The 121,896-nt window shown below is 39.2% G+C and overlaps 9 protein-coding genes across 16 annotated transcripts; 4 read left to right on the plus strand and 5 right to left on the minus strand.

Annotated features, from left to right (window-relative positions):
* Window positions 1-5,937: 5,937 nt before the first annotated feature.
* shisa9b (shisa family member 9b) lies at window positions 5,938-25,099 on the minus strand. 3 transcript variants are annotated; one of them, XM_075454548.1, is made up of 4 exons: window positions 24,270-25,099; window positions 20,773-20,879; window positions 9,643-9,783; window positions 5,938-7,057 (listed from the first exon to the last, which is right to left on the minus strand). In XM_075454548.1, the coding sequence occupies exons 1-4, from the start codon at window positions 24,776-24,778 to the stop codon at window positions 6,678-6,680; spliced, it is 1,137 nt and encodes a 378-aa protein (XP_075310663.1). In that variant the 5' UTR covers window positions 24,779-25,099; the 3' UTR covers window positions 5,938-6,677. The 3 variants fall into 3 exon arrangements, with proteins under 3 accessions (XP_075310663.1, XP_075310662.1, XP_075310661.1); XM_075454547.1 differs by having other exon boundaries at window positions 5,938-7,060; XM_075454546.1 differs by having other exon boundaries at window positions 5,938-7,060; window positions 9,616-9,783.
* A 22,220-nt stretch (window positions 25,100-47,319) lies between these two features.
* Window positions 47,320-58,326, plus strand: mrtfbb (myocardin related transcription factor Bb). Of its 2 annotated transcripts, none has more exons than XM_075453700.1 (14): window positions 47,320-47,507; window positions 50,565-50,630; window positions 52,082-52,137; window positions 52,264-52,339; window positions 52,564-52,725; window positions 53,100-53,290; window positions 53,638-53,778; window positions 54,706-54,950; window positions 55,261-55,396; window positions 55,502-56,356; window positions 57,058-57,168; window positions 57,338-57,469; window positions 57,554-57,614; window positions 57,710-58,326. In XM_075453700.1, exons 1-14 carry the CDS (start codon window positions 47,408-47,410, stop codon window positions 58,183-58,185), a joined length of 2,808 nt encoding a protein of 935 aa, XP_075309815.1. In that variant the 5' UTR covers window positions 47,320-47,407; the 3' UTR covers window positions 58,186-58,326. The 2 variants fall into 2 exon arrangements, with proteins under 2 accessions (XP_075309815.1, XP_075309816.1); XM_075453701.1 differs by having other exon boundaries at window positions 47,320-47,492.
* Window positions 58,327-59,070: 744 nt separating this feature from the next.
* Window positions 59,071-62,067, minus strand: LOC142371095 (lipopolysaccharide-induced tumor necrosis factor-alpha factor homolog). The gene is made up of 6 exons (XM_075453702.1): window positions 61,908-62,067; window positions 61,136-61,285; window positions 60,897-61,028; window positions 60,726-60,815; window positions 60,428-60,575; window positions 59,071-60,281 (listed from the first exon to the last, which is right to left on the minus strand). Exons 2-6 carry the CDS (start codon window positions 61,275-61,277, stop codon window positions 60,173-60,175), a joined length of 621 nt encoding a protein of 206 aa, XP_075309817.1. The 5' UTR covers window positions 61,278-61,285; window positions 61,908-62,067; the 3' UTR covers window positions 59,071-60,172.
* Window positions 62,068-62,169: 102 nt separating this feature from the next.
* snrnp25 (small nuclear ribonucleoprotein 25) lies at window positions 62,170-64,245 on the minus strand. The gene is made up of 5 exons (XM_075453703.1): window positions 63,875-64,245; window positions 62,918-63,008; window positions 62,708-62,813; window positions 62,552-62,626; window positions 62,170-62,462 (listed from the first exon to the last, which is right to left on the minus strand). Exons 1-5 carry the CDS (start codon window positions 64,088-64,090, stop codon window positions 62,405-62,407), a joined length of 546 nt encoding a protein of 181 aa, XP_075309818.1. The 5' UTR covers window positions 64,091-64,245; the 3' UTR covers window positions 62,170-62,404.
* Window positions 64,246-64,451: 206 nt separating this feature from the next.
* polr3k (polymerase (RNA) III (DNA directed) polypeptide K) lies at window positions 64,452-65,877 on the plus strand. The gene is made up of 3 exons (XM_075453388.1): window positions 64,452-64,698; window positions 64,821-64,908; window positions 65,476-65,877. Exons 1-3 carry the CDS (start codon window positions 64,588-64,590, stop codon window positions 65,601-65,603), a joined length of 327 nt encoding a protein of 108 aa, XP_075309503.1. The 5' UTR covers window positions 64,452-64,587; the 3' UTR covers window positions 65,604-65,877.
* On the minus strand, window positions 65,724-78,176 carry cdip1 (cell death-inducing p53 target 1). Its single transcript, XM_075453387.1, has 5 exons — window positions 78,094-78,176; window positions 70,081-70,228; window positions 69,605-69,745; window positions 68,913-69,183; window positions 65,724-67,519 (listed from the first exon to the last, which is right to left on the minus strand). Exons 2-5 carry the CDS (start codon window positions 70,154-70,156, stop codon window positions 67,408-67,410), a joined length of 600 nt encoding a protein of 199 aa, XP_075309502.1. The 5' UTR covers window positions 70,157-70,228; window positions 78,094-78,176; the 3' UTR covers window positions 65,724-67,407.
* A 2,395-nt stretch (window positions 78,177-80,571) lies between these two features.
* On the plus strand, window positions 80,572-87,848 carry mgrn1b (mahogunin, ring finger 1b). 2 transcript variants are annotated; one of them, XM_075453984.1, is made up of 17 exons: window positions 80,572-80,945; window positions 81,772-81,890; window positions 82,041-82,129; window positions 82,214-82,360; window positions 82,892-83,009; window positions 83,099-83,165; window positions 83,268-83,311; window positions 83,399-83,446; window positions 83,785-83,853; window positions 83,954-84,113; window positions 84,221-84,330; window positions 84,461-84,675; window positions 84,946-85,057; window positions 85,134-85,179; window positions 85,258-85,362; window positions 85,764-85,809; window positions 86,053-86,142. In XM_075453984.1, the coding sequence occupies exons 1-16, from the start codon at window positions 80,858-80,860 to the stop codon at window positions 85,802-85,804; spliced, it is 1,578 nt and encodes a 525-aa protein (XP_075310099.1). In that variant the 5' UTR covers window positions 80,572-80,857; the 3' UTR covers window positions 85,805-85,809; window positions 86,053-86,142. The 2 variants fall into 2 exon arrangements, with proteins under 2 accessions (XP_075310099.1, XP_075310098.1); XM_075453983.1 differs by lacking the exon at window positions 85,764-85,809 and having other exon boundaries at window positions 80,573-80,945; window positions 86,053-87,848.
* A 2,077-nt stretch (window positions 87,849-89,925) lies between these two features.
* aanat2 (arylalkylamine N-acetyltransferase 2) lies at window positions 89,926-90,898 on the plus strand. The gene is made up of 3 exons (XM_075453882.1): window positions 89,926-90,091; window positions 90,341-90,495; window positions 90,593-90,898. Exons 1-3 carry the CDS (start codon window positions 89,926-89,928, stop codon window positions 90,896-90,898), a joined length of 627 nt encoding a protein of 208 aa, XP_075309997.1.
* Window positions 90,899-91,150: 252 nt separating this feature from the next.
* Window positions 91,151-117,476, minus strand: rhbdf1a (rhomboid 5 homolog 1a (Drosophila)). 4 transcript variants are annotated; one of them, XM_075454161.1, is made up of 20 exons: window positions 117,111-117,476; window positions 101,351-101,495; window positions 101,099-101,238; window positions 100,444-100,551; window positions 99,011-99,224; window positions 98,553-98,759; window positions 98,106-98,228; window positions 97,813-97,976; window positions 97,109-97,360; window positions 96,870-96,981; window positions 96,674-96,748; window positions 96,362-96,523; window positions 96,153-96,259; window positions 95,997-96,060; window positions 95,433-95,527; window positions 95,257-95,332; window positions 94,874-94,974; window positions 93,989-94,061; window positions 92,602-92,755; window positions 92,220-92,458 (listed from the first exon to the last, which is right to left on the minus strand). In XM_075454161.1, the coding sequence occupies exons 2-20, from the start codon at window positions 101,465-101,467 to the stop codon at window positions 92,304-92,306; spliced, it is 2,499 nt and encodes an 832-aa protein (XP_075310276.1). In that variant the 5' UTR covers window positions 101,468-101,495; window positions 117,111-117,476; the 3' UTR covers window positions 92,220-92,303. The 4 variants fall into 4 exon arrangements, with proteins under 4 accessions (XP_075310274.1, XP_075310273.1, XP_075310275.1 ...); XM_075454159.1 differs by lacking the exon at window positions 93,989-94,061 and having other exon boundaries at window positions 91,151-92,458; window positions 100,444-100,548; XM_075454158.1 differs by lacking the exon at window positions 93,989-94,061 and having other exon boundaries at window positions 91,152-92,458.
* Window positions 117,477-121,896: the final 4,420 nt, after the last annotated feature.

Raw genomic sequence — 121,896 nt, forward strand, 5'->3', positions numbered from 1 at the left:
AAATAGTTTTATTAACAGGAAAAAGAAAAAATTGCAGTTTTCCCTGTAGTTTCAGTAACAAAAAAAAAAAAAAAAAGCCATGTGGAATGGCTTCCATACTGAGCTGTTTCATGATTGTTGCTCCCCTGACAAACACCTCTAATTGGCTCATTTCTCAGCACTCAATCTAACACAACAGTTTTCTGCTTTGTTGGTTGCTGAGAGCTCTCTGAGTGGAGATGAGGAGTCTTAATAGTGAGCCGCAGAGCCTGCAGGCAAGGCTTTACATTTTTGCTGGTCTGTGCCTTGTTTCAAGAAGTATAATTTTCCCTAAATATATCTGGATAGATTTTATGCCTCTTCAGCAGCAGAAAACAGACCAGAATGGATGGATGCATGAGATGTGTTGAAAATCTTCAAACCTCCTTCACTCTACAGGATATAAACACCAGGGAATTGTTACAATGCCAAATAAGTAGATTACAATTCTGCATAATGAGCTTTCTGTCAAATATAATTGCAGCTTTGTCAGACCAAATTGTTTATCTATCAACACCGCTCTCACCCATTTTTAAGGCTACTTTCCAGAAAGAATTGCAGTTACAACTGATTCAGTTTAGAAGACAAAGATCTACCATGTCATTCTTATTGCACTGCATTTTTGTAAAGCAAATGTAGCCAAACACCACCATTATACTCATAGCCTCAGATTTCTAAATGTCAGCTGAATCTAGTAAACACTGTAAACTTTCTAATTGAAAAACCCATGTTGGGAAGTGATATTCACACCTCCTGTGCTGTTGCAGTGGGCCTCGGGAAATGCATTATTCTGGACTCTCAGATCGGTCTCATGTGTTGCAAATAACATGGTGCATATGGTGCATGGAAGGCAGCCAAAGGGACTGAATTCCTCTCTGTGCTCTGAGAACATCTGACATAGAAAAGAAAAGGAAAGAGAACGGTTAAAGGATGGAGCTCTGCTATTAGCTTGGTGGAGAGACTTAATTACTTAAAGTGTCTTCTTTGTCCTCAGCAGAGACTTGAGATGAGAACAATCCAGCCTCCCTAACACACGCAAAAGCTTTCCTTTCTTTTAATTTGCCAATAGTTTCTGCCAACACTGCCATCCACTGGTGGATAGTTGAACTGTTATCCCTATTAGTGATTTCAAAACATGTCTGAGAAAGATGGCTTTATGAAGCTATTGTTCGGTGGCCTATCCCTCATTAAGGTGATGCAGGTTCAGTGCTGCTGTGAACCCTTGTGCAACATCACCCTTTGACAGCCACAGACCCTCAACACCCCTGCAGTGGCTATTAATAACACTTGGAGCTCACAGTCGATTGCTGCTTTCTAGTAGGAGAGAGAACGAACTGGCTTTGTTTTGACATCTGGAAGGTGCTGGAACTTGGCCACAGTTTGTTAACTGATTATGACCAGAACAAATCATTTCCAGCTCAGTATGTCACATAGCCTTATCATTACAAGAAAATATGTATATTGGGGAACTCAGTCTGAGGTCAGTTGTGCTTCTCAATTCCACTTTTTTATATCCTCATGTGACAAAATGCTGGCCCACATACAGTAAGTAGGTTGACCCAAAAAGGGCTGACATATACAAAGCTATTGTGCATTTTTAAAGCTCCAATTGCAATGATTTAAACCTTAATAAAGCCTTTAAAAACAACTATATATCTACACTGCAACTGTGAAGTAGTCACCATTCTCAAATCTGTGATAGAATTCAACATTCTTGAATTATGACTAATGAAACGGCCAAATCTTTGGTCACGTTTAGTTGTGGATCACTAAAAGTTCACTTAGGCCAACATGCCTAAACAAATTTTTACTCTCGTCAAGCATAATGTGGCTGCTTTTTTCCCTTCCAAACAATGCAAATCTATGCTGTAATCAAAGCTAAAAATAGAGTGTGGAAGTAGAAGTGTATGTGTGTGAAAACCAAAGTGGTTTGTGGAACAAGGTTAAAAATGGCTGCATATGTGACGACCGTTTGCAACTTCAAAACTAAAATCTGAGATAAATAATTGAATAATTTTTTGACACTGATACAGTCCTTGCTCTTCTGATCATATGCAAACCAATACAACCATCTCTTTTTTACAGATTGCTTCCTCCTTGCCATTGTTCTTCTTCAGACTATCTCCAAACTTCTCTCTAAATGTCTAAAGCAAAGAATTTACTTTGGACCTTGATCGTGTCTTCCTGCGGTTGTTATTACTGATGCCTGGATGAACATCAGTGTGATATCCTCACAAACTGAGCATTAAAAGGAAAGGTGTAGGTTGAATTAAAACTTCAATTTGAAGTAAAACAGGGTCAGACTTGCTGTTCTTGGTCAACTCACAAGCAACACCCCTCAAAAATATACTAAGTTAATATAAGTTATTGTCTTTACCCTCAAGACTTATTCCTTACAATCATCTGTACAGCCTGTATCTACATTTGTCAGTGTGTAAAGCCAAAATAAAAAGCTTTGAGCATGTTTACCCATTCCTATTATTTCTTAGGTCATGTAAAAAGTGCATTACAGCTTTATTTAATGTCTAAAAATCTTGCATTTTTATGCCATTGACATATAATCAAGATTTTTCTCAGACCTGCGCACTGATGTGCCCCTGTGTCTGACTGAACTGGGTCACTGTGCTGATTTAATTTCCAAAGGGAACCACCTTGGCGGTAGGAAACATGATTTGCTAATTAACAAAAGTGTCTCCTGGCATTTTCAAGAAAATGACGGTGTTCTCAGAGGGTTGGCAAAACTTTTGAGTGAGAACCATGATGTAAACAGTACTAATCTATATTAAAAGTCTCCATGTCAAATGATCTAACTAGTGTAGTACTAGAGTGAAAAAGAAAGTATTTTAATAAAATGTGTCCTCTGTCAGCACTCAGTGTTCACATTTCTTTCATTTTGTAGGTGCTGTACTACTTCTGCAATGTAATGATTAAATTCCTTTGGTTGGGGGTATTTTCAAGAATGTTTCTTAAAAAAAAAAAGTGTAGGCAAGATATATCCATCTTAGAATATATAATATAAGAAGAAGATATCTTTCTTCATGTTTGTTTATTATACCAGCATCACAACTGCAATTTTGTTCCCCTTTTATAGCACATTAAGCAAGAAAGAGATAACTCAGTTGAGCTTTTTCAATTATTCAAAAACTATGTTAGCTGAGATTACTCACTAATTTATGTTTTTTTTTTATCTTAATTTTGCAGAAACCTGTTTACAAAAGCATTTAATCAACTATGAACTGTCCCAGATCACACACAAAAAAATTTCAAAGCTCCACAGTTAAATCAAAACACAAGTTTTAAGTGTAGTTTCAGGTCATTTATTACAACAAAAGTGGCATTTTAGAAATCCAAGGTTTCAACAAGACAGTTGCATCATGGGAATTATATTTCACAACATAAACACATATGGTGAATATCTAAGACGATAAGATGACCGTCTTAACGCAACGGCTGTGATTATTTCTAACAGGGGATGTGAAAACAATGAAACCTTGTATAATACAGAAAAATTCATAACAACATTGATCCGAGTAATTACACAATGAAACAAATATTCTGATAATGAAAGGATAGCCATCATATTGAACAGTAATAGACTTGTGATTATTTGGGCTTTTAAAACTATACCATAATATGAAAGTGCTGCAGTGTTTTTAACTAATGCAGGATGCAGTTCAAACAGTTATCGGAGAGATGCCATTTTTAACATCAGCATTAATCATAAATCTCTGAGTAATTATAATATGCTATTGTTTATTAAGAGTGATTCTGATATTGTTGACTAGGAAACAAACAATTGTAATTTACAAAACATCAACAGGCAATGGTAGAGACAATAGAATATTGTTTGGATAGATAAAAATCTGATTTCATGTAACCATAAAATAAGTATTTATATAAATGATCACTTATCTGACAGAATAATCCATTTATTGGAAAATAGTGCATAAAGTCTGTTAGAATATCGACACTACCCAAATACAAGAGTGTGTATAATTGATCATGTTTTCATATATATATATTAGTTGTGTTATAGATGAGAATTTGAGAAGACATAAATTAACTGTTCCATTTGCTGTTTCCACTTTCTTCTTGCTCTTCGTGCAACTTTATCTCAGCTGCATCAATGACATTATATTTTGCTGCATGAACATCCTGTTTTCAGTATTTTACTTGGAAATAAGACACGTAATCAACTACACCTGATAACCCAGGTTATTAAAAACCTTTGGCAGGTGCAGATGAAAATGATGTAAATCTTGTTGCGGGGGTCAAATGTAGGACCCATTTGTTTGACAAAGTTTTTATATTCACTAAAACCATCATACTCACCACTTCTTTGTAGGCTATTCGGAACAGATACAGTCATCAAATGATGGCAAATGTTTAACAAAAGCCAACAACTTTAACAAAGACTAAAACGTTGTTGCTCATCTTCACACTCAAAACTTTTGTCGGTAGAGCCATGGAATACAAACAATAGAAGCAATCTCTATTCTAAAACTGGCGCTTGATGTTCCAAGGATAATCACACATGTGATGCGAGGCACTATTACACCAATGCAACAGATGTGTGTCACTCTGCAGTTATTGAATGTTTAGTTAGCTATGTGTAAAGTTACACTTGGCAGTGACTTGGTTTTGATTGCACTTTGACATTTCCTTTTAAATAAGACATTTAACACTGTAAAAACTGACACTACTGACATTACTTCCATTAGTTTTAAATGGACTTTTTAATGAGTCATTAGAATTAACAGCAACACTGTTACAGTCCTTTGTCTTATAAGAGCACTGAATAATAAACTCATTTGAATTCCTCAAAAAGCATGGTATTTTGTAAACAAAGATGAACAACTTACAACCCTGTTTCTTAAAAAGCTTGAATGGCTTGAATGTGCCTCTTTCATTGTAATTTTCATTTCATAAAGTGCCATCTGTTTTCAATGGAGAACACGTCTGGATTGCAGATAAACCAATTTCACACTGGTAACATGCTTTCCTTTCTCATCCAATTTTTATACCTGCTTACTCCAATTCAGGGTGGGCTGGAGCCTATCCCAGAGGTTATCCCAGCTACTATTAAGGGAGAGGCAGGGCCCACCCTGGACAGATCCACAGTCTATCACAGGGCCACACACAGACAAACGAGACAACCAACAAGGCACACTCCTAGGGTCAATTTAGAGTCAACAATTAACCGAACATGCATGTTTTTGGAAGGTGGGAGTACCCAGAGAGAACCCACACTTGGATGGGGAGAAAATTTAGGTCTATCGTGCAGCCCACAGCTTATATTTTACATAATGTAAAACAGTTAAGTGATATTGTTCAACTGTAGCATGTATTTAAAAATGAGGAAAGAGAAAGCTACGGATGACATTACAGGCTGTCTCATCAGAGAATTGAGGATCAACTTCACTATCTGTAGCGGTTGGTTAGATTCAGGTATAGAAAATAAATACAAGGTTTCAATTAGATATTAAAAATGCATGATAAGGGTTAAGGGGAAAAACACATGGTTAGGCTTAGATATTCATAAATACATGGTCATAACGCATCAATCCTGTGCCATACAAAACAATAAGCAAAGTAAAACAGTACCATCTGACAATTTCTGGACTTTTTTTGTGGACATTTGGGCACTTATTGCCTGTTTTAATGTGAGACTGGGCTTCCAGAGCTCAGGCAGTGATTTCCACTGCAGAATCATGCCTGTTTCTAACATGAGCATCCATGTCTGCAATTTTTGAAAACACGCTGCTAGCATCAAATAAAAACGAACATGTATTTTTCTAAATGCAAAACAGAACAAAAGATTCACAGTTTCAGTATCAGTCTATCAGATCTGATTATGTCTGTTAAACTGGATACATGGTTTGAAGAATTTACAAATGATTGCATTCTACTGTAATTTTTCACAGCACAACGACTTTTTTGGAAACAGGGCTGCTGTAGTTTTTATTTTGCTCTTAAATGTGCAGACTTGCTAAAGTGAACTTTTGAGAAATTTTGAATTAGAATGCAATTGTGCGTAATATAGGGAGATCTTATTATTAATCAAGAACATGATGCGGAACATAATACAAAAAAAAAACTGAAAAAAATCTTGGACATGGCACACAATTCAACAACTATAGCATTAAAAGAACAACTGATTCTCTTCATCACATGGTCATTCACTGATATTTTGTAAACATAAATTCATGGTGTAGTGATGCATTTCATCAATAATTAATCACGGGCTTCTTAACTCTGATTACATAAATTAGGAAGGATTTTCTTTCCATTTAACAATGTTCATTTAAAAATACAGAGCAGACTTTAATCTTAAAGTCATTTGATACTTCCATAGATACTAACAACAGTGCTTAATGTGTCACATCCTAACACTGTGATATGACTTATGTAACGTTAACAGTTGGGTTATATGAGTGTCAACCCCACAATATTTATCATTGTGCCCTCCTGAGGCCCAGTGATTGACCAAAGTCCTGTTGCGGTACAGTCCACCTTTAGATGGCACTTTAACTGCTGCCCATTCTTTACACATATGCATATATTACCATCCCTGGGCCTTTCTTGCAATACTACCCAGAGTCAACAATTAGCATCTCCTTTAAATGCCGACTCATTTTAAGCCTGATGATCACAGTCCCTCATACTGTGACTTCTGTCTTGCTGTTGGTGACAAAGTATGGTTGTGGAGGCATGTAGTGAGTGTGGTGTGACTCTGTTTCCATGATGCAGAGTTTCTTTGGGCCATAACTCTTTCGGTGTCCCAGTGTGTCCCGGCTCTGCCAGGGTCTTAGCATCCCTGGGCTGGCTGCAGTGTTGGAGCTGTGAGACAGTAACTGGGAGCTGTAGCTCCTAGGACTTCTGTATTTGTGTCCATTCTGCCTCATAGACACCTGTCGGGGAGGGCTGTAAGGATTACTTGGCTCTGGTTCCATATCCACACCTTCCATTGGAAGGCTGCCCTTGGTTGTCATCTCAATTGCGTGCAGTCGGTTGCTTTGGTAGCTGTCATTCATTTGCTCTGCTAAAATAAAAATGAATGAATAAACAATGACAATTTTATCATTTCCCAAGCATTTATTTGTCTCTTGGGAGCAAAATCCAAGACATCATAATAGAGGCATAAAGTTCTGATTTTTTTTTTTTCCATCTCTCTAAAGAATCTGGAAAAAATAAACATAGGAAAATTGGTAACATAAATAGAAACACCTGCTGGAAATCTAACACCATGCATTAGAGCTGGATGTCATCTGAAGAGAACCAGGCTTGCAACTATCAACCAGGTAAAATGGTATAATATTGCTTTTTAGCCTCAATAAAAATGAAACTATTAATACTTAATGCAGAAACTGATGATAAATGGTTTACATTAAGCCTTCACATACTGAATGCCTTTACTCTATGTATTCAAATATGTTTTTTTAAAGATTTTCTCTTTCCGTAAACCCTTGTCTTCATCTATGATAACTATTAGCTTATTTTTTTTCCTGTATTTGCTGGTTCATTGAAGTGTTTTCTTGGGTCATTGCCACAATCCAATGAGGAGAATACTGTGAACCACTAGTAGAAAAAGGTAATGCATCATTTATGGGCTTCTACATTTCCATATGCATCCTTGTGTGCATGCACAAAAAACAGACTGGAGTTCCTACAATAATAATAACCAGGTATTAACTTTGTTATCTATTAGAATAGGAATTTACTTTGTATATTTTCGTCATGTATGGTTGCTTGAAAAAGCCCATGAACATTTTTTTACAGGTATGTACTGTAGAATGCTAATAGTTAAAAATTGTTTTAGTGTCACATAACTGACTCCCCTCTGGAACAAATAGAAATGTGTAACTCTTTTAACATCCACTGTCGATCTGTAAGCTACGGAAGCTGTGAAAAATGCCCAAAGGCCCTAAGGTTTGTCCTCTCTGGGCTACTGTAACAACATTGTGATGCAACATGAAAGGTGATCAAGATTTAAATAGCTTGTTCTCAGGCTATGAATTCTTATTAACATGATTTCAGTTTATTAAATTGTATTAGTGCAGCACTAGAATATTAGCAAAGCACAGAGTTGGAATTTTCTTTCAACACTGCTTTTATTATCATCTGTTGTAATTGGTCTTTTACAACCACTCTGCAGATATAGATATATATATCAGATATATGCATTGTGTGAAAAGAAAAATTCTATTTTTGAGGCTGAAGTCTTGAAGTTCCATTGTTCACCTTCATATGTTTTATCAAATGTCTTGATACTTGATGAGGTCAGCTCATTAGAAACAGACTACATTTAAGCTTCGATCAAATAAGTTGAAGTGATAGAGATGAGAGGTAGTTGTGTGAGTTGTGGTGGTATTTTCACAACAAAAGAGATGGAAGATTATCACATATATTACCTTACTTATTTGCTTTTTATTGCTCTTGAGTGATCTTATCCCAGATCTCATTTGATAAGATTTGCTCCTTTTAAATTTCCCCTAATGATCAGTTTGCTTGACAGCATTTCAGTGGATTAGAAGCTAAGAAGCTGGAGGTGCTTGTGTGAATCACAAAGCTTGCAAGCTGTGACAGGACTTACTATATACATGCATATAGCTGTCATCTATTCCACTGCCAGGTCTGTCAAACCTTGCTAACAGACTGAGGTTGAATCTATAAAAAGCTTGCGTTTCTCTGTGCTAATAGTATCAAAATAGATCCACAAATACCTTAACAAAATACTTTGATGCCTATGTGAACAGTTACATTTTTTTTTCTGTGTCACAATTAATATAAATTCTGCTTAAACTGTTATTCTGAGGCAGAAATATGAAAATGTGGCAGGTTGTAATTCATCTTAGATACAACTGACAATCCTTTAGAGTATTCCAATGTACATTAAATAGGTAAATGAGGCATCGTTTTGTCTACAAACTTGCCATTGAGGATTTACAATATCAAACAGACAGTAGACAATCTACTACCATATTGTGAAGTTGTGCTAACTGGGTAGGAGTTGCTGTAATTTCTTGTTTCAAATGCTGCTTTCCAGAATGTTCAAAACATGAGAAGAACAACAAACTTGCTTCTATGAATAATCTCTCAGTTCTCTTCCCTGTTGGCATTGATGGACATTGGATTAACTCACAGAAATTTTGTAGGGCAAATACTTGAAGGGGCTTCAGACAAAATGTGTTCTTATTTAAAGAAAAAAGCCAGCCAGATGTACTGTTGATGTTAAGCTATAATAGGAATGGCAACAAGGCTTAAAATAACTGCAGCTAGCACAACATTTTGATACCATGTTTCCATCTCTTGAGATAGAAGATAAGTGTTTAGCATGAAATTAACCACATCTATTTTTATTGGGATTCTAAATAGCATCCACTGAATTATTTTAGCTGATATTTCTGCCTCATTAGCTTATAAATTCCGCATGTTTTCTTATATTACAGAATGCACTGTTTCCATTTCACTCTGTTAACTGCAACACTACTTTCCAATGCAGGAATACCATGATTATTTATACAAGTGTTTATAAGAAGACACATAATTGAGTCCTAATCAGATGAAAGAACAAGTATGGTCTGCAGATTTTATTACCATGGCTTCTGGTCAACAACCTCTTACCCACAGCCTTGAGCGTGGTGTACTTGTTGAGATCCTTGAGGGGTGTCTGTTGTTCATATGGGCTGGTGATTTGTCCAACTGCTGGATATGGCTGACTTATCAAAGTTGGTGACTGAGCCACATTGTTCATCTGGTTGTTGTCTAAAGGAGAGGAAGCACAAGTTCTTAATGCAGATACTAAACCACGGTCTTTGTTTTTAAATGCATGAACATGTACGTTTGCTAACATTTTCGGGATCAACAAAACCGAAATCAATTACATCCACAACGCTTTCCAATGACAAATTAAGTTTTGTAATTGAGTTTTGTGAAGAATTTTCTAAACATGAGCTCAAACAAGATGTGATAGAATTATTTAAGATCATTCTCCAATTTAAACTTGCCTGCTTTTCCTATGATTTTAGACTCCCAGTTAAAAGTTTAAATTGATAAATGTATGGATACCGTAATTTAAATGTACTGTATGTTTTTTCATCTTGTTAGAATCACATTCCCCTTAAAGAAGGCTTTCTGGGGGACTCAGCCGGAGAATCTTGACTGCTCTCTGTAGCACCAAACTAATCCTATATTAGACAGCTGGTAAATTAAGGGGTGCACAGCAAATATACTGGCTCACAGCCTGCTGGCAAGACAGAGTGAACAGATGTTCGTGTCTTCTCTTTGCTTAGTTTAAAGGAGATTAGAGCAATATATAAAATCACAGTCGGTAGTCTGAGGACTGCTGCATGAGTGCATTATAGATGTATCGGTATGGAGATGTCAGCACGTTTTTGGACCCAATACCTGTTGGAGGTAGTTGTAACCTTTCATTAGAATTCTATTTATGCTTCATTTAATCTCACCCTGGCACACAATCACAATATTTCAAATACAATGAGGTTATGAATAACCATTCATTCTGTTATTTGTCATGAAGCAAATCATCAGAGGATGTGCCAGAATGAATCGATACCCGTATCTATCAGTAACCCGATTATAAAGAATATCCATCAACTCATCACTGTTATTGTTGATAAGCTTTAAACAAGATGGGTCCTTGGACCAGAATAAGTCTGATTAAAAACATATAATTAATACAGAAAATAGGTTAATTAGGCTCTTATTCCCCACTGGTTAGCAAGAAACTTTATTACTGTGCTAATTTTATTTGAAAAGTCTCCGTTTATTGATGCTGTCTCATGAAGCAATGGAAAAGAAGAAAGTGAAAAATGTTTCACTTCACCCTACTCAACAAAGGGGGGAGTCTAATGAGAAAGATCCAATTTATGGGATAATTATAAGTAGCAGGACCAGGTTGTTTTTGCCTCATAATGAGGAAATATCACCTGAATCATTCAGCTTGGTGAAAGCTATTTTCAAAAACAATATGTTTAAAAAAGACACCACTGCACTGTTGAAGAGCATACTTCCATCAGTTCCTCGTTTCTATAGATAACAGCTTCAGGGAGAAGGAAAAAAGAAAAAAAGAAATCTGAAAAATAGCAATTTAGTCCCCACATCATATTCATCAATTCTTCAAACTTCTTTCAGGTCCATTTCAAGCCAGGGGTTGAAGCAGGGGGAGCAGAAACGCCTCTTAATCACCAACTGCAGCTCCTAGGAAATCCCCTGTTGCTACCAGGCCAACAGGTTGATATCATCCCTCCAGTACATCCTGGGTCAGTCCTGGGGCCTGCATATATAATATATTACAGTCTCTTAAACGCCTCTAAATGGAGGTGCCCCGATCACTTTAATTGGCTTCTCTACAGTAATTGCATAAGAGCTGCACTCTGAGCTACTCCCACAATTTCAAAATTCTCACCCTGTCTCAGCCATCAATCCTGCATATAAAACTAAAACATCTTGTATTTTTGTGATTTTCCAAAGCACACTGTCATGTTGAGGCTAGAGATGTAGACGGTAATGAACAGCAACTGCATGTCTGCAAATCTCATGGTCCCTTTCCACATTACTCATGAACAAGATCCAGTGATTGTTAGACTTCTTTAACCTACATAGACACTTCCCCTTCACCTGAAGAGAGCTTGCAATTATTTTTGGAGAGAACCTGGTCTTGAATTTAATGTAGCTATTCAGAGATGTGATCTTCTGATCCTCTTACAGAGTGCCGTCCTAACTGCAGCTATGCATTAAAATTGTGCCGATGAGTGTCACCCACAGGAGTGCAAACACACTAAATAGGTCTGACATAACGGGGACAATAAAAACACAGCTCTTAATCTGAGTGTATAAGGACCTAACGCCATACAGGAGCAGCCTTGGCACTCCGTACTCTGAAGCACCAAATCCTTGTCATAAGCTTTTCCCTGGTCTTTCAGACAGTAAAACCTACTCCCACTGTGCAGTAACCCAGACATTTTGCATTATTCCTGCTGGATCTGAGGCTAGACTATCAGTCTTGACCTACTATCCTGTCATAGCTCTTACAAGGGAAGTTGAGGAATGTCACTCGGTCCTGTTCAACCCTGAAACTTTGCTGCTACAGACTTTCTTTTACTACCTCACTGACTTTGGCTCCAGAGACGAGTTCACATCCATCAGTCGTCTCGCTCTTTATAACCGAGTGGGACACAGGTCCCCAGGGTTCAAGAATTTCTCAGAGTGCTCTTTCCCAGCAGTCGAAGACAGTGTGACTTCCAGACTGAACACAACTTGGGGTAGTGTCTCTCATTTCTTACTGCTGAACATGTTTTCACCAGTCTTCTCCACTGTAGTCCTCTAGAAGCATTTTGAATATTCTGCAGGAAGGTTGATTTGACATTCAACTGAGGAACAGGTGGTAGTGACATAATGTGACATAATCATGTGGCTCTGGTGTAGCGTTCTGGCCCACAGAAAATCAAACCCACTTTCAGAGGGTTCTGAACTGGCAGCAGCACCAGGGCCTGGGTTCTGGTCGAATAGTCAAAAAGATTATCTCCTATCTTCTTTCCCTAAGCTCGTTTCCTTGACCTCAATGAAAAACATCATGGGTTTAAGGATAGAAGAAAAAATTCTTAAGGACTTAGGAAACACGAGCACTCTGCAGTGACAATCTGACCACACTTACACGAGAGTGGGTCTTGGGGTCTTTTTAAATATGTTGTATTTCAGATAATATAAAATGTAACTTTATTGTTAAGGTTCACAATTTAAAAAGAAATGATTTTCTTTAAGTTTAATATATTGTGGTCACAGGCTACTCCCACCCACCCTTGTGTTCTCATATTTATCCACACAAATCACAGTTAATATGACTGGATGAAGATATTCAAGTATCGCTTGTGGCTGTAAGGAATTGTGGGACAGATTTATCTCCACTCCTTCATAAAGGATGGTCTGGTGTTTCCTATGCTAAAGGATATCTTAAAGTAGGCATTGAAGCTCTTTTCCTTAGCATTTGGAGAATTTGAATGGCTGCCATTTAGATACTTCCAGGCCATTCCTCTCAGTTAGGAAGGACCCTAAGCAAAGTAAACTGAACCCCCGGTTCAAGTTGGTCACAAAGGGCTATTTAAGGCCAATCAATGCAGGTTGTCCGCTCGAACTCCAAACTTCTCCCATGACAAGAATTGCGTTTCAGTGACTGAGCAGCTGTGACCTTTTTATTTAAAAACAGACATATAAAAATCTGTGTTAAATTTTCAGGCTGTTTTTCTTAGCTTATTGACCTGTTTCCATTTCATTGTAAGTGGGCCATGGATACAGGCTCTCATTTAGTGTGATCTTGTTTGAGTTGACAGTGAAATATTCTTCCATAGTACACGTGCAATTGACATGACTAAGAAATTATTTAACCACAGTGATCCTTTATGAATCCTGCTTTGCTAAAAGTCCTTGATACATGGATGTATACTGCATTGTACTATTTTTATGTTCTCAGTTAGGCCATCCACTCAGGAGGTCATTTGTAACCTACGCCATTTGAGCAGTTTCCCTTCAGTCAAGGTCAGTGTCATAATATACCCTTAAAGGAAGAAGACTCCAAAAGTTAATAATTTGAATAAGTGCTGTCCATCGAATGCTTTGGCCAAGCTGTTTTGCATTGCTGTATTTTTCAAAAACATTAGATTATTTTGCTCAGCCTGTCTGGACTTCTTTATCATCTCAAATGTGCTTTGGTACACTGGAATCTGAAATGTGATTTCACAGCAGATCATTTTTTCTTTATATTGAGTGTTTATTTTTTTATAATGCTAAACTCAATTCAAGCTGAGGTGCTGCTGTATGTTGCTGTGCATCTATCTTTCTAATATTTATCAGACTCCATGACTGAGTCTCATCTGTACACATGCTGTTTTAAACACTGCAGCTTTTGTGTCAGCTGCTGGGAGAAAGTAGGCCGCTTCTGGAGACTGGTAAGGTTAAAGACTGCATGGTTTTTTTGTGGAAAATAAGTGAGTTAACACTCGACACAGACACCTCCCTGGAACTCATAAAAGATTTAAGAGAGTATTTTGGGAGCTGTGTGCCCTGAAATAAATAGTACAAGGAGAAAGGCGTTCTTATTTACAGACAACCTACTGTCAAGTTAGTGATGAAAATATTCTTTTCTTTCCCTCTCAGTCTTGTGCTATTTTTGTCTGACCTTTGAACCCCTTTCCTGCAAATAGTATATTTAAATTGCATGCTTACATAATCACTCACTTGCAGCTGAGCTTACCAATTCTCAAATGTATCCATGTACAGATCAATTATTTGGTCAAATCTGTCTTATACTGTATATATATACTTCAACATGTTATTCGTGTTATTCATGTTATATTTGGCAAGAATACCTCACAAAAATCCTATAATAATAATATATTTTTAGATCTTGTACTGTTTTTATTAAAAGATAATGGTTGTTAAGCTGAAAATAATCATTAAATTATGTTTCTTTAACATATGCATTACAGTGAAAAGATTTCACCCATGTTAACATTAAAAACCTTTATTATTAATGATCATGTAACATAAGAAAGGAAGCATTTTATCAATCTAAAATTATTTGTGTAGCATGAGAGCAACCCAAAACATGTATAAAATCAAAATGTATAAAGTTCTATCTTCAGTCACATGAAGAGCCCACAAATGGCCCACACAGCATTCAACATCGTGAGACACTTTCGGAAAGGAGGTTGTTCTTCATAATTGTCATTATTGTTGTAACTATTGGACGAAGCACCCACTCTTTTTTTGTGCCACTCGGTCTGTGCAGCTACTGTTGTAACTGTATGGTCCTGATGATGTTTCTGTTTTGTGGCTGGTTCAGACAGTGTGAGTATTTGGTGACTGGTTGAACAAATTAACAAAGCACCGGATCTCATCATTACAAATAAAACATGCAAACTGTTGCTCATATAAACAACAATACTTAATATTCACCATAAAACATGAACAAAACATAGTAAAATGGGCCAACGGGTGAAGATTGTTGAAGCTCCCTAATCCCCAAAACCTTCAGCGAGTGGCCAACTGGAGTCAGTCTGGGATTACATGAAAAGGAAGAAACCCTTAAGACAGCCTGAATCAACAAAGGAAGGGTTGAATTGCTCCAAACGTAACCTACTCGTCAAGCACCTTGAAAAAGTGTCCACAAGCATACAAAGAAGATTTGGCATTCGATACGTTTACATGCACAATTCAGCTCGACCTGGCCAGTTCATTTGACCACCATCCATGTCAGAGTATACATGCACGAGTATGTTTTTTATTCATATTTTACAAAGCGCCTAAACTTTTTTTTAATTGGGGTTGTACTTTGTTTTACACAGGTCCATCATTTAAATAAAAGGACAAATTACACAACTCTAAATAGTACTGATGGAGATATTTTGAACATTTGTAAAGACAAACTTCCTGTTGTTTTGTTAGAAGATTTAAGCCAACCATCTGTGAATGGCAAGCTCACTAGGAGTGAAGCCATAAACCATCCTGTCACAATCCAATTTTTTTAGTGATTCCTCACAGGAAATCTGTAATCATCTCCTCAAAGGTTTGACGCTCCGGCATACTGCTCATATGATAAAAGGCAGGTCGAAACAGAACCATGCGTAGATATCTCCATTTGGTATCTGCTTCTCTGCTGTCGTAAGAGGTAATGCAGCAGAGATACATTTCTATGTGGAATTGAGGAAATGGACTGTCATGCTACAGTGGAGTGTTGACAGTGAGCAAAGACTTGGTTCTGTCTGGCTGACTGAAAAGAGATAATACTTCACTGTTGCCCCATGTACGCAAAAGTCCAGTAAGGCATAGGCAATATGGTGGCTGCCAAAGAATGCCGGGTTACAAAAGCTGTATTACTTGTAGTCTGAGAAATAACATCCCAGTCTAACAGATTATTGTTATCTCTGACAGGCAACCGACGAGAAACGAGGGGTCCCTCTGGGAACTCCCATTTACTGCATTGAACCATCTGCAATTTACAGTGACTATTATAGATGGGGCATGTCACCAGAAAGTACATCTGCACAAGACAGATCTATATGTGAAAAAAATATCATCTCACCTCTCGTAACCTTCCAAGGATTGCTGTCAAGAAAACCGCAATCATAACTGTGCAGTTGAAACTCAAACAGAATCCCCAACATCTCAGAAATCCTTTGAGTGCTGGGTCCTGAAGTTAAAGGGACACTATGTAATATATTAAGTCATTTATTAGCTCAAATCAACATATTCATTCATAAATTAGTCCTCACTGGTATAAAATTATCTCTGTCAAAAATCTCACTTATCCTCCTGAGTGAAGAATAACTTGTCTGTATCTACATAGAGCGGGCAAGCTCTATGGAGGCTGCCATGTCCTTCCGGTCTATGAAAAACGACGAAGTGCCGAGAGGGACATAAAGCACTTCGAATCGCGTTTTCCCCAACGCCAGGCCTGCAAGCTGAAATGACGTCATTTTGACGTCACGTCCGCCGAATGGCTTATTACTGGCGCTAATGGTAAATAGATTTTATCTCGTAAATTATCCCACTAATAATGCATTGATTGTTACCAAACTTCTGCCGTAGTACACATAGGCTCTTAACAAAACGAGGCATTAGAAAGTTTGTAAGTTTACCGGGAGTTTATTTAAAAGAACACTTTCCAGATAGCAAATACACACTGCTGCTAACGCTACTGCTGCTAGCGCTACTGCTTCTAATGCTACCGCTGCATCGACGTCACTTCCGGTAACTCCCGGAATATGACTAATTGCATTGCTTGCACACCAAAGGCTATGTCAACTTATGTTATCTGACATGTTATCTGTCATCTGTATTTATAGTGTTATTTAGTGATGCTCCGATCGATCGGCTGCCGATCATGATCGGCCAATAATGCCCAAAAATAGCCTGATCAGCGATCGGAAAAATATGCCGATCACGTGACGTAAATTACTAGCGACCACTTTCTAATGTGGTACGTGACGTGTGTACAGAACCGAACAGGCAAAACCTCTACAGTGCATCTCGACAACATGACCTCTCCTCTCTGGAATTTCTTCAAAGTGTGTCAGAAAGATGTGAAACTTACTGCGGTCACGCCATCTGCGCTTCGCGCTAGCTACACTTGAAAATCGAGTGCCCGTTTACATCGCGTTGTACGGTAAAGCGTGTGAGCGGATTTATGGTGCATTCAAGTGCACCCCGTAAACTCAGAAATCTATATCGAAGTTGATTTTTCATTTGTTGGAATACATACACCTGTCATTACTTGGTTGTTTTTTTTACTACATTCTTTTTAATGATTAAAACAAAATGATAGAACAAAATTATTGAAGCATATTCAGAATCAAACTCATTTCTGCATAGTCAGATTTGAAAACTTCCTTTAGAACCAAATCAAAATGTTCTCTGCCGACTCCACCAGATTCTTGTTCTACATGTCCCCAGCTACCTCTGCGGTTTAATTTCTGTAAATGGTGCACTCACTTCTAGATGAAAGGCATTGAAATGTCCGATTCCTTCGGTGATCGGCAATGATCGGTAATCGGGCAGATCATGATTTTGGTGATCGGTGATCGGTCCAAAAAATGCTGATCGGAGCATCACTAGTGTTATTGTATGTGTGTTATGTAATCTTTTGTACTGTGTGTCTTGATGTCTTTTTGTTTGTATGGACCTTGAGTCTGAATCTATACAGCTTCTTGAATCTTGACACATACCGCCTGCCGTAGTTCAAGAAGTTGCAACGCACATTTGAAAACGCGAGGCGCTAGAGAGCAAATTCATTCGACTTTGCAAAATAAAATTGCACCACTAGATGGGGGAAGAAATTACATAGTGTCCCTTTAAAGGTCATTAAATAAAAGGAATGCAAAATGCATTCCTTTCTTCTGTACAGTAAAGTCTCAACTGAATAAAATAGATCCAGTTTAGCAATTATAGGATATTCTTTACATTATCTAACCTACAGACCTGCTTCCACAATATTTCAGACTAAATTAAAACAAAATATGCAGTCATCAACATGTGTAATTCTGTTTACTCCTTCATAGATTATATCAAGTACGATTATATAACTACCTAATCTGAAATTAGATTAAATTTAATTTTGTTAGTGAACTTGGTTCATAGTACAAGCAATGTAATCTTAATGCGATTACTTAAAAATGTAAATTTGTTAGCGGAAGACCTGAAATCTACTGGCTTAATAGAAATCGCTTTGTTTTATCTCACCCCATCTAAGATTTTCAAGGATTATTTGAAATAAAATGGTTCCCAATATTCAAATGACAAACAGTTGGTTGAGTCTATACCAGTTAAAATAAGGTTAATGAGAGGTTCTCATTTAGCTCATCTCAATACTGACAGGAAGAAGTTGTCGTTTGTTGGATTGTCAATATAAATGATTGAAGGATGTAATTTAGAAGTGTTTCAATCTCAATGGGCAGTAGCTGCACTGGCATCCTTAAAGATTTCTTCAGAAATTTCCTAGCATTAATTTGCTCCCTACAGCATGGTAAGTGATGCCAAAAAAGGTGGTATTTTCTCTTTTTCCACTTGAATTAAGGGATAGAACATGGAATCATAAAGTACCAAACTGACCAAACAAACAAATATATGAACCAAAGAAAGTTTTTACAATCTATTTCTATCAATTTCTAAAGTAAGAAATCTGTAGCTTTGAACACATTAATTCCTAATGCAACATATAGGTGTACTTGTCACATGGGTACCACAGATTTTATTGTACAAAAAAGAATCCATTCAAGTTGTTGGCTTAGTTTTATATAAAGTTATAGGGTGCTTAAACAGCAGTAACCTTATGGTAATCACATTTAACAACAAGTTAAACAGCACATGTAGAAAAATATCAGTGTGTGTGTTCCTTATTAATTGAGTCATATTAGAAAGTTAACAAAAAAAAAAAAAAAGAAAGTTAACATCCTCATAAATGCCAAGCTATGATTTTTTTTTGTTATAGATAACGTTTCAGAGTTTGTAGAGCCTCCAGTTTTCAGGAGTGCATTTAGTTTGTTTTGTTTCTAGTACTGAGTTGGTTTTCCTCCTTAGGGAGTGATTTTGAGTTTATTGTTCATAGTTATAGGTCCTCCTCTTAGCAGAGAGTTTCTGGTTTTTTTTTACCTCTTTTAGGGTTATTTCCTCCTTTATTCAGAGAGGTTTCTTTGTTTATTAGATTATTTATTTCTGTTTGATTTTTCTTTATTAAGTTTGATAGATTATATAGAAAACATTTTCATAGCTTGTTATTTTATCACTCAGTGTTGGAGTTATTAATAAAGTCTGCTTAACATTCATCCTTCTGCATCTGAATCCTCTTTAAAGTCCAGGTCTGAAAAAAATGGAGCTTGAACATGTCTGCAAAACCTGATTTTTAGTGTAATGCCATTTCTCATAATTATCCAGAATGGAAGCAGAGCTTGTAGAGAGACTTTTTACTAGTTATAGCTGTGAAAGCATCAAGCGTGAGGCACTGAGCAGGCCAGGTTAGCAAAAATAAGAACTCTTCTGTGTCTGTGTGCATCTCTGTGGGTGTGCGTAGGCGTTGATGCTGATGAATGAAAGAATAAGGGTCCACCATAATGTGTAAGGCCGTGGCCTACAGTATTGGCTAAGAAAGAGCACTAGGTTGTCATTAGTAATTACTGACTGTGTTTGGTGATTGTTGAGCACATGACTCATTGCTTCATCAGCCCGCAGGATTTTGATTGGTTGATTTTCTTTTTCCCTCACACTCACTTCCTGTTCCCAAGGTTAAGTGAGGAGAGGGCTCGCACATTCAGATATTTTTTAAACAATCAAAGAATTCATTAGATTCGCATTACAATTCAGTGGCAGGCACCGGTCATCGGCAATGGTTGGCACTGAGTTACTTCATTGTCTTCAAAACACAAGTGAATCAAGAATATTGTTGCCAGTATACTTAAAAACATGGATTTTAGACATTGCACTAAAAAAAAGTAAAGTGTATTTATAAAGTGAAAAGTATGAATCCAGTAGTTTATTTGAAAAAATCTAAAATGTGTCAACAACTCTAAAAGCTTTGTTTGCAAAGGTTTTTTTTGGCTGTTCAGCACTGATTGTCGCCAGGCCAAACCTGTTTGGAGTGACAGCTTGACGACACTCTCAGTTAGTAAATCAGTAAGAGAGGTCAATGGAGAAGACAGTAATGCTCATGCATACCTTCCATTTTAGTGATAACAGTGAAATTGTGGTAACATCATCCAAGTATATTACTTTTGTTCACTCAGTGGAATTTTGATGAAGTAACATTCGTAAAAGTCTGTAATTAAGGCGGATGAGTATTATCTAGATAAAATATATGCATTCACTTTTAATGAAGCTCAAACTCATACCTAATTATGGTTTTATATTTACAGGCAACCTTGGCTCTTTTTCCTCCACACTGTCTTCTCCATGGACTCCCAGTCTTGGCTCATAGCTTTAGAATTTTCCAAGGTGTCACTCCAATTGACAATCCCCAGTAAAAACATGAAAACATCTTTTAGCATCGGACTTGCTGCTGAGATTGATCTAAACAGCGGGCAAAATGTTTGGATTTACAAAGAAGTTTATACACTATCGCTAGGAAATTGTTTTCATGTAGTGTCCATTTATTTATCTAAAATCTATATTTAGATGCAAACTTATTCTGTTTGATTAAATGATAAAGAATCGCGATGCGAATAAGTATGAAGACGATGAGCTACTTACGGAAACTGTTAAGTGTTAGTCTGGTTTGTATGTTCTCGTATTGTTGGCTGAGTCCGATGTCCTCTGTATGGTCTGAGGCAGGATGGCGGATCACGTGTGCAAGAGCTCTGAAAAAATACAAAATGATTTCAGCATGATGTTTCAGTAAATATGTACATATGTACACACACAGACTTTGTTCAGCACAGGAAATCTTAAAGAAACACTGTGAGCATCCAACACTTGGCGTTTGTATAGTAATCCGTTGTTTTGAGAAGGATTTCACTGTCCAGTTTTGCACTTCTATACGTTCTAGAAACTCACAAGAATCAAACTGACTCGTACTAAAAACTGAAAGTCGGGATGTCACCAGCCTTTGTTGCTTCAGTTTGAAAGTTTCTATAAATTAAAAAAAATAATAAATAAAAAACCCACCTTTTCTATATTGCAGATTGCAGATAACTGTGATTTTCTTTAGAGCCCCTCTTCCTCCCAAAAGCCTACATTTTGCAAACCTCACATTTTAAGTTTTTAAGTCAGGCTAAGTTAAATCATAAATCTGAGCACCATTTTGACACTGCTCTGATGTCATCGCTGTGGTGTCATAACCGCCCATCAGGTTGCTAAAAAGCTTCGTAAACACCCTCCTTCCACAAACACTTATACTTCTCTGACATTAAAGTGTTTTTTATAAGAGATAAAAGAGATCTCTTTAGATGACTATATCAGCTCCACCTCAGCATTGTATTCATGGGAATACAACGCCTCAAAAGGATGCTGCTGTCTGTGCCACAAGAAAGAAACACATATTAACCAACTGTAATTAGTGTCTGAAATTAACAGCAGGAAACAGAAGGTTAGATTAAACAATTTTACATCGGCAAATTGGCTGGCGACACTCTGAGTCCAGCTGTGTAGGACTGATGTTCACAATCCAATTGGAAAATAATAACCTAGTGTACTTACTGTGTCTTGGAGAGTCAATCTTTTCAGAGACTGTGCTCTAACACAGCCTGCAGGATACAGTAAAATGTCATACTTCATATTGTTGTAATTGCCTTGTCCCTTGGGATGTAGACTGGTAAGTTGTAGCCATGAGAGCACTTATATCTGAAAATATTGAATCCTGCCCGCACTCTGGCTCTCAAGACCAACCGTGAAAACCCTAATGATGAATCGATCATTTGACTTCTGATAGTCAAACAAAATGCTGTTGAAAATGGATCAGATCAAAGATGACCTAAACTTTATCCACATTAAAGCATCGTAAAACTTTCAAATCTGGCACCTTTAAGTTGAAATCAAATCAAAAGTTAAATATCACAGGTCCTCAGCATCAGTTGTCAAAGTAAATACAATCAATCAAATGCATGCACATTAAAAAGTATAATCTTCTGAGTTGCATACAACTGATTTGAATTCATTCAGCGAGATCAGCTTCTTAAATTTTGGGAAGAGGTAGGAATAAATCCCACGTGAAGACACAAACTTCCCAAGCTTTTTTGAAAAAAGCAAGCATGTGAATATATGGAAGAAGCAGTACTTGCCATGTAAATTAGAACAGCAATTGAGCCTATGTGTGGACGAGGCAGACCATCCAATAGCATACAACAAGCAGTGGTGATAAGAGATTTGGAAGTAGTGATAAACCTCAGAAATCTATAGTAGACAGTACAGAAAGCATGTAAACCTTGTGAAGATGCATGTATGTTAATAACACCACTGCAGTCCAAGCACAAACATAAAACTGTTAGCTACATAGTTCTTTTTTTGTTTTTGTTTTTTTGGAGGCCTTTTTGAAACTATAATATTTCCACCAAATATTTTTCCCATCTTTAAAACTTTTCTTGAGCCTCTGCTTGCTTTTTCTGTCACAGGCTCGGACACAGCCCTTGCAGTCGCATCTCCCTCCTCTCAACAATCCCAGCAAACCATTCACTGCTGGTGACCATAAAATGCTGGAATATCTGGAGCTGTTCTTAAGTCTTGCATAATTTTTTTCACGGCTTTCTTAATATTATCTCACTGAGATCAATAACCACACATTGTCTACTGTCATGAGCTGGAGAAAAAGTGCCAGTGTTTGTAAATGGTGTTTCACAAAGATGAAGTATTACAAACAGGCATGTTTACTACAACCATTTTCGACTGTATTTTTAGATTATCACATAAAAGTGTTTTTCTACAACTTGTTGTCCATCCATCCATCCCTTTTCTATACCCGCTGAATCCGTCGGTCAGGTTGCGGGGGGGCTGGAGCCTATCCCAGCAGTCACTGGGCGAGAGGCGGGGTACACCCTGGACAGGTCGCCTGTCCATCACAGGGCCACACAGAGACAAACCAGACAAACAACCACACACACACTCACTCCTAGGGACAATTTTAGAGACACCAATTAACCTAACATTTAACCTAACAACTTGTTGTACATAATCCAAATAATCCACAATACACAACAGGATTTGATTTGTAGTGTGCACTGTTACAGCTCACCCTGGGCTTGGTTTCAATTTCAGCATGCTGAAAATACACACATTCTGAAATGATATTTCTTTCACTTTTGTTCAAATTATCTTTCATTTATTAAGATAATAACTTCAGTTTTAAAATGCAAAATTGCACTATTGGGAAGTTTCATTTGTTGAATGAATGCAGTAAACACCAAAAACAAACTTTTAAGGAAAACACTGATGCACGTGTGAGGATTTACATGGAGGATATACTGTTCAGCAACACGAGTGTCATTGTATGGTATCTTATAGAAAATTGGTTACATAAAATCAAAATAATTATCGGTGAACCTGTTGTTTTTTATTTCCTGTGAAAAAAAAATTTAAAAATAGCAAAACAGGTCAACAAACCATATGATGACAAGAGGGAGGGCTGTGTCATATACTTCAGAGTCACAAGGGGACTTGTGGAATAATAACCCCACAAAAGCAGAGACATTATTCTGCCCTTCCCAATATCTAGCACCGCATCAGAACTGCACCAGAAACATTTAAGCACACACAAATTAACAGTATGAACAATGACACCTCTCTATTGTTGGATTTTGCAAACTGGCCATTTCAGAAATATGTGTTTTCTGTGAACATAAAGTCTAAGTAAACACTTTAGTCTCTTGGGATAGTTCTAAACAGCCCATCCAATACCCTGAGCGACAGGCAAAGATGATTCTTGTCCAACTTATTGTCCAGATTTCCAGTTTTCATATTAGAAAATTCCAAATGCAATAAATAAATTCCGAGCATCGTTACATCATACACTGTTCAGATTCACTGTCATCCACCCCCTGATATTGCTGGGGAGTAGACAGTGACTCTGAATTTATTTTACAGTTAAGCCACAAGGTTGTTTTTACAGTTGTTTTCGAAACAAGTGACGTAAGCTTGTTGTTTAGCTCAGTTTGATTTTGTTCAACAAAGATACAGTTGTTTTTGACAAATAGCTTAGTGCTGCAACAAAGAAGCCATTATAAGTATGGTAATAAAAGATAAGAATAATATCCACTTACCTTGACATATTTTCTCTGTGTGGACGGTGCGTCTTTTCCAAACCAAGCTTTGTGAAAATCCCTATCAGAGCCATTATGGCTACGACCCCGCATACGACATAGACAATCAGGTTGGATTTATCCTTAGAGGACTCCAGCGCCACATCCACTTTTGGCGGGGGTCTGCCGGTCATCATCCACGGCGGGGTATCATAGTTTTTACAGGTGGTCTGGTCCAGTCGGGAGTTTTTAAACGCGCAGCAGAACCTGAAGCCACAGGTGCCGCAGCAGTACAGGTAGCTGCCTGTCCTGCAAATGAACGGCGGGTCCCATTGGCCCATTACATCGTAGTAGCCACGGCACTTGTCCTCCGTGTGTGAGATTTCTGTAACTACGCTCTCCTCCTCTGCTGACTCGTTAAACCCGGTTACTATCATGAATTCATCCACGTTTTGAGCCGGCTCGCCCTCCGCGTCGCATACGACAACTTTCACCAGAAAGTAACTGAGTAGCAGCTCAGTGCCCCTCATCGTTGCTCACTTTTTTACGTCCTTCTTGACGCCCTGACAAGGTCTCATAAACCCGGCAGCATCTTTCAGCGGATTGAAATACAGTCGTGCGTAAATGCCAACAGGCTGATTCCAACCTCCATGCGTAAAAGCCTTGTGCCACCTTGTATTTTTCACTCCTTGGAGAGAAGAAAAAGAAATCAGTTGTTGTTGAGCGGCAGCTCAAATAACCAGTGGGCTGTCTACTGAGACAAGTAGTGAAGCCGCATCTCTACGCTGTGCACCCAGATATACTGGATAGTGTCACACACCTCTGAGGCACCCTCACTCCACAGAGCTCGACAGAGAGAGTGGGAGAAAGACAAAACAAAATACCCTGTGAGTGAGTAAATTAGGAGCGCTAAGGAGAGAGTAAATGAAAGAGAGGGAGAGCAATGAGCAATAGCTCTGTGCAGTGTGATAAAGTCGACTGCAAAGGTACTATCCGTGATTCGAATGTTCCCAGCGATAAATGATCAAAAACAAGCCTGAGCTTTAGGGTCATTATAAGACTGGTTGAGAGGTCACAAATGTTGCGAAAGAGATTTATTTGAATTTAGCAATTATGACTCCATGAGACATCCATTTAGCATGGATGTAAGGTTTGAGGATGCCCAGCCAAACCTCTTCTTTAATGCAGAGGTATCAATTCTCTTGGCTCACATTGACATTTCTTCTGAGATTGTTGCCACCCTTTTGACAATTTATGTTACGCCAGCTTTGTTGAAAATTAGCATTTGATCAGGGAGAGAATCATCTATCTGGCAGTTCAGAGAAATTCATATCATTTATTTTTTATCATTATATCTCCCCAGCAAATTAAGGAACATTTTCATTACCAGAGTCTGTGTCAATTGTTTATTTTAATGTTCTCTTTTATTGTTGCTTTTTTCACATGAGAATGAGAATTTCTTAAGGTCAAGTCACTTATTAAGAATATTGTCACAAAAGACAGCATTATTTGAGATTGATGCATATGCATTGTAATTCATCCAGAGACAGGGGTGTCAGGAATATGTTGAGTGAAGTTTAAATGTACTCTCTGCTTGATTATCTACCAGAGGCACAAATGATACATACTTCACTGACTGGTGTAACTACCCACAAGCTTTGAATCTGAAATCAAGCTTGAATATCAGTAAGGTAGCAGTTTGATTAACCATTCAATTATCTACTCAGATGCACTGTAATCATATGCAGAGCACTTGCAGTGTTCATTTCATGAAACAGACCATGTGTCGACCTCAGCTATTAATTACTGATCATTTACAAAGAGTAACAGATGATGAAAGGGCTTCGACAAGTATGAATCTACTAAAAAGCTTGTTGGCAAATTATTTTTAGAGAAACCTTCTTATCTAAAATTATGATTAGTGAAAGGAGGCCTACCATCTGCCACTTGAGAAATCTCACTCTTTCCTCATTTGATGTTGAATCATCTTTGCAATGAGAGACTACTTTTATTTACAAACGGCTGTCGGGGGAGTTTTTACTTGTCTCGTCTTTAAAGTTCTCTTAAAATAGTTTGCACAGTCCCCAAGGATGAAACATCTAAGAGACAACAACTCAGCTTTGGAAGGATGAGATAAACTTTATGGCGAGTTGTACTTGGAGGTAAGGACATGGATTTTGAATTGTGATGATAAGTTACCGACGCACTGTTGAATGTTGCTAGCTTTTTTAATTTGGTTTTGTATTGTGCTGTCAGAAATATATTCTATTTTTTTGTGCTTAATTTAAAATATAAGCCACAAATATCTTATTTTTCTTTCATTCTCTTGAATCCACAAATACTGGATCTTAAATGTCTACAGAAAATAACTACAGAAGTCTTGATGCTGAATATATTGATGTGTCTATATTTTTGCATCTGTTGTATTCTAACAATTTTCTGAGCATAAGATACAAAATCTTTTATTCTGACTTGCAAATAAACAAAGAATAGGATTCATAAAAGTAATCAATCACACACGGTGCATGGTAAAATGGCCAGTGCCTTAAATGAAAGGGCTGTTTCTGTTAGGGTAATATTTTTTAAGAAGGGAAAAAAGATTGATTCCACAGGACTGCTCTACATTAATCAAATATAGCCTCGCGATAACAGCATGATTCCTTCAGGTAAATCTTTGCCAAAAACTTAGTCATTCCATGCGCCACTCGAGGTGGGAGCAGGTGGGGCGACAGGAGGGTTGTAATTCTACTCTGACAGGGACTGGGTCTAATTAAGTGTTCAGACTGTGGGGAATTGGACTACAAGCTTGTTTTGTAACAACTGAGTAATGCAGCTGACACATGCATCAGCTCAGGGCTGAGATAAAACATAGGAGATAGTTTGCCAGTACGATAGACACAAGGGGGGGGTTACCCTTAAAGAAACCCTGATAGAGACGGAAATGTAAAATATTTTTATCGATTGGCACAAAAATGAATAGATGTTTCTAATTTGGTTAAAGTAAATCATTTTCTCTGTACTTCTAGCAGGTAAACACAAGCTCTATGTGTTAAAGAGTGTGTAATCATGGCAAAATGAGCATTGCATAAAACATAGTCTACACACTAGGAGAATGCATGTGCAGTATTTGTTATGTGTTACCATGTTGACACAGTACCCATGTATATAGACTCAATCATTAAACCTAACAGCTTAGTGCTAGAGGTCAAAATGAGGATCAAGTTTGAAAACAAGTTGAATGACCGAACTGAGGTGCCTGAAGTAAGGAGAAACAACAGGTCATGGACCTTTTCCTGCATTTATCCCCTTTTTTAGTTATTAACTTATTTGTACAATGTTTCTGTGCCTGGTATGTAAAACATATGATATTTTCCACAATGGGAAAAGTCCAATAAATCAGTGATTCCCTGACTGGAATAACATTGAAGCATGTGAATTACTTGTCTCACGTGAGTTTGCCTGTTTTTCAACCCAGATTTTCAATTCTCATTGTTTGGGCTCTATGTTTTTCTCTTTTCTTGACGCAGTTTCTTTTAACATGAGATCAATACAATTTTCCAATTTTTCATCAGACAAGTAAAGCCACATTTGCTAAACACCTCTCACCTAAGTATAATACAAAATGTAGGCGAGATGTTCTCTAAAAGTAAATTATATTTCTAAGGGAAATCTTACTACCTGCTGACCTTCCCATTCTTAGATCGCTGTATTCTTTGCTGCATTGTGCTTTCTTCGTCATGTGAACAGTTTCATAACAGCAAAATGTTTGCAGCTGCATTGGCATCAGTATTTTTTTGAAGAATGCTGTAGGACTGGTACAAACCAGCAGGCGTCATGGCGACAGCTAATTTTCACGTGATCTCAGTATCATGGAGTTTTTGTGCTGGTGGGGTGAAACTCCCCACTTCAAAGAGAGACACTCAAACAAATGTACATGACTTTATGATTTGACTTTCTCAATTCTGGTCTCTTTTCATCCCCAGGTTCTTTTGATACTGGATGAACTATCCTTTGTTGTAAGAGACAAATGTGGAAGCAATGCATTGTGACTCCAAGCCAGAGAAATGAGTGCCTGTCAAGACTTTTTAAACTTGGATCGTATATTTTTTCTTTTCCACCAAGGCAAAGCCAGTAAACAATTGTTTTTTGAGGACTGTATCTAAAAGCCTGAAGCTTTCACTTCAGTTTTTTTTTAACCAAAACGCCCAGACAGAGTATGTGCTTGTTTTATTTTTTTCTTTGTCCTAGTTATGAGATGTACTTGAGAAAAGTGGAAAGAACCCAACTAATTTGTATGATATTGAAAGGTCACACCATAAACCGCAGTTTACGGTACACAATAAGCTTTCAAGGGTTTGTTTATATCGACGTCAACCTTTTTAAAACAGACCTGCGTTCCGGACTGTGCGACTGGCTTCACTAATGTGTGATAGCAGTGAAGGATCAAGCGACACACTTTTTGATTGCTATGGAAAGAATAGGACACTGAGACTAAAGTTGGTTGAATATAAAGTATCTCACATGAAGCTGAACCTTTTAAGTAATCTGTAGACAAAGTAGGCCATTCAGTGGGGACTGTTCGTCTGTGTTCAGTCTCTGCTTCTCAGCGCCTGACATTTTTCCCCTAGTCTTTTTATTCATTTTCCACACAATCAAGAGGCAGAGGAGTGCAGAGAAAAGTTGTCATGGTAACAGAAAAAAAAGCCCAAATGACCATGAGAGAGGCAGAGCTGATGGCGCACAATACTGTGCAAAATATTTTATGACTTGATGCTAAAGCTTCAGGATATTACACTGAGATTTCCTACAGATGAAAAGTAAGAGAGACAGCATTACGAGCCTCAAGGTCACAACTCAATTGGAAACTAGCAAAATTATCATTGCACTGACAGGTTGTTAAAAATTTAATTTTTTTTTAGGCTGTTAAATGACATTTGGCAGAGCAGCATAATCCTGAGCTTGGTTCATTTTCATGGAAGTCGCAGCTGTCTCGGTGGTCAAAGTTTCCAAATAGCATCTTTCTTTTTGTGCCTCCGGAGTGTCTGGAAACCGGTTTAAAACTGTGCGAAAGAGAAAAATGTTTAATCCATCAGTCTAAGGTATTTACAAGAGGGACTGACAGCTCACAGTGCCTCAAAGAATATTTCAGATTTATGACTGATACCTATGCATAGTTGAGACAGAAATTGGACATGAAAAACTGAGTTTTTTAGAAAACGTTTATCAGAGCTAAAAGTAGTTGAGTGAAATCTAATTAATGAACAGAAACTACTTCATCACATACACAGAAATAGATAATTTCCTATTCTGTGGGCTCTACCTACCTTATTGCAAACATATGGTGAATTATCACAAAGACTTCTTGGACATGTTAACCCACACAGCCCGCCGATCGCTGGTTTTCCTCCCCACTCAGGACTACAGGAGATGAATTTGGTTGGTCCCCACAGACTGCAAGGGCTTGACAAATTGTCAAAGTTCCAATGCTGCAAAAAGAGTATGTTTATGCCAAATATTCACTAAAAGAGGAATAACAAAACATCTCACACACAGAGCAGGAGGGACACTGTGGGAGCAGAGGGAGGGAAGAGCAGACCAAGGGCCTGTTGCATTCTAAAATAAGCTGATTTCAAACCATTAGATGTGTGTTGCAGCCCTAGAAGTTAATGAGTGACATGCAACTTGGTAGGACACAATCTCAGCTGAGCATAAAGACATAGCCCCTGTGTGGGCTGGTGGTCGTAAAATGTGCATGCATATGATGAAGTAGCTGGCCCGATGTATGTGAACAGACTGGTGTTTGGCCATCAGCCAGCATTTATTAACATCATGTGCAAGTTGACTTCTCCATTTCTGGAAATAGAAACCGGAAAGACTTCAGATTCTTTGTAACTTTAAAGCCGAAGATAAAACGACGACCAGGGGAAACTTTTAGACACCTTTGTTATTTTTTCTAATAATGTCTGTTTCTTTTCTACTCCCTTCTCTTCTCTTCTAGAAAAAAAGGCAACAAAAATAACCATGAAACACAATGATAGAGAGCCGTGAGTACATCAATCATAACAGTACATTTTCTTTTTTCTTGTCGTAAATTTGGACTTGTCTCGGCTTCATGTTTTTGAGACAGAGAGAAAAGTGGAGATGCTGTGTGTCACTATTTTGGCAGCAGGCCAGAACATATTTGGAAATCTGTTCCTGCAAGTCATGCAAAGCAAGACAAGTTACATTCAGACTAAGACAATTTAGGGAATCAAGAGGACAGCTCACGGCACTATATATGCCAGTGTGTTGTTGGACATGAACTGTTACTGGTGACTGTCTCCTTCTCTCCTTCTTGAAGAAAAAGACTCGTCCATGATAATCATCTTTTCAAATCTTTAACCATGAACTTGTTTAAATGAAAGATTAACAACTTATAACTCTGAATACCCAATAGTTAAATAAATGTGAAAGTTAAACATACAGTTTTGTGCAGTCAATACATGTGAAAACAGAAAAGTTCTCCAACCTTGATCTTAAGTAAGGGCAACATGTACTGTTAGATTTAAGTACAAAAGTTGAAAAAAGAAAGATAGACAAATAGAAACAGCTGAAGCTGATTTTTTGTGGAAATTATAGCTTGATCTCATCTAAATTTCTTTTAAAATATAACTGCATACAAATAGGAAGGTACTGAATTGAGGTTCTTGACAATGGATGGATCACCAAACTGTTGGGGCAGACTTTTAGAAGACACTAAAAAAAAAGTTTTTGTCCTCCTAGTTAAAATTCAAGCCAGGCAGGCGTGAGTGTCTATAGATATGGTTTATTCAAGATGCCATCACAGGCTCCAATCATTTCCTACAGTCAACTGTGGAGAAACCGGATGGCTGTTTCACTCCAAGTTGGCCACCTTTGAGTCTCTAGTGAGATGCCAGGCTCATTACAGCAGGATTGAGCATTCACCTCTCCTCTAACGATGCGAGCTTCGCAGGGATAATGAGACTCCTGACCTCCAGGATCAAATACTTGTCTGACCATTTCAGTCAGTTTGCATCTAGCAGAGGCATTTTTCCTCCTGAATTCCATCATCTTGTTTTGTTCTAATATTAACTTGCAAATTATCTTTCAAACTTATGTTATAAGTGTCAGATTTCAAGGGCTTAATCATACAAAAATGCCTAGTTTGTCTTATAGCAGTGATTTGATATTTTGGAAGACAGAGTCAGATGACAAACTTGATACCACTTATTCATATATATCTAATTAAATACTCTACAGCCAGCAGATGGTTAGCTTAGCATGGCATAAAAACAGAATTTAAACTTTTTCTTGACTCGGGCTAAGCAAGACAAGCGAGTTTATTTAGATAGCAAATTTCATACACAAAACGGTATTTTAAAGTACTTTGCATCAAGTTTAGTAAGAGAGTATTATAAAATCCTCATGAAAGCATCAGTTAAATGCAATGTAAAAATAATTGCATTTTGATTGTAGAATGAAGAAATAATCATATTTTCAAAATGTCAAACTGTGGTAAAAAGTTTTTAATCTTGTTTACATATTCGTGGTTGTCTCTTTACATGCTAGAAGACATAATAAGAAACAAGCAGTCAACATCTTGGCTGAACATTTCAATCTTGGAACTGCACTGGTCAAACTGCTAGGGTCTTTCTGTATGGAGTTTGTATATTCACCTTGTGTCTCTTTGTTTGGTGGTTCATCATTTATGGAGGCGTGAGTGTGAGCAAGCTTGGTTGTTTGTCTCAGCTGTCTCCGTCTTGGCCTTGTGATGGATTTACAGCTTACCCAGAGTGCACCCAGCCTCCCTGGCAGGCTTCAGCACCCAATCCCCACAACCCTGAAGAGGGTGAAGCAGGTTTAGAAAATTAATAACTTAACTAATCTCTTATCCTTTTGTAGTAGAAATAGAGTCCCAAAGGTGGTGATCAGGACCAAAGTTTATATATTGCTCGTATTTAGTGACACATTTATGTATATATATATATATATATATATATATTTAAAAAAGAACCGTTTGGATTTCCTGGTTTTCAAATTTAGAACTGGCCTCTTCTCAGCTGCTTAATGAAGCCAACAGTTTGCAAATGATGAAGAACTCTATTTTTGCCAGTGAGTTCAACTATCTTCAGAGTACATTCAACCAACATTATCACACACACATGCAAAGCAAACATCTACTAACACGAGCGTTAGTCCTTGTAAGATGAGACACACCATGCTTTCCACTCTTCACTGAAAGTCAAAAACATATACTGTACCTCCAGTAAATGGTGGTTCTCCAGCTACCTGATTGTGCTCAGTACTGTACACTGAACATGGTTTACAACATTTGGATAACTAGAACATGGGAACTGGTTATTTTGCATCTGCTTGTTGGTCTCATTATAAAGAGTGCATGCATCCCCCCAGTCAGCTGTTTCCAGTTGTCTATTGTGTTCTTTGAAGAATTCTTTTATATCCTGAAATTTCCCTAAAACACACACACTTCTCCCTCCAAAAACTAATGTTCCACTGGGTGTAACAGTGTAAGATTTTGCACGTGCAAATCTAATTTCTGACGACCTCTGCGGAGTGAAAATCTTGTTTACCCCCCTGTGATTGGAAACCACTCACCTCTGTGAAATTTCAGTGAAACAAAAAAGAGGAACTCTTATAGCTTTACTATAGAGAATTATTCTTCCATTTCCACAATCACAGCTGTCAGTGGTTATTTTCAGATGTCATTGACTATTCACCTTGTCTTTCAAAAACATTTCTGCTCCAGGCAATGCATTATGTGTGAGAGACCCAGATATTTAGGTCCATGGAGGCAGGGAGACTGGACGAGGGTGGGGGCATAATGCTTTTTGGTGCTGCGAACATTAGCTGCTTGGAGGAAAAAAATAAAACTAAGGACCTGCCACAGCAGAGATATCCAAAACTGGGCTGCCAGCCTTGGCAAATATCCCAGAGAATCGAGGCTCAACTGTAGCATAATGTCTGAAAGTCCATCCGACACATTCCCAGGTGAGCAAGCCCACAAAATGCCCATTACTAGATGTGGATTGCTTGTGGCTTCTATCATTATTTTTAGAGGCCCTAGCTGCAAAAGTGTAAGAGGCTAAATTATATGCAAAATGTTTCTAACATATCAATAACATAATCAATTACTATTTGAAGCCAGGGGGGAAGCAACTATAACATGTAATGATTAAATAATCCATAAGTTGAGGTTTGTTTTTAACACAGCTATTATCATTTGAGAACTGTATTTGGGTTGTGCTTGTTTACTGTGATGACAATGCGACCTTGACAAGAGTCCTGTAGGAGTCCATTGTGTGCTGTTCGGGAGAAGTGGAGACTTCAGTCTAGAAAATAGGAGAGGACATCGGTGAGAGCTGCTTGGGTCTCCTGTGCAATGTAATGTGAAGCACTATTCTTCGATCAGACCTATTTTCGGCCCACACATTTTACTGGAGCAAAGCTGATCTCCCTAACATGCACTCTGGGAGAATTTGGCAGGAGTGCACACACACACACAAAGAGCAGGAACTTGGCTGGGTTACTCAAATCAAATTGAGTCTAAATTTGACCTCCAAGGGAAAGACTCTGGTCTGTCCAGCCTGTCCTAATCTGCAAACAGTTTCTGATTTTTTAACATCCAGATCAATGTATTTCTCTGTAAATCTTCTGGAATAACCACACATTAAATGCAAAGTAATAACAATCTTTAAGCCCTTGAAGAGCAAGTGGAAACTTTCAGTACTTTTACATTTTTTGTCTCAAAAGCAGATTGTTGGAATGTTTTGTTAATTAGTTGAAAATAGACACGTTTTTACTCAGTTAAACAACTTCTGGAAGCAGTCTAGAGTCCTCTTTGGACTTGAAACTAATTTCCTTTAGAGGTGCGTTGCATTATTTTTTGCTAGAAACATTAAACTTCAGATATGATGGATGAGCACATTTTCAGATCTTTTCAGAGATGTTCTGCTGCATTCAAATCCCATCTGTAGTCGTGTCACTCTAGGGTGTTCATAGAGCTTTCCCAAAACTGGGCCTACATTTTATTGGTGTTGTCTTGTTAAGAAACACTTTTACCCTAGCCTGAGACTCCAAGCAAAAAGTAAATACACAATCACACTTTTCTAAAACCATCTTTCAATCAACAACCGCGGCTCAGACGCGTTTTGCGTTACAGTTTTTTTTAAATAAATCCAATTTTACTTTTAGTCTGCATTTTGGGTCCTCCTTCTTTGCCTCCACCTTCAAACCGTGACAGAAAAAACACGGCTGGGCCGGAATACCAAATAACCAAACTGATAAACAAAACCAAAAGAATAAACAGACCTGACTGGACACCACGAAACAAGAACTAGTACATACTGCGTAAACATGAAGTGTGACGGTGAGGACATGACAATGAGTTAATTCCAATGAGTTTAAATGCAGAGGAGGGTGATCAGTGAGTGAAGGCAGGGAGGGAAGAAACACAGGTGAAGTGAGTGGAACTGACGACTGAACAGAAGAGAGACTGAGGAAACTGAGGAAAAGGCAAGACAAAAACACAAACGTGACAAAACATAAGATGCAGATTGTGACAATGAGGATTAAGACTGGAGTTAATGTAAATTTGGATACAGTTTTTCAGTTCATTAGACATTTCATCGCAGATAACATCCTGCAGAGTGATGATGGATTCGCTCCAATGATTTGCCACCAAGGGAGAGAAAATCTGACTAATATTATCACACTCTTGATGCATCTTACAAGGCTCCATATTCGGGGCAGAACTGAGGAAGGGGATATGGACTGAAAAAATTTGAAACGATCACTGTGTGGTACTGAAGCCAAACTTCAGATATAATTTTAACATACTAGATTCAAAGGAGCCAAGTAACAAGCTAGTGCTCATAAACACTTCACTGCTCCCTTGATTCTGTGATTAAATTTTGGCTTGTGAATAGTCTCTGTTTATAAAAGGAGGACGTTTTATTTGTTTATTCATTAATTTGTCTTTTAATTTCACATTTTACCTGGGCTCAGGTTTGATGTGTGGGTTGTATTTTTGTGGACAATTATTAGAAACATAATTACTTGAAGAAAGACTGGCTCTTTCAAGGACAGACTTCTCCTGTATTCTCTATATTAAAAGATGATGTTACAACAAACAGCTTCATTTCAACCGCAATTCAACTAAACACGAGACACAAACCCTGTCCAAAAAGTATAGAATCACCACACTTGGTGGATTCAGCTTTTTTATTTTGTGAAGAAGAGAAAGTATGAATAAACACAAATGGACACAAAACAATTTCATGAATCATGAATCATTATAGAAATAGTCAGAGTTAGTACATTGTGGCACCTCCTCTGTCTCTTCTGACGGCTTCACTAATGAAAAACAATATTCCTCATCAGAGAGTTTCCAACTGTGTTGTATAGCAGCTGACAGACCGGCTTTGCAGAAGAGACCCTTGTCGTGGACCATTTTTCTCAATTTTTCATGATACATTTTCACTCAGATTGAGATCTGGACTGTTTGCTGGCCATGTCACCGAGTCGATATCTCCTTCCTGTGGAAAAGTTTGACCCTTCTTTGCTCTTTATCATCATTATCCTGAAAAATAACCTCAGCAACGCCAAACCTGACTGCCATCTCCCCTAGTTCTTTAGCTGACATCAACACCATATTTTCAGTGATTGTTCGTGATACATGTTTCACTTGACCTGCACCAAACAAAAGTTCTGGCATCATCTCTTTGCCCTATGCAGACTGGTGATTTATCACTGAGTATCACTTTCATCCAATCATCCACTGTCCATGACAATTTCTCTTCAGCCCACCGTAACCCATGTTTTCTTTGGTTTAGTTGTTAGTGGTGCTTTATGTTTGGCCTTTCTGGATGTCAATTCCATTTCCTTCAGCTGGTTTCTTATAGTTCAAATACTGATGATAACTTTAGGGTCTGCCCTTTTGTTTTTGATATTTTTTTGTTTTGCATTTTCTATTTTAAATTGAATTCAAGTCAGTTCTATAATACTTTATTAATCCTTATTTTACTGCTACAGTATTAATTATTTTTAAAGACATGCTATTGCTATAGATAGATGACAAAATAAAATGGAAATCAGCTGACAAACGTGCAGAAAATTGGTAGAATTTGGTAGTGGGCGTGGTAGAAATCTTCAGAGGTCGCCATCAATAGGTTGGGGTGTTGTTTTTGTTGCTTGGCAACAAGCTGATGAGTGAACATGCAGGACTGGCAGGTAACACAGCTGAACTCTCGGTAGACAACATGGACAGGAACTCACTGTTCAACATCTGGGGTGCAGATATGCTCTTTCTCAGTAACATGTCCAGGATTACACCATCTGTTGTTAACAAGCTCTGTAATCCTCCTTCTTCACTGCTACCTCTCTGTCTGCAGTCTCTGTCTGTCCATCTTGGCTTAAAGCTGAGTAGAGGGGTGTTAGAGTTGTTCGTGCAGCCATGTCTCACTGAAAAAAATAATATTGCCTCCCTGATGTCTCAGCTTTAACTCATCTTGATTTGGGTTATTGTTCCAGACAGTACTTTGGCTTTGGAAATCTCAGTTAGCCGCTTCAACAGGTAAACAACTATCTTGTTGCTATGGTTATGCATCATAACAGGTGTAAAAAATTGACAGAGTTACTAGTGTGGGAGAGAAATGTCATGACATGGCCTAATTACACCGTGTGCCTTGTTGTCCGGTTCATATGAATATTGTTTAAGGTTAGAATGAGCTTGTTTACGATAATGGCGAAAGCCAGGTGCCTTAGAGAGATTGGGCTTGAGCCACGTACGCATTGTATGAAGCAGGGCGGTATAAAAGAGTGTCACAAACTGAGGTCAGAGGGAATTTCCGGACATTCTGAAATGCACATGTCTCTGTGACGGTTTGTTCAATAAAATTCCCCATGAGAGGCTGACTACGGCGGTTCCGACTCCTTTTTCTCCACAACACTAGCACAAGTCCTTCCAGCACCATAGCATCCAAACCAGCATAGAAACTATTTTCGAAATTTGTGTTTCCACAAAAAAGCTCAGCAGTATGTCCAGAGCTACTGCAGCATATTTAGATTTGTGCAGGTATTTGTTTTTGAAATGCAAATTACAAGATGATTCCATCATTTCCCCTCTACATCATCAGAAAACAAATTTGCAAATAAATACAAAAAATTTAGTTTAGCTATGTATTACAAAGCCAGATTGTTCAGTTATGAAATCAAATTTGTTTTGTGTCATATTTGAGAGTTAAAAAAAATCAAAATAAAAAAGCTGAATGAACATCCACCGGGTGTAGTGATTCCATGATTTTTGCCAGAGTTTGCATTTAGCCTCTTAGCATCCTTATTTCAACAGAGAAATATTCTGTCAAATAACACACTGTTGATTTATGTCATCTGTACATGCATAGAGAAAAGCATAATTTTTTGGTTTCACAATGAACATTTTACTCTGAATACTATGCCTAAAAAATGGGTCTACCAACTGTTCCTCATTTCAGACACATATTTGAATTGAAAACCATTGATGACTTAGCCAGAAAGCCAGTTTAAACATTGCATAAATCATGCAAAAGTTCACAGTAAGATTGGCTAAGGTGCTCAATATATAGAAACACTAGAGCTGGTTATTTGTGCTTCCATCTTTTGGGTGACAGTCTGGAGTTTATCTGCTCTGCTCTCTGTTTTGCACCAGGCAACAGTAGACATGACTTGACTGCTTTTTATTTTTCATTTTGATTGAAAAATGAAAAATGCGTTTGTCAAAAAAATGTGTCTTCTAAATAGAAAGACATTTTGCTAATATGCTGCAGCTGCTCGTAGTTTCACTCCATATTTAGTCTTCGTAAAGAATATCATTGCTCGCTGCATCCTGCCACACTCATTCTGTGTCTCTGTGAGGGACACTTATGCCCAGTGAGTAAAAACATGGAAGCGATAATAGCTTCCTTCTCTATCCGCTGCCTGTCAAGAAGAAAAAGAAGTTAGTTGTGGTGCCGGAAAATGGCTGAGGGCACCGACTCTATGGCGGTCTTATTTCACCAGATGGCAGTGTAATTCAAAAGAAAGTGATTTGTTACATTTGAACCCACTTTACCTCCGTCGAGTGCTAGTTTGGCAGTACAGTTCAATTATTTTTATTTTTAGAGAGATCTTTCGTTAGGGACAACATTGCTTAGTTACACAGCTAGAAATCTCACCAACTGTACCCCTCGGCCACTTGCAGCTTCATCATTTCATCATTTCATCATCATATATCAATAAATCAAGTATATCCAGTAAAGATTATTTATCAAAAGGGTTGATGAAAAAATATGAGCATGCTCCTAAGAATAGTGTGGTTCATACTGGCTCGTTTTATACAACAATGTTGTTGAATTACTAAAGTATCATCAGATGGTGCTTGAAGAAATACTTTCAGTCTCACGTAGGTGCAAGCCATTCCTCATAAACCTGTACATAATGAAAACATTACACTGATTTTATTAAACAAGTCACTTCACGGACAAAAAAAAAAGAAACATGAGCTCTTAGTGCCCCCCTCTGGTGAGACTCGTGTGAGGCCTGAACTACTGGACTACATGTTGATGTATGCAGAAGTCCATTTTGTGTCCAAATTATAGATCTTCAGTGTCTGCAGTACAGTAGATCATTTAGCTACTTTACAGAAACACTTACTTAATTACAAAAAAACCACAGTTTTACAATTCTAATGCCAACTGAAGAGGATAATTCCTTATAGGTGTTGGGGAAAGAGGGGCTTCAGGGGTGCCCGAATGAAACGAGGCTCCTTCGAGATGCAAACTTAATCCACTTTTGGTGTTGTCAAGGGTCCCACAGTGTAACTATGCATTTAGACAAAACATAAACCTGTGAAATGCCACCCCTCCTGGTCAGTTTAACTAAAAACATAATGGTTCTTGTGAAAAATAACATATTTTCTCTGTCTGGATTAAGAAGAAGTATTCTCCCAGGAACCCTTGGCCTTTGTAACCCATGATGCATATGCCATGTGGGTGTGGGATCTGCAGTTTACTGCTCCAGGCCTGAGTAAATAGTGCAGCAATTCCAGGCATTGCTGTGAATGGTGGAGGAAGGAAATGTCTGTAATCAGGGTAACTTCACTGTTTCCCATAGTGGAGTCAGGAAGTAAATCAGTTTAAGGGAGATGGCAGTAGATGAATAGAAGGAGCACATTTGACGGACACTAAAAGCTGCTTTTAAGTGTTTTAGATCATTTTCTGTTGTTTTCAGCTGTAGTTTATTATATTTCAATTATCTAAACATAAACATAAACATAAACATTTGGTTGATCATAGTGTTGTCTTTTATTTCTATTTGCACTGCCATTGGTTATTGGCTGCAGTGTATATTGTACATCTGAAAATAACAGTGCACACTTTATATTCCTGGAATTTATAGAGCAGTTAATTCCTCCTTGTGGTCTGGACTGTGTTTTTTAAGCCTGTTGCTTTGACTGTCAGGCTCTCTTTAGGCTGAGGCCATGGTTACACTGTTATTCTTATCTGTTATTCCAATGAACAAATATTATGCCTGATATTTTTGTGGGGACAAAAAAATGGTATGCACACCACTTGGCTTTACTGATGGAGGGTACATTGTTGGAGAGTTCAGGAAGAGAGTACTCAGAATTAAGCTTTACGAAACAGAACAAACATCCTCTGCTCACTGGGTTATAGCCACTAAAATGGAAGCCTGACTCCTGAGTTTTTACATTGTCCATTTACATGTATTATGGTGTACAATTTCATATGTGACCAAAGTTGCATAAAACATTTAGTTGATTCGGAATCAGAGAGATTATTTCAGATGATTTAATTTGGGGCAGAATTTGTTTAATCTGAAGACGAATGAGATCAAATGAAAATCCTGAGGGATGTGGTGAGACACATGCTTGAATCTACAGCTGAACTGGTATGAGTTTGGGGTAAGGTAAGAGCAAATTTGGAGGAACAATTAATTAGATTTTAAAAAGACAAACAGGCCTTTTGTTTTAAATTCTATCTTGTTTATCATTGTCAACATTGTAAGAGTGCAAGAATAGCTTCTGGAGTCTCTAGATACTGTTTTATTTGCACAACAAAACCGAGTCCTGATATCTGATCCTGTGCAAGGGAAAAGGTTTTCTACTTTCCACTCAGACATGGAAAAGTTATGTGTTGCCACTCCGCCTCTGTGCTAGTCTGGTGCATTAACAGTGATTTAGCCTAATTGCTTCTTTTACCCTTCAGGATCTCCACAAATCTCAGGATTTTTGATGACATCACATTAGCTTGTGACAGTGCCGCACATTAAAGCCAGGTTTCTGTTCACATTATTCTATTTAAAAGCATATGCATTTAATGAAATGTGAGGACTATGGCTGATGTAAAGTGAGGGGTTTCCTCTGGAGTCAGCACAGCTGCATGCCTGTGGTTGTATTAGATTAAGTGTAACCAAGAAGTCTTGGTTGGCAGAAGTGCACTCAAGCTTATTAAGAGGTATTCAAAAATGTACGTTTTTGAAAACAGAATTTTAAAACAATAATCAAAAGTACTTTTGATGAAAGATTTCACATAATGTATTTTGTAATTTATAAGAAGCCCTCTGAAGCCATAACTGTTTTCTGCTTTCCGCAAGCTGCCATCCAAACAACAGTATCAATGCAAGAAAATGCAGTCCCTGCCTGGCTCTTGGAACAACACCATGAGTTACAGCATGCCAGTTAGCAAACAAGAGGTTATTTTAGTCTGTGGCTGACCCATAACCGACCCCCTGCCAAGCACACTTCTGGCTGGGTCCAACGCGGAGGAGAGAGAGGAGGGCTCATGTTATGTGCAACTGCTCTGAGCAACAGCCACTGGAGGGTTAATTAGACTTACGGGAAAGTTACGGTTGTTGAAATCATGGAATGTTAGAGGGGAAGTGTGACAGAGCTGGTCTTTGCTGTAGTTGTAATCTTTTTTACTTTTTTTTTTTAATTTTTTACAAGATTTTAAGATTGTGGGGATACCGTTTTACCACAGACACACATTTTTTCCTCTCTTTTAGCAGCTTGCTTTGCCTATACAGCAAACTATTTTTAGCAGCACTGTCTGCCTGTTTTAAACTGCTGAGTTAATCGCTGAATAAGGTGGGGGTTTTCTGTACTTTGCAAGTCTGTACCGCCTGTATTTAAACATTTTCTGGTCGGGTTCTTCAAAGAGTTTCATTGCTCACTCAGCACTTCTTTGGTGTTGTAATGCCTTTCAGTTTCACATATGAAGAAATTTACAATACACAAGTTGAAAGTTTAAGCGTTTTAGTTTATGTGAGTCTAAATGATCATGACCATAAGTATTGAGTCAAAACAAATTTCCACTATATTTGGATGTCAAGGAAAAAGAACAAATTCAGCTAATCTTAGCTTCTCCATGAATTAGTGTGTTCCCATTTGCTGATGTTAAAACATTGAAAAGAATTGTTTGTGTAACCCAAGTTGACTAAGAGTGCAAATACTTATCAAATGATTCATGTATTGGTTACTAAAATGTAGATAAAGTTTCCCAGCTGTGAGTACTCTGGTAATTGTGTTCTACTGCTGGTTTCTGATGATCATTTTGATGTGGCCAAAGCTGCCATAGGCCTGCCTCTTTTAGCCTCCCATTGCCACTGCTTGTAGCACAGCTTCAAAGAAAACGGGGGTCTACAGGGATTTCCCTCTGGCTTTCCCACCATCTGCAGCAGCCTGCATGGGATTTGATGCAAGCGATTTGGAGGCTCCCCCTGCAGCCCCCTCAGCACAAAGAATATCTCCAAACATAATCTAATATGCTTATAGTTTTTATATTCTTATATCATTTCATATAATTTAAAAGCTGATATTTTGTAATATTTTGATGTGCATCTCATCATTAAAGCCTATTCCTGACACTGTTCAGCTTAGTTCCATGTGTATTAAATTTTGTCTATGTCTTTACTGACGATAGTTCTGAGGCAGCAAGCCAGACTTTTCAAAACCGTGACAAATAACTCTGCTCTGACCTGTCACTGTTTTATAACCATGCAATCAGTCATCCACCCCCCAACACCTGATACTTTGAGAAATAGTTTGATTAACAGATTCATACTTTTAAGTAAACTGAGCATCTGTCTTTGGTGCAGCAGCACAGTCACAAGTTGCCAAACACGTGCTTGCTCCGCAAAATCAATTTTATTGAGTCTGACGACTTGGCTCCGGGTGGCCCGAGAATGACTGGCGTGTTAAGGAAGGACTTGTCCTCTGTGCATAGGTGCACCTAGATTACCTCTAATGTGCGTCTTATCCAGCCCCTCATGAGATTCTTCCTAGAAACCCCCCCACCATACTTAGAATCTACAAAGAATTTGACGCACTTTGAGTTTTATAGGAAATACCTATGTGAGCTGAAGAGAGCCATATGGATGTCTCCCTCATCACAGCCCACCTGAACGTGATTACAAAGTGCCCATCGGCAGGCACCATCAGCAAAGGACAGAATTACCGCTAAAGCCTTTAAGAGTGTTCTAAAAATTAGTTTTTATCTTTAGTCTATGTCATGAAGTTAAACCCACTGTATTTTCCACAAAATGTTTTTTTTTTCAACTTGACTCTTCACTCAAAGCAAAATTAAGCTAAGCATGATTTAGTAAATCTAAGCATGAGCGCTAGTATTAAGCCTCGCATGGGAGTTCATTGTAATGACTGCTTTGATGTTCAAAGAAACTTTATCTGGTGGAAAAAAAGAAGTGTGGATTTTCAAGTAGAAGAATAATTTGGCAGCAAGGGTCAGGAGGAGTCTAACGATGGGGTTGTTTTGCACTTTCTCACCAGTTCTTAGGTTATGACAGCACAGCCATAATAACTTTCTGACTTCAGCGTTAAACATAAATTCAGGAAACCCTGTTGAAAGATGGATGTTTGTCACATAAATATTTTTCAATCCTTCAAAATGCAAAGAAAATCTGCAAAAACATGCAGTTTGTGCTTCTGTTTAAGCAAAATTGCACAACATATATATATATATGAAAACAGGATGTGAAATTATAAGAAAAGCATCAGGCAGGCACTGTTCTCCAAATAGTCTGTCATGGAGGGATTTGAGCTGTTTAACCTGGAATATTGAATAGACTGAGTGGAATGTGCATGAGATCATAAAAATAGAATAAATTAATGATATTGATGCAGCAACTTTCATTTACATTCTGCTTCTTACGGCTCACTCACCAAGCTGTCAGGACACCCCCAGGAGACTCAACCTTTCCAACATCTGTAATACTGAAGTTTTGATGGCATGCAGCTGAGTGATGCTTTAAAAATGAAACTGAGTATAAAAACAGACGAGAGAGTAGTTATTTCAGCCATGTAGCAGGTGCCATGAAGCGAAGTGCATTATCAGTCAGTGAAAGATTCAGTTTATTTTGTTGTCAGCTTTGTAAGATCTTTGAGAAGGCAAATTTTTTGCGATAATAGCTTCACTTTCCAGATATAAGTGAACTTTGAGTGCTTCAAAAATACTTTCATTTTGTTGATGTAAGGAATAACTTCAGTCTTAAAAAAGATTTAGTATTCTTGGTCCTCTAGAACTTTAGGGCAAAAGAGCTGGTGAGCGAATCTGGAGCAGAAGAAAATTGTAAGTCCATTTTGACCTTGAAAAGGGTTTTTTCCCCTTTTTCTCTTTATAGTGAGGTAAATGTATTAAATGAACAAGAAATTGGAATAGTGAAGCTACCGTAAGTCTTCTGTGAAACATTTCATAAAATCTGTTTAAGGTTGTGTTACCAGTATATATTGGAAGTGGCAAAATTAGAGTAAATGTAGAGTCAAAAAGAATGAGAGGCTGAATGTAACATTAAAAGTACAGTGAAGGCTGATCGTCTCACATTCATTGTGCTTAAACACAGCTACAGTTGTTGTTGTTTCCACTTTTATATTTGTCTTCCAAATACATTATTTCATTTTCAACATTGGGATATTTACACCCATTTTAACTTGCCTTTACTTTAGGAGCATCTTCATCAGAGGTTGTGTAACACTGCAAGCTCCATGTTGAGAAATGACATTGTGTTGCTCAGTGCCAAACCTAACCCAAACCCAAACACAAACAGCAGGTCGAAATGATATTTCAAAGATCATGATGAGGCCTGATGAGTGTTCTTTAAGCGACTGATTTATTATCATTCCAAATCCATGTCTTTTTTTCAGTAAACTCAAATAGCATGCGATGCAATGTAAATGACTAATACTAATCTCTGCTTTCCCATTGGACGTGCAGTCTCTGGTTGATCATGAGTGGTTTGCAGTGGTGTCTGGCGAGGCCCTGCTTCATTTGTCCTCCAGTTGCCGCAACAAGAAAGCCAGAAAATGAGGACCTTAACGGGATAGTACATCAGATTTTGGTAAAAAACCTTTTATACCCTGACCATTTAAGAGCAATGCCATTTTATAAAAACAAACTTTCTTAATGATTTATTTGTGGAGTGCGGTAAAGCATTTGATCAAAATTTACTTTGGAAGCGATCGCATAATCACGGCTTAATCAGCCTCTGAAATCAGAGTTTTTCTTGGGAACATATCTTTCTTATGTGTATGTGGCAAAATTATTTTGCGTTATTGACCCTTTTGACTTTGATTCATTGGTAAAAAAAAAATTGGCTGCAGTTTCTTTTGACTTAATGTGGGTACGTTGCTCACTTAGTGTCCTGATTCTCAGCAAGATAGCCGGAGGCAATTAACTTCAACAATTTGACTTTATACAAGAATTTCTGAGTGAAAATCAAGAAAATCCAATTATATCATCAGTGTCTATGGCTCCAAATATAGGTGCAGACAGACCACAAAGGTTTAAACAGAGGTGTAACAATTTCACCTGTGAGACGGCTGGAAAATTGAATCGTAAGACAGAAACTAGAAAACTAAGTGGCCTACAGAGGAATAATGGATCTAAAATGATAGTGTTGGCAGTGTGGCAAAATATTTACTGTAAATAGTCAAAAATATGTGTGTTGCTTAGCTGTAAGTGGGAAGCCTGAGTACACTGAAAGAGCCTGACAAGTTTTCTGACGATAGCTGAAAACGTTAGGGTGTTCATTTCTTCAGAAATCTATCTGGGGGTTTGAGGGGGCCTGTTTCTCAGTTCCAGCTTACCCAAACGCAGAAAAGAGCTTACTGCCTGTCTTTTCTTTTCAGTCTTTCAACTCTAAAACTGCATCGTTCTACTCAGATCATTAGGAGGAGGCTTTGACTGAATACTGGTGTGCAGTAAACAATGGAGACCATACATTTATGGTTTGAAAGCAGAATGAGCCAACCACTGAAGTTTGGCTTAAAGTATATTATTTAAGAATCCTTTCATAAACTAAGCTGGTGTGTGACGCAGTTTTCCAAAAACAGCTGCCTGCTCAGAGGGTGAATCTGGAGACACACTAAACCAGAGCTTTAACTTTTGAGGATAAAGAGTTTGTTGTAGTATTTTCACATCACAATCCTGCATTATAAATCAAATCGGCTCAGCGGTTACAACTCAAACTATTCTAAATGAGTAGTTATCAAACACTATATCAGTGAAAACATCTGGCCTGTTGGAAGCATACTTTATGTAAGAGTGTGATAATCATTAGGCTATAATGTCTCTTAATAACATGGTGAAATTGCTGTGGCGCGTTAAAGATTCTTAGCTGTAAATCATCAATGAAAGTGATTATCTGATTCTGACTTTTTGCGTAAATTCAAACTGCCTTAATACATAAAGGTTCATACATGCCACTTAATGGGTCAATATAAGAGATTTAACCTTTTAATTGTTGCTGATGATTTGAAACAGCATTTTTCTTCTCCAGTAGACCTAAATGCAGATAAGAAGTCTTGACTGTGGGACAAGATCAATTTGTGAAACACTACTAAGATCTGTTGTTTTCTTTCTTTGACCGACTAGAACGTGAACTCTTTGGAATTCTGTGTTTTTCCACATTCTTAAAGCTCCTCCTACAACTCTCACATATTTTTCATTGACATGTTCACCATTTTTCAGTCCCAGCATTGAGCTGTCATAACATGTTGTGCCTGCAACAATTCATTTCCCTTTATCAACACCACATTTCCCAAGTCCTGCAATTTTTTATTTGCATATTTCTCTAAACCACAATTGAGCATTATTCATCCTGAGCATGCTGATCATGTCCATATATTCTCCTGTCCTGACAGGCTGGAGGAACGAGACCAGTTTGTATGTCTGCAGCTTCACCTTGACATCAGATCCTCTGTGTATATGCTCCTTCCAGTGCTCTAAGTCTGTCTTGATCCATTAGACACACGGAACTTACCACAATTACTGTAATTCTCTTTTATCTCATTTCCTGTTAGTGTGTTTGTAGTCACAGTTGGCATCCAGCCAATAGAGCCAAGACTAAGCATATTTTTGGTTGAGCCATTGCTTCGTTTGTTTGTCATTGTTCCCTCTTACATTTTTTGTTGTTTTCACATCACATTTTTAGATAAATGATCACATAAATGAATGAGTCATTTTTCCTCTACACACAAACACGTATTCACTTCAGTAGAATAGCTCAAATGAAACTGTTATTACCTATAATTCAACGGTGTAGAAATGGAAAGCAAAAATAAAATACAGTGTACATGTAAAAAAAACTTAAATTCGATGATTCAAAAATTCTTGAAAGTACGCTTCCTTGTATCTTAGGACTTAGAGTGAGTGTTCTTGTCATTGTTATTTAATGCAACAGAAATTTCCAAACACAAAACACACGCCTTTTCTCATGGAGATTTGCGCAAGTTAAATTCCATACAGCTTGTTCTGATCAGCTTTCTGTTGGGTACCAGTAAATGATTTGGTCCCCTGCTGAGTTTCCAACAGGAAACGCTGACTTTTATTATATTTACAAAATAATTAAAAGTTCCATGTGGTTTTCTGCTGTCGTCCTCAGTGAGCAGAGCAGAGTGACCAGGCTAGGGTTAATATTAGCAGCACTTTGTTCCCTCCTCCTGACGTGCACTGCGCACTCACACATTCTTACACACACAAACTTTCCCTGCTGAAGCCAGCAGAGAGGCAGAGAGACAGCGAGCCAGCTGTTGTTCGCTCAGAGCTGGGTCTTTTCTCCCTGTCCGTGAGCTCCACTGGCCTCATCAATCCATGGGACTCCAGATCTGGCCACCAAGCAAACCATCACTGTCCTCTATGGCCTGCCTTGATGTGGAGACCCCTTCCATCTGCAGGGGTAAATTCAAATCAGGTGCTTCTTCTTTCTATAACGTATTGTACCTATAATTTCTTCCTTGTATTCCTGTTGTGTTTAAGACATTATAACCCAAACGTTATTTTTACCTTTGCTTTCAGCAGGGCGCTGAAAGTATAATCCTTACAAGAAACTAAACTTTCACAAAAGAAAAATGTAAAATCAGTTTCCATTTCTTGTGTTTTTATTAACACTCTTTGGAACGCAATATTTTGTCTTCTGTCACATGATATAAGCATGACTATTTCTGCACACAATGAGCGTCTTTCAATTTAAGTGTAATAGTCATATATGCCGCAGATCAAGATTCTGGTCATTATTTGCATATTTTAATCTTCCTTGTTTGCATTCAAGAGCAGCAAATGACTTTGCTTAGATTAGGCCTTAAGTAATAAAACACATCAGAGCAGGGCTGTTACTTGTTACTGGTGTTTAGCTTCTATGCTAGATTGTGGTTCAGCTATAAAACCTGTGAGGCAAATATTTGTTTATCACTGAAGGTTTTGTGGTGCCTCACCTACATGTAGAGATGCAATCTGTGTGATAGTGTCCAAAATTTGGTTGCACTGTTGTTAGAGGATGAATCATGCTCAAACTACAATAGTTTGTTATACTAAACATAAGCAAGAGCTCAACCTGATATATCATGATATCATGGCAAATGTGTACATGTGACACTCAAATTCATGAATAAATATTTAGGACATAACAATGTCTGTATGCCACTTTGTCACAGAGTTGGAAGACACACCCACCCTCACAGGGAGGAGAACAAATGTGTTTTCTCACCCCTTTGAATGTGTTCTTACTTTATGTTATTTTGATTTTGACAAGAAATATTACCAATCAGCACAATTTCAGTCGTATGAAAGACTAGCTTGATTTCCCAATCATATGATGAGTTGAACAGATGTATCCTCTCTCCTTCCCATTAAAAGGATTTGATTTGTAGTGCTGAAATGTGGGTGGGATAACATTAGGTTTTAGTTTGGAAACATTTCAAACCAGAAGTCGATTGCTTACCTGTCAACACTAACTGTCTTTCTTTGTTGGTTGAAATATGTTTTTAAATCATCTGTGGTCAACGAGAACTGATTGAATCATCTTGTCTTTATTTCTTTTTACAATATGATACAAAATATTTCAGTTCAATTGAAGCCAAGTAGACAATTGAGTAAAACTAATACATTCTAATTATTCATGCCTTACTCTGTCTATGATTATAAATTCCTGAATCTTTGCTAAAATATTTAGAGTCTTTGGTATTTATAACAGTAAAGTCAACATAACTCAGCATCAGTCTGTTTCTAGACTAAATTCAGCTTGGTCCAGCCAGCACCAGATTTTTTCTTGAACAGTTTAATAAAAAAAAGAAAAGAAAAAGTCAAAGTCAAATAAAAAGACTGATGGAGACCTCCAGGGATGATTTGCTGAGAACAACATGAGTCTGAGATTAGAGATTACATCAGTAGACAAGGATTCCAGCAGAGCTCCCTCTCTGTGTTTCTCCATAACCTCTGTTTATGCTTTGCTGGTGAGCAGGAGTACGGAGCCAGTTTGCATCACAGAAAGGTTAGCCAGGGTTCAGGCAGAACATAAGATGACACAAAGTGATGAGGAGGACCCCGGGCATGAGCTGTACCCCCATAGTGATGTTCAAATTAAACCCTGCATTCTCTCCTGGTGCTGGACGGCAGCTTTTGGTGTTATTGTTATGTTATGTAGTATGCACTCAGAAATTTTCTTGCTACTGGCATTTTCTCCAAGTTGCATTGGATGTAAATATTGAGACAAACCGATGGCGGCTTTTTATAATCTCCAGGTATAATCATTCGTGGGCAAACCATAACCCCCCATGGCCTGAGTTTGTCATAGTAAGCACAGCGGGCGGAGCAGGCACACTATGTTCTCTGTTCTGGAGTTGATGGGCTGTGAGAGTAGACTCAGCCTTCCACCCTTTGCCTCAGCTCTTGTCACTCTGCGTTCCCTTGCCCACCAGTCGAAGCCCATGGACATCCCTTTGACTCTACATACAACTAGAGATCCCACCCCCTTAACTAACCCCAAATTTCATGGTTCCCAGGCCTTGTTCTCACAGCTGCCCAGTTTATTTTTGCTCCAGTGAGTCACAGAGGCCTGTTCAGACGCAGCGCCTTTCCCAGGAGAGTTGAGCAGGTCTGCATTTGTGTGTGAGTGGGAGCTGTTTTCCCCCAAGCCCCTGGGTAAATCTAGCTAAGCTTGCTTTGCTTCTTTGCAGTGGTGACGATAAGGGGCTCTTGTACCTCATGCCACTTTCTCACTCGTCACCGTCACCTATAGCCTTGTCCTCAAACTCTTTTTTTCTTTTACTGCACTGGCCTGTGTTAGTGTACTGAAACAACATGTCCACGCTCACTTGTTTATAAATGTTTAAACTGGGATCTTACTACAGTTTACATTTTTGGGAAAATAACACAGAGGGCCATCCGAGTACTGTATGTGGTGCTCAGATGCAAGACTCAACATTTTTTTTCTGGAAGATAGTCATGCCTTTGATGTTTCACAGAAACATAACTGATCACTGCTCATCCATCCAAAACGAGATTAGGTTTTAAAAACAATTTATTAAATGGACACGACTGACTTGACTAAAACCAGTTTTGCTCAGTTTTCGTGACAGCTGTCCTGACATTAATCCCTCTTTTTCATGTTTGCATTCTGCTCTGTAGTTACCTTTTTCTCAGAGCATTTGCAACCTACAAGGATTTTTCCTCTCTTTAGGGGGGCTCTTGGTCAATCATGCTGTTTGGGGTAAATTGTGGTACCCCTGACAACCCCAGCAAGCCATACAGGAAGTGGATAGAATGTCTGTGGTGGTGAGCAGTGGTGGCAGACTTAAGCAGCGCTTACTGTTAGACCTTCAGAGATGCATATTGGTTGAGAAATGATCAATATTTTTGCTTTGTTTGAAGTCCTGCAGGTTTCATAGTTTTAATGGTTGTGGGGTAACTCAGCTAAGTTGGTTCTGAATGGTAAATGTTTAACTCTGATCTCTGTGTCTCTGCTCTCTCATAGTTCTCCAGCTCTGTCTGCAGCAGAGGAGAACTCGGGAGCAGCTTGTGGAGCAAGGTATCATGCCGCGTGAGTATTTATATTATAAGTACAACTCTTATACATTTCTCCTCATAGATTTGATTAATTGGTTGTTATTGTAGAAATGACAAAAAACAAAAATAAACCAATGATAAAACTGATAATACAAAAATATAAATCATACCCTTTTTTTTCATTCATATCTGCACTGCCTCTGCACATTTATTGAAGACATTTATTGAACGGCAGTAGTTAAGTCATTGTAATCATAATCATGATGAAAAAATATTCTCAGATCTGCAAATGCAAGCTGTTCTTTAACATCGTCCTTTGATGTGGCAAAAGTGGATCAGACTCAGTTCCTTAACTCCCTTCCTAGCGTGAACATTTTGTTTAAGAGTAAAGCAACTAAAGGACAAGCTTAAACTGTGACAAAATCCTGCTGACATCTGTGAAAAAAGTGTCAGAAAGTGACATATGTCCTCGTCTTCTCCTGCTCTGTGCTGAGAAGCCTCGTGTGGACATGTTTTCTGCTCTTCTCCGGCTCCACAAAGCCACATGAGTCAGTTTCTGGGATGGCAGAGGAGGTCACCCGCTCCCTACGTGGCCTGGCCAAGCGTACCTTGCACACAAACCTCCCAGGACATTCTCCACAACAGCACTCTGTTGCTGCTACAGTTATAGGCTCATGATAGGTATGCAGTGAACTTAAAGTAATAAGCAGGAATGTTTTGCTTTGCTCCTCTGACACACTCCTTGGAGCGCCCCCCCCGGCTGGTGTGTCCTTAAACTAAACAAGGCCATTATATCAAAGGTGACTAGTTTGTGAGCCAGACCTCAACTAAAGCAGAGTGAGTGTATTCTGAGTGATCAAAGAGTAAGTCACTGCACTGAACAATCTCTTTGTTTGAGTCAGTAGACCTGGTGCTTCCTGTTTAAATCCCATGAGCTCCTGTTTTTGAATGCAACTTTCATACAGACCATCAAAGCAAAAATGCGACTATGATAACATGAAATATAGACTGCTATTGAGTTGTTGTTAATATTCAGCATAAGTATATTACAACTGTTTCAATTAAGTTAATTATTATGTTGATTTATAAATTGGAAAACAAATAATCTAATTTCTTTTTTTCGATCCTCCTTCAAGCAAATTTATGTTTGCAACTCTATAATGTGCATTTTTCGTGTGTTTGATTTCATACTGTGTCTGAATGTCAAAATAGATGATTGTGTCTTTCTTGTATGTTTGAGTAAACAATTTGACAACCTTAAACTGTCTCTCAAATACCAAAAATCTGTTAAAAGGAGAATATGTTGTGGAAAATGTGTGTATTTGGTATAAGTATGTACTGGTTTTAGCATATTTGCTACTGTGGCTTGCTGTGTCAATGCCCTTTCACCCCAAAAAAACGAGAAGAAGGATGTAAATGATTAAGTTTTAAGTTTTCTTGAAAAAAAAAAGAAAAATAACTATAAACGTATTTATCTTTTCCCAGCTCTAAAAACACCAACTACCTTTCATGAGAAGATTCGCAACCTGGAGAGAGCCAGGGTAAGTTTTCAACCTTACAGCCAACCAAGAATGTCTTAATCTACCTCCAAATGATGTCCCCATAATATTTAGCTGAAGACTGGGATATTATTTAAAATTATATTATTATTATTTAATATTTAACAGACTGGGAACTTCTTAAAGCACAAACTCTGCAGCAGGCCGCAGCGCTCCGAACTGGTCCGTTTGCACATCCTAAAAGGTAATCCTCCTGTGTGTTCTTAGTGGGTGATAGTGTCTTGATAAGTGAGATGAGTAAGATACTTATTCATATATCTGCACTAATTGTTTAGCAACCTATAATCACATAAATGTTTTTGTGGCTGAGGTCTGGCTGAGCCTGCTATGAGTCACAGTGACAAACCAGTCCAGAGACAGACTGATACTGGCCAGATCATAGGTGAACATCATCTTTGTGTTTATCAGAAACACAGGCGGAGCCCTCCCTGCAGGCCACACAGATGAGGCTGAAGAGAGCCAGACTGGCTGATGATCTCAATGAGAAAATTGCCCAGCGGCCTGGACCTATGGAGCTAGTTGAGAAGAAAATCCTGCCTGTTGACTCTGGTGTTGAAGACCTCGAAAATGGTAGATGTTCATCAGCTTTACTCATCATTTCAAAACTAACAGTGATAACTCAATCCAGCACAGCAATGCATCAGGCACAGTTTCATCCAGGATTACTTTGATTACACTTTAGTTCATGACAAAGGTCTGATGTTTGAAGTTTGATGGAGGGCAACAACAGATGGTAGGAACAGGTAACTAAGCTGCACTTAGAGCTAATCAGCAAATGTTAGATGCTAACGCACAAAGTTAAAATGTTGCAAAGACAAAATATCAAATCTCTTTATGTCAGTGGAGCCAAAAGTCAGTCTTACAGTTGCTTCATTTCTCATTTCTTTTTATCCTTGAAATACCTAATAACACATGCTTTGTTGTTACTGATGCTGGTCCTGCAGGCAGTAAGGCAGATCATTGTAAGACACCACATCCCTCAGATGTTTATAACTTCGATGAGGACAGCAGTGATGCATTATCGCCCCAACATCCTGCCAGCCAAGAATCTCCCTGCTCCACACTGGCCTCCCCACAGGAGTGTGGAGGAACTGAGGTCACTTACACTTCCCCTAACTTGAGCACCCCTTCACAGGTACATCAATGCCTCGAAGCAGTTCATTTGTAGAAGTGGCCTTCTTGGATGAAGCAGTTTTAAAATGAGCATGTTGTGAAGTTTTGTGTTATACTAATTCAGTTAATCATGTCCTTTTTATAGGGGAAAATTACGATTTTGTTCCATAATTAGACTTTATCTACTATTTGCACACACACTGTACAAACTTTCTTCATTTTCTGAGTGTCTCACAACGCACTGTTTGGTTATGTTATTCCAGCTGAGGCGCCTTTCTTTCATGGAATGATAGTCAACAGACGTTGCAGCTTTACTGTACTAAATGAGTGGATTATGTGATTCCTGATCTCTCTCTTTGTTTTTCTCAGCACTCCTCAACACTCAGCTCACAGTCTACATCAGATGGAGTCAACCTCATTACCACCACCAAGCAACAGAGCAACCAGCAGGCACATCAGCCCAACAGCTCTCTGGTGCCCAGCACTTCATTGGGGCCAGTTCTTATGAAGGTTGTTGTTTTGTTTTTATCTGTGCCAAGTTTTGGCCTAAGACAATTTTAAAGTTTTCTTAAACCTAAAGAAAGAATATATATATGTCTTTTTCTGAAGATGAGTGAATTTACTTCTTGACCGGCTCTAATGACTCTGACCTCTGGTACTGAGATCTCTGTCTCTGAGTAATTCACTGTGTGATTTGTGTCTTTGCTTGTTTCCTTTGGAAATGTGATAAGAGATACAATGTCAACGTCTGTTTTTTGTCATACTGAAAGTCATATTGATTTAGATGTTGATGAAGAGTCAGCTTTCAGCCAAGTCAAATGCAGGTCAAAGAGCGGCCGAGTCATAAACTTATTTTACACATACAGGGACTTACATTTGTGCCAGCCATTTATCTTCCAGAAGGGTCAAATAACAGACTGGCCTTCCTCATTCAGGCTCCATAAAACGTAAGCCAAAAATAAAGAACAGGAGTAAAGCAATAACTCACATATTTATCATAATCCAGTTACACTCTGAGCATGAAATAAACTCTCCCTCCTTTGGAATATGATAGGGGCATGAATTTGACAAACTAAAGGCTTCATGCTTATTTAATCTAGCCTGAGTTTCTGGTTTTGCAGCTACAGTCGAACCTGATGCCAAGCCATTTCCCTGTATACTACATCCTGTAATTGCAGGTGGTAAAACAATAAGGCTCATATTTCCACTACCCGTTTCCTTATCCTGTCGTTCTCATCGGGTGTCAGAACAATGTTCCACCGTAATGCTTAAAGCTATAAAAAAAGACGGTATCAGTTCCAAGTCTTGCAGTGTTGGCATTGGCAATGCAAACTGTATTCCCCAATAAACTGGACAGAGCTCACTAACAGGGATTGAATATCCTCCAGATGGTTTTCTCCAGCTTTACATGCTACTTTTCTCTGATGTGCTCTGCAGCAAAGTTTGGCTAAGCTACCCGCTGACAAAAGCCGCAGCAAAAAGAGCAAAGAGACCAAGCCTCGGGTGAAAAAGTTGAAGTACCATCAGTACATTCCCCCCGACCAGAAGCAAGACCTCAGTGAAGTTTCAATGGACTCCTCTTATGCCCGTCTCCTTCAGCAACAGCAGCAGTTCTTGCAGCTCCAGATCCTAAGCCAGCAACAGCAGTACAACTTCCAGGCCGTCGTACCTACCACCCACAAGTATGACAACAGTCGCCAACACAAGCTTTCCTCAATCACAGAGATTTTATTTCTCATCCACATTGCTATGATCACCCAACAGTGTAAATGTTACTTTCTTTGAGAGATTACTGTCCAGATTTAGCTTTTCAACAGATCCAATCAGCACGTAGTTATTTTTTCTATAACTGTGTAGCGACAGCTGCTTTCAGTCTCAATTACTTCGCATTTCCTGCCCTGAGCTTCCTACAGAGGCATCTGATTGTGAAAAATGGATGAATGATTCTCTCTTACATCTCCACTCCCTTTTCTTCTCGTCTTAAAACAACAGATCGACGACTGAGGCACAAACCAGCTGTTCAGCTGTTGTTCTGAGAGGAAACAGTCCGTCTGCCCCTGTGCAATTCCACCACACTCAGACAACCAGCAAACCTGATCACTTACCAGCTAATCTGGATGAGATGAAGGTAACATATTGCTACCTGTGAACCTGTGTCTTATTATGTCAACTGGATGAATGCTGCAGAAGTGAACAGTTTTGAGAGGGGATTTATAATTTCTTATCTTTACAGGTTGCTGAGCTGAAAATGGAACTAAAACTCCGGTCTTTGCCTGTTTCTGGGACTAAGACAGATTTAATAGAGAGACTAAAGATATTTCAGGAGGGGGCTAACATCCAAAGTGTTGGTGTCATGGAGAAAGCGGCCTCACAGTCCGAAAATATAAAGTTAACACCTCCTGTTTCCATTATAGCTTCCAAAGTGTCCACTCTGGGAATTGAAGACAATAATATAATAGACAGTCCAGCAAAATTTATTTCAAATACTCCAAATCATGCCGCTCCGTGCATTAGCCCTTCACATAAAGCACCACATGAGGAGTGTCACACAGAGACAAAGTCCAATGAGAAGGACTCTGAAAGGGACAAGCGTCTGCATGAGAAGGAGCGTCAGATTAAGGAGCTGATGAGGAAGCTGGAGCAGGAGCAGAGGCTGGTGGAGAAACTGAAGATGCAACTAGAGGTGGAGAAAAGAAGTCAGCAGGCAGATTCTCTGCCACAACTTAATCCCCTGGTTGCGATTCAGGTTAAAGAAGAAAACGGCACCCTGTCAAACTGCAGCTCTCCTCGTCTGCCAGTGTTGGTGAAACAGGAAGACTCTGCAGATCAGAAACAGTTCACCATCAGTCATCAGACCGTCACATCGCCTGAAACGCTGCAGTCTGTCCAGCCTGGAGTTCAGATCCTTCTGCCCATATCCCTTCCTGCCTCAACAGTCACTGTGGAGCTCCCTGCCAAAGGCATTGAATTACATACTTCTGTTAGCAGCACAGCTCCAGGTCACATCCAGACCTCTGGACAGATGCCACAGAAAATAGAGGTCTCAACAGCATTACAGCAAGCGTGCAGCACGCAACCCCAGCAAAAGGTAAGAAAACTTAACTGCGTGCACAAACTGATTCAGTCTGTCTCCTTATTTGTCATCACTATCAGCAGTGACTTTGAGGTGGTTATGTATCCCTTGTACAAACTTATGTTATGTGAAATATGTTTTCATCTGGAATCATAAATTCTGTTTCATGTAATGTAAATACAAAGTAAGTTTCCCTCCCATACATTTTTTGTTGTTAAAAACCCACATTTTTAATAGCACTGCTTAATATATCACGTCACATTTAACAATCATTTTCTGTGCTCTATGGGTAATGTGTCTTGTGTGTTGCCACAGTAATAACTCCCTTTAACTGAGTGATGAAATCTTTTCCTATTTGCATCAAAAGAAGTGAAAACATGGCTATGTGGAGCAGGCGGTGAGTGAGGGTTGACCAAACTGCCCTCGCTGCCCTCTGTCAATCCTCAGCTGTGAGCCCAACAAGCAGCCGATCAAATACAGCATTCATGAGTTAGACTGCACAGCACTGCAACTACACCAGCAACATGTAGAATCTAAGGACCCAAAGCAAGTGATCCAAAGCAGCCTTCTTTTCAGTCTCTAAAATTCATAGCTTCACCTCTGTTTCACTTCCTCTAAAGTGACTTCCACAGTGAATCTTTTACCATTCGCTACTTTTCTCTGTGTGAGCTGTAGGTAAAAGCATCTTACTTTACCTCACCTCATTTTCTCTGCAGACGTGGAGTATGGATGCCAAGGTACAAAGCTTACTAAACACATTCCCGGCGAGTGGATGTGCCACAGGAGCCTCCTCTAACCAAGCTGTCCCACAGGGACCTGGAAAAAAGGTAGAGGACAATTCCAGTGTCTCGTCAGTTTTTCTGCAAATCCCTTTGGAATTACTATTTCCCCAGTGTTTACTGACTTATCTGTCAGCAGTGTTCACATGATGGTTTGTATCAGATGCTTCCTGTTTTTATTTAGTTCATGGGATTGTTGTCTTTTTCTGTTAAACAGTCTCCCTGTTCCAGCCAGCCCCCTGTGATTTTGCCGCAGACAAAATTCACAAACCATGTGTCTAAGAGTAAAGACCCACCCCGCTATGAGGATGCAGTTAAACAGACACGCAGCATATTGGCAGCTCCTCAGGTGAAGCTTTAATAAAGATCAAAGTATATTCTTTCAAAATTTCTTTATTTAAACAATTCTCTTTTTTTTTTTCTTTCTTTGCAGGGTCCTACTGGATCTAACCAGCAGATGGATGACCTGTTTGATGTGCTGATCGAGAGCGGTGGTGAGGAATATTGCATTCATTTTGGCACCAGTAACTTGGAAGATAAAGCACTAAGGATGTTTTTACTCTCTTTATATGTGCTATTGTTTTTTCAGAGATCTCACCTTTCATCAGGCAGGATCCTCCCAGCCTGGACAAACCTCTCCCTGTGACAGCCAATGTAACCACCCTTCCCATCAACACAGCTTTGTCCCGCCCGCCACGATTAGTACAAGTGGGCCAGCTGCCTTCTGCAACACTCAACCCAGCCAACAGCTTGGCAGCCCTGACCTCGGACAACCAGCTGGAAACTCTTTTGGACGGCACGCTTGTCACTGACATTGAGCCACAGGAACTGAAACTGATGGAAGACTTAATCTCACCTGTGGTCACTATGGAGGTGGACTTCAATGAAAGCACGCCACCTTCTGCTCTGAACCTCCAAAACGCCTCCTTGGAAAATATGGATTGGCTGGACCTTACTCTTTCTGTGCCAGCAGAGGGGGTTAACCCTTTGGATTTGTCAATGCCAGTGGGCGTCTTCTCCTCTGAATTCCTGGACTCTCATGAGCTTCATTTAAACTGGGACTGAGTCCTATAAAGGTCAATTCTTACATGTACAAGGCAATTTCATTCCAATTTAATTTCTGTTTCCACGAGACAATAAGAGTTGTTGGGCATTTTAGTGGCTCCGTTCCGCTTTTTTGGCTAAATAAATCAGCTCGATAACAAACTGGTCGTGAAATGTCAGTATCGTTGCTGAAGGGCTCACTTTGAGGTCTTTATACACCTTGATTGTCAATGGAGACACAATTTTGTAAATTAAGAGGTACTGGTGCTTGCAGGTTGAGCTAAAAGTGGAAGTTACTTTAAATATTTTATTTCAAGTTATGTCCTATCAGTCTTTTCACATGTTATTGATTTCTCTTTGTCTTCCAGTCTCAGTGAATATGGAACATGGCTCTCAACATGGTGTCAGTAGGCAGGGCAGAAAAAAACACTGGAAATAGCTAAGGGCTGTTAGGTTGTTTACTGCCATGCCTTGGCATGATTATCACTATAATAACAGATTCCAAACCCACATGGCCACATGTACCTGTTGTGTATGCAAACCGTGCAGCATAAATCAGATGTTCTGAAGATGGAGTGCAATTCTGAGAGGCTCAACAGCACAAGGCACAGCACCACTGACCAATTCAGCCCGTTTGTATAACAAAATTCTCCATAAACATGTTTTCATCTATCAACCATTTCTGTAACTCTGCAAACATCTGTACACGATGTGAAACATGCTTTCTGGAAAAAATCAATATTCCCACGAGCTTAAACAAGACAATGCTAACCCACAGTTGAGGAAAACTTCTCACTTCTGTTGTGCATTATTTAATATAATTTACTGCTTTAAAGTCTGGCAGCCTGACTTTTGAAGGGCTCGTACGTGTTTTTTTTAAAAACATTTTTTATTTTATTTTGGCAGTTTACTCAGTAATCACAAACATCTCATGACCTCTATACACAACATTAGAGATTGAGAACAGATTCACACACACAACCTGCACAAAAACAATAAACATAATCTAGCACAACACACAATTCAAGATTAAATGACTTAATGTGTGTTAGTGACATCTGCTGGCTGCATCTTATTTGGCTTCAGAAAACAAAATCTTTCCTCTCCGTTCTAACAAAATATACATTTTTTGCAAAAGAAAATAGCACTCATGGTCAAAGAAAAAAATATGCACAACATAATGCACTGCCATTAGGTAATTTTCTCTCTGTGTTTGGGTGTAAAGTCAGTGTAGGCATCGGTTATTCATTATATTTTCACGTTCAGTTTGGAATGTCACCTGCAGAATCTCTTGAATGTTAAAGGAAATGTAGTGAAAAGGTCTTAAAAGATGATAACTTTTTTATTTTTCACCTTATATAAGGGTTATGTGCTGGAATGAGAAATATTTTTTCTTTACTATACTAGTATAATGCAACACCAAAGACATTATAATGCATAGTTTGTATGCTATTTACACAGTCTATTTGTTATGTTTTATGCAAATGTGGTGTTTTGCAAATATGGAAACTACTTGGGATTTCGTAATCAGCCTTTGAGCATCGCCACACACACTTAAAAAAATGTCAATAAAGATGTACAATGAACATTTGTAGTTAGTAGTTTTGTTGAACAAACAGCTCATCACATTTCTGAATCTAGGAGAACAAAATGTTTATATAATTTTAACAGTGTCACAGATTGTAGGAAAATCAGTGTATCTATAATAATTCTGATAAATGATTCTGGAAAAACTCAGTTAAATCTAATATAATGCACATATACATACAGGCAAACACCACGTCTCTGCTGTATTTGCTCTGTTAAAACCGATGAAATAGCATCCAAATGCTATCCTCAGTTGACAAACAAGAGTCCTTAGTCAATGGTACAGCCTGCAAAATTAAAGACTGACATTAAAATGAACTGAAGCCTCAGCAGAGAATCTCTGCTCAGTTTCCATATCACCATTAACTGGATGTCCAATGTCTTCTGAATCAAAACTTCAGTCTTTCACTGCCTTTTTTTTTCAGAGTCTTTTGATGGTTGCGAGTTTTGTTCGACACTTTGGACATCTGTGTGTAGTGGACTTGAGCGCATCCACGCAAAAAGGAATGAGGCAACAACCGGCCACGCAGCTGCAAAACATAAAAGGAAAGGAGGAAGGAAATGACAACAAAGTTGGAAGCGGCTGCACAAGCACAAACAGGTACAACAAGGTCTGATTGTATGAGAAGGCAAATATGTTTCGCCAGCCCACAAATGGGAGGGGTGAAGATCGTACCCAAGCATAGCTAAAATGACACACATCAGCCAGGTCACGCTGCTTATAGAAGTAAAAGTCTCTGTCTCGACAAACTCCCGACAATCTGGGCATTGTGTCCTGCATGGATGTGGTGGAAGTTTCTCCACATCCAGGATCACTGAGGGGGCTGCGGGGGGAGGACATGTACAAGTTGAAACATGTTCTTTGAATTACACCCAGACATCTGCATCCTGTCCCATCAGATTTGACAATGTATTTTGTGAAAACCTTGTAATTCATGCTAATTTGTCTTTCGTTGTGTGGATTGCCAGCTTACCAGAGAAGGAAGGTGGGGGCTCAACGTAGAAAATATTTGTGCCACTTTGAGAAGGATTAGATATCACCCCCTGATCTGTATTGATGGTCTCTAACAAAGAGAAAGACATGTGGTTAAATGACTTAAATATGATGGAGTAATGATCTGTGAGTACAAAACTTTTGGACCAACCTTTCTCCTTGTGTTTTTCTTTGGCCTTCAAGTGGCTGTCATAGTTTATTTGGAGTTCAGCCTTCTTTTCCCTGAGTTCTTTCAGTTTGTTGTCAATGTTGTTAATCTCTTGCTGATGGGCGGCTGCTTCCTCTGATAGTAAAAATTAGATTACAGAATATACAAACGGGTCATAAATAAGGATAGACTTACTATCTATGAGATTAAAAGAACTTCTAAAGCGACCTCTTTCATGTCACCTGTTTGTCCGAACTCAGCACGTTCCCGCAATTCCAAAAATATGCACAAAATTTTCCTCCTTTCTTCAAGTTGTTGCACCTTAAGTGAAATATAATTCAAATCTGTAGATATTTTCTTCAGCTCGCTCTCTGAAGAAGCCATGACATCAGCTGAAAAGTCAGAAGTCAAGCAGAACAAAACCTTTGATTGTTTTCATACAGCTATGGCTGACATCTTAGACCATGTTTACTGCACATTTATACATGTTTGGTATGTAAAACACTTGTGCAAACACACCTAACTAATTTTACAAAAGACAAACAATGCCACTAAATTTGAATATACGTTTTTTCTAAAATATAAGTCCAGAACTTCATGTTTTGGACAAATATTTACAGATTCAAAGTGATCATGTGGCATTTTCTTTTCTCTTAAAGCTGGGTGGGATAATGTGAAGTGGCAGTCCATGTATCTGTTGTACCTCCTGTCTCTAGGTATAACAACCAGACTCAAGTTTTCAGACAGACAGTAAAACAAAAGGAAGAAGTGCTCTGCTGAAGTTGGTTTTGTAGAAATAAGCTTGCATAAGTTAATCATTAACTTTCCTCAAAAATTAAACATAAAGAGATAGACTCTGTTCAAACATTTGTGAGTACTTCATAATGACCCAGAAACATACCACAACAGTGAACATATCTGCACTGTTCTAGCATCGTTACTACAACATCTCAATGATTAACTTCATAAAGCCGCGATAAGACACTCTATCGCAGATCAAAATGCTTGTATTACCTGACTTCTTCAGCTCCCGCTGCCGTATCCTTTACAGACAACATTCATTAAAGCGGAACAAGAGAATACTGTTCATGTTTGCCAGGAAATATTCAAATCATTGGCTGCTTTTATAACTGCCCTCTTTGGGAAGTGCTACTGAATGCTGTTGGTGGGGTGGAAGCTCGAATAAAACACAGAGATCTAGATCTAAAATACGAATGCTGATACGTCTTAAATATTTCACATTATTGTTAAAAAAAGAAAATCAGTCAGATGGGAGTAAAATAAATCATTCAGGCTTTTTATTTACATGTAAGATCTTGAATAGGAAGCACGTTAAATAAAGAAAAAAAGAGAATGTTTTTAGAAAGATCTTCGTTCAGGAAATGTTCATGACAAAGCTGCCCTGAACAAGTCATTACTAGATCAAGTTTAAGTCAACAACAAGACTGGTAAAACTGATACACTATTTAGAAAATGGTGGGGGGGGGGGGGGGGGTCATGATGTAGCTGCGTCACTTCTTCCTGAGTCTCTTCATGAACGTCACCTCGTCTCTGTTCCTAATGCCGTAACTGAAAAGATATTAAAAAAAAACACCCAAAGTGAGGTAAAAATAGTAAGAGTTGATATTAAAACTGCAACATTAAGCGCTTATACTTACTCTTTGAGCCTCATTGTGTCATCTTCAAGCTTCTCGCCCTGAAATACTAGGTGATAAGTTCTCCAAACATATCTCCTTAGGAAAAAAGAAAGAGGAACAGCAATGTGATAATATTCGACACCTATTCTACGTTCCCGCGTTTGTAAATGTTCTTACCAGCTGACATGTTTCACTCCGCCTTCTCGTTGCTGTTTCAGCTCCATGAATCTACAAATGGCCTTCTTCAGATCAAGGACAGTGGCATTTTGCACCACTACTATGGCTGAATGAGAGTTTTAAAACAGTGCTATTGTAAAATGTTGACAAATTTATTAGTAATAATAATAATGGGACCAAAAACAGAAGAAAAAAAATCTCAACACTTACGCATGATTTCACCATCTGCCTTTACAACCTTCACAGTCATTGCTTGACCATACTCCAAAGCAATCTGAGAATTCACCTCTTCCAAAGTCACCTGAAGAAAAACAGACTATCCAGATTCAGAAAACTTTCCATTTGACACCTTAATGCCTGCGATCATCACATAAATTCATCGTGTCTTTCAGATCTACCAACGTATACAAGCCTCGTCAGACCAGGCGAGACGACCGATTAAGAGATTTAAATGCTTCAAGTCAATAAATGCTTCTCAAGTCATCTCTATGAAAATGTTCAACAATAGTGGTTCCACCTTCTCAGCTCGGAGGATTTGCTGTTTTCCTTGGAGCGCTCAGACAAAAAAAGTAATATAAAGTGGTCGTTTTTTTACATCTTTACTCGCACTTTATAAAATTAACAACTTGCAAATGTGGGCGACTTATAGTGCTAGTGAGAAGTCTTTACACACCAATCTCTTCATTATGAATGACCAGGTCTGTCGTAACTTGTATAGAACTATAAGTCCAGTTTAAAGTTGAAAATATATATATTGACTTGCTCAATTACATGGAATAAACATGTCCCTCCTTAAGTATGAATAAAAACAAAAATTATGTTTTGCCATGGTAGTGGTTTAGATTTGAGGTTAAAATCCTGCAATGAAGGAAAATAAGACTTCAGCGCAGTAACTGTAGGAAAGTAGAAAAATATAGAAATATACATAGAAATGTAATAAAAACAAATTACATTTATAAATAATAAATAAATGTTTACATACTTTCAAACGTTTCAACAAAATGTCGACATAAAAAGTTACATTTAGAATGTAATATTATTATAACTAAACTAAAGCTAATCTCTACAGTCTCGTTAAGGTTTTGATTCCAAATTCTTAAAAAACATCAGTTTCGCTGCATTTGCATTGTTTGCGTCCTTTAGAGAAGTATTAGAGGGACAGGACACCTGGATAGGCAGATCACAGAGTAAAGGGTCCTGCACAAGTCGAGCGAGTCCCTCCTCGAAAATATCCAGAACTTCTGAGTGCGGAAGAGAATCCTCATCTTCTTCCTCTGCTTCTGGAGCTACCTCATCGGCGGGGTTCTCCTTTTTCACCTCCACATCCTGCAGAAAGTGGTGTTCTCCACCTCCAGCGGCGCCTGGACTCTGCTCCTCCTCCATCAATGCTAAACCAAGATCATTCAGCAAACGTAAAGATGTCCAGTTTGTCTAAATTTCTGTCAAAAAATGAAAAGTATGCCAATTTTAAAGTGGTTTTAACTCTAAACTGTTTCACTACAAGATATCAAATACGAGTGCGTACAGTACAAATTACATACCGGATAGGTACCGTGAGTTAATATAAATGGTTCCGCTTAGTGAAAGCAAAATATGATACTGCTTTATCCTTTATGCATCCTATATTGGAGTAAGTCTGTATTATTAAACATAAACTGTATTATTTTATCTATTAAGAGCGTTTAAGAGCATGTAGTTTTAACAGATAGCTAGTTTTCGCCCTTGTTTCCCACCGAACCGTAAAAAGAGGAGCACCGGTTTCCATCTGCTGCTCTTCCGCTGTTGTACGTACCAAACTGTTTCCAGCGGATGGTTTTGTTAAACGGTCTCATTTTAAGTAGTGATCAAATACGAGCAAATCCTAGTAAGTTTCTGGTAACATGCTACTCTTTTGTCCAACCTGTGGAAATGTTTTAATTGTCGAAGAAGGACAGAAGTGCATGAGATTCGCCTGTAACTCTTGTCCCTACGTACATAACATCACAAGAAAGGCAAGTATCAATTAACTCTATCAAGCTCTACACCCTCTGTCTGACAGACAAACATGTCGCTCCTGGTTTCACAGGTGCCTAGTTTCTGTTGGTTTAACGTGTTTTTCTCCCCACTACTGCAGGTCAATAATCGTAAGTATCCCAAGTTGAAAGAAGTAGATGATGTGCTCGGCGGAGCAGCAGCATGGGAGAACGTGGATTCAACCCCAGGTACGTGACTGTAAAGCAAACCGTGACCCGTAGATCCCTGTTTAGTGCTGCAGGGTTAATTCATTGGCAACAGTCGGACAGAAAATTATGCTTCCCCCTTATCGTAAAAACGTCAAAAATATTGAAACGGGTGTTTTGTGAGGTTTCTAGCGCATGATGGGAGCTTCTTTTCTAAAGCAATTCTGCTGAATTTGCTTTCACACTCTGGAAAGGAAGTTGTGCTGCATTCAGTTCGCATAAAAGTACTATACAAATAAAGAAAAAAGAGGTTTTACATACAATTTCAATTGTAGCAATACTAGAGACTTCTGAAAGACTACTCCGTTTGTGTGGGCGACTTGCTCTTCTATCCATATGCATCACATTTGCGCGGTAGTGTTTTCTACTATTGTGCAAGAAACTAATTTCAAGCTCTTCAAGATCAATTATGATTGGGTTTATAAAGTCTGTTTTGATTGAAGCTCTGTCTCGGCTATTTAAACAAAAACCTGCACATGCTGTAAATGTTTTGCAAATGCACTCAAAACAGATTCCAGATCGACATTCTGCACTCTCTACTGTTTACAGAAAAATGCCCCAAGTGTGAGCATCCTCGGGCATATTTCATGCAGATCCAGACCAGATCAGCAGATGAACCAATGACGACTTTCTACAAATGCTGCAATGCCCAGTGTGGACATCTGTGGAGAGATTAACAATGTTTGCACAGGAACGGACGAGATTACTTCCAGATTCTTCTTTGTTTACAGGCACACACAAGGAACGTTTTCCTCTGCGTTCAATATTTATTTACAGGATTTTTCTACCAAACATCGTTCATTTTCCTTCATCATTTTTATTGATAAAATAGTACCTGTATACAACAGTCAAATAAGTTGTCTTACATAGTTGTACATTATCACAGACAGAGCAATGCAGACCAGCAGTATCCACATCAATAAAAATTGAATGCAATCCTTCAACTTAAAATGCTTTCTCTTGCACAGATCTTTCAGCCTCGAAAGGAGGGAGGGAGGGAGGGAGGCGGGGTGTGTGGGGAAAAAAAAAAAAAAAAAAGATTAAATCAACTGCACATTGAGTCGGGGAGAATAACCTGTTTTGACGTGAAGCTCATGCAGACAAACTGCACCCGGTAGGCATCAGTGAACAAGGAAACGGGCATGCAGAGGTGAAACCCTGATGGTTCACTGCAAACGGTCATCAATGAAATTAATCATTCGCGAGAAGTCACTAATTTATTTGAAGCTTATTCATTAAAAGACAGCTCAGTATCAGTCAAGACATCTCTACATGTCATCTAACATGCATCTGAGCAATGCAAGTAGGCTTAAAGGGCTAATGGCGGTGTTAGTTAGACGGTTAACGTTAAGTGACGATGGCTCCATCCAAAATTTCAATACTTTAAAACTATAAGTGAGAATTAACTCTATTCTGGAGAGGAGCACCAGCGTGACACACAAAACTCAGTCCACGTGACTGAAATGTCATGCAGTGTTTCTTTAGGGATTAAAAATCCATCTATCAACTCTACTTAGTCTGCTATTTCTTAAATAAATGCAAGTATGGTTGCTCAGCTAACTACAAGCACAAGTAAAAGCCAAATTATTGGTTGCTTTTACCTGTGGGATAACATTTTCCTCTGATAAATGCTTAGAGGAGGATGACTTTCTTTTATAAATGCGAAGGGTCCAAAAGGTGGATATCAACTTAAAGTGCAAATATTGACTTTATCAAAATTAATTAGTCAGGACAGAGGGAATCAGTAACAGCTAAACAGTAGGTCGCTTAACATTTTGTGACAAATGACTGGAGCCCAGAAGATTAATAAATTAAAAATCTAGCATGTAACATAAATGCATCTGCTAAACGGGTCATTTTCTAATAGGTCACAAGTGATTATGATAAAAAAGAAAAGAAAAGGTCTGTTATAACAAAAGGACCAAACAGACAGAAATATTCACAGTTCAACTTAAAATAAAGGATAAAATATCTTACATTTTGAAACAAAATGCCAACTCATGAATACAAATACGTCTGAGCAGAATTCACAGATGAATTCAAATAAAGTGACCAGTTTCACAGTTCTCCCTAAATGAGGCTGTTTTTTTTGTTTGTTTTTTAAATTCACATGCATAAAAATCACAAGAACAGCCGCGAGCAAACAGTTAAGTTTGTCTGCCTGCAGCCCATCTGCCTCTTGATCTTTTAATATCCTTCATTCTCTGCAGTTCAGATTTGTTGATTTCAACATTGTGTGCAGAAAGATATATACATTAAATATCCTGTGAGCTAATGAGAAAACTGCACTTACAATATAAGAGGGCTGCACAACACTATGCAAAGATGGGGAGGGGGTGGGGCTGTCACTAGCAGCAGGGGGAGCTATGAGTTTATATGCGCGCGCGCGTGTGTGTGTGTGTGTGTGTGTGTGTGTGTGTGTGTGTGTGTTTGTGTGTGTGTGTTCATGTACATGGCTCAGTGGCATACAGCTGTCCGTGGTTAGCATATACGCTTGTATGTGTAAATATAGCCCTTACAGTTGGGGCAAGTATGTGTCACATCCTTGAGGTCATCAATCAGGCAGGGAATCAAGCAGCAGCCGAGATCACACCTGTGAATGAGCAACAAAACATGTTGAAAAAAAGTCAAAAACTGGCATGTGGCTACATTTTGTGTGCACATTCATTGCACAGAAAGGTAGTCCGGCTAGTTGGCTGAGGTTGCAAAAATAAAGCATTTTGCTTCTCAAAACAGTATGTGTTCAAAAGAGTAATACATTTGCATCACAAAATCGTTCATCCAGAAAAAGTCAGACCTCACAATCGCTTGGCGCTATTTTCTCTCCCTTCGTATCACTGCGTGCAGCCACCTGCCGACAGCCGCACCTGTTACGGTGTTTACTGCTCGGAAGCAGGGGACTGCTCGGTCTGCACGGTCTGCACAGCACGCAGTGATACGAAGGGAGAGAAAAAGCGCCAAGCGATTGTGAGGTCTGACTTTTTCTGGATGAACGATTTTGTGATGCAAATGTATTACTCTTTTGAACGCATATTGTTTTGAGAAGCAAAACGCATGAACTGCATCCAGTCGCATAAATGGTGGCATGTGTACTGCATTTTAGAGTAATCCGACAAATGACTTCTCAATCTTTTACGACAAACACTGACATATATGTGAACAAAGTCTGAAGGACTGAATGTCTTCATTTAGAAAGACTGGGAAGCCATTAATGTTATGTGACACAAAGCTGGAAAGAACTATACAACCTTTGTAGAGAATTGTTGGCCTTTATCACCACTTACTGCAGGCATTTCAGTTTGATTATTATAACAATTCAAATACAGTATTTCACCACAGTAATCCTGTTATTGGGGACAAAAAACACACTTTTTGTGTGCTTGACAGCATATATTTGGGTGTCTAAATGACCTAAATAATAGTTAGATTAATATTGTGATTTTATTTTTGGACAAATGGGCCACTGAAACTCTAAAAATAATGCAGTGCAGTCCTATCTTGTACCAACAGAGACATCTCCTGGAAGATACAAAAGCTGTAGCTACTGTTGATGGCTCAGAATAACGACGGTGTGCATTTTAGAACTGCTGTCACAGGTAGGAGGTGGTGTCTGTCTTATGGCTTAAAATGGATTTAGTGCTGGATATCGCTGCTGATATCCTGAATCCATTCAATTCCAATTCAGCAGGGTTGCGCTTTCATTTGAATTCAAATAGTTTAAATTCAGCACAAATTTGGCTTGGCTGTAAAAGAGGTTTTGCATAAGCAACTGTGGGACAGTGCTGATATCAGTGTCGCTGCTTCTGTCATGTTTTCCTTCTCCCCACACACGGTACGGGGTTTTCCCAGGATGTGCATACATCTCGTTGCTCAATGTCACAAAACCAGTCATGTAAAACTAGTTTTGCTAGCTTGAACAAGATTCCTACACTGATAATGCCGAAAAACAGAGTATAAGAAAAACTTCTAACCTGTGAAGTACTTACCCTACAAAGAAGCAGAAGAGACAGAAGAGCGTGTTCATGAGGCCAACATCGTGGGAGATGCGGGTGACGATTGCCTGCTGGCAGTGTGGACACACAGTCTGCACCGGTGAGGTCTGGAACATCTCCCCCTGCAATACTGTCACAGTGGTGGCTGCACCCGGAGGAGCCAGGACGGTCGCTGTGTGACCTCCCATGTGGACAAAGTGACTGGGACCAGGACCCATCTGTCCTGGCATTGGGTAAGCAAAGTGGGGTGGTGGGTAGGGGCCACCTGCAAAGAAGGAATTTGGGAGTTTAAGCACAAACAATACATACAGGCCACACTGACTTCACAGAAAAGACAGAAATCCTATTTAGAAAGGAAGTTCATTCAGGGAGGCGATGACAATAAAGTGGATACACATAAATCAGAAAATAAAAAGACCCTGAAGCTAATGACTGGTGTTAAAGGTACCAAGATGCTTAAAAAAATTCATATTAATAAAGAAAAAAATGAATGAATTGAGACTTTATTGGCAGTTTAGTGCTAGAGTGAAAGGTGAGTGGAATTACAGGATGTCCAGTATCTGTGCACATGGCTCCAAATCAAAACTATTATAGCTATTATAGCAACTGAATATTTTATAAACCAATCATGTGCAGAAGTGGGATGCTGTGTGTATTTATTAATATTTGTAGATGGGCTGCAGAACCTTGTGTTGGTGGAGGCATGGGCATGGGCCCTTCTCCAGGGACATGTGGGGGTAGAAAGCCGGGCTGTGTGGCCTCGTAGGGCGGAGGACCGTAGTCTGGAGGTAGAGGCTGTCCCTGTGGAGGAGCTGTTCTTACAGTTACTAAAAGACAGCAGACCAAGAAGAAACATAAAAACACTGAAGGCAGACCTGCACAAGTGAGAGTCAAAACATTTTCTATCAAATTAATGAATTCAATGAGACATCTTGAAGATTCAGTCTTAAGTTGTGCAGTAAATCTGTAACTGTAACAGAGAGAAGAGATTCAATTCAAATCCCAGATCAAAGTGGATCCCTCCAAATTATTCTTAAATAAGTAAGAATTTTAAATCAAGTAAGATTTCCCACTGAGAATCAAACTCCAAAGTCAAAGTCCAAACCATTACCCCGAGTACTTATTAACATTCACTGCACTCCAACAAGTTTGGCTTCATTACCAGGTTGTCCATTCTTCTCCTCAAGCAGGGGGGCACTGGGACCTCCAGGATACGGAGGGGGAGGATCACTGGACATACTGGCTGGATGTTTGCGCTGGCAGATTGGACACGTGAGCACCGATTACAAGTCTACAGGTCGGCTTTCGCTCTGCGGAATGAAACATGCACACTCTTGAGTTACTTGGCTAATTGCTAAGTAACAAAACTTAATCAGAACTTAAAACAGTCCAACAATTTTCTGTCAATTATCAGAGAAGCTGACGAGAAGGCAGTGTAACTGCTAAGGACCCGACACAAATATCACGTTTCACAGCAACAAAGTGAAATGACAGGAAACTTTTGAGTGACAAGAGTCCTTTCCATAGCTCTGATTCACTGACTCGCCTGGCGGCCCTCCATGTAAAATGAAACTTCAGCTGTACCAGGAAGCAGGAAGTACTCCTTTCTCCCTTGCTCTCTCTGCCTAAATAACGCATGGTGGTGTCCAGCAAAGGTCTAAGAGAAAACAAACCAGTTAACAAGAAAATCTGGGACGGTTGCCTTGCTATTAAAACATGATGAAGGACAGGTACGTTATTGAAACTGGACGTGACATGACTAAAAAAAATATGCAAATGCTTTTCCTTTTCCAATAAGTATTGCCAAAAAAACACCACCGCTTTCCAACAAGAACTCTGAAGAAGCATTGTGTCCTATCTGCCAACAACCTGAATATGTTCAATGTATTCAGAGGTCCAAACACATTAAATAAACCCTGAAACATTAGTGTCCCAAATGGGTTTCCTAATATAGAAGGTGACTATCAGAGAATGCTGTAACTAGATTTAAAGAGTTAATTCCATCAGCCTTTTCTTCACTGCCATGTGCAGATATGACAGAAGACGGCTACCTAAATTTTAGTAAAACTTGACTCTCTTGTTGACAGCACTATAGTTTCAATGCGTACAACACTGGACAATGCTGCCCCTCTGAAAAAGAAGGTAATCAGCAGGGCTCTAGAGTGCGACCACAGCCCTTTTACAGACAGCCGTTTCGCTTCCTATTCGCCCCATTATACAAAATTTGGCTGCAGTTCAGTTGATTTTGTCTGGGGGCGCTGGCGAGCGAGTGCAGAATCGAGATTGGCCATAGGGCTGGCGCTAATAACTCAAAAAATGTCCCCGCTAGCGGCTGAAACCTGAAAATATTACTGTGATTTCTGACAGAGGGATGTGGATTTATATCAAAAGTACAATAACCTGGGAGTTATATCTTTCTGTTTTCTTACAGGTCTGGCATTTGCGAGTCAGTCTCCGCTAGCATCTAGCTAACGGAATCTGAAGAACGCACGGCTGATTACGACCGGCTGCTTTACGGCACTCGTCCACTGTGCCAGAGTGCTAACCTGGTGCCGCTAACAACAACCAAAGCTAAACCAGAGGCTAGTTCTAAGCCAAAAGGGGGTGCGCTCTTAAGGAGGATCCTGAATGAACATTAAACATGACACGAGCTGAAATCTGTAACTATTTGAGCTAACACCTCTCTGCTAGCTCAGCGCTAGGACTGACCGTGCCGTAAAGTGATGCCACATGCGTGACGTCACTCGTGATGGAATACTGACAATAAATGTGTATTTTAAAAAAATCTAGTGAGTCTAAAAAAAAAAAAAATCTAACCAAGTGCCGTTTGAAAGGATAATTTATCCTGCCTTAAAATTAAAATGAAAAAATATAAAAAATTCTATCCAAAGCAATGGCTGCATCTAAGGTGGATCTCATAGTACCACCAGAGAGTTCTGACTGCTCTGCACTGCTTCGTTGGCGCCGCCCTAGAGTGCAGTACCACCCGGAAAAAGCCACCAGCTTTCTCTCTCCTCTCTGATAGCAACTCTCTGGTGCGACCAATTTGGTCGCACGTGCGACCTATTTTCTCAATGGTGCAACTAAAAAAAAATGGTGCAACCACCCGTTCAAAAAAAAAAAAAAAAAGTCTACGCGACTCTGAAAGTCTCCCTGTGGTTCAACAACAGACACACATTAGACCCATATCGTGGTCTAAACCACGAACCCCCCTCTGATTGGCCCGTATACGTGTGTGTATGTTTGAACACGCGCATCCTGTAGTCAGAAAGAGAGGTGATGAACCCAGTGTTGCCAATTTAGCGACTTTGTCGCTAGATTTAGCGACTTTTGGCCATCTCTGGCGACAAAAAAAATAATCTAGCGATTTAGCGACTTTCGGGCTCAATCTGGCTGAATCTAGCGACAATTTAACTTGTTTTGTGAGTGACAAATCAGTTGCCCCGCGACACCATACAAGCCGAGACAGAAGCACTGCAACCCGGCGGCAACCCGGCATACCGTCATTTCCTGTCAAAACGGCAGTTTCAAGCTAGCTACAACGAGGGTAGGTTCACTTCCTGTTTTCAAAACAAAAGCACCTTTTTATCGTAATGGCTTTCCCTATGATAAAAGGCAACGGGTATTTTATTTTGTCAAAATAACCGGAAGTGCGTTGCTCACTGCGGCTAGCTTTAGTAGCGCCGAATTCGTCGGAACAAAATTGTAAATAGCCGGTATTTTGGCAGGTTTTTAACACATTGGGGATCTAAACGACTACTTTCTGGCCTGAAAAGTTTCAAATGTTGCTAAAGTTTACAGAGTTTAGAGCTGAAATCAGCTTCAGGCCGGCTGATTTCGGCTCAGGTAGGAGCGAAAATATATAATATGGGCGTGGTTACGTCACTTATGACGCAATCTAGCGACTTTTCAGAGAGCCAATAGCGACTTCTTGTGATTTTTTTTTGGCAACACTGGATGAACCGTCAGTTAAACAGCCGCGGGTGATGAGATGAGATGAAATGATTGACAACTTTTTCGTTAAGTTAAGGCCTGATTCGTCCGAAAATAACCACAACCAATGCTCTGACACGGAGCCATCAACCTCCCACGTTATGGAATGCCCTGTTCCGGAGCTAGCATCAGATAATGAGCCACATACGATCGACTCCGAGCCAGAACCAACTGAAATTAAAAGGGGTAAAGTGTATACATTTCCAAGAAAGTGGCTTGACCAGTTTCCCTGGTTAAAATACAGTAAAGCCGATAATATAATGCATTGCATTTACTGTAAAATGTGGCAATAGTGCATTTGTGACTGGTTCTAATACATTTCGAATTGAAATGCTGAAAAAGCACAACGCATCTATGAAACACATTACCTGCTCAGTGTCCCCTCTCCCCGCTGCCTTTCAGCGGCAGGCAGCAGCAAACACATCATCGGACGAGGCCGAGATGATAATCAAGTTTAACGTTGCCTACCAAATTGCAAAAGTTCCCTTCACTAAGTTCAAGTCCGAAATAATTCTCAGAAGAAAAATGGCTTGAACATAAACCCGACATACAGCAATGATGTCGCGTGCGCGCAATTTATAGGAGTCATCGCAGATACATTGAAAAAAAAAAAAAAAAAAGACTAATTGCGAACAGTGAGTCCATGGCAGGAATGCGTCATTGTGTACGGCCGTATCTTGAGGAGAGGAAGACCGGTGAATATACTGATTTTTATATATATATATATATATATGTATATATATATATATATATATAACCCAACTACAGGAGTTAGCCATCCGAGGGGCATGCGACTGCAATGGAGGATAATCCACAAGACATTGAGCCATGAGATGTTCAGTTTGAAGCCCTTAAAACACTTGCAATTTTAATTTAGATTTTCTTTTTATTTAATTTATCTTGAGATGTTTTAAGTTTAAATTTCAGGCCAGTGAAGCCCTTTAAATGTAGGGTAGGAGATCCTGGATTTTGAGTCCAGCGAAGCTGCATTTTGAAAATACACAGGTAAAAAGTCCCAACCCTTTTCTTCACTTTCCCCCCGAAGGCACGCCTCTAGAGTACATGAACGCGCACGAGCACGAAGGTGCACGAGCACGAAGGTGCACGAGCGCTGTTCTGACAGCAAGCATCGATCGTTGCCGTATTTAGTATTTAGTATATGCTAACTATACGTTTAATAATGCTAGGTGCTAGCCAAGCTGGCTCTAGTTTAGCTTCCTGCCAAGCTTCTGGACACGTAATTCGTTCACGGAGCAGGGTACGCGCACAGGGGGGAGGAGGGGGAGGGAGGAGCAGATTGCAGTTTGATAGACGGCATCAGAACCCAATCATTGTTAACGGTCCGTTCAGTATGATTGGATACTGTTTTTCCTAGATTGTACGTTCTAGAGGCCACTAAAACTTTTCATATTTGTGTCAAAACTTTTAATTAATTGGTTGCAATGGGGGTGTGAAGAGTATTTCAAGCAATATGTAAAAAAATGTTCCAGAAAAAGATCCCCTACTCCACCTTTAAGCACCAACATTTTTTCAGTAAGTAGTTAGAAAGTTAAGTTCAGTAAGTTTGTAGAATTGTGCTTCAAATAAAGAACTTTATTTTGACCAGATTGCTAGTTAATAGATTGCAGCGATTTAAAAATAAATTGGCTGCACCTAACTTTTGTGCTGGTGCACCTAAGAAAAAAAGTTGGGCGCACCAGTGCAACCAGTGTAAAAAGTTAGTCTAGAGCCCTGATCAGTCAGAAGAGGTTGGCTTTCTGATATAATTCACAGCTGCGTCCTTTAAAGCAGGCTGCAAGAAAGCTGGAGACAGTGGCGTTCCTCTAATTTAGAAGATGGTTTAATAACGTATAAGAAAGTCCTTCGTAAAGCTAGAACTGCTTATTATTGATAGAAGAGAATTAGAATAATCCCAGGTTTCTTTTCAGCACTGTAGCCAGTCTGACAAAAAGTCCGAGCTCTGTTGAGCCAGGTATTCCTTTAACTCTCAGCAGTGATGATTTCATGAGCTTCTTTATCAATAAAAATTTTTCTATCAGAGAGGAAATTGATGGAGTCCTTCCCACTATTATCAGTGATGTATCATCAAGTACAGCAGCTTTAGAAGTATCTTTAGAACCTGATTTGTATTTAGATGACTTCTGTCCAGTTGATCTCTCTGAACTAACGACAGCAATATTCTCTTCTAAACCATCAACTTGTATTTTTAGACCCAATCCCAACCAGACTGTTCAAGGTTTTCCCCTCAATTGACACTTTCATATTCGATTTGATCACTCTGTCTTTGTTGACAGGATATGTACCTCAGACTTTTAAGGTTGCTGTAATTAAACCTTTACTTAAAAAAAAAAAATAATAATAATAAATACTTTTGATTTAGAAGTGTTAGCTAATAATAGACCTATATCCAATCTCCCTTTTATGTCTAAAGTTCTTGAAAAAACATAGTTGCAGCTCAACTTTGCGTTCATTTACACAGAAATAATCTGTGTGAAGAGTTTCAGTCAGGATTCAGAGTGCATCATAGCACAGAAACAGCACTGGTGAAAGTTACCAATGATCCCCTCTTAGCCTCTGATAGCGGACTTGTGTCTGTGCTTGTCCTGTTGGATCTCAGTGCTGCATTTGATACGGTCGATCACAGTATCTTATTACAGAGACTTGAACATGTTTTTGGGATTAAAGGAACTGCATTAGGCTGGTTTAAGTCATATTTATCCTTTGAATGGTGTTACAGTGTTTCCCCCCTCTTTTCTGTCTTCTCAAACCCCAGCTGGTCGAGGCGGATGGCCACTGTTCCCGAGTCTGGTTCTGCCAGAGGTTTCTTCCTGTTAAAAGGGAATCGTTCCTTTCCACAGTCGCCTCAGGCACGCTCAGGACGGGAGAGTGGACTGAAGACAAGTTTCGGAGCAATCTGTTGGTTTCCTTAGCTAGGAATTTTTTAAAATTTTTTAAAATTGGCTCTATATGAATGAATTGGATTATTTTTAAATTAAAGGGATAATCTGGAGTAAAATGCACTTTAGATCAATTTACGGCAGGGGTCCCCAACCTTTTCAGCACCAAGGACCGGTTTGGTTCTGCAATTTGTTCCCGCGGCCCGGTCGGGGGGGGGGGGGGGGGGGGGATATATATATTTTTTTATTTTTTTTATTTTTTGTACTTTACGTTCAACAGACATTACATTTAGCAGATGCTTTTACAAATTAGGATATGATGACAGACAGACAGTCATCATTGAAAAAAATAAACGTGCACAATCGGCCTCCTATAATGCAATCTATGCAGTTTCCAAGTATAGAATCTAGCGAGTGAAATGAAAGAATTCCCGATTTACATGTCTTTTTTTTTTTTTTTTCCCCCCAATCTCACGGCCCGGTTTGGAATGTCTCGCGGACCGGTACCGGTCCGCGACCCGGTGGTTGGGGACCCCTGATTTACGGGATGTTGGGAGTACATACGTTGAGTTGACATCAAAATCATGTCATTCGGATGTGTTTTGAGAATTTCGATTTGACCGTTTTTAGCCAAAAGTCGTTAGCCTGGAAGTGAATGGGGCAAATCATGTCACCGTTACAAAACGCTATTTTTATAGCTCTTCTACAGCTCCAAACATCATAACACTTACGTGGTAGTGAGTAGAGGGTCCCTAAAGCCAAACCGAAGTGTCCCGAGGTCTTCATGTGGTCGGATATAGAGTCCAGAATGAATTTAATCAAGCCAGTACCTTTACGGAAATGTGTCTGCTGCAGCTGCCGCTACAGACCGTGGTGAAGTTGGTTTGATATCCGACCACATGAAGACCTCGGGACACTTCGGTTTGGCTTTAGGGACCCTCTACTCACTACCACGTAAGTGTTATGATGTTTGGAGCTGTAGAAGAGCTATAAAAATAGCGTTTTGTAACGGTGACATGATTTGCCCCATTCACTTCCAGGCTAACGACTTTTGGCTAAAAACGGTCAAATCGAAATTCTCAAAACACATCCGAATGACATGATTTTGATGTCAACTCAACGTATGTACTCCCAACATCCCGTAAATTGATCTAAAGTGCATTTTACTCCAGATTATCCCTTTAATTATGATTACAATTAATTGAACTCCAATTGGCTTGAATTGGACAAGGCTATATTATTTAAGTGCCTTGAGATGACATTTGTTGTAATTTGGCGCTATATTAATAAAATACATTGAATTGAAAAAAAAAAATTAATATCTTAAGGTTTAGCATTGTTTTTATTTGAATAATGTAGTATTTGTATAGAGAGCATCATCAAAACAAGCTTATGACAATACAGCGTATGAGCTACTATGTCACTCACAAACACAAAAGCTTAGTTAGAATTTGTCGTCTTTACCTGTTGCTAAAAGAAAGATTCAACCTGGGAAGCGTGGCAAATCCGCCACAAACTGTAATATGGCCACAATTTATTGTCATTACAAACCATGACAGAATAATTGAAGGATGATGTAAAAACATTATTTTAAGAATCCTTATTTATATCAGTGTTAAGGCTAATAATGCCCCCTTTTTAAGCTTTGAAGTTAACAAACAGGTAAAGAAGAACGAAAACAAATGTGTGAGGCACATTACTGTTGATCACTTAAACATATGTTTGCAACTGTTTACTTACTGTTAGTTCTTTCTCACTTAACCACCAGGTTTATTAATCCAGTCGCAGATCATCCTGCTCACCAACCTACTTGCACAACTAGCCATGAATAACTTAGTTACGTAATATACTTTAGCGGAAGTCGGTGCTGATTTTACTGTAACCTGGTGGATTTAATGCCAAAAAAGCATACATTTTTCCAGCTTAATACAGGTTAAGCTAACGCGGAGTAACGAAGGAGTCACTCATAGTGGCAAACTGACAAGTTCAACACATGCTGTATGCTAATGACTTTACACGGCTAACAACAATTCTTTGTGCTCAGCAACTTGAGGACAACTATACGTTCATTTGGCTGCAGCAAACAGCTTACGGCTAGCTGTCGTTAGCTAGCGGGCTAGTTAGCTAGCTAGGGTCGCCATTCTATACAGAGAAACAACAGATTAAAGATACGGGAAGAAACGTGCACATTAAGTGAATGGCGCTCAGGATGAATATGCGTAAAAATGTGTTTCTAGTCGTGACTGTAATAAAGCAGCTGTCAGAATGGTTAAAGGCCAAATTACCCGATTCCAGGAGAAATGCCACCAGCAAGCGAAGTTGTTTGACGTTAGCAGCTCAGACTCTCCTGAGGAGAGTCAACATCCGCTGAGACGGATTTATACTGACGTCATTAATTCTGACATAAACCGGTGTTTTCAAGATGTTTACTTTGCTCCCGCCACGGTGAACGCTATAATCAGTTTACTAACCCTAACAGTCCAATTTAACAGGGCAAATATGGATAGGTTGCCCAAATCAACAGAACGGCAAGATTTTTTTCCCCAAAAAAGTTAATAACCATTCAAAGTAGGTCTACATATGAAGAAAAATCCGCAAATGTCCGATATCTCATTAGAGAAATGGTTTGCATATGTTCTCTTGTTGAGAGCATACTCCATCCCCTTTTTTTAATTATTATTTTTTATGAAAACATTTGTCATACATAATTATAAACTGAAACTAAATAAATAAATAAATGAAAACTTCTAATGGCAGATTGTTTTTCTAGCTGCAAAAATGTTACAACAAGCTATCTAAGCTATTATTTTAATTAGTGATATTACAATCATTATTGACGGCACCGTCTTAAAATCTGTATGTTATTACATCTTATAAAATCTCTTCGGTTATCTTTTTATCCTCAATTGAATAAGACGCAGATATCCAGATTATAATAATAAGTAAGGAGGGTGGTACAGCCTCTGTATGAGCTGTTTCGCGATTAAAGTAAAATCAACCCTTTACCAGAAAATTCTGGACAACCGCCGCATTTATAAGTAAGTTACCATAAGCATTACTGCCCTCTACCGGACATAATTAGACACTGCAGGTCTAATTTGGATTTAGGTCTAAAAGCATTTGCATATTTGCATATAGTCACGTCACGTCCAGTTAAATAACGCAACTGTCCTTCATCCTGTTTTCATAACAAGCCAACAGTCCCAGATTTAATTTTTTACTGGATTGTTTAGTAAAAACACTTTTAAGCAAGGAATTAGTTTGTCTTTTTAAAAACAGATATATGACAAATGTGCGTTATTTATCGTGCTCCTCAACTGAAATTTGCTCAAACACAACGCCAATATTTCACCCATATCAACAAACGTTTTTAGCTAAAGCTCATATGATAATAATAAATTTTTTATCATCATAGTTTATCGAATGTGTCTGAAACGAACAGAATTTAAGCACAAAAATTATCAATAAGCACTCAGAGGTTTGTGATACTCCTGGAAGACGCTGAGATATTTAACTAGTAGACCTAAAAGTTAAATTAGCTTTGGCACGTGCCTTTGAAATTTTGTTGAGTATAGTGACCAAATGTAAACAACATACATAACGATAAAAACATTTAGAGAATATTTCAGGCTGTTTTACAATGCAGGCCAAAAGATCAACAACTTGTTCAAATTGAACTTTCAAAACTATCATATTGCTGTTATTGGCATTATTACCCTGAATTCCAGATCCATTTTATGATTCATTTTAGTAATACGTGATCATTGTTTATATATAATTTTTGAATATTCTGCTGGCTTTTCCACTTTTGAGGAAGTCAGTGGCGGAACAAGAAAAATATTTATGGGATGGCAAGAGAGGGGGAGGATTTTTCAGGGGTGGCAACATATGTCAGAATTCTCTATATTTATCTATATTTCTATATATTTCTATATATTTCTATATTATCTATATTTCTCTATATTCTTCTATATAAAAGTCGCCGGAAGAATAGAATTTGCAGTCAAGTACTTCCGCCGCATATCAGGCAACATTTGTACTGAAATAAACTATTGAATAAAGAAGTACCCGTGAAGTCATCACTGTTGTGAAATATACTGCCCTCTTGTGGTGAGAGTTGGGAACTGCCGTATTAAATTAGTCAAGGTAGCGTCAATAACTACGTAGGACATTGCAAAGAATTTCGGGGAGTGCTAGAAAAAAAATAAAATGATCCAATAATGAAAAAAAATATGTTGAAATAAGTTTGTTTTTTTAGAAGACACGGTTTAGATCTATATCTACGTATGATTAATTGAGAAATGTGCATCTAAACTAATTTTTGATCTGTCATTAATACTTTATTATTATCATTATCATAGTATGACTATAATTATTATTATTATTGTTGTGATCTTCAAGTTTATATGTTTTAACATTTATGACATTAATTAGAGCCGGGTTTTAACTGGAACTGTGTCGTTTTAGTCAAGCGTGGCAAAAAAAAGAGGAAAAGATGATTTATACAAATATTTATTTAATCTCTACTCTTGTCTACAGTAAACACATGCCTTACACTTCAAACTAAATTTATTTGTATAGCACATTTCATGTACAAAACAATTCAAAGTGCTTTACATAAAATAAAAGCATTGCAGTAGGGAGTGGAAGAAGCATTACAAAAACATTAAAGAATATAAAGAGAAACAAATAAAATAAACTTACTTGCCACTTCCTGCTGGCCTGGGTTTAATTAACTCCGCGCACTCCACCGGCCGGTGAGTTCCGTCAAAACCAACACCCAGGAATTCTGGACAAGCTTGGAAACAGCCAATCAGGTCGACTCCCGTCTACGTTAGCAAACCTCTGGCAAAACAACAGCTCGCCCTCTATTTGTATCCGTCTCATCAGCGCATTCACCGACAAACCAAGCGTCAAAAATGTTTAATTAACCAAGGCTTTTATTTCTGTGGATGTTGTATTTGTTTGGGCCTCGGTTTAGGCTGAAGTCAGAGCTAATCTGAGCTACTGGCGCGCCGTTAGCCACTAGCTAACTGTAACTAGAGAAAGATGGGGTCCATCCTGAGTCGCAGAATCGCTGGTGTTGAGGACATCGACATCCAGGCCAATTCGGCTTACAGATTTCCACCAAAATCTGGTAAGTAATTGGAGGCGACGTCGGTTTAAGTCAAATTTCTCATAATTACGGAAGCAAACGCTGTTAGCCGAGTATTCCGTTTGTTGATCGGTTTTCACGTATTTCATGTGAAAGATAGTCAGCTGTGTGGACAGATGATCACTGTTTATAAACATGTGTGATCGAACTGAAATGTTTTAACCAAGAGAGATCACATGTTCAGAAAAAAATGTATCCTGCTTATAAAACTCTCGTAATGTATCAGATACCGCCCCTGACGAGGAGTGTTAAATTGAAACCACTAAGCTTTAAATGATCCTATCAGCTGTTAGCTGATTGACATTATTGTGAATGAACAGACTCTTATTCACACGAAAAAGATCTTGCAAGAACTAAGGGGCTCGAGATGTTGACACGAGCCCCCAATGCCCACATGGGATTTTTCAGCTTTCAAAACAAAGACATGCAAAGCTAATTATTCTGTGCTTTTTGCTAGTTCAAAGGTATTTTAATATTCATTTTCTATACCCTTGCTTTGTTATCAAGATATAAGATAGATTTGTTTTGCAGTTATTAAAAACCACCACACATTTAATTTTGAACAAACATTTAAAGAAACACAGTTTACCTTTGACCCAGCTGAATTTTGGATATTTTATGGAAAACGGAAGAGATAAAACTAGAAAATGTCAATCTGACAGCAGTTTGGGGGTTATGTTTGTTCAGGACGCCACGCACCAGTCTCTGCAATGACCGAGTTATAATGTATGAGCCAACCTTAGCAGCGTCTCCATGCCGACATACTGGTAGTGCCTTTATTACTCACCTGTTGTTCTTTTCTCTTCAGGGAATTACTTTGCGAGCCATTTCTTCATGGGAGGAGAGAAATTTGACACGCCACATCCAGAGGGATACCTCTTTGGGGAAAACATGGATCTAAATTTTCTTGGAAACAGGCCAGTGCAGGTAGAAACTGATGTTCCTTTAACTGTGCATTGAATGTTACATATTTCACACATCTTTATGTAGTTCCACGTAGCTAGTCTTCAACGGTATTGATTAAAAATGTCAGGAAATTCAAATCCAGTATCATTCTTGTTGTTGTTGCTTCATTAGTTCCCATATGTGACACCTGCGCCCCACGAGCCTGTGAAAACCTTGAGGAGTCTGGTTAACATCAGGAAGGACTCTTTGCGTTTAGTCAGGTAAAGATAGCCGGACACCACGACCATACAAAGATTTTAAAGCAAAGAGATTTTATTAATGCTTGTCAAACCTCTTGACTCCAGGTATAAAGATGACTCTGACGCATCACTGGAGGACGGTGGTAAACCAAAGGTTCAGTACGGAGTGGAGTTCACCTTTGACGCCGATGCTCGAGTAGCCATCACCCTCTACTGCCAGGCGTTTGAGGAGTTCTCCAACGGCATGGCTGTGTAAGAATTTAATGTCATAACTTTTCTTATATTGAACATTATCGGAGTATCATCAACGCTTTTGTTCAACTGAATTCAACAAACCATCCATCTGTGTGGGAGTAGATCAGATTCTCTCCAGTAACACGCAGGAATCTTGACGCAGCTTCTTCACTTTTAGTGGGAAACATTGTGCCAGAGACACTTTCCCCCTCGTTTATGGCTGGTCAGATTCAAGCCTCAGAGCACAAAGTCTAGAATAGACACAGTGGGTCCTTGGCAACGTGCAGTCACCATGGATACTGCAGATAAGACTTGGAAGAAGATGAATGTAATAGTCTGTACTGAAGTTCTGTTTTATGATGAAACTTTAAGATCAGATATTGCTGCTGTCTCATATTATTTGGTGAAACAAGGAGCTACTGATTTAAGATGAGCTGTCACACTGATGTCTCCTCTGAAAACAGTGTGCATTGAAATAATCGCTCCCCTTTTCAACTTTATTTCTGCACTGGAATGATGGGTTTCAACTCCAGACTCTTGTGTGTGTAGGTACAGTCCAAATGATCCATCCTTGGTCTCTGAAACGGTGCATTACAAGCGGGGAGTGAGCCAGCAGTTCTCCATGCCATCTTTCAAAATAGATTTCACCGAGTGGAAAGAGGAGGATGTAAGTTTAGAGTTCGCTACTAGATCCCAAAAGCAGAATGCACCGATGTATCAGTGAGTTAAATATTTGCATCATTTCTTCCTTTCAAGCTGAACTTTGACCTGGACCGAGGTGTGTTTCCCATGGTGATCCAAGCTGTGGTTGATGAAGGGGATGGTAAGTCACCAGAGCTGCACAATTGTCATGACGACACATCTACTACTACTACTAGTTAGTTGCTAATGTTGCTAAAAAATCTTTTTTCTTTTCTCCTCTAAGATTGTTTGGGACATGCTCATGTCCTTTTGGCAGCCTTTGAAAGGGTACGTATACGTCTAAAAATGAAAATAATTGCGTAGATGTGTATGAAGCTTTCATTTGTGCTAAAACACCTTTCTTTTTATCTCCAGCACGTTGATGGCAGTTTCTCCGTCAAGCCGCTGAAACAGAAACAAATTGTAGGTTTTTTTTTTGGTTTTTTTTAACGTTCTTGTTTTTGGTACTTTTTTTTTTTTTTTTTGATTAGTTTATGTACTTTGATTTGAACTACTTTTGATTTACTGATGCACTGGCAAAGACATTTTGGAAATGCAGATCCCTCATTAGTGTCCAGATGAAATGTCTTTGGCTCACTTCAGCCCTATTTTACCATCAAACTAAATGCTGCTTTTGAAAAGCCTGCGCACCACAAAAATCTGCAGACACCCAAACGAGTCTAACAATTTTCATGGTCAAGGCTTTCTGAAAAGTGGTTTTCATATTTCTTCTTCTGTTTTTGTTTTTTTTTTCTTCATAGGTCGACCGTGTGAGCTACCTCTTACAGGAGATCTATGGGATTGAGAACAAAAACAACCAAGAAACCAAGGTTCCAGTGGAAATATTTTGTATTCACATATCACGATGCTGTAAAAAGTCCTACGTGTTTGTTCTTTGTGCCTTGGTTTTATTCTTTTTTTTTTTTCTAGCCATCTGATGATGAGAATAGTGACAACAGCAATGAGTGTGTTGTCTGTTTGTCTGACCTGCGAGACACACTCATCCTGCCCTGCAGACATCTGTGTCTCTGCAACTCCTGCGCAGACACTCTGCGTTACCAGGCCAACAACTGTCCCATCTGCAGGCTGCGTAAGAACAGTTTCATTATTTCAGTTTTCTGAGCAGGTTCTGTAATGCTGCCTGTTGAATTTATATATTTTTTTGGGATGAATTGTAAATTGGTTTATTCCAACCAGCCTTCAGAGCCTTGCTCCAGATACGAGCTGTGAGGAAAAAGCCCGGAGCTCTTTCTCCTGTGTCCTTCAGTCCTGTTCTGGCTCAGACTATGGACCACGAAGAACATTCAGTAGGTGTCATGCAAATCTGCTACTTTCAGCTGCAACCCTGGGAGTTACTGCATAAGGGAACACATGCAATTGTGATATATCATCTGCAATAAATCCACTGTCCCGCTCATTGTCTGAAACGCTTTGCAGAGCTCAGACTCCGTACCTCCTGGTTTTGAACCCATCTCACTGTTGGAAGCTCTGAACGGTATGCAGTCAGTGTCTCCTGCCATCCCATCTGCCCCCCTGTACGATGAAATCAACTTCTCAGGAGGTCTGGGAGGTGACAACCGTCAGCTGAGCTCTCCGGAGCATATAAGTGATGGAAGTCTGCCGAAAGGCAAAGTCAGCAAGTCACCTGACAGGTAATCTAGATTACCTGAGAGTGTTTACATGTACATGCACATCTGGTCAGGATAGAAAACTGGGTCACAAGTGTAACAATAGTTTCAAATTAGATTTTTTACATTGGGTTTGGTCAGTTAGCAGATTTCCCCTCCAATCTGTGTGTGTGTGCTACTTATAACACCACTGTAGAGGAGGGTTCATTTGAAAGTTGTGGTTTGATTAGAATTCGTCTTTTTCATACTCGTTGCTATAATTTGCTCATTTTTGGTGCCTCATCTTCCCTCCAGCACCCTCAGATCGCCATCCTCTCCCATCCAGGAGGAAGATGAGGAGAAGCTCTCAGAGATGTCAGATGCTCAGCCACACACACTTCTCTCCAGCAGCCCCGCCCCCACAGACGTAAGCAGCTTCACAGCCTGACTTTTTTAACTTTGACTCTGCTGCACACTGAACATTTTGGCTGCTTTTCCTCCAGGCCACAGCAGCCGAGGACGTGGCAGAATCTCTCTCTCCAGATGACGGTGAGTTTTCTCATTTGGCACTTTGTGAACAGGCGGTCAGTAATGTGCTTGACATTGTTGCTGTCCTGGGTGACTCAGAGGACAGGATGCATTCCGGAGCAGACATCCTGCAGGACTGCAGCAGTGAACACTGCAGCTTGACCAAAACAGAGAGCGACCCAGCGGGGGATCTGTCTCTGCCCGGTGAGAAATCCTCTGTCAGGAACACTGAACAAATACTCCTGAGTTGAAGCGCTTAATAACTTTCATGCTGGAAAGAAAGTTGGATATGTAATTATATAATCGGTTTGTGACATAAGCAATGAAGTGAGCTGTAGTCTCATGATGACGACACGGAACAAATTAATTGACTGCTGCTCTTAAAACAGACAAAATTGTCTGTTTCTGTTACTTTTACCTCTGTTGGATGTTACATTTCCATTCTGGTTCCCTAGCTCAGTCTCTTTCATCTTTAATCCAAACTTTAAGGCTGTGATTTTTCATGCTTTGCATCTAACCAGTGTGCTCTTGCCTCTGTGTGTTTTCTAACACTCCTTCTCTGGTCCGTGCCATCCTGTCTCTCTGTACTGGCTCACGTTTTGCAGCTCTCGGTCCCGATTCCTGCTCTATTGGTATGGAGGAATAACTGTGGTATGTAGGCTTTCCTGTCTGCTCTGCTTCTGTATGTATGGGCTTTATTTTTCCCTTTGCATGTGGTTCTCAGTGAACACATTTTTAAAAAAAAATCTCCAGTAGTGAGTTTGTGGTTTTAGTTAACTGTGAGGTCAGACTGCTCAAGACTAAGCAATTTATTTTAGCTTCAGTGGTCTTACTTAACGTTTGACAGGCAACCTGATTTTGAACCATGTTGCTCTGATACATCTTCCTCTCCAGGGTCATCCGAGTCAACAGAAAGCCTGAAAAGTCAGAGCACAAACTGCTCCAGCCAGCCTCTCCTGTGTCCCACAAGCAGCCTTCATATGGAAGATGAACACCTCAACCCCTGACTCTGACCCAGCGTTGCTTCACAAAGATCATCCAATCTCCTCAATACTTTCACCCAGACCCTTTCTCTGCCCAATCATCTGCTTGTGTTGTGAGAGCAGGCGGTGGCCCTGAAAGAAATTTGACAAGTATGAGTGAGGGCTCTGTTCACTCCACCAATGTCTCACAACTACAGAAAGAAATTTGACTGCCAGGAAGATGGTTTTAGTACCACACTCTATGACTGATGTTTGAAAAAAGGTCTCAGCTTTGAAAACTCATATGATGTTCATTTGTGTGTCTTTGCCAGATTTGTGGTCTCATGATGTAGATTCCAGAGATATTTCACTACCTGTCATGGTGGTGCTTTTAAGCACACTTACTTTAATTAACTGTGTATCAATTTCTCTAAACTAAAATGAAAAGACTTTATAAATGCAGTTTGTGTTTAGATATCGTATTCATTTGTGCAACATGTTAGATTAATGACTGTAAGACAGGTTTTTCGCTGTCATGCTGATTTGGTTTATGAGCAGCATTTTGAAGACATTACTTGTGTATCCGTGTCCATTTGAGGTGATTTTGCACTCTGACAAAATCATTTATTATCCATTCCTTTTTAATAGAAGTATATGATGAAATTATTTTAACTTCTCTGCTGTCTTAAAAATCGATCTGCCTGTTTTATTATTTCAAATGTTGATATCTATGTATAATAACTACTAGAATCCTGTGTAGTTACTTCCAAAACTGTATACTTGGATATTACATAGAAAAAATCTGGTATTGAAGTAATGAAACCAGATTCAGTTAACATGCACATTATTTAAGACTTTGATAATCAATAAGAGCTACATATTCACATCCTAACAGCTGAATTCAAAGATTGCTAAAGCAAGGAACAAGCCTAGATGTTCCATCTACTTGTAAGCTGATTTAGTATGGCGCAGCAAGCGTGCTTATCATTGATGTGGCTGATCTCCGTACAGTCTTTTCTTGTGGCAACGCCAGTGTTCGCTTACGATGTAGCTGCAAAAAAAGGGGTCATATGTTTGTGTGGCTGCAGCGGCTTCCCTAGGTCCTGTATGTGTAGCACCATATAGATCTATGTGCCTTGAATTAATATGGCTGCCTGCCTGCTTGTTGCAACGGACATTTGTGTTCTTACAAATTCTACAATATACAGCCGTTTCAGCTCATGGACAGGATTTATGATGCTGATGTACAGAGCTTTCTTTGTTCTATATTACAAACTTCATGCTTCTGGAAAATGTACATTGTCATTGTAAATGAGCAATATTAAGTTGAACTGTTTATTTACCATGTTATGACAAAGTATCAATTATGCATTTAAGATTAGTATCTTTGCTCAAGTGAAATTCTGTATGTGTTCCTGGAAAAAACACAACCGATGTAACACATGCTAACTTTGCGTTTTATGAATTGGGCTTGCATTTGCATGTGAATTTGTAGAGGCTTTCATCTCCCAATGCTTTTACTCTAAGTACTGCGGTTAATTTGTCTTTATTCCCTCCTCTTTGCCATCTCAACATGACACTGTGCCTTCCTGTTCTGACCACTATTGACCTGGTATCCAGGATAACCCTGCAGTAGGTGGTTTTGGTTCTCAGTTTCTTTCTGTCTGTCTCCCTTTATGTGTATAGCAGCATGTGTATAACAATAAAGAACAAATATTCATTACCTCAGCTACAGTATTGGGTAAAGACTCGGGAAAGAATGAAAAAGTACTACATGATAAAAACCATCAAGCAAAACTTGGATGTAAGGAGTATGAAGCAAAAATTGAATAGATTGGAGAAAAAGTCGTCCGTAAACCTGCTTTGTTATCGGTTGTTATCACAATATTGGAGCTGAACCTTAAAGCCCAGGTGAAAGCAGTGCTTGTGCTTTTCTTTGTTTTCGATAAAAGGAGTACACTAGTTCATTGTTTCAAATTTAAAAGTACAAAAAAAATAAAAACTATTAAAAGCTCAAGCATAAGTTTTGACCCTCGTGATAAACTTTCTACTGGTCTCACAAATAGCACAACCGTCTTGTGGCTTTTAGTCACTCAGCAGTTAAAAGCTTACGCAACACATGAACTATGGACTGCTGTAAAAGAAATCCGAGTTAATTGTTTTCTTGAACCTTTGGACTTCTGACTACCATCTAACAATGTAATTTTTATTTTATTCTGTCCCCAGTGTCCCTTCAAAAACAGACTTATTGATCAAAACATATAGTCATTCAATAGATGAATCATTAATCAGGTAATTCCTGTCAAAATTTAATGGAAAACTGGAAATTAATTTGAGAGAAAAAGCGCTGTTGGTAAATGAATGAAACTGGAAGATTGCCACTTTATAGCATAACTATGCGGCCATTTTTGGTTTTAAAGGCAAACTTCCTCAGAAGTTCTCAGATTTATGATTTAGTTAGGTGTCCAGCTGAGGTAGTTTATATCTCATAAAGGAGATTTCCCATTCACCCCTGTATCCCAGACTAAAAGAAAGCACTGACGTAAAAACAATAATCCTTCAAATAATTCTGTTAAGGTTTGAACCCTTGGGGTCATGTTATAAATTATTATTGCTAAGCCTCAAGTCAGATGTCATTGGTGTGAAGTCTGTTTGGCTGCAGATCAAAAAATATTTGTTCTTTGATTAAAGGGAAACAATTGTAACCAAAAAAAAAAGTCCAATGAGATTATTGTTTTAAAGTTGACATGTTTGTTGCACAAACCCATTTTACTAAAAATAACAGAAATGTTCTACTTTAGATGAGAACTACTCATTGGGGTTATATATAAGTACATAAATCTCATTTGGAGTGAATTTATTTTGTCCCTTTCAAATGATACCAAGCTGGGTTGACAGCATGTGTAAACAGGTTCACCCCAGGTCAGTACAAGCACGTGCCCCCTCATCTAATTAGACTGTGCCAAATCTCTTTAAGACATGAAATCATCCCAACAACAATCCACTCAAATCTCCCTTCTCACTATGTGCAGTTAAATTAGCCCACATGCCCTTGATCTCTAAAAACATGTGTATCAGCCCATCCAGTCACACAGCTGAGTGGGCACGCATACCGCATGTGTCAGGATATTGTGTGTGCTATTTAAAAACTAATAACATATCACATCTCAACAACAGTTTTTTTCTTGTTAAAGTTGTACAGTGTTAGAATTAATCTTCATGGAGTCCTGGTCCAGCACAAAAATGTGTCATTACAAGAGACCATCGTAGAGTAAAACACTCAAAATACAATTTTATATTTTTTTGATAAAAAGGTGGAAGATTCTTGCTGTAACTTCCCTGAAATAACTTTAATAAAATGTGTCTCTAAATAAACTACAGAGCGATCCGTCTCTCATCTAGGCTTTTTAATACAAATCCAAAGGATAAAACATGTGTTTAAATCTCAAGTGAAAATGCTTTTTCATTTAAAATCAGGGGATTTTAAAGGGACAAAAGGGACTTTGGAGACACGTGTACAGACAGTTATCCTGCTTTGAGACAACCACTTTGTATTATGAGATCAGACAGAAAGAAGAAAGAGGAGGAGACTGCAGGAGTGGCATGAAGGTCAGCATCTTACTTTCTGAAGTGAGTTAGACCACAGACAGAGCTGCGAGATAAACAGAGATCAGGAGAAGTTCAAGATAAAGGCTTTCATTTAGTTTGACTGCTATTTTACATTTAAACCACAAAAAAGGCTGGGAAAGCAGAACTTTAAAAAATAACAATCAGAACTGACTATACATTCTGATATTGAGATATCATGACAAAACAGGTCAGTGGCTCACCTTTCCTCAAGCCCTTCTTCATGAAGACGCCTGTCAGAGTGGTCAGGCCTCTGCAACGGAGACGGCACACGCTCCCTGCCAGTGAGTTCCGAAACCTTACACCACAGGATGCCATCAGCGTGTTTGAAATTGAGAGAGAAGGTAAGTCTAATTTTTGCAATTCACAAGCATAATGTCTTTAAAATGTCTGCAACGTTTGTATTTTGAGATTAGAGGTCGGGTAACTTTTCATATGTATTGTGGTTTATAATTTTGTCATATACTCAGATGTTCCTTTTGAAATTACAACTTTACTTTAGAGCCTCTTTAAATTTGAGAAAACTTATTTCTTTTATATTTTCATCATGACCACTTCCTTGATAATGACCCACCAAAATAATTTCCTCCCAGCATTCGTCTCGGTGTCTGGAGAGTGTCCACTTACCTTGGATGAAGTGCTTAATTTCCTGAGTCAGTGCCCTGAGCTGTCCCTGGGTTGGTTTGAAGAGGGACAGCTGGTGGCCTTCATCATTGGCTCCGGCTGGGACAAGGAGAGGCTTTCGCAGGTATCAAAACTACCCAAAATGAAAAACTAAAAAGTCCTCACAAATTGTGATTTTTGCGGCTCATTATACTTTCCTGGGTTTTGTCTCTCTCCTCCAGGAGGCCATGACTCAACATGTCCCAGACAGCCCCAGTGTGCACATCCATGTGCTGTCTGTGCATCGCCATTGTCGACAGCAGGGCAAGGGTTCCATCCTTTTGTGGCGCTACTTGCAGTACCTGCGCAGCGTACCAGGTCTTCGCCGAGCTCTGCTGATCTGCGAGGACTTCCTGGTGCCCTTCTACCAAAAGGCTGGCTTCAAGGAGAGAGGACCATCAGAGATCTCTATATCCAACATGAACTTCCAAGAGATGGAGTACACGCTTGGTGGGCAGGCATATGCTCGTCGGAACAGCGGCTGCTAGCCTACTCCACCTTTCTTCCACTTACTGACCTCTAAGATGGACTCAGGACAGAAAAGTAAAACAACATATAGCAGAGCGACGATAAAAATGCTCGTTGAATGAGCATGGAGGAAGGTCTGTGGGAGAACAGACAGGACTAAGAGTGGATTCACTTCTCCAAGGAACAAAAGTTACATGTTTGCAGTTAATAATGTGGCTTATAAGACATCAGATCATTTTCTCTGTTATCAGTAGCACATCAGCTTTGAGTTTAATGTTGCATTTCCAATCATTGTACTGTTTAAAGCAATCAGTAGAAAACATTTCAGAAACACAAGACAGTGTTATGTTCCGAAATAAATACAATTCAACTTCTGTACAGTAAACAAAGCAAAATATCAAATAAATTCATTAGAGCACCTGCACACTGATCAATCAGCTATTTAAAGCTGACTGATCAGTTGGATTGTGAGATACTAATAACTGAAATGTTTCTCTTTCTTTGTCGTTTGATTTTAATAAACTACAAAGCAACCGCAAGCAGGCATTTTCTGGTAATTAAGAAAACAAGAAGACATTTGTATTTTGTTGATTTTTTTTACTGTTATTTTGAGTTACATGTGTGTAGACAGGTAGCTAAAACACTACCGTGTTGAAAACAATAATCACTTCTTGAGAAGCAATAAACAAACAAAAGAAAACATTCTAGTGCTCAGCATAATGTAACAAAAATATGGCAGTAGTTGGTACATTTATCAACAAGGCACCAAAGGTATCAATATTTTTGTCCCTGCTTCTGTATGAGGTTGCCTGAATAACAATAATAAAAACCATTTCTGGATTGTGAATGTAGAAAATAATCCATCTCTCTGCACCAGAGCTGAAATCTCTAATCCCTGCCTCTCATATAAAGGGAAACTTGGCGCTTTGATAAGTATCTGAAGTGCCATAGCTTTGTTTCACTGGACAGTGAAGGAGTGACAAATGACTGCCTGTGAACAGGGAAACAATTAAGGAAGTCCTTATGATGAGGGGTATAGGTATTCATAATGACAGAGTAAAAGAGCACAACCATAATCTTTTAGTTCACAGAGAAGGGGTAACTGCTCTCCGAACCAGTCCACGCCTATTTCCCTGATGCCTTCCAGCTATGGTTGCACTTTAATGGAGGTGAGCGTTGAGGTCATACTTCTCACAGAATTTGTCCGTGAAGGGGATGCAAGTAAGTAGTTCACACCAGTCGCACTTGATTGGGTAGACGTAAAAGAGCACCACAAGGCCTGAAAAGAGACCAACAAACACCACCAGAAAGATGATAATCTGGCAGCGTTTGCGGTACATGTCCATTCGGCCAAAGCTGATGTAGGGTAGGAAGGCGAAGGACAGGAAAAAGCCAGAGATGAAACCACAAATGTGGGCAAAATTGTCAATCCAGGGCAACAGCCCAAAGGCAAAGAGGAAGAGCACCACACACAGCAGCTTGGTGAAGGCCCTCCAGGGCTGGGCCAGGATCTGCCAGCTCTGAAACAGCTCCACAAACAAACAGGCCAGGATTCCAAACTGAGAGCCAGCTGGACCCACCTGAGAAAAAGCAGTAGAGAAAGAAGCACAGGGTTGAAAACCCAGCAAATGTTCTGAAACATTTATAACCATGTCACAGAAAAAGTAATGTCCTATCAATCTTAACCGCATGTCATATGTGTGTGTGTGTTACAGATGATCACCTCTGCTCTGTAGGGCAGGAAGATGGCTGAGGCCAAGTTGCCAGTGATGCCACTGAGGATGTAAATGATTGAGATGCGCAGCCAGCCTGCCAGTTTCTCCAGGTCCCTTAGTATGGTCATCTGGAAAGCAACCGACACCAGGCAGTGAAGGATCCTAGGAAAACAGACATAAACAAAGGTTAATGTCTGATACCTGTCTGCACGTGTGCGAATGTGGGTGCAAAGCTGCATGTGCCGAGACGATAATCCCTCTGTGAAGGAGAAACAAACAGCCGAGTAGGAATGACTTTGCTTAACAGCAAAATCACTCTGTCTCAGTGGAGCTTAATGAGTTCATGTAGTGAGGGCACTTTGTTTAATTACCCAAGAGAGAGATAACAGACATTAGGATGAAGCACTACTATTCTTAACTGTGAGGTCAGCTCTGTGTACAGACTGACTGATAGCCTTAAACTGCACCAAAGTAAAGCTGTCTGATACAGCACATACGCTGACATGACTGCACGTGATGGGTTGGATCATGTGTAGAACATATGAAAGACAGCTGCAGCAACTCCAGCTAAGACTATAGACTTCATCGCCCTCTCTCATTTGAAACAGAAGTGGTATAAATTAGTAACTGGTTATTATAATTAATGTATATTGCATGTTATATATATATATATATATATATATATATATATATATATATATATATATATATATACACACACACACATAAAAAAATAATAAAACACACTTGCTCTTTTTGTGGGTGGTACCCCCTCTTTCAACCTCAGGTTCTGAGATAAAGGCAGAGCTTGAGGGTTCTATGCAATATCTTAGCTGCTCCTAGAACTGCGCTCTTATGGACAGATGTCTCTGATGTTTTTTCCGGGAACTGGAGCCATTCTTCCAGTTAGGGGGTCACAGCCCCAAGTGCTCTAATTACCCCTGGTAGTACTGGTGCCTTTAATTCCCACATCTTTTCAACTTCCTCCTTTAGCCCTCGTTATTTCTGGAGCTTCTCCTTCTTCTTCCTCTTGATGTTCCTGCCACTTGGAATTGCTACATCTATCACAACTGCTTACTTCTGTAGCTTGTAGACCACCAGTGTCATGTTGGTTAGCTATCACCTTTTTGTCAGTCTGGATCTGTAAGTGTCACATGATCTTAGCTCTGGCATTCTCCACTACCTTTGGATGCATCTCCCACTTTGACTTTGGGACTTCCAAACCATACTCGGCACAGATGTTCCTATACGCTATTCCTACCACTTGGTTTTCACGTTCCATGTATGTCGTACCTGCCTGCATCTTATACCCCGCTACTATGTAATGGACTGTCTCAGAGATCTCTTTGCAAAGCCTACACCTGGGGCCTGTTCTTGAGCTGCCATTATTAGTACCTCAGTACTGTCTTTCAGATCAGCCTTTTTCCAGCCACTGAGAAGACTTCTCGATATCAGCCACTTCTTCAATCTGTCGGTGGTCAATTACAAACACAAAGCCTTCGTCAATTATGTGTATGTGCCAAACACATAATGCCCTATAAAACTAAATTAAATTATGATGTTTAAGTATTTTTATTCCTCAGTGCTTTGTCCAAACACACCCTTGCAAACACTGACTTAGATTATCATCCTTTGTTTTTTTTTCCTTGACTGATTCGCAGACTAAAATGAGCTTCTGGTCAGCAAATTCAGCTTTATTTATTTTTTTTTAAACTCTTGATTTATAGTACAAAACATTGAACAATTACACATTCAAGGTCCGGGGGTGGTCAGCATTTTCGAAAGACAGAATATCATACACAACAGGTTAAAACAGTCTCACTCATTGGCCAAATAAGCCATTTCTGCCTTCGTTTTTCACCTAGATCTTTTTGGAGTCGGATTGAGTAAGTCATTTGCTCTAGGAAATGCAGTTGTTTTACAATATCAACAAAAGTATCTGTAGTGGGGGCATTTTTCTGGAGCCAACATTTTGTGATGGCCTTTTTACTTGCTGCCAGCAAGACCCTAAGAAGATAATTATCAGCTTTACTCAATCCATCTGGAACAGCTCTTATTTTTAACAACTGAGTGTTGAGTTCTTGGTACAAGTGTGGAGTATTTTCTTGTTTTAATTTTTTGTGTGAAGCAAATTTATAAAACTAAGCATAAAAAAATAACAAAAAAAACTCTAAAAATCACTTGAAATTAGCACAATCACATTTCTCATTTTTGTTTGATTCATTCGCCATTCGGAAAATGGCGGAACAAGCAAAACCACCGTGTCAGCATGCGACTCACCCAGCGTGCAGGAAAAGAGAGAGCCAGAGCCTGTAAAACTGATCTGGTATCTCAGGGTTGAGGAAAGGCAATAGACCGCAGACATCATCTATGCAATGCACCTGAGAAAGGACAAAACACAGCATATTGAGTCACAGCCATCAGACATGCCACATTTCATACAATGAGAGGAAAAACATGACACACACTATTCAAACAATTAAAGATCAGAAATTAAACACATGCTGCTGTACACTTCCTACACAGAAATGTTTGATGAGTAAAGAAACAGCACACCGTGCCAAAAATAACAGCTCTTTCCCATCAGAACTGAAAGAGCGCACAAAAAAATGCAGTCACTAAACACTTTGTACTTTTTTCTTTTGTGTGTTTGAGCTGCTTACTTGAGAGCAAAGCGTAGCCTCCTCATGAAAGTAGCCGTTCATGAAGTCACAATATTCCCGGGATGTGATTTCACACCTTAAAGAAAATAAGCAGCAGTTAGTAAAAACTGTTCATCTACCTTGTGTGTGATCGGTCCTGTATAAATGTTGCTTATAAGTTTATGAGATCTCCTCACCTTCCTTTGGTTCCAATGCAGCAGGGTCGGCCTGTAATGGTACAGTCTATATGAGGCAGGTTGGTATGGTTCCCTGTGTTGTACCGGGTACAAATCTAAAAGTAAAAGAAGAGGAACAACTGCTAACTTTATCTAAAATAGTATAAAAAAAAATATCAGTACACTCAGAAAAATCCCAATACTGTGACAAGTGTTACTTCCTACTCTGCTTCTTTAAATTCAAGTTGGGACTTGGGAGATCACTTTTAGAATAGTTTTCAAGTAGAAATGCTGATCCAAATGACAGCATGGTTTGGTTTCATAAGCGGTCAAAACCAAATAAGAAACCAAAAGGAATTCTGGAAACTTTGCTAAACCAAAAACATACACATATGTTTTATTTTCAGTATAATAGGTAATAACACATTTCCAAATGGGGAATTTGCTCGGATTTCCGTTTGTTTTATGCCGCTTTAAATAAATTTAAGTTATTTCATAGATTCAGACACAAAGGTCAACATCAGATCATACGAAATATGTCTCCTCTTTATGTCAAAACACTACACAGGCTTTAAAAGTACTCACCGGCCACTTGGTGATGTCATCAGGCCATTCATGTGGTGACACTGAGGCAGGTTCCAGACATATTCTGCAAGCAGAAAAAGTAAAATAAGACAAATTCACAAAATGTAAAACACAAATCTGATGTAGGGGAAATATTAAGAACCACTTGTGTCTTACCTGGGATCCTGATGGCACACTGAGCCATACTGCCTGTCTTTGTCTTTACCATTTAACTGTGGAGTGCTGGAATGCTTTGGCCACTTCACCCACACAGCTAGAGTACTCTACACAGATACAAACACAGAGGATCAGAACTGCCCACAACATCCCTTTATAGCTGAATTAGAAAGATACAGAATATCAAAGAATTGCGTGTGTTTACAGACCGAGCATTCCTCCTCTGAGGTTTGGACACAGCCAGAGCGATCGTTACGCACACAGCAGGCAGAGTTACGTTCGATAGCTCTCTTTTCCCTGATAAGATCATGCACCTGCTTGTCTTGTCGCATGCATGGAGAATATTTGGCCCCCAAGTGGATCAAGGCCTCCTAAAATCGATAGATAAAGGTGCGTAAGAAAAAAGAAAATCAATACCTATTAATAGACATTTAACTATAATTATTTGTTGCATTATTTTCAAATTTCTTTTAACACTCCTTAAAATATGGGGGAGAAAAAAAAAGTTAAAAGGTGCTTACTGAACTAGGCCCGATCCAAAAGTTCTCCTGCTGCACAAACTTGACATTTTCATACACACCTTTGTTTCTTAAAACCTAAATCAGATGATAAACAAACCAGAAACCGTACAATTAACAATAAAAGGAGTCACGATATGGCGAAATCAATGTCAAGTTGTCAACAAAGATGCTTATTACATTCTGAACCCAGACTCACAGAATCAACCGTCTCATGCTGGGAAAAGCCCACTGGTGCAATCCCATAGATGCATACAGCCAAGATAGTGATGAGTAAATGGACAAAGGTAATCCAGTATGTAAAAAAAGGCCTAAAAGAGACAAAGAACGTGTTTTTAGAAAAAAAATTGCTGCGGCAGTCATCCTCCATCAGTGTCAATCGCTGAGGGAGGGAGCAAGAAAGTGTTCATTAGACAGATACGAGGAGAGGTGCAGTACCTGTGGTCATCCATATCCTCTATCTGTCTTTTGACATAACTGTCGATGCGCTTGCGGTAGGTGCGGTTTGTGAGCTTTCCTACCATGCCCAACCCATAAGGCCTCTTCTCACGGGCAAAAAGCTTCTTGACAGGTAAAACGATACGCTGCCCACGCCGCTGTCCATTCACGCTCACCACCTCCTGACGCAAGGGCACCTTCGGTGGTCCGGGAGTTCCTTCTTTGGCTTTTCGCCACCCTCTTTCCAGAGGTCTGGAGGAGATAAAAGATCGTCGAAATTAGAAGGGTATGAAAAAAAAAAAAACATAGCCTCTCGTTGCTTTCTTGGAAAAATGTTTTATTAAATTCTTATTTTTATTATTTTGTACTTCAGATCACTAATTAGGAGATTCATCATGCAGAAGTTTCAGAACACATACTTAACATGGCATCACCTAGCTATAACATCAGATCAAAACCATTTATCTGTAGTCACATCTGTTACTGAGAGAGGTGGGGAAACTATTTTTCTTTTAATGTTTCTCTTCTTTTCTATAAAAGCATAGCACTGGTTTTGTTTACAAAACTGCAAATACTGATGGTTTGATATTCTAAGCACTTCTCACAGGGAAAAACTGCTTTCAGTAACAATGATCGGCATTAATTATTTTCCGAAATGTGTCAGTACAGTCTTACTGACTAACAGTGCAATGACAGCAACTCACAGCATGAGGTGACTTCTTTCCAGCTCCATCTTATCTAGGGCGCTGCCTGTCAGCTCTGTCTCATCCATCTTGCTGCCGGGCTCTTCCTCTTTGATGGCCGCCTCAGATGGGGACTCAAACACCTCGTCTGCGTATGTGGATAACTCCTCATGCATCAGCAGATCCTTGAACAAACAATGTGGTAAGAAAAACGTGAGTACAGGTGCCAGAATTCATAATTTGTTGGATTTATAAAAAAAAATTTAATTATACTTCTTGACAAATGAGTAAGTAACATAGAAACAAGAGCATACTCTGGCAAAGAAGGATGTGTCAAGTTCATCGGGAAAATCAACCACGTCTTCCTCCATGAAGCTGGCAGGAGTGAAGCTTCGTCTTTGAGCCCGTTTTAGAGTGCTCTCCCGAAAAGAGCGCCCCTGAGAGATACACACACACACACACACACAATAATTTCTATTCACATTAACAGCTGTATTCTCTCCATTAGAGGAACTCAGCAACAAGGTATCAATCATTTTTCAATACATGATTTTTCTGAATAGATTTTTGTAAAATGCCCAAAAATTGTCCAGAAAACCCCCAAATCAATTAATTAATAAAACAAAACCAATAAAGTACAGAAAGGGACGTAAATAATTGTTTGCAAGACTTATTTCCTGCTAGTACACTTTTATTTAGTATGGAATTCATAAATTTGAATTTGATCAGTTCAGCTGTAGAAGCTTATCCTGTTCACTCACCTTGACCAGCGCAGCAGCAGCCCTGAAGCTCATCTTTGCCACAGACTCCCTCTTACGACGGCGAGGCAGCCGGTTGAGACCTGAGCGGGAGCTGGTGAAGGAGCAAAGCGAGGCAGCTCCAGGGGTAATGGGAGTTTGAGGCACACTGTAGCCATCCACCTCCTCCACCATTCGAAAAGCCCTTCCACGCGCCAATGGATCTACAATCTAGAGACAGACATTTCTCACCTCAGGCATTCAACAAGTTTTAAATTTGACCAGTGAGACTTTTGGTCATCTGTATTTCATTTGGATGTATTCGAGAAGATCAAGAAAAGATCGAAATAGGTAAGAGTTCAATTTATTGAAAAAATATAATTAGAATCATTTTTCAATATATCATCCACATTTAAATGGCACATTTAGTTACATTTAATGAGCATTAAGAAAAAATGCAAAGCAACCCATTCTCCTTTTACCTTTTGCATTCCATGCTGTGAGGAGGGGACATATAGAGGAGGTGGGGTCTCAGTGCTGGTCAATGAAATGTTGTCCTGGCTGGGCAGATCCATCTCTCGTATCACCTGTGGTTTCAGCTTTCCGTAGCGCAGACTGCAGTGGCGGAGACTTTTCCTCTGCCATTTCTGGGTGGCGTCGCCATCCTTACTAACCCCGAACCAGTCCGCCGTTCCCCTAACACCACAAACACCAACTTTTCAACTCCATTTTTCAAAGTTAGATTAAATTATTTTAATATTCCAGAAACTATATGGAGGAGTGGGTCTGGCAAAATGAAACGGTGATTAAACAACACTTCCCATGTGTAAAAAGGTGCCCCAGACAGTGCAAGAAGTAGGCAGAGTAAAGGGAACAAGCCTTTGAATGTTGATGTGAAACACACACACACACACTAAATATCTGTATTATACAGTAGCGCACACTCTCTCACAGTCTGCATGTTCAAATAAAGAGAATAAGAAAGGGAATGCTGTAGTTCTGATGCTGCAAATTCAATTGTGACTTTCTACTGTTAAGTGACACCAGTTGACAGAAAATCCAATTCAAAGACAATGAGGACCTCCTTTTTTCACTCTGCACATTCCAACAAATCCTTAAGTATACACATGCATTCATGTTGTTGATGTTGAAGCCTAATAAGTCCCAGAACAAACAATGTTACTGCCCCCCCGAGGCCAGGATGTGGAAACATTCTTCAAAGGAAAGATCAAGGCAAGTGAGCTGATTCTTCACTAATTACAAGCTGCAAAGTGAATATTCAGTCAGTCAAGTTCAGTTCCATTTATTTATCACTGACTAGTCCTTCACCTCTTAAAATCCATGTCAGTGCCATTTATGATCAAGTGATATTTAGGATACTGTACGAGTCTCTCTCTTTACAGCCCTAACTTATTTCTGTGAGTGAGGTTGATTGTTGTTATTAACCACCCTTAGCTAATCAAGTACCACTGAAATCGCATCTGGCACAGCATCCTGCAAATGCTGGCAAACAAACACAATTACAAAGCAACAACATCTTGTGTTGGATTTTGTTTAAAAAAATTTAAAAAATAGCAGGGAAATGAGCCCCTCCAACCCGGTTGAGTCATTACTGTTGAGAATGCCTTTGTAAAAAGGAAATGACTGCTTTTATTTTCTGGTCTTTATATGAGACATTTAATAGAAATGTTTGTGGTGACATGACTAACAGGCAGCAGCCAGTGACAGAGAGATGAACAACCCCAAAGTATTCTGTGATGTTGATCTCATAAAAAACTGCATTTTTGGAAACTGAGCATGACATGGGCATGAGCAATCTTCTCACTTATCCACCGACAGTGAATAATTTAGTACACATCTTCATTCTAGCTGTGACTCTAACGCTCACACTCCTGCGAAGCACTATCTACTGTACCTGAGCAGAGTTCTGGAGAGAGAGTGGTGTTTCCTGATGCTGCGCCGTGCAGCCCGCTGCCCCTTAATGGGCACAGTGTTAATCCGCTCAAAGTGCACTCTTCTGCTGCTGTGACCAGCCATAACAGGGCCAGAAGGTGGCGAGAAGGGACAGAGGAGAAAAGAGAAAAGAAACAGGAAGTGAAAAGGAAAAATGCTGTGCTGTAGCCATCGTGCAAAGAGAGCAAAGCAGGCAGTTGGTTAAAGAGTTTTGTTTAGGTTTGAAAATAAAGGGAAAGTTAATACCAGGTACATAGCATCAATATATTAATCACAAAGTGTCTTCAAATTTAAAAAGAAAGAGAGACATTGTTGAAAAGTTTTTTTATTCTTATCATTTCTTTCCATGCCATGGGACACTGGTCACCAGTAGCCTTAGTTTAACTCAAGAATCTCATATACGCATGTGTTGCTTATAAAAGATTGCATGAAAGAGCATCATTTTCAAACTCCAGACACCTACTGTACCCCAGCAGATTAAAACAAAAACTGTTGCATGCTGTTTTGCTAAAGAGATTTAATATTGCAATTTTAAGATATAGTAGGAGCTAATGCTGAATGTATTTATAGTGTGTGATGCCTACATATGAAGCTAGTAGTTTACTACTTCCCCATACCTCTTTATGGTCTGTGTAATGGATGACTGTCGTTGTAACACAGGCCGGCGGGTGTCAAACAGGTCACGTGGTGGAGACTGAAGGTGAGAGGTCTCCACCGGCATGCTGATACTGCGCAGGAATCCCTGCCTCTTCATCGGCTAAACAGGAAGAGATGCATTGGAAAAGTGTAAAAACAAATGTTTATGACAAAGGTGATAAATATTGAGAAGCACATTCATTCAGAGAGAGAGAGACTGAGGGAGAGAGCACCTGAACAAAAGTAGGAGGCTCGTCTAATGACATCTGAGCCGTGGGAATGTCCAGTCTGAGCCAGGGAGGTTTCTTCCTCTGCAGGCTGCTGGTGCTTTCCCGCCGTGTTTCAGCCATGTTCTCCGTCCCACCCCAGGCCTGCCAGCTACATAAATGGAGAAGGATTGACGAAATTATTCATAAAAGCATTATTCTAAGAAAGTTAAATCTAACCTGTAAAATCACAATTTGAATTTAAGCATATTCTTTAATAATAAATATGATGGTCACAGTGACTTTCTGCTGTAGAACTGTTTCACAAGAGGGTGCTAAGGCCCCCTATTCTGTTCAAATGTGGGCGTTAACATTTTTCTGCTCACTGGATAGTATAAGGGAAACCAGAATGCTCAGAATAAGCTACAGCTGTTTACCACTTCTCCAAAAAAAAAAAACACATCACAGAGTTATTTTAAAAAAAGACATGTATTTGTGCTTGAGAGTGAGGAAGTTGGCAGTCTTAAACATAATCCCTTAATTTTCACTTAAAATCAAGCATAATTCCCCTTTGTGGTTAAAAGTAGCCCTGCTTCCAGCAGACATCCATCAGAGACTAATGACTGTGTATGCATTCCCATAATGAGGACTGTGGACCACAGGAGGTGCACAATAAACCTCAGCATCAGACAGTCTGCCTAATAGCTGTAGCCTTGTTATCATCAGCCCTACATTTTATTGTCCCACCACCCAACCTCACTTCTCTGGGTTTGTTTCCTGCCCTTTTCTGGATTCCCATAATTCCCTTGGAAAACTAAACTAGTTTGCCCCTTAACAGCTCGAATTTGTACTTCTGACATAGCATCCAAAAAAATAAAAAACTAGGTACTCGCTTACTGCTGATTCAATCATCCTTTCAGCCTGCAGTAAAAGGGAAAAAAATATGTCAAATTGCAAAAGAGCCTCTTCAGCTATGCAAATAAAACCAAATGAATGTGAAAAATCTCTTTCCCACCCATATACGACATTCTTAATAATATATCTTTAGGTTAAAATGCCTCTCAATGTTAATGTCACATATATGGTCACAACAGAGGTTTTCACCCGTCACACCTAGTTATGTCCTCACATCTGTTGTTAAATCTCAAGTTATTAGAAAAAAAGTCTGTGGATTCTAGAGACCACATCTGTTTCACGTTGGCATTTTAATGCACTGCAGGCTTACGTTTTAGCCTTTGTGATGATAGGAAGTGTTGTCAGTGCATCTCATCAGAGACAGAAGGAAAACTTCATACTGAGGGCAGCAGGGTTGTCACCAGTGTGTTAACATGGTCTAGGTGTCACTGCTTTGAAATTCATTGAGCTAGAAGGATATTATAGGATATATGTTTAAGATATTATGAGCTGACATTTCTGCAACAGTACAGTGATAGAGACTGCAACAAAAAGCTGAAAAACTTGATGAACTGGTTTAAATAAAACAAAGAACACTTTAAGTTGTTATGGTGCTAATACATTTTATTTCAGTGTCTGTAATGTTTGGCCTTGTGCACATATTAGGCTTTGATGGTGAATGTTGTGTGACCTCCAGTGACATTGTCTGGAGTGTGATTAGCAAAACAGACTGGACTGCAAAGTCAGAAACGTCCAGAGCTGGGGAAAAAAAAAAAAAAGATGAGTGAATGAGGGCATGTAGACGGCATAGAAACTTCATTTGGATTATTCATTCTTTGCCACTCTAGCCAAGTTATCTTTTATCAGTGTGGCTTAACGTACAATTTAGTTCACATTACCAGAAAAAAATATATCCTACAAACTCAGGAAGAAATAATCATAGAGCAGTTACTAACATCGGGGAAATACAACTGTAACTTGACTTGTGCAGGGCTCGTTGAAACAATAGCCTTCTATCTTGCTCCAGGCTATAATAAATAATATTTGATCAATTTTCCCATTAGTTCAGACCGCAGGGCCTGATTCAATCATCCTGGTTCCTGATATAAAGCAGATCTGTGAATGGGGAGGGAGCATCTGCTTAAGAGTTTCAGAATGAAGTACACTGGGAAGCGACATTTCCTTCATGCTTGACCTCTGGTTGCACTGAATAGTGCGTTGATGGCCAACACAAAAAGACTGTAAAAGTCTTGCCCAAGCAAAATTCAGTGCTAAAGGATTAATGTAGCCATTCAGCTATTGTTATAGTACCCAAAGGTCTGCTGACCAGCACATTATAAGAGCATCTGGTCACAGCTCAAGATAAACCTCCAACGTTCCACAGAGAGTAAAGCCAAGTGACTTGGAAGTCCGTCTCCTTCTTACTCTCTTTTCCCCTTCCAAAGTCAACATGGCAGCGAAACTGGCATTGGGCTGCAACTCGTGTCTGAGGAGGAGTTTAGCTGGAACAGTTGGCTTAGTCATCTTTCAGAAGCCAACACAAATATGACCAGCTTTTCATGCATTTCTCTCTGTGAAAATTTCAAATTTTAGAACTGAGAGGATTCGACTCGAGGCTTCTCATTCTCAGAGAAAAATAAACATTATAAGCAGGAAGTCCTTCAGAAGCAGATATCCTTGGGGATGAAATGTTCAACTCAATTTTGGGCAAATATCCAGACTGGAAGATTAGCTCTTCCTTGACAGTGCATGTTATCTAGGTTCATGTATGGGGAGTGGGGGTTGGGGGTGGGTGCGTGAGTGTGTGTGGAAGGGGGTTAGTGATATAAGACTGTACTATTCAAACTATTCCACCTGCCCACTGCTTAGCAAACATACCACGATGGTTTATCTTACACTCAAGGTGGTTGTGCATTTTTTTTTTTTTTTTGCTGTCTGAGATGGTGTATGGTAACAATTTAAAGAGTGTAATAGTTTCCCACAGTGTTTACATTCCTTGTGCTGATTTGAGGCTCACATTCTTTCGACCACCATGATTTAATCTATTTTCTCAAAAGGATTTGTTTTGACTTCAAGATTCACATCTAAAGAGGGAAATCACCCACATCCATAACTTAGGAGTGCACCGTGCCAGATTGGCTTCCTGCTCTGTGTAAGAAACTAATACGTCCCGCTCAATCACAAGACCCACAACTATCCTGCATTGATTGTATTTCATTCTGGAGCTGACACTGCCTGCACACGATGCATTAGGCAGCAGAGGACAGACAAGCAAAGTTAATCACAGAGGACAAGCTGACTTCTCTGCAGGTGCAGGGACGTCCAATGGACCACGATGACTGGGGTTGACAGGCATAAACAGAATTTCTCTATTTCTCCATCTGGGGAGCTTCAATCAATGACGTTATGTTCCGCATACAAATTCAGGCTTTTAAACCTCTGGTGCGACCTTTTCTATAATCATTTAGTAAATGGCCTGGAGTCATACAGTGAAATACATTAGTTCATGACAATAGAGGACCAAATGCCACAGGTGAAGCTTGAAGTCAAAGAGAAGATGAGTTAAGTTAATTGGAGCTCAAATTGTCAGCTTGAACACACTCTAGTTCTGGAGAGGAAAACCTTAGTGTGGATGTGCGACTGCTTCGCCTTGCGTTTGGTGACAATGGCAACACAGCCAGTTTTATTGTATTGCTCTTACACTTCAAACATGTGTAGAGGCTTGTACGAAAGTATTGCCATCTTGTTTGACATTCATCATGAATAAAATACTAATCTGGCAGTAGTCTCTTTTATATTTATACATTTTTTGTAGAAGCCTTGTTAAAATTTTTTAGCCCACACAAGAGGAGAAAATGATGGCCACAGGGCTTTCTGTTTCTTAATTTATGCATTATCTGCGTTAATGTGACCATACCTTTTTCCAGGGGTAGAAAAATAATTATCGAGTGAGTTAGTCTTAACATTCATTTGTACATTCTTGAAATCCCCTCTGTTCAAGGCCATTTATAATCTCAGTTCATGCCCTTCCCGCATTCCACAAGATCTCTGTCTGAAACAGAACCATGCTAAAATGGCAGAGCTGGAAACCACATGTAGTCTAACCATTATGGACTGGCTGGTTTCCGGGCACTGTGTGTGCTCTGCTGCTATGTGTTTCTCCACAGGAGGCAGTAAGTGAAGCCACACTAAGGGTGACTAAGAAAGCTGCATCATTGAGGCTGACAGAGCCTAGTGTCAAACCAAGTAGGGCCCTACTTGCTTGCAGGGGGGATTTTTGAACCAAGGTGGTCAGTGGAAAGGAAGGAACCCTGCCTAGCATGCGCAGTCGGATGGATGACCTTATTAATATAGGTAGTGAGAAGTCCTGAGACTTCATTATTGAGAGCTGCAGCGATTCCTGGCCTTAGGCTTTCTTTCCTCATTTCATTCTCTTTCTCTGTGTGGCTGCTTTTTTCCAACTCTCAAATTAGTGCTGTAGTATGACTGTAGTAGTAGTATCACTACTACTTTTTCAATATATGTTAGCAAGTTTTTTTTTATGTTAAAATATTATTTACCTGTTATCTTATCAAAGTAAGTTTCAGACTGACGTGGATTACACATAAAACCTTAAGGCACAAACTGGCTATAGTAGGTGTTCCACATACTCCAACAGTTAGTCATTTACTATAAATGCTTCTACTATTCATTGTTTCTTATGTCACTGTCTATGCTGGAGGCAAGGCTTAACATTGGAAACAATGGAGGGAAGCTGCACTCCCAAAGTTTTTCTTTCACTGGTAGAACTAAAGAAATATAGAGAAAAAATTGGGCTATTTTTTCCAAGGAAATGACACCTAGATCAGACAAACTTTAAGATGCAGTTGTAGAATTATCCCTTGAATCCCTTCCCTTGAATTCACAATGATGGTCAGAAACTCTTGACTATAAAGTCATCCCAATGAATGGCTTGGGGTACCTCACGCCAGCACTGCAGTAATGTGTAGTTTCTCATGTCCTCATGCCCATCTGCACATTCACTGCAGAACAAAGCTTCTGATCTTTAATATAAGCACAGTGTGCCTCCAACTGGGGTGAATTAAGATGCTGATGAAACAAAAAAGCAACTGATTTTTCTTTCAGGTGAGGAGAACAGAAACACAGAACAGAGACAAAGACTAAAAATAAATGTGTTATAATGCAGAGCTATTACTGCCAAGAAACTTCATAGGTTGTGGATGCTGATTTTAATACAGAATACTAATACTATACAACTATGATTTCTCTAAAGCAAAACTTAAAACTGTTTTGGTAATGTATAACTTCCTCACGAGCTACTCTAACAAATATCAGTCACTGTGACTCCATTTTTTCAAATTAAATATAAGCTGATCCACACATAAAGCTTAGAACCTCCAGCTTTCTGTCTCATTGTGCTAATTACCAATGGAGGAAAACACTGGAGACACGGCCACAGGTCAGTCATGCTCGACTGAGCACCAGTAAAAACTGCAGTCCTCGGAATTGACCCTGGTGACATGTGACAGTCTGTCACACCAAACCAGCACATACGACTAAAAAATACACATAGTAACAGCAGACATATCTGTCACAGCTGACCCTGAGATCAAGTGTCACAGCGTGCCGAGGGGCATGCATGGTGGGCGGGAGAGGCTGCTGTGACAGGCAAGGTAGCTGGTAGGCATGAAGAAAAGGCCCAGCAAAGAGGGTTGAAGCAGCTCGCACTTTTTTCCATGTTTTTGTTTTTTTCAGATCTTTTTTTAAGCACTCTGTCTGATTGTTCTAACAATGCAAACTCAACCATATCCTTCGCAGTGTTTCGAGAATGGAGTGACTGATTTGTACACAGTCCAACACCAGACTCCCTCACAATCATAACAGTGTTTACTAAGAGCCACAGATATGAATAGCTTACAAAAGTATAAATGGCTTCTTTAACAGCAGTCTGCATACATTTGGTCTACTTAAAAATCTTGGCGGCTATATTTACAATCTACATTTGGATGAAACTGAACCCAACATAAGTAACACCTTCATGCACCACATTGCTGAGTGTTAGTTGCGTTTTGATAAAAATAAAACTACACCTCTCAAAATCTGTATTTATCAAGCTGATTTTAATAAACTGCATGTGCCAACTGGTCTTTGTGAAAGGGATAAACACCATCTGCATTTGCCATTGTACAGCATACACCCATTCCTTTCTCCTACAAAACCTTAGATATTGCCAGGCAAGCACAGGAGCTACACAAATTGTGCTATATCATTTTAACACAAGACCCAGCCTTTCACTGTGAAGTAATATCCTGTACAGGAAATCAATATGAAAGAGAAGTGAGGCATGTTGTGCGACACAGAAACCATTACCACTGCTCAGGTTTAAGTTATCCTTCTTTTTGCCGTGAAGAAGAATGATAATTATATGCGTGGCTAATTCAGCAGTTTAATTATTTAATCATTCCGCAGGGGTGAATTATTTACAACTCAAGTCTCATTGGAGCTACTGGACATATAAAGGTAGCTGCACATGGCATTTAGCCAGGTCATCTTTTCTCTCACTATTGTTAACAAGCCTGTTTCAACTCACTACAGGAGATAGCAAAGGATTTTGGTGGAAAACTAAGGCTCACTTGGTAAATCTGTCTACTGTCTCAGTGCAGAGCTGTGTTTGTATCTCTAATCTTCAGGAAGCAGCTGACAGCAAAGACTCCTTCGCCATGGGCTATATGTCACACAGGCCAAGACAACCAATTATGTCTCTTTTGATATATAAAAAAGGAAAAGAACACTTGTGTACTCTCTGAAATCAGTTCAGTCAGGTACCACCCAGGCGCTTTGGGATTAGGCCGTTGATAAGCAGTTCATTTTAAACTTCGATACCAGATGCCTAAAGCTTATTTGTTTACCATGTAAGCTTATCATCAACTTGCTCAATCTACACCAGTAGCTGACAAGAGTGAGCAAATTCAGCAGCTCCTGAAACCTACAACACAACTTCACACTGTGGTAGAGAGTATGTGCAAGTACAGACACACTGTGTGTTAAGAGCACTTAATGAAATTCAACAAGAGTGTGATACTGACCTAACCTGACCAAAAGCACATGTTTAAAAAAGACTGGAAGGTCACATTTATGATGAAGTTATTTTGCTCATCGGCTTGAAGGAAATTTCTTAAATAATTGGATTTAGTAAAACAGACATAGATAATGCCATGACACTACAAATAATAGAATTAAGGCAACTAACACTGAAAATCTTTTCTAAGCAGTTTTACATTTTTACAAACCGTGGTCTACAGTCTCAGAAATTCAAAAGCCTTTGCAAATAATTTGAAATACTTTTGTTGTCAAATCAAATGGCCGAACTAGCCAAAGTTTGTCAAACCAGATTGACATCATGACAAAGGAAAATTTCAAAGATCTCCATTTACACTTCTCACCGTATGAACAATATTGGCATCAGAGCATCAGATTAGCATCTTATCTTTCTGATAAGGTTCAATAATCTTTATCACCCCTTAAATTAAAGATGTACATCTTTAATTTACGTACGTAAAGCATCTAAAGCTTTAAAAGAGCGACTGTTTGAAACAACAAAATGAAGTTACGTTTTCGAGCTACTCCCAGTCCTCCAAAATGTCTCCTGAGACTTCATACAAGCATCTTATTGTCTATAGCAGGTTTGACATTCTCTTGTTAAGTGAGTAAGAGGTGAATCTCTGACAGAGCATGCACTGACAACATGTGATCCCCATCTAAATACTTTCCAGCATGATATCAGCCTGAATCAAGGCTACAAAAGGCTTCATTGTATGGGCTGATGTGGACGGGGCTGAACAAGGGTCATTGTGCAGTCTGATCATAGTCAAAAAAAGCAAGAGGAGGCTCAAGTTTTCATTCCTCCATCAATGGAAATGGCGCACCAAGCAAATTCTCTGCTGAGAAAATTACTCAGTGAGGCACAAGGCAAGTAAACTCAATCATGGTTTTGCATGGACATCATATGGGTGCGTATGGTGGAAAGCTATACTGATAGTAAGAAATAAGATGTATTGCCACTGTCATCACTGTCATCTAATCAATCAACAGGATTGAAAATACTCCACAAAGGGCAGCCATTAGCTTTGTCATGTCACATCCTCTGTGGGAGACCACCAGCATGAAGAGGTCAGGTTTCTGCTTGTTTTACTGGGGAGAGCTAGAAGGAAGGAAATGCAGAACAGAGGAGGGGGCAATGTGTAAATGAAGGCAGGAAACATGCAGCAGACCGGTTGTATTCTCTGTGTCCGGTCCACATGACCCCGGAAACAACATACATTTGCTCACATGCACAGGAACACATCCACACCGCACGTGTAAACATACAAATCCCATCCCTGACCATGATAAGATGTACGTCACTGTGCGCCAAAAATAACATGCCATCTTGAGGCTGGCCTGCTGCACAATCCTCCCCAGCAGCAAGAGTGACCAGAGAATTCAGTGCAGTGTGACATCAAAGCTGAGATGTCTACTGAATAGAGCTGATAGGGTGTGGCCTGTAGTAGTGAAAGAATGTGACTTAACCGTTTTAGCATGGATTGAAACATGGGATAGATGTTAACTAGTCTTTAGAACTTTCCAGGTCAAATGATGTTTAGAGTTCCAACAGGTAAAAATAATTATTCAGAAAAATGTTATTCTTGTTCAGCTTCTCAGAGTATAGCAATCCACACCACAATTCAAGAGCCAATTCAAGAACCTCAGGGTCTAACAAAATACCCAATTTACAGGGGATCTCTTAAACAGTCTATTTTTTCATTCAAGTGCATTAGGAGAGGAAAAAACTAAATATAAAGAGTGGTCAAAGCAAGTTGGAAAAGTTATCCAAAGCAATCACCTTGCCATGTTCCCAAATGCTGCTAAATCTCTCTACAAGCATAAAGTGAACCTGCATGAATGAGAGAGGAACAACTACGGATGCAATGGATGTGATGTATAAAACCTATGCGTTGTGAAAAAAACATAAAATATTGGTGAATGTACAACGCTTATGTATTGGTATGAAAAACAAAAATACTAATGACAGATTAAGTTTACTAATTGTGAGTAGGCTACATCTACTTACTTCCATATGAGTCACCTCCTTTCATTCAATGCTTCTGTGGTTTTTTTTTTTGTTTTTTAAATAGACTGACTTAACCTTCATAGCAAGGTTTATTTTCCCAGCTATTTCATATACTTGCTGAAATTACTTAAATGTTTGAGATGGGTGCAACCTTTCATGCAATTTTGGAAAATGTCTCCTTGAAATATTTTACAGATGTCTATCTATAGTACATGTTATTTATTGGCTGCAATGACCATCACCACTGCAGGCAATACATATATGTACACGTGGGTTCATGTGGGCGTACTGTATGTGTCTAGCAGCTAACTGATGTGCACAAACTGAGTTTGAGCTCGGAGTATATGAAACCAGCAACTTCATCCTTCACCCACAATGCACATTAAGTGTAAATTATCACTGATACATAGACCTTGTTAGGGATGGCATTACAAACTTGATTCTCTACAGGTAGGAGGATTATATTTTATTATTTTTGTGGAGATAACAACAGCGGTGCCCTTTTTAATCTTCAGGTCCCTGTGTGGATTAGAGGGAGGAAAAACCATTCACCTTCAACACACAACGGATAAGTAATTCTAATAAAGCTTCCATATTTTAATCTCTCTGTTGCATAGGCAAATATGTGAATTTACAACAGTAAGAGACAGCAAACTATCATCATTAATGAGTGTTACAAAGTATGTCTGGTTGGGCATCATTCAGATGAGTGCTTATTAACAGTTTCAGTATCTGCTGTAGTTTCAACTGCTGCATGTGGTGGGATCACACAAATGAAAACAGAACATGTTGCCTGCTAAAATTATTATGTGAAAAAAGAATAAAATTGTGTGTGCACTGTGTGTCTTATGTAGTCCCTGACTTTTTCAGTCCACAGGAGAAATTTTTGGGCGAGGAAGCAAATGTAGGTCACCAGACATTTTGACAGAGAACACGAACAGTGTAGATTGGGGAGCAATGACTGAGGTGAGATTTGCCCCTCTGTGACAAAACAAGAGACAGACATTTAATGATGTCTGTGGTGTATTCAGGAGCAGCTCACACAGATCAAAGATTTGTCCCTATTTAAAAACTGGTTTGAATAATACTAAATGCACAACATTTACATTACATGCACGCCTTTAAACGGTTACTGTTCTCATGTAAAGTTGTCTCAAAGGGGAAAAAATCATCATTCCCTTAATGCTCGACTAACCAGCTCTGTGTATCTTCAGTCAAAGTGCTATTGACATGAATAAGATACAACCATACTAACAGCCAACTATCCAGACCACTGCATTGTAAGGGGACACCCAGGTAACGCTGCCATATTTAAGCTAGGCTCAGCGTGTTGTAAAACTAAGGATGTAGGTGTAGGAAGGAGGGAGACTGAAGCCATGCAGCAGGGACAACAGATCTGTGGAAAACTCCTGACAAAAGCACAGGAAAACAGGGAAGCCTGGGGCAGGTCCTTTGGGATAGTCACAGGCTTGGTAAGGGGAAGGCCTCTTCACTACTGATGTAATAGAAGAAAACACATACTCTTTGTCCATGGAACCAGAGTCAGTTTTTCCCCCAGGTCACGACTCACTCACATAGGGACACTTCAACAATCTGTTTAGGGTTCGACAACCTTGAAAAATACTGTCATGAAATGATTGGGAAATGTGTTGGTGAGGAGACAGAATGTCTGGTTAAGAAAAATGAGAGAAGTGAAACAAACCCTTGTTTTTTTTAGACAAAGTCTGAGAGTTTATAGGATTACATTACTTCTGATTAACATTGAGTTTGTCAAACATTCAGATTGAGTATGTTACACCATACACTAAGCCTCAAAAGAGATGCCTTCACTAAAACTGGGTGTGATCATTTGGGCACCATAAATGAGGGGGTTTACATCATTTTCCCTGGCATGCAGCATTACGAGCTCTGTCAACTGGCAGATGGAAGGAAAAGTTGGCAATGTGAGGACAAGTAGAAAGTATATGTGACCAAAGCAAGCTGAGAGCTGCAGGATCCCGTACTTTCAAGCATCCAAACAATGTCTGGCTTGATGCCACATCACTTCCTCTGACTGACAAGCATAAAAAAAGAAACATTACAACCAATTTACTCAAATCTATTTGTGTTAAACAATGAAAACAACTACTACTACAACTTAATACTACATTTGGTGACTCCTCAGTACAGTATTATTCTTTTAATATATAAAATGCTCAGTTTCAGTCAAAAAAAAAAGTATCCACTCTGAAAGAAGATCCACTTCCTCTGAAAGAAAAAAAAAGCAGCAAAGACAAGTCACAGGAGCCCAAAACACACCCTCATTTCTGGGAAAGTTGCTGGAGTGAGTTTCATGCGTGGTATGCGATGTTGGTGGGACTGCTGAAACTGTCCAGATATAACTGTGTGTGAACTTCCATTCAGGGAACAGTCCACTTAAGTATAGCAGTCTAGTACACACAATGAGGATTCAAAGCCTGTGGGTATGACAACTGACTGTGCCAAAGATAGAGGGGTGGGAGAGTAGCAGCGGGTAGTGGAGTGAAGTGGGCTAGGGAGAAGGCAATCCTATTTAAAACAGCACTCTCATTGCTTCTGCATCAGGGCTGGGATACTGTATCAGTTAGGGTGTTCCTTGAGCTGGCCCTCCGGGTTAACAATGAGATGAAGGAAAGTAAACACACTATATAGTGCTGCAAATGCAACAACGTGGAACAGCAGCAATAAAAAAGGCTTAAGATATACTAAATGCACTTAATTGTAAAATGCATGTACCTCTTGGAAAAAATGCTCTGACTTACAACCACTTTCTTAAAAGTCATCTTTACTAACAATAGCAATGGCCTGGAAAATAATTAAGCACATTTTAAACAAAGAGACTGAACTGGTCTTTCACAAGTTGACAAGTCAGTTGCTCTGCTGTAACTCAAGCCTGTGAGAACTTTGAAACTATCAATGCATCTTACTGGAAAAACTGCAATTAAGAGACACCTGGCACGTACATTTCTGTCTCAATGTGTCATATAGAGATGGGTATTTCTTGCGTTGTTTGCAGTCACACCCTCTGAGAGCTCTTCACACTTAAGGAGGAAGATCAAAGGTCAAAAGGCCGTTGCAGCATGTTTACCGCATGAGCACCGGCCTTCAAAGAAAGTCATCTTGCAATCATCTCACAGCTCTGAAAATGAGCTTTACACTGAAGTTAAAAAGCTTCAGACATCATGTCAGTAAGAACACAAACCATGATGCAGAAAAATGCCCCCTATCAATAACAAATCAATCTCTGACAGAGTTTAATGTTGACTTTGGGTGAGGACAGTAACATGGAATTTCTATGTAGTAACCTCAACACCTTTTCTCCAAACTGTTGCATCAAATGTTTCGAAGTATATTCTGTAAATGCTGATTCTTACATGGCTGTGTCCAGCTCATGATAGATGAGGTGCTGACTGAGAAAAAGGCAAGGTGGCATACCTGCAGATTGAAGGCTTGGAGGCTTAGAGGTAGACCTGATATAGCCCTGATGCTGCATTACAACATTACATCACAGCTGACTTCATCATCAGGACTGCCACTGCATCATGCAACAACAAAGGTGTCAAATGATTGGTGCAGCTGTATGCAACAGTCAAGTCATCAACAGGTGAACACTGTGATACTAAGCAATAATCTGTGTATTGTATTTCCAGAAAACCTAGCAGCCATAGAATGATGATCTGTACAAACAGTACGCAACTTCCTCTATGATCAAATTTCTGCTCGAAAACCAATATATGTTGTTTTGCTTATTTTGCTGACATCATGGCAGGATAAATCTGCTTTATTTCTGTTTCAAATTAACAGCAGACACAAGAGACACAGCACTTTTTTCTTTTTTTCCCCCACCACACAACATTGTTTCACGTGATAGAAAAATCACTGTTCTTTTTTCACTACTTAGTCGAAACTAATGAGCAGCTCCAAAATTCATGTATGATCTTTGAGAGTATCGGTGAGGACTGTCTGTGGGCTCTCATGAGAAAAACACCTGACATGATGTAAGTCGATGCCTGTTTAAGTTCAGGAGTGAAAACAGTTGTAACAAATTTACTTAGCAGGAATGCATGCATTCATATTGTCTCTCAAGTTGAAGAACAAGTTTGTTAACATGCCTGACTTCTTCAGCTACTGTGGCTTCATTTGCAAATCCACCCAGATGTCTTAAGTGTAGGAACTCCCACACAAAGCAAACACAGATGATGATAAATACACTGATTGAAATACATTATTCTGCTCTACAAAACTTGAAGTGATACATTTTTTTTTTACAAACACTGTGTTTTTACTGCTATACAGTCAGAGGGTCAATCCCTTCCAGCATTTTTATAAATCTCGTTTTTTCAACAAAAAAAATGTCCCAAATCTACTGAAACCATATCCTGTAGATTCATTGTGCAGAAAAAAAAGTGGTGTTTTTTAAAGTGGTGTTTGAATATTATTTTAGCATTTCCTCATAGACTAAAAATTAAGTCCAATAAATGTGGAATGGGCAGTTAAGTAAATACAAAAAATAAATTTTAACAGAATACTAATGGTGTTTAAAAGAAATAAAATGATAATACAAATAGAAATCATTATGTACTAGACCACTTCATTATATCCTCTGCTATCCAAATGTTCTTTCACGTGGGAAGAGGAAATCATGTAAACTTCAGACTGGCTGCTACAAAGGATTCTAAAGCGAGCAGGATTTAAACTAATGATACAGATGTGTTTGTGGGTTAAACAGCCTAAGGTTATTCAGAGAAGCATGTGCTCTGCACACATGGAACTGTTCAGCCCAGTGACGCGCATTTTATCTGAATGCAGATCTCTGGCGAGACAAACTGAATAAAATGACCAACATTCGCAAAGGGTACGCCCAAGTTTGGAAACAGGCAAACAGACGTGTTTCTGACAGATTTTTCCAGGATGAAAACTGCATCTCCAAGTCAACAGACCATTAAATCTACAAACAATGCCCACTGAGAGCAAAGTGACTGTGTTGGACTTTATATATAGTTGGAGTTAAAGTGATTACAGGCCACCAATGTAAATTAATTAATGAAATGAATTGATTGATTCATAAACAGATTCAATGCTTGCAAAGAGAAAGATGCTTTGGGATGCAGGGAAAGAAATATCTTTTGAAGAATGGCAGTGAATGAAGTTTGATTACATGACCACGGAGCGTGAAATCCTGCTCCCTGGTTTATTTGAAGGCAACGCCATGAAGAATTTGTACAACACTGTGCACTTGGCCAGACTGACAGACAGATACTGCTCCATGAGTCATCCAGGCATGACTACAGTGTGGTCCCCTCAACAGACATCTGAAAACTCACATACCAGCTAATCAACAAAGGCCAGCCTGAATGATAGACCTGCTTCACCAAGGCTACTCCCAGCGCCATCCAAGTATCGGATAACAACATAAACACTGAAACATACACACATACACACACTTTGGGAATATTCTCTGTAGAGTCCAGTTGGAGCAGATACAGAGGACGAGCATGACTGCCACTATCACACATCAGGGGCTTGCTTTATTGGTGTGATTACATCACCTCAAGCCATGACCCCCCCCCCCTTGCTGCATGCGATAACGTTTCAGGAACACTGGGCACACAAACCAGGCCATGTGCTCCTATGTCCTCTCTGCCAAAATAACTCAGCAGTTTCTAATACAGTATGTCTACAGTTTCACTTTAGTCTGCCCAGGTATTGCAAGACAGTAGTGTGTGTAACCTGTCAACAACATTGTAGTTTTTAATATGTAGGCTGCTTGGCTGTCCTGAAATGTTTTACTTCTGGTGAGTCAAATATAGACATTTCGGTGGCCTCTGCAAGTGTGGGATTTTGTGACTTTCTGCCATGAGTCATTTTGAGTCAGTTTGATTTGTGTAACGCAAAGATCTAAGAACAAAATAACACGTTTACAGCCATAGAGGAAGATAACAGGGAGGTGGTGTGGCATGAATATGCCACTTGTTCTTTTTTTGTGCACTTTTATCTCGTGAATTATGTAACATCTGTATTTATTTATACTGGTACACTGGAAGTGTGTGATGCTGGTTTTAGCAAAATCTCATGAGCTCAAAAATACATTTCCTTGGAAAAGGAGGGTGGGGCTGTGATGATGACCAAAAAGAAGAAGAGTAGGAGTGGGAGGACAAAGATGAGTAAGGATATGGTGGGACGTTACATGTTGTCTTGCATGACTGTTCAACAACACAGTCACTTATGCTCAATCCTTTAAAAACGCAATCAGCGTCTAGCCCCATAATTTTGGAATTAAAACCATTAGGCCTTTGGCTCATATGGATCTAATGTGAGTAATATTTCCTGAGCAAAAAAAAAAAAAAAAATTGTTTTAAGTGATTTAACAACTCACCCTATGTCTAATTTTGGACATGAAACACACTTAATCTCAATTAATTCCACTGACAAATCTACTAAGCGTGTTGTCAATATCACACGTTTTTGTAGGTGATTGGGCCTTAAGGTGAATTCAATGGGCTGCATGATGAGCGCTTTAAATTGCCGACTTTGACAACGACAACTCCACAACAAGCAACGCAAAAAGCACAGCACCCTGAGTCCTAAATATGATAAGAGTCACCTCAATCTAAGGGATTCCCATGTTGATCAGTTAATTGACCCGTAATTCAAACGACTTGTACACGCGCTTGTTTCCACCTCGATCACGACGCGTGAGCGCTTCTTCCGATTGCTGCCTTCCGTATGGGCGACCGCAGAAGATATGATAAAATGACAACTTACTCTTAGTACAACCAGCTCACTTGACTTCCAGCAGTAACAATCCGGTTTCAGAGATTCTTCCACGGCCAGCAAATTTCTGATTTGTCACATCATCTTGCCTGCGGCGCAGCAATAAACGCGCTCCTTTTCCACCCCGCAGATGTTTTCAAGCCAATCCCGGTGCAGTAGTATTTAATCGGGTCACTCTTGATTACAGCAGCAGCTGAGAGAGAAAAGGGTGATGTTGCCGAAATGTGGCTGCTGTTCAGTCCGGTGCTTCACTGTTACGGATAGAGCATTCCCACACTGCTCCATAAAGCGACCGGGTAAGTTCCCTTCAGCCGGTTGTAGCCTAATTCAGTTTGGTGGAGAGTCCGCCCCGCCCTGGACTGGAGACGGTCTGTTGGGAAGGCAAAGCCGTCAAGATCGCTAACCAATCGGTGTGTACGCAGGGAGGCGCTGCTTCTCCCGTTTAACTGGGGGTGACTAAGCGATCCTCAGACAGTGTGGGTCCAAGGAATAAAACCTTAACCCTCCCCTTCTATATTCACTGCCACACTGAACCTTGAATTTTTTTTCTGTGGGGCTCTATGTTTGGCTGCATGTTTAAATGATAATCCAGCTCAGTTAGGTACACTCTGTCTCGGAGCTGAATAAACTGTGAATAACTGGACTGGAGTTGTGTTGAAACACACTGGTTGTCAAATTATTCAAGATAAAGATGTGTCAACCAGGTTAACACTGTTTGAGATATCTCTTCCACCTGCCAACTTACCAGGCCATGAATCTCTGATATGGATACGTTACTGAAAACGAACACAGTCCAACCAATGTCACATTACTAGCAGACATCAAAATATAGGTTGCAAGGATGTGGCATGATAATGCAGAAAAAAAATAACATTTTGTACAGAGGGTGGTGTCTTTCCATAGAGAATTCAACATTAGAATTTGTTTTATCAAGCTTGAATCTTAAGTAGTGATGTTTTAGGTCTGAATGTTTTCTAATGTGTCAAAAGTGTGTTTTCCCCACATTTCATGACGAGGAAATGACAAATGAGACATCTTAATCTTGGAATTTTGACTTGGTGGACAAACTTAATTGATATGGGCATACGCAAAACAGTAGAGCGTTTCATCTTGGGGATTTGACAGTCCTACTCTTTCATTCAACATGTCTTTAACAAGTTTATTTGGAGATATTATTTCCTAAAATGATAGGAAAAAATATCTCCAAATAAACTTCTCCTAAAATCTTTCAAGTTTCTCATCAGTAATAACTGCTTATAATCCCAAAAGTCTGAAAATTATATTTCTTTATACCTACAAGTGTTTAAAGATTAAATGACTAAGTGCAAACAGGTTAATAGACTATGACACAATTTTTTTCACTTTTGGCCTCTTTTTGCACAAACCATGCAATGTTGCCACATGACACAATAATGATCATCACATCACATGCCTGTGAATCCTGTGCTTTCAGCCTGTTGTAGTAAAATTGTGTAATCCTGCATTGTTACGGATCAAATGAAAAAAAAAACGATTGAGCATCCACAAGCTGCACATTACATCAGGGTCACATGAGCCTGGATTCTGGGTCTGCTGATATTATAGCTGACTGAAGCCTGAACTGAACCTGAGCGCTCTCTGTGCACATGTGTAATGTCACAAATCTATCTTTTCCAAATCTAATTAGCAATGTGTTAATGATACATAACATAAGATGGACACAGAAGCAAGAAAAAAATGGATGTAAATGTGCAGATTTGAAAAGAAACTGCAATGCATTTTCAAAATCGAAATCACTTTCCTCTTACTGCGAATGTGGAGATTTGATTTGAGAGAAAAAGGCTCCTCTACAGCAACGGGTAACACACCCTGTAGCTCCATTTAATGAAAAGACCATTACAATGCATTCCATCAGTGAAAGCTCAGATCCACCTGGGAATATTCTTCAAGAGTGAGATGGATGTTAGGAAGCAGAGAGGTTCTGAGGTGCTGACAAGGGGCACCAAGCATAGGGTTTTCTTCAGATGACATTTCAAAGGGCTTATGGTCCTGGAAAACTCTCTCTTTCATAGTTGCTTGATCTATTGCTTTATTAAGAAACCGGTCACAAAATGTGCCTTCTATTAATAAAACAAAGGTGGACATATTTTGGTGCCAAGACTGGCTGACTACTCATATTTCATAGGACTCGCCACAGATTTACTGGGAAAAAGCAAAAACAATTTCTTATGTGGTGGAAGACTTAGTTAAAAAATTTACTGGTTAAAAAAAAAAGGTTCATTTTGTATTTCACAAGAGCCCATGTGTTTAGCCAATGATACTAAGATTTATTGAACATTCGCTCTCCACAACTTGAATGGGAGTGTTGTTAAATATTCACTTGCGTGACACTAGTGCTTATGAAATCAGCATTCTTTCAGGCATAGCACATTTGTTATACAGGAAATATAACTATGTGGTTTTTAGATTTTGTATCTGCACAGCTCTCCACCCAAAAGAGAAATCTGCTTCAGGAATCATTCGACTTTTATTTATACATTTTTTTTATTTTTTATATATTTTTTTTTACAATAACTCCATGAGGACTGAATTTCACATGTGATGTAAAGCCAAACAGACACCAAGCAGTTAGGTGTCACAGCTGCCACATGTACTTCTGGATTAAAAAAGAAAAAATGAACAACAGCTCAGCTTTCCTATCCATCTTACACACACGAGTATCGTTCAGCAAGCACGAGCCACACTTCAAATCAATTTCATTCAAAAACATTCACCTAAATTGAGCAAGAGGTAATATTTCCATCTCTAGAATGAATTTACCAGGCTTCATCAATTCTTTTACATGTTCTAAAATCTGTACGGATGGTTCTTTGACCTACTGGGAGTCTCTGATTGATATACCATGAAGTCACAGTAATTAATGGTGAAGTTTCCCGTGAGACCGAGGAGGGCTGAAGCTGGGTCAAAGGCAGCATTACGGAAGCCACACCAGACCTGCAGGAGCACTCAAGGCCCCCTGAAGGCTCATCAGTCAGACGTAGATAAAAGGTTTGAGTGCAAGAATAATGTTTAACCGAGAGGACAGTGTCAAATGGTCCATGAACTGCTTCCCCCTTTGCTCAGAGAGACAGAGGGAAGACAATTATTTCTGGGTTAAGTTTTTTTTACTCACACATAGGTGACATGGTTTACCACAAAGAAGCCAAATTCTGTTAACCACCATCAAACTTTTCAAAGATGCATGATTTTGAGTCTACTTATATTTCTCCTACAAAATTTTCAGCCTCCTCAGTTATCATCAGTTGCACCTCCCAACTCTGAACACTAACACATTTTAAGTGAATGAGGGTGGACTTCAAATGTTGTTTGCTACCAGCACTGATCAAACTGTATCAAAACAAAAATGTTAGTTTTTATTTGGTGAGTTTATGTTCTCTGCATGTAACCTACTACTTAAATATAGTTCAGCAGTAGGAGTCTCATAAAGAAATCAAGCATGGTCGAAAGGCTTTGACTGTGCGGTAAGGGTGTTTAGATACTGTGATCAAATATGAGACAGTGAACCTTTCTGCCCTGCCTGCCCCACAGGTGTTGTCCCTGAGAGCTAAATGTGTGAACTGATACGGGAAAACTGTTATCAGAAAAGGCTGAGAAAGGTCAGAGAAGTGGAGTTTTTAGTAAAGTAAGTAAAATTAATTTATATAGCACCTCTCATATAACAGTCACAAAGTGCTTCACAATGAATACCAAAACATGAAAATAAAAACCAAACATTATTAGACATATTAATGTAGAGTACCGATTCATCAATCTATCCGGGGCCACAATGCCTCGGATATGCTGTATCAAATCAAATTATTTACCTGTGATAAGATTATGATTATTTAGTGTGCTTGATGGCTTTAAACTGAACTCAACCTGATTGTCCACCTGAATAATGTATCTCTAATTTTATTAGATGCACAAAAAAAGGCTTTTATCATCTCAAGATAAATACAGTAATGTGCCCACAGATATGGCCCACAACTAATGCATTTCAGTGGTTGTGCTAATAACTGTAGGCATTAGGACAAAGACAAACCAGTTTCTTCATAAGGATGTCTTTGTTGTGCATGTGTGCAAACTGGGTCACAAATGAAGTAATACGCCCATCTGCCAATGAGAGCTCAGTCACCTGTGCAGCACACACTATACCTCTGCGACAAACAAGGAGAGACAGTCATACATCTTTGATTAGCATCAATTATTAATCCCAACACATGTTAATGGCTACCAGGTTCCATGATTCATAGTCTTGGTAAGAGAGATTCCTCAACAACAATTTGTATGTGGGTTACAAACGTAAAGCTGACATAAAGTGAGCAGCATCGCAAACGCCAGTGATTTGCTCTTTTGTTTTCTTTTATTATTCTTACATGTGAATTATGAAAAAAGAAATAGATATTTGTTTTAGGCAGATTCAAAAAAATGGTTCATTCTTGTGATTTTCATCATGATGAAAAGGTCTCTAAGGTCTGAAATTTATTGTGCAACAAATTCAGAAACACCTAAACATGTTAGGATTATTGATACTAAAATGTCTTGTCCTAAAATGAATTCCTTGCTATCGTGTAAACAACCCAAATTTAAGGACACACTGAGTTAAGGGGTTACTTTAGCAACTCAAAGGCTTTGGTGCATTGCTGCTAATAGTCTGTCATGTTTATTTACACCAACTAACATCATGTCTTTTTTAAATCATGCCTGTCATATTAAAGCATTGTAACTATAAGTCTGTCAGAGTAATAAGAGCAGTCCT

This window comes from Odontesthes bonariensis, chromosome 21 (assembly GCF_027942865.1).
Source record: "Odontesthes bonariensis isolate fOdoBon6 chromosome 21, fOdoBon6.hap1, whole genome shotgun sequence".
In the NCBI taxonomy this organism is placed as follows: Eukaryota; Metazoa; Chordata; class Actinopteri; order Atheriniformes; family Atherinopsidae; genus Odontesthes; species Odontesthes bonariensis.

What these genes read in the sequence shown, in the direction of transcription:
- aanat2 (XM_075453882.1), top strand. Translation starts at nt 89,926, where the DNA reads ATGACAAAACAGGTCAGTGGCTCACCTTTCCTCAAGCCCTTCTTCATG. An exon ending in GTTTGAAATTGAGAGAGAAG is followed by an intron (nt 90,092 to 90,340) that starts GTAAGTCTAATT and finishes ATTTCCTCCCAG; the next exon opens with CATTCGTCTCGGTGTCTGGA. An exon ending in ACAAGGAGAGGCTTTCGCAG is followed by an intron (nt 90,496 to 90,592) that starts GTATCAAAACTA and finishes TCTCTCCTCCAG; the next exon opens with GAGGCCATGACTCAACATGT.
- mrtfbb (XM_075453700.1), top strand. Translation starts at nt 47,408, where the DNA reads ATGGGACTCCAGATCTGGCCACCAAGCAAACCATCACTGTCCTCTATG. An exon ending in GGAGCAAGGTATCATGCCGC is followed by an intron (nt 50,631 to 52,081) that starts GTGAGTATTTAT and finishes ATCTTTTCCCAG; the next exon opens with CTCTAAAAACACCAACTACC. An exon ending in TGTTGAAGACCTCGAAAATG is followed by an intron (nt 52,726 to 53,099) that starts GTAGATGTTCAT and finishes CTGGTCCTGCAG; the next exon opens with GCAGTAAGGCAGATCATTGT.
- cdip1 (XM_075453387.1), bottom strand. Translation starts at nt 70,156, where the DNA reads ATGTCCAGTGATCCTCCCCCTCCGTATCCTGGAGGTCCCAGTGCCCCC. An exon ending in CATGCCTCCACCAACACAAG is followed by an intron (nt 69,184 to 69,604) that starts GTTCTGCAGCCC and finishes CCTTCTTTGCAG; the next exon opens with GTGGCCCCTACCCACCACCC. An exon ending in CTCTTCTGCTTCTTTGTAGG is followed by an intron (nt 67,520 to 68,912) that starts GTAAGTACTTCA and finishes GCTCATTCACAG; the next exon opens with GTGTGATCTCGGCTGCTGCT.
- polr3k (XM_075453388.1), top strand. Translation starts at nt 64,588, where the DNA reads ATGCTACTCTTTTGTCCAACCTGTGGAAATGTTTTAATTGTCGAAGAA. An exon ending in TACATAACATCACAAGAAAG is followed by an intron (nt 64,699 to 64,820) that starts GCAAGTATCAAT and finishes CCACTACTGCAG; the next exon opens with GTCAATAATCGTAAGTATCC. An exon ending in GAACGTGGATTCAACCCCAG is followed by an intron (nt 64,909 to 65,475) that starts GTACGTGACTGT and finishes TACTGTTTACAG; the next exon opens with AAAAATGCCCCAAGTGTGAG.
- mgrn1b (XM_075453983.1), top strand. Translation starts at nt 80,858, where the DNA reads ATGGGGTCCATCCTGAGTCGCAGAATCGCTGGTGTTGAGGACATCGAC. An exon ending in TTTTGGCAGCCTTTGAAAGG is followed by an intron (nt 83,312 to 83,398) that starts GTACGTATACGT and finishes TTTTATCTCCAG; the next exon opens with CACGTTGATGGCAGTTTCTC. An exon ending in GGGGGATCTGTCTCTGCCCG is followed by an intron (nt 85,363 to 86,052) that starts GTGAGAAATCCT and finishes CTTCCTCTCCAG; the next exon opens with GGTCATCCGAGTCAACAGAA.
- LOC142371095 (XM_075453702.1), bottom strand. Translation starts at nt 61,277, where the DNA reads ATGGCTTCTTCAGAGAGCGAGCTGAAGAAAATATCTACAGATTTGAAT. An exon ending in AGAAAAACACAAGGAGAAAG is followed by an intron (nt 60,816 to 60,896) that starts GTTGGTCCAAAA and finishes TCTCTTTGTTAG; the next exon opens with AGACCATCAATACAGATCAG. An exon ending in GTCATTTTAGCTATGCTTGG is followed by an intron (nt 60,282 to 60,427) that starts GTACGATCTTCA and finishes TATGTTTTGCAG; the next exon opens with CTGCGTGGCCGGTTGTTGCC.
- shisa9b (XM_075454546.1), bottom strand. Translation starts at nt 24,778, where the DNA reads ATGAGGGGCACTGAGCTGCTACTCAGTTACTTTCTGGTGAAAGTTGTC. An exon ending in ACTAACACTTAACAGTTTCC is followed by an intron (nt 9,784 to 20,772) that starts GTAAGTAGCTCA and finishes CCTCTCCTTTAG; the next exon opens with ACAACAACCAGATGAACAAT. An exon ending in GTTGTTGACCAGAAGCCATG is followed by an intron (nt 7,061 to 9,615) that starts GTAATAAAATCT and finishes TTTTTATTTTAG; the next exon opens with CAGAGCAAATGAATGACAGC.
- snrnp25 (XM_075453703.1), bottom strand. Translation starts at nt 64,090, where the DNA reads ATGGAGGAGGAGCAGAGTCCAGGCGCCGCTGGAGGTGGAGAACACCAC. An exon ending in GGCAGATGGTGAAATCATGC is followed by an intron (nt 62,814 to 62,917) that starts GTAAGTGTTGAG and finishes ACTCTCATTCAG; the next exon opens with CCATAGTAGTGGTGCAAAAT. An exon ending in GACACAATGAGGCTCAAAGA is followed by an intron (nt 62,463 to 62,551) that starts GTAAGTATAAGC and finishes ATATCTTTTCAG; the next exon opens with TTACGGCATTAGGAACAGAG.
- rhbdf1a (XM_075454158.1), bottom strand. Translation starts at nt 101,467, where the DNA reads ATGGCTGAAACACGGCGGGAAAGCACCAGCAGCCTGCAGAGGAAGAAA. An exon ending in CTCTCCAGAACTCTGCTCAG is followed by an intron (nt 99,225 to 100,443) that starts GTACAGTAGATA and finishes TTGTGGTGTTAG; the next exon opens with GGGAACGGCGGACTGGTTCG. An exon ending in TCTCTTTTCCTGCACGCTGG is followed by an intron (nt 92,756 to 94,873) that starts GTGAGTCGCATG and finishes CTGTTTTCCTAG; the next exon opens with GATCCTTCACTGCCTGGTGT.